The 112,708-nt window shown below is 52.7% G+C and overlaps 6 protein-coding genes, 2 long non-coding RNA genes and 1 pseudogene across 38 annotated transcripts; 7 read left to right on the top strand and 2 right to left on the bottom strand.

Annotated features, from left to right (window-relative positions):
- The first annotated feature begins 6,506 nt into the window (after positions 1 to 6,506).
- TMEM150B (transmembrane protein 150B) lies at positions 6,507 to 26,258 on the top strand. Of its 19 annotated transcripts, none has more exons than XR_012027026.1 (11): positions 17,215 to 17,547; positions 18,242 to 18,387; positions 18,623 to 18,682; positions 18,786 to 18,853; positions 19,115 to 19,242; positions 21,092 to 21,275; positions 21,721 to 21,866; positions 22,507 to 22,637; positions 23,796 to 24,007; positions 24,488 to 24,553; positions 25,822 to 26,258. XR_012027026.1 is itself a non-coding variant. In XM_072818698.1 (8 exons), exons 3-8 carry the CDS (start codon positions 18,320 to 18,322, stop codon positions 24,704 to 24,706), a joined length of 1,479 nt encoding a protein of 492 aa, XP_072674799.1. In that variant the 5' UTR covers positions 6,507 to 6,658; positions 11,253 to 11,414; positions 18,312 to 18,319; the 3' UTR covers positions 24,707 to 26,258. The 19 variants fall into 19 exon arrangements, 6 of the variants coding, with proteins under 6 accessions (XP_072674799.1, XP_072674802.1, XP_072674797.1 ...); XR_012027023.1 differs by having other exon boundaries at positions 23,796 to 23,847; positions 23,943 to 24,007; positions 24,488 to 26,258; XR_012027022.1 differs by having other exon boundaries at positions 21,721 to 22,310; positions 24,488 to 26,258.
- On the top strand, positions 22,773 to 22,841 carry LOC140629200 (U4 spliceosomal RNA; annotated as a pseudogene).
- On the bottom strand, positions 24,412 to 42,154 carry BRSK1 (BR serine/threonine kinase 1). 2 transcript variants are annotated; one of them, XM_072818694.1, is made up of 19 exons: positions 41,884 to 42,154; positions 40,040 to 40,134; positions 39,860 to 39,945; positions 37,947 to 38,087; positions 34,934 to 35,050; positions 34,820 to 34,853; positions 34,668 to 34,736; positions 31,741 to 31,887; positions 31,366 to 31,397; positions 30,933 to 31,103; positions 30,291 to 30,388; positions 29,921 to 30,080; positions 29,674 to 29,734; positions 28,859 to 29,228; positions 28,372 to 28,420; positions 28,144 to 28,267; positions 27,076 to 27,274; positions 25,870 to 25,959; positions 24,412 to 25,100 (listed from the first exon to the last, which is right to left on the bottom strand). In XM_072818694.1, exons 1-19 carry the CDS (start codon positions 42,017 to 42,019, stop codon positions 24,943 to 24,945), a joined length of 2,337 nt encoding a protein of 778 aa, XP_072674795.1. In that variant the 5' UTR covers positions 42,020 to 42,154; the 3' UTR covers positions 24,412 to 24,942. The 2 variants fall into 2 exon arrangements, with proteins under 2 accessions (XP_072674795.1, XP_072674796.1); XM_072818695.1 differs by lacking the exon at positions 41,884 to 42,154 and having other exon boundaries at positions 39,856 to 39,945; positions 40,040 to 40,058.
- LOC140629176 (uncharacterized) lies at positions 38,306 to 40,327 on the top strand. Of its 2 annotated transcripts, none has more exons than XR_012027030.1 (2): positions 38,306 to 38,718; positions 39,881 to 40,327. It is a non-coding gene; the product is annotated as an uncharacterized lncRNA (long non-coding RNA). The 2 variants fall into 2 exon arrangements; XR_012027031.1 differs by lacking the exon at positions 38,306 to 38,718 and adding an exon at positions 39,126 to 39,281.
- Positions 42,155 to 46,478: 4,324 nt separating the features above from the next.
- HSPBP1 (HSPA (Hsp70) binding protein 1) lies at positions 46,479 to 59,559 on the top strand. 4 transcript variants are annotated; one of them, XM_072818707.1, is made up of 8 exons: positions 46,479 to 46,571; positions 47,065 to 47,359; positions 49,437 to 49,641; positions 51,634 to 51,858; positions 55,222 to 55,377; positions 55,490 to 55,586; positions 56,103 to 56,214; positions 59,258 to 59,559. In XM_072818707.1, exons 2-8 carry the CDS (start codon positions 47,156 to 47,158, stop codon positions 59,330 to 59,332), a joined length of 1,074 nt encoding a protein of 357 aa, XP_072674808.1. In that variant the 5' UTR covers positions 46,479 to 46,571; positions 47,065 to 47,155; the 3' UTR covers positions 59,333 to 59,559. The 4 variants fall into 4 exon arrangements, with proteins under 4 accessions (XP_072674808.1, XP_072674807.1, XP_072674806.1 ...); XM_072818706.1 differs by lacking the exon at positions 46,479 to 46,571 and adding an exon at positions 46,578 to 46,719 and having other exon boundaries at positions 47,062 to 47,359; XM_072818705.1 differs by lacking the exon at positions 46,479 to 46,571 and adding an exon at positions 46,578 to 46,719.
- Positions 57,625 to 63,065, bottom strand: LOC140629177 (uncharacterized). Its single transcript, XR_012027032.1, has 3 exons — positions 62,176 to 63,065; positions 60,413 to 60,553; positions 57,625 to 60,132 (listed from the first exon to the last, which is right to left on the bottom strand). It is a non-coding gene; the product is annotated as an uncharacterized lncRNA (long non-coding RNA).
- A 144-nt stretch (positions 63,066 to 63,209) lies between these two features.
- Positions 63,210 to 84,424, top strand: PPP6R1 (protein phosphatase 6 regulatory subunit 1). 7 transcript variants are annotated; one of them, XM_072818693.1, is made up of 24 exons: positions 63,210 to 63,721; positions 71,957 to 72,189; positions 72,523 to 72,709; positions 72,814 to 72,951; positions 73,034 to 73,099; positions 74,383 to 74,495; positions 74,601 to 74,714; positions 75,314 to 75,476; positions 75,562 to 75,714; positions 75,860 to 75,994; positions 76,368 to 76,432; positions 76,522 to 76,637; positions 76,734 to 76,819; positions 76,926 to 77,015; positions 77,086 to 77,183; positions 79,640 to 79,697; positions 79,786 to 79,958; positions 82,022 to 82,182; positions 82,273 to 82,453; positions 82,548 to 82,618; positions 82,754 to 82,835; positions 83,158 to 83,268; positions 83,350 to 83,421; positions 83,521 to 84,424. In XM_072818693.1, the coding sequence occupies exons 2-24, from the start codon at positions 71,963 to 71,965 to the stop codon at positions 83,522 to 83,524; spliced, it is 2,664 nt and encodes an 887-aa protein (XP_072674794.1). In that variant the 5' UTR covers positions 63,210 to 63,721; positions 71,957 to 71,962; the 3' UTR covers positions 83,525 to 84,424. The 7 variants fall into 7 exon arrangements, with proteins under 7 accessions (XP_072674794.1, XP_072674793.1, XP_072674787.1 ...); XM_072818692.1 differs by lacking the exon at positions 63,210 to 63,721 and adding an exon at positions 64,067 to 64,211; XM_072818686.1 differs by lacking the exon at positions 63,210 to 63,721 and having other exon boundaries at positions 82,052 to 82,182.
- A 155-nt stretch (positions 84,425 to 84,579) lies between these two features.
- Positions 84,580 to 87,421, top strand: TMEM86B (transmembrane protein 86B). 2 transcript variants are annotated; one of them, XM_072818708.1, is made up of 3 exons: positions 84,580 to 85,710; positions 85,975 to 86,221; positions 86,754 to 87,421. In XM_072818708.1, exons 1-3 carry the CDS (start codon positions 85,660 to 85,662, stop codon positions 87,134 to 87,136), a joined length of 681 nt encoding a protein of 226 aa, XP_072674809.1. In that variant the 5' UTR covers positions 84,580 to 85,659; the 3' UTR covers positions 87,137 to 87,421. The 2 variants fall into 2 exon arrangements, with proteins under 2 accessions (XP_072674809.1, XP_072674810.1); XM_072818709.1 differs by having other exon boundaries at positions 85,978 to 86,221.
- A 10,731-nt stretch (positions 87,422 to 98,152) lies between these two features.
- On the top strand, positions 98,153 to 112,600 carry PTPRH (protein tyrosine phosphatase receptor type H). The gene is made up of 16 exons (XM_072818710.1): positions 98,153 to 98,268; positions 98,784 to 98,817; positions 99,037 to 99,291; positions 99,624 to 99,878; positions 100,209 to 100,463; positions 101,437 to 101,706; positions 102,382 to 102,681; positions 103,028 to 103,294; positions 105,538 to 105,616; positions 105,731 to 105,778; positions 109,919 to 110,009; positions 110,416 to 110,506; positions 110,745 to 110,821; positions 110,915 to 111,049; positions 111,345 to 111,467; positions 111,667 to 112,600. The coding sequence occupies exons 1-16, from the start codon at positions 98,218 to 98,220 to the stop codon at positions 111,829 to 111,831; spliced, it is 2,496 nt and encodes an 831-aa protein (XP_072674811.1). The 5' UTR covers positions 98,153 to 98,217; the 3' UTR covers positions 111,832 to 112,600.
- The last annotated feature ends 108 nt before the right edge of the window (positions 112,601 to 112,708 follow it).

Here is a 112,708-nt window from a genome sequence, read left to right on the forward strand (position 1 = left end):
AAACTCTCATGGGACAGCCCCCCCCCCCCGGTTGGCATCAGCCCCCCCCCCCAGCTGCAATCCTGGAGGCATGCATAATTACCAATTCATCATAATTATGCCCAGAATAATAAGCTCCGCACTCGGAGCAGGCCGTCTTTGTGTTACTCACTGCCGTGTATCTTGTGTGTTTAGAACAATGGCTGGCTCGGAATAGGTGCTTTCTTCATGTGCACTGGATGAATGAATGTGTGCATGACCCGCTGGCGAGGAGGAGCTGACGGTTTCTGCATAGCTCTGTGATGCTGGGGAAGTGGCTTACCCTCTCTGGACCTCAGGTTCGCGTTTGTAGAACAAGGACCACGCTGGTCCCTCTCTGAGGGTTTCTCCTTGACACCCTCCCGATTGTCTTCCATCCGTGCTTCCAGCCTACCTACCCCCCTATGTTCCTGCTGATCCTTCCCCAGCTGGGGCTAACCCCAGCTCTGAGACCGCTCCCCTCAACTGAGGCACACACCCACAGCTCTCCAATAAGGACGGCCACAGCTCCAGAGGAGAGCAGGAGCCAGCAAGCAGAGAGGACCCTACAAACTTAGCTCTCTGGAAAAGTCCTATCAGCACGTCTGGATCTTACAAGGACAGCCCTTCTTTCTGTTCGCTTGTGTATATAACCTACAAAAACACTCGCAAATGGGAACCAAAAAGATAAGCTCCCAACAGTAATGTTTGTAGTGGTAAAAAACAACAACCTGGAATCGGCTTAAATGCCCATCACATGAAGATAAATGGATCATGAGGTATTCATACAGGGGAGCACCATACAGCAGTGAAAGGGAGTGAGCCTGCACTCTGTACATCCAACCTGGACAACCCCAAAACATGATGCTAGCTGCAGAACTCTGCAGAGTCGAATGTGGGCAGTTTTAAAACACTTGAATCGAGGGTTGTAAAAAAAGAAAGAAAGAAAGAAAGAAAGAAAGAAAGAAAGAAAGAAAGAAAGAAAGAAAGAAAGAAAGAAAGAAAGAAAGAAAGAAAAGAAAAGAAAAAGATTGTATGTGGATGTGTGTTTTCCACGTGTATAGATGTGCATAGGCATGACAAAAGGAGGGGCAAATCCTATCTGTGACCCTTGCAGGTGGGCCAGAAAGAATGCAATCAGGAAAGCCACGCACACGTTGATATTTGTACTTTTTTTCTCTCCTTTTGTAGAGTCCAGAGGTGGAAACATGAGTTTACTATATTCACTATCTGTTGTTTTTCTATGTCTCAAAAAAGATTGCATAATATATAGATATAGATATAGATTTTATTTATTTATTCATGAGAGACAGAGAGAAAGAGAGAGGCAGAGACACAGGTAGAGGGAGAAGCAGGCTCCATGCAGGGAGCCTGACGTGGGACTTGATCCCAGGTCCTTAGGATCACACCCCGGGCTGCAGGTGGTGCTAAACCGTTGCGCCACCGGGGCTGCCCTTTTATTTGTTTATTTATTTTTTAAAGATTTTTATTCATTCATGAGAGACACAGAAGAGAGGCAGAAGAGGGAGAAGCAGGCTGTTCGCTGAGCAAGAAGCCAGATCATGCCATGCCAGCACCCGAGGATCAAGACCTGAGCCGAAGGCAGACGCTCAACCACTGAGCCACCAGGTACCCTCACTTCCAGGGTTTTATTTAAAGAAAATAAATAGCAAATGTTAAGATATTTATATAGAAAGATGTTAGCCGCAGAGTTGTTTAAAACATAGAAAAAGGGACGCCTGGGTAGCTCAGCAGTTGAGCACCTGCCTTTGTTCCATGGCATGATCTTGGAGTCCCAGGATCGAGTCCCACAACATCGGGCTCCCTGCATGGAGCCTGCTTCTCCCTCTGTCTATGTCTCTGACTCTCTCTCTCTCTCTCTCTCTGTGTGTGTGTGTGTCTCTCATGAATAAATAAATAAAATCTTAAAAAAATAAAACAGAAAAATAGGGCATCTGGGTGGCTCAGTCAGTTAAGTGTTTGCCTTTGGCTCAGTCATTATCCCAGGGTCCTGGGATGGCATGATCCGGCTCCCTGCTCAGCAGACAGCCTGCTTCTCCCTCTTCTTCTGCCCCTTCTCCTACTTGTGCTGTCTCTCTCAAATAAATAAATAAAATCTTAAAAAAAAAAACACACAGAAAAATACAAAAAGCCTTAATGTCCAACAACAGAAGATTGGTCAGTTCACTTGACAAATCCACCAGATGGAGTAATGACCACGCCTAACAGTTTACTGAGCTGGTAAACTTTGCAAATAGCTCTGCTAGGGGAGGGCTCTTATAACCCCCATTTTATTTTATTTTATTATTAATATTTTTTTAAGATTTTATTCATTTATTCATGAGAGACACAGAGAGAAAGAGAGGCAGAGACACAGGCAGAGGGAGAAGCAGGCCCCACATAGGGAGCCCAAGGTGGGACTCGATCCTGGGTCTCCAGGAGCACGCCCTGGGCTCAAGGCAGGCACTAAACCGCTGAGCCACCCAGGCTGCCCTAACCCCTATTTTACATATGAGCAAAGTGAAGCTGACAGAGGGGATTTAACTGAACATCAGACACCAGAGGTTTACTCCCAAAGTCTGAGCTATATTGCTCAGAAGCATCCAGCTGGTTCTCAACCTCCAAGGCATAATAAGAGACAGCCCAGAGCAGGAATGAAGCTTGGACAAACCGTACAACATAGATGAACCTTGAAAACATACCAGGTAAAAGGAGCCAGATACAAAAAATCACATATGGGGATCCCTGGGTGGCGCAGCGGTTTGGCGCCTGTCTTTGGCCCAGGGCGCGATCCTGGAGACCCGGGATCGAATCCCACGTCGGGCTCCCGGTGCATGGAGCCTGCTTCTCCATCTGCCTGTGTCTCTACCTCTCTCTCTCTCTCTGTGACTATCATAATTTAAAAAAAAAAAAAAATCACATATGGAATGATTCCATTTCTTTTTCTTTTTTAAGATTTATTTATTTATTTTAGAGAGACGGAATGCGTGTGTGCACACAAGGTGGGAGGGGGGCAGAGAGAGAATCTCAAGCCAACCCCACACTGAGTGGGAAGCCCGACTCAAGGTTCTATCTCACAACCCTGAGATCATGACCTGAGCCGAAATCAAGAGTCAGATGCTTAATCCACTGAGCTCCCCATGTGACTTGGAATGATCCCATTTCTATGAAATATCCAGAATAGGAAAATCCATAGACACAGCAGATTTATGGTTGCCAGGGAGTGGGCAGGGGCGGGGGAGGTGGAGGGAAGAATGGAGAGAGATCAATTATAGGTATGGGATTTCCTTTTTGGATGATGAGGTTTTGGAACTAAAGAATGGTGATGCTGCAGAACATCGAACGTGTACATAAAGCCATTAAATTGTACACTTCAAAATGGTTAAGACAGTGGGATGCTGGGTGGCTGGCTCAGCGGTTGAGCGCCTGCCTTTAGCTCAGGGCATGATCCCAGATTCCTGAGTTGAAGTCCCACATCCGGCTCCTTGCATGGAGCCTGCTTCTCCTTCTGCCTGTGTCTCTGCCTCTCTCTTTGTGTCTCTTATGAATAAATAAATAAAATCTCGGGGATCCCTGGGTGGCGCAGCGGTTTAGCGCCTGCCTTTGGCCTAGGGCGCGATCCTGGGGCTCCAGGATCGAATCCCACGTCAGGCTTCCGGTGCATGGAGCCTGCTTCTCCCTCTGCCTGTGTCTCTGCCTCTCTCTCTCTCTCTCTCTCTCTCTCTCTCTCTCTCTCTGTGACTATCATAAATAAATAAAAGTTTAAATAAATAAATAAATAAATAAATAAATAAATAAATAAATAAAAATAATAAAATCTCGGCAGCCCAGGTAGCTCAGCGGTTTAGCACTGCATTCAGCCCAGGGCCTGATCCTGGAGACCTGGGATCGAGTCCCACATCGGACTCCCTGCATGGAGCCTGCTTCTCCCTCTGCCTGTGTCTCTGCCTCTGTGTGTGTGTGTGTGTGTGTGTGTGTGTGTCTCATGAATAAATAAATAAAATCTTAAAAAAATAAATAAAATCTGTAAAAAATGATTAAAACAGTAAATTTGATGTTATGCATATTTTACTACCCAAAGAGAGGGAAGCAGAGAAACAATCAACTGGAAAATATAGTGAAAATATAGATTCTAGGATGCCTGGGTGGCTCAGCAGTTGAGTGTCTGTCTTTGGCTCGGGTAATGATCCTGGAGTCCTGGGATCAAGTCCCACATGGGGGTCCCTGCATGGAGCCTGCTTCTCCCTCTGCCTATGTCTCTTGCCTCTTTCTCTCTGTGTCTCTCATGAATAAATAAATAAAATCTTAAAAAAAAAGAGAAAACATAGATTCTAAGTCTCAGCCTCCAGAAAGCCGGGTTGAGTATTTAATAAGCATTTTAGGACAGTGTGCCCAAAGTGTGGCTCGTGCACCCACAGGATCAGGCAGGATCACATGGGTGCTTGGTGGGAATGAAGAATGTTGGGTCACATCGCAGAATTCCTAAATCAGAATCACCCAAACCAGTGATTGGAATGCTCTAGAATGTTTGAGAAGTGTGCCTTTATTTTTTTTTTAAGATTTATTTATTTATTCATGAGATACACAGAAAGAGAGAGAGTCAGAGATACGGGCAGAGGGAGAAGCAGGCTCTTCGAAGGAGCCCGATGCAGGACTTGGTTCTGGGTCTCCAGGATCCCGACCTGAGCTGAAGGCAGCTGCCCAACCGCTGAGCCAGCAAGGCAACCCAAGAAGTGTGCCTTTATAGGTGGCTTCTTCAGACCACACATTAACACACTGGGGGGACATTGTAGCCTTAGTAACTTCCAAGTTACTTATGGCTTATTTTAAGGGGAAAACTTGTTATAAAACTGTAAATTCGAGGGGTGGCTGCGTGGCTCAGTCAGTCAGGCGTCTGCCTTCAGATTAGATCATGATCTCAAAGTCCTGGGATCAAGGCCCACATTGGCCTTCCGGCTCAGCAAGGAGTCTGCTTCTCTCTCTCCCTCTGCTCTCCCTTCTCTCCACTGCACTCATGCTTACTCTCTCGCTGTCAAATAAATGAGTAAAATCTTAAAACAAAAAACTTTTGTAAATTCAGGATGACCATACTTTGAGGGAAAAGGGGTATTTACTTATACGTGTATGTAAATTACATGATTGAGGACCAGGATGTGGAACAAAGGGGACCCTTGTGGCTGTCGATGGGAATGTAAGCAGGTGTATCCACTATGGAAAAACGATATTGTGAATCCTTAAGAAATTAGAAATAGAGATGTGGTATCATCCAGCAATCTCATTTCTGGATATATATCCAAAGAAAATGATCACTATTGCAAAGAGATACCTGCACTCTCATGTTAATTACAGCATTATTGACAATGGCCTCAACATGGAAACCACCTAAGTGCTGGTCGATAGATCAATGACAGAAGAAAAGTTAGGGCATGTGCATATATAATGGAATATCATTCAGCTGTGAGAAAAGATGAAATCCTGCCGTCCGCAACACAATGGAAGAAACTGGAGGACATGCTGCCGAATGAGATAAGACAGACAGAAAAGCAAATACTGTACGATCCCACATGTGTGTGGAATCTAAACAAAGTCAAACTCACAGAAGCAGGGATTGGAAGGTGGTTACCAGAGGTTGAGGAGGCAAGGAGAGACGTTGAGCAAGGGGTACAAACTTACAGTTGGGAGAGGAATGAATGATGAGTTAATAGTACTGTATTGTATACTTGAAGTTTGCTAAGAGGGTAGATCATAATCCCCCCACCCCACCCCCCACACACACACAGGCAAAAGGCAACTGGTGTTGGGAGGTAAGGGATGTGTGAATTAGCTTGATTGTGGTGATCACTGCACAGTGTGTACATATATCAAGCCATTATACTGTATATTTTAAATATATACAGTTTTTGTTTGTGAATCATACTCTAATAAAGCTGGGGAAAAAAAGGGTTGTGGGGGGAGTTATCTCTCTGTTTTCATGTATGACTTATGTAATGACTGAATGTATATAATGATAGAATAAAATGTATTATATACTATATGTTAGTTCATAAACATCTATGCCATGTATATACCTATGTATATGCATATGTACACGTACATGACTCAATCTACCTATATCATTGTCATCATGCTCAAAGTTTTGCAATGAATTCACACCTTGGTGTATTCACATTTCCAAGATGACCCCCAGTGACCTCCAAGATGACCCCTAGTCAGCTTCCAAGATGACTTCCAGTGACCCGCAGTGGAATTCAAAACCTTGTGCACCTCCTTCCACTCTGAATAGGGCTGGGCTGGTGCCATGCAAAGGATATTGCAAACACAATGGCATGTCCAAGGCTAGCTCACTAAGGACATGATGGCTTCCATCCTTGCCATCTCTTTAATTACTCCTCTGGGGGAGCTCATCACCATGCCGAAAGGCTGTCAAGTCCACCTTATGGAGAAGGTCATGTGGCAAGGAACCAAGTTTGTGCTAATAGCCAGAGAGGAACTGAAGCTTCCTGTCAAGAGTTTGAGTGTCATGTGAGTGAACCACCCTGGAAATGATCCTCCTATCTCCAGACTGTTCCCCAGTCGACATCTTGCTTACAACCTGAAGAGCAACCCCAAGCCAGAGCCAGCCAGCTAAATTGTTCCTGAATTCTGGACCCTCAGAAACTATGTGAGATGACAAATTCTTTTTGTTTTATGCTACTATGGTTAATAGATATGCACCTGGATTAAAATCCAACATCCTTACGGTGCCCATCCCCTCATTATTCCTCTGATCTTAATTATTAACTATTCTCTGAACTGTTCACCCTGTTATTATCCCATTGGTCTCCTTGATGGAAGTAAGACCTTTCCTTGCTGTACTCTCTGCTAGAAAATCTACCTCCTACAACTATTTGCAGGGCTCACTCTCTCATCTGCTTTTTTTTTTTTCCTCTCATCTGCTTTAAGTGTTTGCTCAGATGTCACTTCCTCAAGGTGACCTTCCCTAAGAGTCTGGCTGGAAGAGCCCAACTACCCCAGTTATCCCCTTACTCTGCTCTCTTGCCTCAGAGCCCCAGGACCAGCTACATAATTTGTGGGTCCCAGAGCAAAATGAAAATTCAAAGCTTTTGTTCAAAAATTTCTAAGAATTTCTTTTTTTTTATATATATATTTATTTATTCATTCGTGAGTGACAGAGAGAGAGACAGAGGCCGAGGGAGAAGCAGGCTACATGCAGGGAGCCCAACATGGGACTTGATCCCAGGTCTCCAGAATCACGCCCTGGGCTGAAGGCAGCACTAAACCGCTGAGCCACCCGGGCTGCCCTAAAAATTTCTAAGAATTTCAAGATGGTAACAGCAGAGTAAATTTCTAAGAATTTCAAGATGGTAACAGCAGAGTATTAAACCAATGTTAGGCCCTGCACCACTTCATAGCTCACATGCCTACAAAGCCGGTATTGCACAGCACCAACCTCTACCTGACATTATTTGTTCACTGTCCTTCTCCCCAACTAGAACAGAAGCTCTAGGAGGGCAGGGGCCCTTGTTCTGTTCACAGCTGAGTTCTCAATGTCAAAGGTGGTGCCTGGGACACTGCTGGCATTTGATGAAGATTTAATGAATGATTGAACAAACCACAATGAGGGATCCCTGGGTGGCGCAGCGGTTTGGCGCCTGCCTTTGGCCCAGGGCGCGATCCTGGAGACCCGGAATCGAATCCCACATCGGGCTCCCGGTGCATGGAGCCTGCTTCTCCCTCTGCCTGTGTCTCTGCCTCTCTCTCTCTCTCTCTCTGCGACTATCATAAAAAAAAAAAAAAAAAAAAAAATCACAATGAAAGAAGTTTGACTCTGAAGGAAAGAGAGAGGCCCTCAGAAGAGGATTGTTATTCATGGAATGGGAGAACATTTTTGCAAATCATGTATCTGGTTACAGATTTGTAATCTAGAATATATAAAGAATATGTATAAGTTGGGGTGCTTGGCTGGCTCAGTGGGTGAAGCGTCCAACTCTTGATTTCAGGGTTGTGATCTCGAGATTGGCTGTAGAGACTACTTAAAACTAAAGTCTAAAAAATAAAAGTTTGGGGTGGCTCCTGAGTGGCTCAGTCAGTTAAGCATCTGCCTTTGGCTCAGGTCATGATCTCAGGGTCCTGGTATGGAGGCCCACGTCGGGCTCCCTGCTCAGCAAGGGAGTCTGCTTCTCCCTCTGCCCTCTCCCGTTTGTGCTTTCCCTCTCTCTCTCTCTCTCAAAACAAAACAAAACAAAACAAAACAAAACAAAAAATATATATATATATTTAAAAATGTTTTATTGGAGTTCAAATAATAAATAAAATCTTTAAAAAAGAGAGAAAAAAAGAAAGAACTAACTTGTATGTGTATATTTATCACAGCATTATTCACAGTAGCCAAAGGTGGAACTAACCCAAGTATCTATCAACTGATAAATGAATAAACAAAACGTGGAAAGGAAATTGTGACATAGGGTACCGCACAGATAAATCTTGAAAACACTTTCCTAAATGAAATAAGCCAGACACACATATAAAAATATTGTATGATTCTACTAATATGAGGTACCTGGTAGCACCAAATTTATGGAGACAGAAAGTGGAGTGGTGGCTGCCAGGGGCTGCGGGAGGGAAGTGGGGAGTCATTAGTTAATGTGTATGAAGTTTCTGTTTGAGGTGATGAAGAAGTTCCGGAGATGGATGGTGGGGATGGTTGCACAACAGTGTGAATGTACTTAATGCCACTGAACTGTATATTTCAAATTGGTTAAAAGGGCAAAATTTATGTTATGTATATTTTACCACAATTTTAAAAATTTTCTAGAGAAAATTCATATTTAATGGGGAAACACTGAAAGCTTTTTTTTTTTTTTTTAAGATTTTATTTATTTATTCATGAAAGACACACACAGAGAGAGGCAGAGACTCAGGCAGAGGGAGAAGCAGGCTCTACGCAGGGAGCCCAATGTGGGACTTGATCCCGGGTCTCCAGTATCATGACCTGGGCTTAAGGCGGCACTAAACCGCTGAGCCACCCAGGCTGCCCCACTGAAAACTTTTTACTTGAAATCAGGAAATAGACAGGGATGTCCCCTTAGCACTACATTCAGCACTGTTCTGAAGACACAGCCAGTGTAGTAAGGCAAGAAACAGGAAAAAAGGTATAAGAATGGAAAAGACAGAAACAAAACTGCTATTAATCACATATTTGAGGAAGGCCTGGGTAGCTCAGTGGTTGAGTGTCTGCCTTTGGCTTAGGTCATGATCCAGGTTTGTGGGATCAAGTTCCGCATCAGGCCTGCTTCTCTCTCTGCCTGTGTCTCTGTCTCTCTCTTTTTTTTAGAGATTTTATTCATCCATTCACGAGAGACACAGACTGAGAGAGAGAGGCAGAGACACAGGCAGAGAGAGAAGCAGGCTCCCGAGGGAGCCCAACGTGGGACTCCATCCCTGAACCCCAGGGTCATGACCCAAGTCAAAGGCAGATGTTCAACCGCCAAGCCACCTAGGCATCCCTCTCTCTGTGTCTCTCATGAATAAATAAATAAAATCCTTTTTTTAAAAAATCACAGATTTGGTTATGTACCTAGAAGATTCAAAAGAAGCTCCTGATAAAATGTCAAAATCAATGATGGAATTTAGCAAGGTGCTGGTTACAAAATCAATATATAAACATCAGTTATCTATTTTTTTACCTGCACCCAAACCACCCATTTTTGGAAATTCACTAGGACTCATAGAGCTCAGTATAGAGTTGTATTCATGGCTAAGCTTTATTACAGCAAAAGTCACAGGCCAAGACCAGAGGGTTCATATGCGGTTTTCCTCATGCTCTCTCCCTTCATGAGGATCACATAGAGCTCACTCTTTCCGCAAACAAAAATGTAACAAAACATGGGATGCTTGGGTGACCCTGTTGGTTGAGCATCCGACTCTTGGTTTCAGCTCAGGTCATGATCTCAGGGTCATGAGATGGAGCCCTGTGTCAGGCTCCTCTATGGGCATGGAGTCTGCTTGAGATTCTCTCCCTCTCCCTCTGTCCCCCACCCCTCACATACACTCTATCTTTCTCTAAAATAAAGAAATAAATGTTTAAAATTTTTTTAAAGATTTTATTTATTTATTCATAATAGACACAGACTGAGAGAGAGAGGCAGAGATACAGGCAGAGGGAGAAGCAGGCTCCATGCAGGGAGCCCGACACGGGACTTGATCCCAGGACCCCAGGATCATGCCCTTGGCTGCAGGCAGTTGCTAAACTGCTGAGCCACCCAGGGATCCCCTAAATGTTTTTGTTTTTTTTTAATGCAGAAAAATGTGTATGATGTTTTTTGCCTAAGGGAGCCTATTAGACTCAGCTCTCAAGGTTTTTTTATTGATGATTGATCACTAGGGTGCACCAAAATTCTAGACTCCCAGAAGGAAAGCAGGCATTCAGCATTAACCACATGATTTGCACAAACAATCCAGGCACAGTGAGCCACACAGAATAGTTCAACAGCCAAGTACCCAGACACCAGCCAAAGGCAAATCTTGCAAGTGGGACAGCTGATTCAGATCTGCTAAGTTAACCATTTTCTGTACAACTAACAGTTCTAAAATAAAAATTTAAATAAATATGGCTAGAGGGTATTTATAAATATCCAGCAAGGGGGGATAAATCTAACAAAAGATATACAAGACGTCTTCAAGGAAAATCTGTAAAAACCTTGTTGAGAGACCTCAAAGGTCTAAAACAGGAAGATACATAACATGTTCATGGCCTGGGAATGAAAAGGGAGATGAGAGGATGGGAGATTTTTTTTTTTTTAAAGATTTTATTTATTCATGATAGGCACATCACACACACACACACACAGAGACAGAGAGAGAGAGAGGGAGAGAGAGGGAGAAGCAGGCCCCATGCAGGGAGCCCGACATGGGATTCGATCCCGGGTCTCCAGGATCGCGCCCTGGGCCAAAGGCAGGCGCCAAACCACTGTGCCACCCAGGGATCCCAAGGATGGGAGATTTAAGGAGAATGGAAAAAAGGGAAAAACCATATTTAAAAAATTATTTATTTATTTATTCATGAGAGACATACAGAGAGAGGCAGAGATATAGGCAGAGGGAGAAGCAGGCTTCCCACAGAGAGCCCAATGCAAGACTTGATGGGAGGACTTCAGGATCACAACCTGAGCTGAAGGCAGACACTCAACTGCTGAGCCACCCAGGTGTTCCCAAGAACCACGTTTTATTTATTTTTATTTTTTTATTTTTTTAAGAACCACGTTTTAGAATCAGTCAGACCTGTGCTCTGACCCCAGCTCCTCCACCCTCCACTCAGTAGCTGAGTGATATTGGGCCAGCATGGTAGCCATGGTGGATCTCCCTTGAAGAAAGAACTTAATCAGCTGTGAAGAGTGCCTTTGGAGGACGGTCCCCAGGTGCAGTACCCGCAATTACTATTTTGTTTGGATCAAGGTCATGTTCTTTTCTGGCAGCCCCCAACCGTGACTAAGCATCAGGGCAAGGGGAGGGGGAGTACTAGGGCCTGGCCATTCCCAAATAATGTGGCTCTTCCAACGGCAAACTTTCTTTCTTTTTTTTTTTTTTTTTTTATTTATGATAGGCACACAGTGAGAGAGAGAGAGGCAGAGACACAGGCAGAGGGAGAAGCAGGCTCCATGCACCGGGAGCCCGACGTGGGATTCGATCCCGGGTCTCCAGGATCGCGCCCTGGGCCAAAGGCAGGCGCCAAACCGCTGCGCCACCCAGGGATCCCGCAAACTTTCTTTCTTTCTCTCTTTCTTCTTTTTCTTCTTTCCTAACTTTCTTTCAAAGATTTTATTCATTTTTAGAGAGAGAGAGCGTGCAGGCACGTGAGCCCATGTGCAAGCAGTGGGAGGCAAGGGCAGAGGAAGAGGAAGAGAGAAAGAAGCAGACTCCCTGCTGAGTGCAGAACACTCTGAGATCAGGACCAGAGCCAAAATCAATTTTGGCAGACGCTTAACCCACTGAGCCACCCAGGCGTCCTTTTCCTTTTTTAATGGAAGTAAAATTCACATGCCACAAAATGCACCACTTTAACCATTTTGAGGCATACAAGCCAGTGGCATTTAGTACCATCACACTGTTGTGCAACTGCCTAACCTCTATCTGCTTCCTAGATATTTTCATTGCCCCAAAAAAGAAGTGATTAAGCAATCACTCCTCATGTACCCTTCCCTCCAGACCACCAGTCTACTTTCTGTTTCTAGGCACCTGTGACAAGAAATTCTTGCAATAAAAATTTTGAAAAAAAAAAAAAGGAAAAGAAAGAAATTCTTGCAATTCACCTCCCCTGTGTGCTGGCTGAGATTCCTCAGAGCTGCACCATCTTAAGCTCTTCCTATGCACACCTCCCTTCCCCCTCTTATGCCACAGGTGGTCGACCCACTTCCCAGCACAGCCCTGCTCCCTCTCCCCTTAATCTTTCACTGGCATGCCCCCCACCGGCCCTAATAAATCTTTTGTATTGCTAACACCTCCGCAACATTTGCTTCTGGAGGCCAATTTAACACAGCAAGATGCTGTGAGCTCCAAGCATCTACGAAGTGATACAAGTTCTCAGAAATACTGAATGTGACTCGGAGGACCCAACAATGTTAATACCTGACTGTAGAAAGCATTGACTAAGTGCCAGGCACTGCGGCAGTTGTGGACTCCCACGGGCTCCCTCCTGAACCCTCACAAGCATGTGATGGGGGCACCATTAGGATCCTCGCTTTGACAGAGGAGAAAGCAGAGACCCACTGCACGGGGAGCTTTCCCTCTCTGGGAAAAAAAAGTCCTCACCACCAACCAGAAACAGTTTCCTAAATACGGAAGTGCAGTATCATCTTAGCCAGAGGAAGGCCACAGGCAGCCTCTTGCCCTGGGCTGAGCCTGGCTAAGGAAGCACCTGTTTCTGGAAGGTTCCAGAATAATCCAGTTCCTCAGCCTACACAGTGGGAGGGGACTATTTCCAAATTGAAAGTAGCCCACCAGTCCTCTCACAGATGTCCCAAGGATGTCATGCAGCCACCAGAGCGATACCTGTAAACCTAGCTTCTGTGCCAACACAGGGAGGTGGGGAAGAGTCTTGCCTTGGGTCACCTGAAGGTTAGCATCTTTGAGAGAGGAGTAGAAATTAGACAGGCACAGCCAAGGTTGGGGTAAGGTGCGGGGACAGAGTGGGCACCAGTTAGCATTTGGTTGTCCTGTGTTCCTTCAGGCACAGATCCCTGGGATACACAGGGAGCCCCTTGAAGGCAGGGGCTAGATCGGATCCATGCCTGTGAACGCAGGGAAGTCAGGGGAATGTTTCCCGAGTGAATGAAGGATTCAGGAGAAAGATGCTGAGCCATTGGCTGGAACAGTTACCAGTTACCAATAACTGGTACAGTAACAGTTACCAGTTACCTCTGGAACCCAGAGGGGACTGGGAGGAGAGGTGTTTGGGGCTGGGGGCAGGGTGGAACTTGCTTGTTTCACTCCACTGGAGCGATTTTTGTCTGCGTGTTCACTGCTCTATCTCTGGTGTCTGGAACAGTGGCTGGCACACAGTGGGTCTCAATCAGTGTTTGCTAAATGGCAATCACACACATATGCACACAAAACCACCACCACCAAGAAAACCCCCAGGAACTCTGATGCCCCTTCTGCCAGGAGCAGTTAAACTATACTCTGCTAGGAGAAACAGTCCTGCACTGAGCAATAACCATAGGCCAGGCCCTCATCAGAGGCCGATCATGCCTTTTTTTCCCCCTTTGATTCTTACACACTCTCAGATAATGGCAATGGGGACCACAGCTACCTCTTAGGAACACAAACACATCAGATGCTGTTCTGAGCACCTTACGTGGACTCTCAGTTCCCATACCACGGGCCCCTGAGGTACTTACTCTCAGTGTCCCCACTTCATAGATGAGGACACCAAGGCACGGAGAGAGAGAAAGCCACCTGCTTCCGGTCACACCAACCACAAGAGGCAGAGCTGGGGAGACAACCACAAGCTTAAATAGCAAAACTTTAACTGAGTACCTCTTTTTTTTTTTTTTTTTTAATTTATTTTTTTATAATAATTTTTATTTATTTATGATAGTCACAGAGAGAGAGAGAGAGGCAGAGACACAGGCAGAGGGAGAAGCAGGCTCCATGCACCGGGATCCTGATGTGGGATTTGATCCTGGGTCTCCAGGATCATGCCCTGGGCCAAAGGCAGGCGCCAAACCGCTGTGCCACCCAGGGATCCCTCTTTTTTTTTTTTTTAAAGACTTTTTTATTTATTCATGAGAGACAGAGAGAGAGAGAGAGAGAGAGAGAGACAGGCAGAGGGAGGAGCAGGCTCCATGCAAGGAGCCCGATGCGGGACTCGATCCCGGGACCCCAGGCTCATGCCCTGGGCACAAGGCAGGCGCTAAACCACTGAGCCACCCAGGGCTCCCCTAACCAGGTACCTCTTAAAGATTGGAATTGGCTCTATTAGGTGATTGATGAATCGGGCAGCATCCTGTCTAGCAAGGAAAGGGAGCTCTGTCCAGCCACCCAAAAGAAAGGGTTTTTAAAGGTAGATAGGGAGCAGAACAAAGAAAAGTATTAGCAAAGAACGCATTGTTTCAGGCAAGGTTGCCCTCCCTAAGGGGAATGAAAGGGTCTTATCAGTACATTTCCTCCTGCTAACCCGAGATTCCAGGTGGACTAATTAAATGTTACCATGGGGGAGGGGCAGAGGCTGAAACTACTCTTAGGTTAGGTATTAAGTCTTGGTTTGCTGACTGGGGCCCGTGCCATAAGTGACACCATTTGGGAGGCTGTGGTTTTCTTACTACCACCAGGAAGGCCGTCTCCAGAGTGATTTTACGTGGTCTATTTTTACATATGGAAGGAACTGAAGCCCCCTACCCAGGGACACTGTGGGAGACAGCATAGTGGTCCCCAAAATGTTGACATCTTCATCCCCAGGACATGTGACTACGGTACATTATGTAGCAAAAAGGACTTCGCACATATGATTAAATTAAGGATTTTGAGCTGAGAGACTTCTGGATTATCTGGGTGAGCCCAATGCAGTCATCGGGTCCTTATAACTGACAGAGGGGGCACTACTGGAGTCAGAGAAGGAGACGTGATGACAGAAGCAGATGCTAGAATGAGGCGCTCTGCAAATGGAGGAAGAGATACACACCAAGGGATGCCGCTACCTCCAGAGGCAGGAAAATGAAGTCTCTCTGGAGCCTCCATAGGAACCAGTCCTTCGGACACCTCAATTTCAGCCCATGAGATTTGGACTTCTGACCTCCAGAACTATGAGCTATTAAATTCGTGTACCTTGGGCAGCCCAAGTTGCTCAGCGGTTTAGCGCCGCCTTCAGCCCAGGGTGTGATCCTGGAGACCTAGGATCCAGACCCATGTCAGGCTCCTTCCTGCATGGGGCCTGTTTCTCCCTCCCTCTGCCTGTGTCTCTCAAAATAAATAAATAAAATCTTAAAAAAATAAATAAATTCATGTATCTTAAGCCATGATATACTTGGTACTTGGTTACAGCAGCCATTGGGAGTTATTATGATTTTTTTTAAAAGATTTTATTTATTTATTCATAAGAGACAGAAAGAGAGAGGCAGAGACACAGGCAGAGGGAGAAGCAGGCTCCCACTCCATCTCAGGTCTCCAGGATCGCACCCTGGGCTGAAGGCATCACTAAACTGCTGAGCCACCTGGGCTGCCCTACAGCAGCCATTGGAAGCTCATGTAGGCACCCAGCTTTTAAGTGGCAGAGAGGGGATTCAAACTCAAATCTTGCCGATTTGAAAGCTCTGGATCTTCTGGAATCTCTTTTGGAAGTGTGACGCTTGGCATTATTCCAGATGTGTTTTTCTTGGGGTCGCTGGGCAGGGCTTGGCACTAAAGATATGCTAATGGTCATTATCATTATACCTCCTTCCTTTCTGTACACAGTGCCACTGCCTCAGTCTTCTCTTCTCTGCTCAAGAACCTTCCATGGCTCCCCAGCATCCTCAGGATAATGTCGAACCCCTTTATGGCAATGGAGAACTTTGCAGCCTGGCTCTGTCACCCAGCAGACAAAGGCACTAGACCCTTATGGGCCAGGTTTCAGGGGCCACCTGGATTCTACTGAGAAACACTTCCTGCAGCTTGCAAACTCCCTTACAACCTCCCTTCTAAGTATGGCTTGTGAGACTTTCCTGGCTTTCCCTCACAACTAGAATATACTAAACACGATTGCTAGTTAGCCACTCCCTCTTCTGGGGGCCACCTTACCCTGTGCCACCTTCACTATAATACCTGTATTCTAATTTTTGGGTTCCAGTAAGGCTGCCCCCAGCCTGGGAAGCCACCGTGGGCAGGGATGAGATCTCGGCCTCTGCTGATTGCTGCCTGCCTCTGCCTCAAGGAATGTCCACTGTCTATCTCTCTGCTTCTCCACTTTCTTATCTACTCTCTTGAGGAAGCTGACAGCCTAAAGTCCTAGTTGCTGGGGCAGCATGACCAAGCTCTCAGACTCGTAAGTCCCCAGAGACATAGGACTTCTATTCAGCTGTGGAAAGAGATGAAGCATTGACACACTCTACAATGTGGATGAAACTGAAACACATATGAAATATCCAGAATGAACAAATCCACAGACACAGAAAGCAGTCTGGTTGTGGCCAGGGGATGGGGGACAAGAGGGAATGAGGAGTGCCTACACTTGGTGGGGAGAGGATTACTTCCAGGATGATGAGAAAGTTCTAGAACTAGATAAACATGGCAGTTGTGCAACATTAGGAATGTACCAAATGTCACTGAACTGTTTGCTTTAAAATAGTTAATTTTATGTCTTGTGAATTTTAGCACAAATTGAAAAAAAAAAAAAGAGGTGGCTGAGGGAGAAGGTAGCTGGAACTTCTAGGTCTGAGGGAGGAGGAGATGGGGTTCAGGACTCCCAGGTCTGAGGAAGAAGGGCTGGAGGTCTGGACTCCAGAGTCTGAGGGAGGAGGGGCTGGAAGCCTGGACTCCAGGGTCTGAGGGAGTTGGGGCTGGGGGTCTGAACTCCAGAGTCTGAGGGTGGGGGGGAGCCTGGGCCTCTGAGTCTGAGGGAGGAGGGGCTGGGAGCCTGGACTCCTGAGTCTGAGGGAGGAGGGGCTGGGGGCCTGGACTCTTGGTCTGAGGGAGGAGGGGCTGGGAGCCTGGACTCTTGGGTCCAGGGGAAGCAGGAGGAGGCTGGGGCCCAATGGCCTGATTTTTAAGAGGGGAGGAAACCAGAGTTAGTTGAGCATTGCTATGCCGGAGAGAGAAAAGAAGGATCAGAGTAGAGGAAGCAATTGCTTTGGTGGGGGGAGGCTCATTAGATGGAGATGTCGACACCAAGGCCTCCCTTCCCACCCTGAGCCAACCCACTGGGGAATTCCAGCTGCTGCCCAGAGGAAGGGAGAGGGGAAGGCAAGTGAGGGGGAGGAAGCAGGGTCACCAGGGCCCCACACCCAACAGCCTAAGGACAGAAACTGTACCCAGAAAGGAGCCTGGCCTGTGGGCCTGGATTCTGGGGCACTGGAGGAGGTAAGAGCTAGGAGGTTGGCCCAGGCAAATGTAGAAATTCTAGAAGGGACTGGGGTCTGGATGGCTGGGGCCCAAGGGAGGAAGAGTAGAGGGAGCTGGAGGCTCAGATTCTGGGTCCTGGGGAAGACAAGGGCTGGGTGCTTGGACGTTGAACTTCTGAAGCTGGAGTAAGGAAGTTGGGGCCAGGCGAAGCTATCTGAGGTGCTGCTGGTAAGGTTTTGAGTGGGGAAGTGGCAGTTCAGGGGCGAGGTCCCAAAGAAGGTGGCAGGTCAGTCAGTGGGACAGTCTGTCTGCCTGCTGTCCTGCTGTGCGGACTTTGGCTCTGCCACGCTGCTACCGCTGCTACCGCCTACGGGGCCCCACCCCATGTCCCCTCTCCCTTTCCGACCTCTCCCACGGCCCCAGGCCTAGGACGGAGAGAGCCAGAGGGAGAGTTCGCACAGGTGAGCATACAGGCAAGCCCAGGGGCCACCAGTGGAGGGCTGGCTGGGAGAGGCTCAGAGGCTGGGTAGAGGGAGGCCAGCCTGGAAAAACTGGGAGGTCAGGATGGAGAAACAGTTGTTCCAGGAGGGAGAGCGCCCCAGGCTGCGATCTGGCTTCATCAGACCAGACCCCTCACCCACTGCTTCTGCCCAGGAGCCAATGGGGGCCTCAGAGCCAGGAGGCCACCTTCTGATGCACCTGGACTCTTAAGGCAGGTTCCTCACCTGAGAGAGAGGCAGACAGACAGAGAAAGGCTTGTGGTCCCTTTCCTTCTCCTGCAGAGCCCGGTATGTGGGGCTACCTGTCCCTGCTGCCTGCCTTCCTGGCCCTCTGGGCTATCACTGGAGTCTGGACCGTGTGAGTATTAGAGGCAGGATGACCCCTGGGCCTGAGGGAGGAGGGAGCTGGGGGCCTGGACTCCAGGGTCTGAGAAAGAAGGGGCTGGGGCCTGGACTCCTGGGTCTGAGGGAGGAGGGGCTGGGGCCTGGACTCTTGGGTCTGAGGGAGGAGGGAGCTAGAAGTCCTTGTTTCTGTGGGTAACAGAAAGAAAAGCTGTCGTTTAAAACCACTTTGATGTCTCCCTGTACTTCAGTTTTGCCCTGGCCGTAGCCAACAGGTCTGTGAACCTCACCGAAGGTTTTCCCTACATCAGGTAGCTATGGCGCGGGAGGAGGGGGTAGGAGGGTGGTTCCAAGGTGAAAGAGGGGGGGGGCCTGGCTCCGAGGTGCCACAGGACGATCCTTTGTCTCCCCCAGCCTCTGTGGATCTTACCCCCCTCAGAGTTGCATCTTCAGCCAGCTGCTCAACATGGGAGCTGCTATGGGTAAATATTCTCAGCACCCCCCGGCCAAGGTGTGGGGGTTAGCCCAGGTGTGGGGGTTAGCCCCCACCCGTAGATACCCAATCTCTCTGCAACCCATCCCCCAGATGTGGGGGTTAGGCCCCCATACCTAGACGCCCAGTCTCTCCGCACTCCATCCCCAGATGTGGGGGCTAGGCCCTCACCCCCAGACGCCCAATCTCTCTGCACCCTGGCCCCAGGAGTCCGAGCCCGGCTTGCCCGCCCACTTCCCTCTTCTCCCAGCCGCCTGGATCTGCATCATCCGTTACCACCAGCTCCGGGACTGGGGAGTCGGAAGATGGTTTAACCAGGTGATCCTGTGGACGGGGCTTCTGTGTGCCCTGGGCACCTCCGTGGTGGGCAATTTCCAGGTGAGACGGCGTGCACTCCAGGAGCCCAGCCGGGCGTTCGGACCAGCCCGAGTCTGGGACTACAGCTCCCAGCACCCCCCGGGGCCTCCGCCTTCTCTATTGGCGGGGTGGGGGTGGGCTCCTCCGCGAACGGCCTTCTGGGACTCTCTCTCTTTTTTTAAAGATTTTATTTATTTATTCATGAGAGAGGGGGTGGGGGCAGAGAGAGGCAGAGATAGAGGCAGAGGGAGAAGCAGGCTCCATGCAGGAAGCCGGATGCAGGACTCGATCATGGGACTCCGGGATCACGCCCTGAGCCGAAGGCAGACAGACGCCAACCGCCGAGCGCTGAGCCACCCAGGTGTCCCATACCTTCTGGGACTTCTATTTCTCTTGTGGCTTTTGGGCCGGGGAGAAGGTGAGCTCCTCGTCTCTCTGGATGGAGTGCCCCAGAGGCTCTTGGTATAGCGATTCCACTGAACACTAGAAGGTTGGGGTAATTCACTGCGGTTCTTTGCCCCTTTCCCCTTTTAATAATGAAATTACTCAGAGCCACTCATTCTTAGGTTTTACGTTGTATGCATTTTCATCCATCTCCTCAAGGGCTCTAGCTAGACCCTTTTTGGTCAAACAGAACTTTTTAATTTTGTTTTTTGTTTTGTTTTTGTTTTTAATCAGCTGGCCTGTGGGGGTCAGAAATAAACCCAGATTCATAGACTCCAGAACTCACATTCTTCACCTTGAAGTTCAGTTGATATTTGTAGAACAAATGAATGGATGATCAATTGAAGAAAGCTTATTGATTATTTTGTTATTTAATTTTACTGAGGTCTCTCCAACCCCTGCCGCCCCCGCCCCCCGCCCTTGCTGAGTATACTGCAGGATAAGAGGCTGCCTCCAACTTGTTCATAAAAATTCCCTCTGCATAGCGCTCATTCACTCATTCGTTTATTCCTGTGCTCCACAACTGTGACTTGTTTTTTTTTTTTTTTAAAGATTTATTTATTTATTCATTCAGAGAGAGCGAAGAGAGAGGCAGAGACACAGGCAGAGGGAGAAGCAGGCTCCATGCAGGAAGCCCGATGTGGGACTCGATCCCGGGTCACCAGGATCACACCCCAGGCTGCAGGCAGCGCTAAACCGCTGCGCCACCGGGGCTGCCCCACAACTGTGACTTGTTAAAATTATTATATCGTTCCCCTAAGGAGTCTTTTAAAGCCATTTCCCGCTGGTCATTGCTTCTCCTCATTAAACTTTTAATATTAAAAAAAAATTAAATAACATGTACGGGGATCCCTGGGTGGTGCAGCGGTTCGGCGCCTGCCTTTGGCCCAGGGCGGGATCCTAGAGACCCGGGATCGAATCCCACGTCGGGCTCCCGATGCATGGAGCCTGCTTCTCCCTCTGCCTGTGTCTCTGCCTCTCTCTCTCTCTCTCTGTGACTATCATAAAAAAAAAAAAAAAAAACATGTACGATGTATCAGTAAGCCACAAACCATTGTAATATTTAAGAACTTTTCACCCTCTGAAAACCAATTTTTACCCCCTGGATGCCAGTGTCAGCCCTCCCCCACCCTGGTTGAGAATGAAAGATGTATTGCACTAATATTTCCTGAGCGCCTATGATGTGCCAGACCCTGTGTTAGGGAGGGAGGCCACAGCAGTGAGCAACAGATTAGAATGCCTGCCCTGCTGGAGCTGACAATAGCCAATACACCTAATCAATAATCCAGTCAACTGGCTATGGCAGTTTTCACAGTCCACTGGGTAGGTCAAGGACCCCTCCCCCCATTACAGCCCTTGTACCCTCCATCCCCTGCCATCCCCATTTATCTATCTTCCTCTCAATTCTGGTCCCTTTTCCTTCCAGCAAAAGAACCAGCTGCCCGTACATCTGACAGGGGCCTTCTTTGCCTTATTCGTGGGCAACCTGTACTTCTGGCTGCAGCTCTTTCTCTTCTGGTGGATGAAGAGCCTGCCCCAACCTGGGGCCCCCTGGATCAGGCCACTCCGCCTGGGCCTCTGCAGCCTCTGCACCATCCTCATGGTGGCCAGTATCCTTACCCGGGCCAGTGACAGGGGCATTGGGATGGGTTGGCTACCTGCAATATGCAGTGCCCTGTCCATTCTCCGTCTCAGCCTCCTTAGTATGATAGAGTAATGGAAAGCGTCAACCCTGGGGTTAGGCAGCCTGGGTTGGATTCCACCTCCCCTAGTACCAGCTTGTGGGCGGGGGGGGGGGGGGGGGGCCTCCATTGGCTGAACTTTTCATTCCCTGTGCTCCTTCAGCTGTCAGATGTGGATAATAATAGGGCTGCTCTCCCACCCCGAGTTGTAAAGAATGAAGGAAGTAATACCTGTGAGGTGCTTAGATGGGTTTCCAGCATAGTGAGCAACCAAGAAATTCTGGGAGGATGGTAAAACCAGTGGTAGTGGTCTGTTTGGGGTACCTGCCCTGTGCCAGGCATCATGTTGGCTAAGACTGAGGCCTAAACTGAGGTTCAGATAGCAGGGAGTCTCTTGGCCAAGACCCATCATGAAGTCCAATGGTGGAACTTGTGGTAGGCGGAAGGCAGCTTGCACCAGCTCTTGAGACCAGTTCGTATTTCTTCCCAACTCCATGTTTGGTGCTACCACTGACCTTGGTGAGAGTCTTCACAACATAGAAATTGGCCAACGCTGCAAATCAGAGCTGGTAGTTAACCATTTACCATCATGCCTACTTCTGGGGAAAGACTCCACCCAGCCCAGTTCTTAGTCTCCATAGCACGACACGCCTCTGGGTGGCTCAAATCACTGTCTGTGTTTTAGTTTCCGTATCTATAAAATGGAGTTGTTTTGATTACTGACAGGTGAAGTGCCCTGAGAGATGAGAGGCCTGGAGGCAAACTCAGTCTCCCTGACTGATATCCTCCTAGGGGAGGGTGGAAGGGAGACCAGAAAGCTACTGGTGTTCAGAAGAGGCTAGAGGGAAGCAAGCTGAGGTCCTGTGCTCTCTGCACGAGGACATCTGCTTATTTGGAGTTATCCCTACAAATGGAGCTGGCAGTCCCATCTCCCAGAGCAGCAAACTGAATCCCATGGAATAGGTGAGACGGGCTGACCCCTCAGCTAAGCCTTTAGCTACTCCAGCCATATGAGCAACATCTCTCCTCTGCAGAGGCCCTGTTGGTGATAAGATCCAGCTGGCCCCTTTTATTTTATTATACTTTTGTTTTAAAAAAGATTTATTTATTTATTTATTTATTTATTTATTTATTTATTTATTTATTTATTTATTTAAAGAGAGTGAGTGAGAGAGAGAGAGAACAGGAAGAAGAGCTGAGCACAGATCCTGACATGAGGCTCCATCCCAGGACCCTGAGACCATGACCCAAGCTGAGACCAAGAGTTGGTGACTTAACTGAATGGCTCAGGTACTCCTTGCTGGCTCCTTTTAAAACCCCAGTTGGGCTGATAATCAGTTAGGCTACAGGGTCCTTATTCTGTGGGGCTCAAGTATCCCTTGGCCCTGGAGCAGGGAGATGGACCGACCATAAAGACAGCCAGCAAGCTTTGCGCAGTGGCAGTATCGCAGCCAGTGAGGTTTATCTGAGGCTTGATTATTACTAGTTGAAGATGGCCAGCATTGTGTGATAGGAGCTGGGGGTCTGCAAGGATGGGTCTGCGAACTGGCAGATTCTGAACTGGTCTTGCAGAACCAGCTTTTTGCCTGCATTGGGAGGTTGGGGAGACACTACAGGTGCATGCTGAGGGTGGGAGAATCAGCTTGGAGATGAAGCTGCTGGCAGGGCCTGAGACAAGCATCTCTAGTGCTCAGGTGAGGTTTTAAAGGCTCTCATTTCTGCATGGCTCAATAGGGAACCATGGAAAGCTTATGAGCAGGGGAGGAATAAGGCCATTTCTGGGGGTAACCACCTTGTGTGTGGGTGCTCTCATGTCTCCTTTGCTCTAGAATTCATGGGGTCGGGGTGATGTTGGCCTTATTCGCTGCCTAAAAATCATTCAATGAATGAAATGTCTAAACTGATCTAGGAGTGGGTGGGAGCTAGCTAGGTTGATAAACAGAAAGGTTGTTGCAGTGAGGGGGCCCCAGAAAATCAGGGACCTCTCTGATAGTCTGAGGTTGGAGTGTGTGTGTGTGCTGGTGGTTGAAAAGGTTTTCAGGGAGCACCTGGCAGGCTCAGTCAGCAAAGCATGTGACTCTTGATCTTGAGGTTGTGAGTTCAAATCATACATTGGGTGCCGAGTTTACTTAAAGAAAGGAAGAAGAAAAAGAAAAGAAAAAAGAAAAAGAAAAGGAAGTTTTCAGGAGCAGGGGATTGAGGACTGGAGATGAGACAGGGCAGACCAGAAAGAGATGAGCTAGGCCAGTGGGATAAACCTTGGGCCACCAGCTGGCCATGGGGATGAGGAAGGGGAGGGGGTGAGTGGGTGGCAGAACTGTCATCAGATGGGAACACCAGGAAGAGGAGCATATTTTAGGGGGTGAGTGGGAGTGGCCAGTGTGCCACAGGTGGGGGATGAAAGTTGCCAACAGAGCCCAAGGCCAGCGCCCTGGTCGGTGTCTTTAGGAAACCCTGAATATTTGATGGAAGAAGCAGTTGCAGCTGCTTGTCTAACAAGGCAAGTGGGAGATGGTGATGGTGGAGCCCTGATGGGGTCAGGGAGGATTGAGGGTAAGACAAAAACCTTGTTTTGGGATGTTGGAAATGCCATAGGAGCGAGAGGAACATGCCAGTGGAACATCTGGGAAACGGCCTTGGATGGGTTGGAAGGCATCCCTGTAAGTGTTTGGGAGCTGGGTGGCCGGCTGGAGGCCATTCCGCCAGTGTAGGACACCCAGCAACAGTGACCCAGCAGGCTCCCGGACCCTTCCTGCTTGCTGTGGCCCTTGACCCTGGTGTAAAGTGGTCATCCTCCACCACTGGCTGCTGCGCTCGGCCTCCGCTGCCTGCGAGTGGGCCATCGCCATGCTGCTGTTCATGCTCTTCGGCCTGTTTGCGGTGGATTTTTCCTGCCTGGACGGCTGCACCCTGTGTCTCCAGCCGGGCCCCAGCCTCAGCCCCCCACCGGCCTCCCCCATCTCCCTGCAGGTCCCCCTGTGAATGGCAGTCCGATTGGTGTGGTTTGGCGCCAGTGCTGCGATCAGGGCCACCTGGGAAGTGAGAGGCCAAGGCCAGCCAACCATCCCTGCTCAAGGCTATTTATTATTATTATTATTAATTTTTTTGTTTTTGTTTTGTTTTGCCGCCGGCGGAATCAGAGACACGGACGCAGGCAGGGTCACGCGAAACCAGAATTCCTTCCGGAGAGCAAATCCGTACAGAAGGTTTTGAAGGGAGGGGAGAGCTGGGGAAGGGGGGGTGCCTGGGAAGGAGGAGTTGGGGACACAAGGACAGATGGCCCTCTCCGTCCGGATCTGCTAAGCCACCCCAACCAGCCCCCGTCCCTCCCCCCACCCCACCGAGAGATTGATCAATAAATAAAATAATAAATTAATCAATAAATAAAATAGAAACAGCTCCCCCGCCCTCAGTTCCCCCCCAGAACCACCCCCCATTGGGCACGGCCCCCTGAGCCCCATCCCTGCAGGGTGAGGCTGGGTTTGTTGTGTCTCTCCCCTCCCTATATACTCCTTGGGCCCTATTTACAGATTCACAGTTAGGGGGCAGGGAAGGGGGGTTGAGGGGGTTTCCCTCCTTCCCTGGCCCCCTGGGGTCAGGGCAGAGGGGTCCCATTGGTGGCCAGGAGCTTCTTGTCCTTAGCAGGGCCTCGGCGGGGAGAACTGGTCAGCTCTGGGTCTGGGCGGCTGGGTGGGGGCTGCAGGCTTCTGGGTGGGGTGCCAGCAGGCCGAGTCTGGGTCCCGTTTTTCTCATCTGCGGAGGAAGAAGCAGTGTGGCCTCAGTAACCTCAAGGCTGCCAACCCCAAAGAATATGTTCCAGCAACAGCATGGTGAGACCAGGGCCCCCATCATGGGACTAGAAGCCTGCAGAGATGGCTGCCAGGAGGACTCACATCTGCAGCCACACCTGGCAGCCTCAGGATGGCGGGTCATACATTCTGGGCCCCCCAACCTCTGTGGCTTTGGAAACTGGGCCAAGTCAGTCCCAGAGGCCCACCTTCAGGGGGCATTCTCATAGACTCTGGCTATGACATCATGCGCTAAGAGACAGCTTGTCACAGCAGCTAATCAGATTCGCATCCCTAGATTACAGCAAGAAGTATTGGTCCCCTTCTGCTACCCTGGTTGTGGGGGTAGCACAGGAAACGTTCCCTGGCAACAGGGCCCAGGGGAGCCTATAGTGGGTTGTTTTGCGGGGGAGGGGGGGTTTGAACAGATCTGGATGGTTGATTACTCTTTTCCAGAACACAGTTTCAGAATTTTTGTTAGCAGAAAATCCCACATCCCCGACACAGAGACTGGTCATCCTCTTAGGGATCCCCGGAGGTGCCCTCCCTAGCCACAAGGCCGTCTCAGGTTGGGATGGCCTGGTTCCCTGGATGGAGCTCAGGACCCAGCCTCTCTGAGAACCTGTGATCCTTGCCCACAAACTGAAGCCCTGGGGCACCTGCTCAGCAGGAGGTCTTCCCTCCAGCCCACAGGATAAAAGAAGCAGACATCGCCTCCGGCCCCTGCCTCCCACCTGCCAGGGCCTGCACGGAGGGCTGGTCGTGAGTGCTCAGCAGCTGTGCCTGGATGGTCTCTACAACTCGCTTGAACCGACGGCTGGGACCTGGAGGGGAGACGGACATGGACATGGAACTTGAGGACAGAGATACTGAAGACACTCCCACCCTGTGGAACCCAGCAAAGGACTCTCTTCCTCTTGGTCTCAATTTCTCGCCCTGTGTGGGGCCAGGCATAAACCCACGCTTTGCAGCTGGGGCTGAGAAAGATCGGCACTGAAATAATGATGGGTGTGGTTTTCTGTTGAAAGAAGCTGTACTACTTGCTAGTTTCTAGTTGAGGCCATGAAGAGCCAGAAACATAAGAAAAATAAATGGAAAGTAAAACAAAAAACAAAAAACAAACCCTTAAAATCAAGAAAGTCCTGCATATCAGTCTTTAAGGGAAAGGGGAAAAAATGTATCATAATTCATCTTAGTGATGTAACATTGTGGCAGGCTGGTATAGAAACTTGGGAGCAAGCTCATCTCCCAACTGTGACATATTAAGACTGCTAACAAGGGTAGTGAACAGAAGCATCCCTTGTTATTCAAACCCTTGTCATCAGGGCTCAGAAACCAAGCTGAATGGGAAGGAAGGCTTTTCTGCGGTTTTCATCTCTGGTGCCAACTCCTGATTGTCATGGCTGCCTGCGAATTCTGAGGCTGCTGCTGAGCTCAGCAGGACGAAGTGCGGTGATTGGCTGGTGATGTCTGCTCTGGGTGCAGGAATGACATTGGATCTCAGTGAGCCATGTCTTTGCCTGTCTGGTGTATGGTCTTAAGGAAGTAGGAAGGGAGCTCTGCACTTCGAGGTCAGCAGGGCTAGGCTGAGCCCAGCTCTGTCGTGGTTTGCAGTCTGACTCTCTCAAGTCAATTTACCTCTATAGGACTCTGTTTTCTCCTCTGTAAGGTGGGTGATCACTAATACCTCAAAGGCTGCTGGGAAGCTTCAATACAACAGTGCACGTAAAGCACTGGGAACATCACAAATGTCCATGAAATGTCCATGAGAAAAAGGGTAGACAGAATGTAGGGGTCTGAGTGAGGAGGGGGCTCACGTAGTCAGCAGTAGCTGGGCACCACCTCTTCCTCCCTCTTGCTACCTTGGCCACTATCCTAACTCAGTTGTCTTGAGTGTCCCAAACACTAGGCTGTAGGCAGCCTCGCTGAGGGAAACTTACCGGAGATGAGCGTAAAGGTGACGGAGTAGATACCACCACTGCCACTCCCATCCCGTCGTGGGGAAGGCTCTGGACCCTCTGAGGAGCTGATATCCACCTGGAATCGGACAGGCTTCTGGAAGACGGATGGGCCGCCACTGGCCTTGTATTCGGCCCTGAAGCTGGTCTGTGACAGCACACTGTGACTCAGGCTGGGGATCTGAGACAGGTGGGGGACAGAAGCAGGGGGTGATTCCAGTGACCTGATTCCAGAGAATGGTTAACCAACCCCACAACTACATCTGCCCAAGGAACTAAAAGTTCCATCAGCCACTGGGGGGAAAAAATAACCGAGGAGATACTGGGAGACCCCACTGCCTGCTGGGACTAGTAGTTTTCTTGTCCAACTCTAAACGTATCTCAAGAATGGCTGAACAACTGAATTCCCATGTAGAGTCCCAGGGACTCTTGCTTCTAGGTATCAGCCCTAGGCTCCAGAATCACATGACACAAACTTTTCTGTCTCCACAGGCATTGTCATATCAGCCTCAAAACCAGTAAGTCTTGGGATGCCTGGGTGGCTTAGCGGTTGAGTGTCTGCCTTTGGCTCAGGGCATGATCCCGGGATCCGAGATGGAATCCCACATCAGAGTCCATGTGTGGAGCCTGCTTCTCCCTCTGCCTACGTCTCTGCTTCTCTCTCTGTGTCTCTCATGAATAAATAAATAAATAATCTTAAAACAAAAACAAAAACAAAAACCCCTGTAAGTCCTACTAGCTCCTAGAGCAAAGAACCAGAGGACCCAGTGGGAAAAGTGGTTCCTTCTGCTAATCTCAGACGTGGTGGTCATGGAATGGCAACCGATCAATACTCTAGAGACTTGTCCCATGCCATCACCTCCAGGCCCCAGGGCACCTCTCCCACCTCCCTGCCCTGACAGTGACCAAACCCAACTCTGAATGGTAAACTACAGATCCCATGAGCCTCAGGAGGAAGCCAGGCCAGAGCAATGGTGGTGGACCCCAGGGGCTGCTGGGATTTGTAGTCCTGTGCGGGCTAGGACACAGGAAAGACCCAGGTCCCCTCACCGACAGGAAGGCATGGACAATGTCCGCTTTGATGCTGCTGAGAGGTTTGTCCTTTAGCACAAGGAATATTTGTTCTTCTTTGTCCAAGGAGATGAAGTTCCCAAACCAGGAACGTTTTGCCAACCTGAGTAAAAGGGAATGGTTGGAGGCAGGTCAGCAGGGGGGTCAGGGGCTCAGGGAATAAATACCTCCCTCCATCCTCTCACTTCCCTTCCCTGTCAGACTCACTCTGGAGAGGACTCTGGCGTCAAACTGGACATCTCCTCGGCAGTGGGGACTGGCGGGGGCGGTGAGGGAGGGGAGAATATGGTCAACACTTGCACATCATCCTGGGGTCCAGCACGCGGGCCAGCGGTACCCTCCAACCAGAGGTTTCAGATCCCAGGGCCCATTCATCTCCCAGTAGCTAAACCCCAAATGGCATGCTGACTGGTGGTCCTTCCAGGGATGCGGGCCCATCTGTTAAGCCACACCTCCTGAGGGGTAGAATTTGCTAGCTATAAGCCAATGGGAAGATGAGCCAGGCCTGAAGGGGTGTGTCCCTGAGAGGCTCCTCCTCCAGAGCTGGAAGCCACGCCCCTCTCCCCAACGCCTGAATCTCTACTCGCAACCCCATTTGCTCACAGGAAGTGGGAATCCAGGCCCACAGCTCTTTCCCCATCTTAGGATTCTGGAGTCCATGCCCCCAGCCCCTGCACCCTCAGGGACTCCATACCCTGCATCTTGCGCCGGTGAAAGCGAGGGGAGCCCAGGAAGCTGTTGCGGATGGAGTTGAGACGACTTCTCCAGGCGGCTCCCCCCACGCCACCGCCGGGGCTTGGGGGTGGTGTTGTTCCTGGCGTCCCGGTGGGGCTGGCCCGGGGCGTATGCAGGGGCGAATGCAAGGGGGTGCCCCCAGAGGAGCGCGGGGAGCCTGGGGGGCCAGGCAGGGGTGTGGAGCGGGCACTGGGGGGCGGGGGCTGCTCTCCGGCGCCCCCACCCCTGGGGCCTCGAGAAGGCAGCGTCTGCGTTTTGGAAGTTGGGGAGACCCCGCCCCGAGCCTCATCGCCAGCCCCGGGCTCAGGTGAGAAGGAAAAGACAGGACTCTGTGGAAGAGTGGAGATGGGTGAGATGGCGGACTACAACTCCCAGGAGGCTCTAGGAGCCTCATTCGCACATACTTACGGAGGTGGGTCCTGATGCCTGCTGGAACTTGTAGTCCAATTATTTTCCCCTCCCAACCCACAGTGTTAGGTTGACAGAAACTTTTTCTACCATGCTCACTGCTATAGACCTAGCACAGTGACTGGTACAAAGGAGGTGCTCAGTTAGCTTTTGTTAAGTGAATAAATGAACCCTCGACATACACTAAAAACCCAATCCTACAGGAGGTGGAAATGCCCAACTACTCATGCGGCTTTGGGATTGGGGCCCTATAGGGACAAAGAGGCAATGCCTCAAGACTTCATGGGAATTATAGTTTCTGCTGCACAATCTTTGCTCCAGTGTCTTCACCCCCTTGCTCCTTCTTAACTGGGGAGCTGGCCTTACCCTTGGGCTGCTGAGAGGGCTGGAGGACAGACCGGTGGATGCTCCACTGACACTACGTGATCTGTTTCCAGGAGAGATTAAACAAACAAACAAACAAACAAACAAACAGGTGTATGGGTTTCACGAGGCTCAGATGTCCTCTCCCTTCCTCGTGCCTTTGAGATGAGGACCTGAGGCCTAGAGAGGGACCACTGAGGTGGAATTGGGGCTAGAACTCTGGATCCACTGGAGAAACAGGGGCTCCCACCTCTGACTGTGCTGGGCCATCTCCAGGGCCCGTCGGGTGGGCACCGGGGAGCCACCGCCCCCAGCATCTGTGATGCTCAGAACTTCCATGGACTTCCGCTCTGGCCTCCGCTTCCCATGACGGCTCAGCATGGGGGAATCCACACGTTTCCGAGGAGGATCTGAGGGCAAAGAGAGTTTTAACTCTATCAGAAGATGTCTTGGTCCAGCTGTACATGGCATTCATACACACAGGGAAACAGAGGCCCAAGACGGAGAGTTGTGTCAAGGTCACAGAGCAAGTCAGGGGCTCTAAACCCAGAAGCTAAGGGCTTGCAGCTCCTTCCTCCCCCTGGAATTTGGGGTCTGTACTTCCAGCTCTGTCTCCTCACCGACATCATTCCGGGGAGGCAAGTCCTGGTCCTCACAGCTGGGATACCGCTCCTTTCGATCCAAAAGCAGATAATATATCATCTTTTCCTGGTTCTCCCTGACGGGGAAGGGGAATAAGGGGGTAGGAGAGGATTGGGGTCAGAGGTCGGGTTCCAGAGGTCTCACCCCCTCCCTGCAGCTGTGGCTCCCGGAGGGCTTGGTACACCCAGTATCTCTGTCCATGGTTCCATCTTCCTAGGTATCAATATGGTGAGTTTTTTTGTGTCGGGGTACATCTGACTCTTCCTTAACAATAATAGCAGTAGTAGGAATAATAATAATACCTAATAACTCCACACTTACTTTTTGTAAGCGCTCAGTGGGACACTAAGTCTGTCTGAGCACCTATTGATACATCTCAGCATCTGGTCTGCCTTTTTTCCACTGGCCCTTCAGCCCCCTCGTGGTTCCTCCGGGAACAGCACCATCTGGGAGCTTTAGGCTACGCCCTCCCTGTCTAGCAGCCTGAGTGCCACGCCTCAGGGAGTCTGCGCGTGCGCGGGGCCTGGGCGCGCCGTCTGCTGGCCATCTGGGGCGCTGCCGCTGCTCGCCGGACGAGGGCACCTGGGCAGCAGGTGTATGCTGAGGGCAGGGGGCCTTACTCCTCGCTGCGCAGCTCGCGGTGCAGCCGCTCGCGGTCCCTGAAACAGCCCAGCGAAGCCATGCTCTCCAGGACGTCGGGGTCCAGCTCTCCATTCGATGGCAGGCTCCGCATGGCCACCCGCCGGCCTGGGGCTGGCTCCAGGCAGGGGTCTGGCTCGTGTTTCCCACCCCTGGGGAGAGGGAGAAAGGTTACAGGGGACCGGGCTTCCGGGATTCGAGCCCTCTCCACCCAAGATGCAGGTATTCTGGGTCCCAACCTGCTCCGCCTGTGTCCTTTTCCCCCAGGACCCAGAAACCTGAGTCCCTAGCCCCTCCTCATTGAGGAACTTTGGCATCCCAGCTTCTGGCTGGTTCTCCTGCTGGGGTCCCTTGAAATTTGGGCCCCGTCCCTTCCTCCCCCAGGGAACCAGGTACCCTGGTCCCCATACTCACAGGTACCAGGGATGTTTCTGAATTTGCTCCAGCTGTACGGAGGGTGGGTGTAGAGAAGCAGAAGTGAGGTGGTATGAACACAGTAGGCCTCAAGGAAAGTTGATGAGGAGGCATTGGGGGTCCGTGGCAGTGCCCCCTCCTCTCCACCAGGGGCAGGATGACAGTTTAGGTCTTCCCCTAGTGGAGACTGAGCACCTCAACCTACCACTATTGCAGATAGCACTGGGAGGACAAGGCCCACATGCACGGTGGCATCCCTCCTGCCAAGGGGGTCCTCTCCAGTTTGGAGTGGATAGTTTTGCAGACCCTGGAAATCCATCCTCATCCGCCCCCTAGGGATTCTGTCCTCAGGACCCACCGCTCATTCCAACTCACACTGAGCCTTTTTTCAGGCTCCACTTCAATCATCCCTCGCAGGAGGCTCTGGCAGTCTGGAGGGATGAAGTGGGGCATATGGAAGACGCCCCGTTTCACCTTCTCCAGCAGCTGGCGGAGATTGTCATCATCAAAGGGCAGAGCCCCCTGAGTGAGAAATAACAGGACCCCTCACATAGAGCTTAGGATGTATCAGTTGAAAGCCTAAGCACTTGGCAAACTGACATGTCAAGTCCTTACCACAAGCACTAGGACGGAGGGGACTATAATTATCCTACTTTACAGATGGGGAAACTGAGGCATGCAGAGATCCAGCAATTTGCCCAAGGCCTCTGAGCTGGTGAGTGACAGAGCAGGGACTTGGCAATGGACAAGTTAGGCCCCAGTGCTTAAGAGGCTGGGGTTGTGGCTTGGAGGCTGCATCTTTTTTTTTTTTATTATTATTTATTTATGATAGTCACACAGAGAAAGAGAGAGAGGCAGAGACACAGGCAGAGGGAGAAGCAGGCTCCATGCACCGGGAGCCCGATGTGGGATTCGATCTTGGGTCTCTAGGATCGCGCCCTGGGCCAAAGGCAGGCGCTAAACTGCTGCACCACCCAGGGATCCTGGAGGCTGCATCTTAAAAAGTTTTCTCCCCAGACCACTTTCAGAAGGGGTAATCCTCATGCATTCATTCAACAAAAGGTGAGCATCCATTTGGGGTCAGGGATCTCATGATGGACAAAACAAGCTCTTGCCCTCCTAGAGCTCACACCCTAGAGACCCTGGTGAGTAAATGAACTTTAGGAGCTATGTCATGAGGGCACACTTGCTGTCTCTCAGGTTCTGATCTGGCTGAGAGGGATGGAGCAGGGGACACACCAGGTCCCTGTGCCCAAAGAGCTTTGTCTAGAATAATGCCTGAATTGATAAATGATGGTTGAGGGGGGCCTGGGTGGCTCAGTCAGTTAAGCATCTGCCTTTGGCTCAGGTCAGGATCCTGGGGTCCTGGGATCAAGTCTTGTGTCAGGCTCCCTGCTCAGTGGGGAGTCTGCTTCTCCTTCTGCCTCTGCCCCCTGCTCATGCTTGGTCTCTCTCTCAATAAATAAAAAAATTTTTAAAAAATAGGCAATGGTTGTTGAAGGAGTAGTGGGGAGGACAAACAACAAATGGACACGTGGAATGAGACAGCTGGGAGTGCATGTGATGAGGAAGTACAGGGCCAAGAAAGCAGGCAGTGTGAGAGGGGAGCCGGGTTTTGCAATGAAGTTGGGGAGGGGGAGAAGATGCTGGACATAGACTTGCAGGGGTGACAGTGTGAGTCCGCACTGGGATCCTGGGATTGAGTCCTGCATCAGGCTCCAAGCAGGGAGCCTGCTTCTCCCTCTGCCTGTCTCTGCCTCTCTGTGTTTCTCATGAATAAATAAAATCTTTTTTAAAAAAACGCAAAAAAGCAAAAAACAAAACAAAACAAAACAAAATGCGGCACTCAGTAGACCGCAAAAAACACACCTGTGCACAAGATTAACTGAAATAAGGGTAAAAAAAAAGCCCAGGGTTGCCCTGTGCCACCTCGGCAGGAACACATGCGACAGGGACTCAAATTTTTCTCCACCCTGTGCATGTCTGAGGATGACCTTGAAAACACCAAGAGCAGTGATGATTTTGAGGATGTAAACTGCAGTGAGTATGCAACTTTGCAAATATGGAGGATCATAATCCAGAAATTATAAGGATCAGCTGTAATAATAATAGTAATGAAGTATGACAACTAATAATTGAGCGCTGCTCAGAGGGCTGACTGTGGAACAGTCTATGGAAATGCTGGTGACTCCAGGTACCGTAGGTACCCCCATTGGGTAAATGAGGCAACAGGCCTAGAGAGGGAGACTGACTTGCTTGCTCAAGGTGGTGGAGCAGGGGTTGGAACTCAATTGGGTGGGCTCCAGAGTAGCCAGCTGCAGGAGGGCTGAAGCCTGTAGCGTTTGCACCCGCTTCTCAGGCATCCCCCCACCTTCCTGGAGAGGGGGAGCTGGGAGCCCTGGGCATGCCTGTTCAGCCTCAGTCCCCTCTGTCACACAGGCTAGTGGTGATGAGAGCGAACACAGATCCCAGCCCTACCACTGGTAAGCATGTGCCCATGGGCCAGTCACTTCTCGTTAGGGCTTTTGAGACAAGTACACGAGGAACAGTGCCTGGCACAGAGTAAGCTGCCAATTTATTTGTCCCATGTAAGTTCATGAGGGCTGCTGTGCCAACCCAGGTCACCATGTTGAGCCAATGGAACAAAACACACAAAGACAAAAGCCCTGATTTCTGGGAGCTGATGATTTAGAAAGAAAAGGAGACACCGTACAAGGAACTGCATAGCTCAACACCAATGGCCAACTCTGAGAGTTGCCAGGAAGGACAGAGCCTCCCCCAGAGGGCCTGACCTCATGAGGGGTTGGGGTGGACAAGGGAGGCTTCCTTAAGAAATGAATATTGAACTGAGGGTGAAGAACAGTCTAGGTGTGAACCAGATTGGCAATGGGACTAGTAGGGATGGAAGAGCATTCTAGGCCGAGAAGAGTAGGTGCAAAGGCCCTGGGGGAAGGGCCAGGCCGACAGGCGTGGTCTGGTTATACTAGTTACTACCATATTGCAACAAACACCTGAGAATAGCCATTGTCCCAAGCCCCTCCAGGGCTGCTGGTGGCCGTATCCCTTTCTGGAACACCCTGGACTGGCTCACGGTTTTCTGACTGGCTAGCTCTGGGCACAGAGATGGGGTATGGGGGGTTGCTCCAGGATCTTGGTCTGATGGTTAATACCTCCCACCTTCCTGTTACCAGTTAAATATTTGGAAGACAACCCCCAAGGGGAGGATGGAACTTCATGTTCTATGCTCCCACCAGGCAGGATTGTTCTAGAAGATGGAGCAGGAGAGGTGAAGGGCACCTTACCACAAGCAGGGCAAAGAGGATGACTCCGCAGCTCCACATATCTGCCCGGCGGCCGTCATACTTCTCCCCCTGGAAAGGAGAAGGCCCTGCCATGACTGAGTCTGTCCACCACACTCCTGCCATGCCTCCCTCCTCTCCACCTGCTCACTCACCTTAATCACCTCTGGACATGCATAGTGGGGGGACCTGAGGGAGAGAGGTGGTGTGAGCTTCTGGCCGGCTTCTCACTCCCTCCCCGGGACGACGGAGGCCAGGCCCCCACTCACCCACAGCTGGTCTCCAGGAGGCTGTCCCCCACCTGCAGGGATGCCATGCCAAAGTCTGCGATGCGGATGTTGTTTTTCTCATCCAAAAGCAGGTTCTCAGGCTTCAGGTCTCTGTGGCTGAGGCAGGCAGGTGGGGCTCAGGCCTCTGGTCTCCTCCCAGAGGCCGAGGCCCTGGTTACTATATCTCAGAGGTGGGCCCTTCTGGAAACTATTATGGACAATTTCAAACATGCTCCCAAATAGAAGAATATAAGGAAGCCCCATGTGCCCATCCCCCAGCCTCATCTGTTACCAACTCAGGGCAAATCTGTTACCAACTCAGGCCTTATCTACACCCATACATACTCTCTTTCCTCCACTGGATTATTTAATAGGAGACCCCAGATAGTATATGATTTTATCCACAAATATTTGAATAGGTACTAAGTGAGATATTCTGAGTTAAGAGGGCTAATGTTGAGCTACTTCCATACTGAATAATAATAATGTCACCCCAAGCCAGTCACTGGTCCCTTCCTGGAGACACCTGCCCTCTCCCCTGGAGCAAAATTCCTCAAGTTTTAAGGTTTGATATCTTGGTGGGGGAGCGCTGAGGATTCTACAGTTTCTGTTGGAAGTGGTCAGTAACTGGGTCATACCTGTTGTTAAACATGTTGACTATTGCCCCCTAGAGGTCAGTGTTTTTAATGTCAGGATTTTGACAGGGTCTTGTCCATAGGGAGGTGTTGACAATTTAAATGGGATGCTTTTCCATTACCAATCTTTACTCCCTGCGGAACTCTGAGCCCCTCTGCCCCGATACCCACCCCAATCTCTATCCCAGAGACTGAAGGAGTGCAAACAAATAAGGCTGAAAAGACAAGCTCAAGGCCATTCACCGAGAAAAAGATGGTATTTTCCTATGGACATTTACATGCCAAAAAAACAAACTTCAACCCTTACCTCACATCACAGACAAATATTAATTTGAAATGTATCATGGGCCTAAATGCAAGAGCTAAAACTATATAACTTCCAGAAGCAAATGTAAGAGGAAGCCTTAGGGACCTTGAGCTGGGCAAGGATCTATAGACTGGGCAGAAAAAGCATAAACTGTACAAAAAATATTGACCAACTTGAGTTTATCAGAATTTAAAACTTGCTTTTCAAAAAACATTCCTACAAAAACACAAAAGTGGCGTGCCTGGCTAGTTCGTTTGGAACAGTGTGTGACCTTTTTTCTCTTTTTTTTGGGGGGGGTTTATTTATTTATTTGAGACAGAGCATGGCGGGGGAGGGGGGCAGAGGGACAAGGAGATTCCCTGCTGAGCATGGGGTGATCCCAGGACCATAAGATCATGACCTGAGCTGCAGTCAGATGGTTAACTGACTGAGCCACCCAGGTGCCCCAAGCGCACAACTCTTGATCTTGGGGTCCTAAGTTCAAGCCCCACATTGGATGTAGAGATTACTTAAAGAATTTTTAAAAGTTGTTTAAAAAAATTAAATTAAAAAAATTTAAAACTGAAAAGCATGTCACAGACTGGGAGAAAAAACTTGAAAAATACAGTTAATAAAATATTTGTTCTTAGAATAAAGAACCCTTAGGAGTAACTCCTAGACCTATCTTTTCTCAGAATAAAGAATTCTTACAACTCAATAATAAAAAGACAACTCAATAAAAAATGGGCAAAGGATCTGAATGGACATTTTTTTCAAGGAAGATAAATGAATGGCCAATAAGCACATGGAAAGATGTTCTACATCATTAGTCATCAGGGAAATACAAATCAAAACCACAATGAGGTACCACTTCATACCCGCTAGGATGGCTATCAAAAAGTCAAATGGGGGCACCTGGGTGGCTCAGTGGTTGAGCATCTGCCTTTGGCTCAGGTCCTGATCCTGTGGTCCTAGGATTGAGTTTTGCATCAGACTCCCTGCGGGGAGCCTGCTTCTCCCTCTGCCTGTGTCTCTGCCTCTCTCTCTCTCTCTCTGTGTGTCTCTCATGAATAAATAAATAAATAAATAAATAAATAAATAAATAAATAAATAAAATTTTTAAAATATATTTTATTTATTTATTCATGAGAGACACAGAGAGAGAGAGAGAGAGGCAGAGACACAGGCAGAGGGAGAAGCAGGCTCCATGCAGGGAGCCCGATGTGGGACTTGATCCCGGGACTCCAGGATCATGCTCTGAGCCAAAGGCAGACACTTTAACTGCTGAGCCACCCCGGTGTCCCAAAATCTTTTCTTTAAAAAGTCACATGACATGATAACAAGTGTTGGCAAGGACATACAGAGATTGGAACCCTCATGCACTGCTGGCGGGGATGGTGAAGGGTACAGTCGCTTTGGAGAATGATCTGGCACTTCCTCAAAAGGCTAAGCAGAGTTCCTACATGACCTGACTACTCCACCCCCAGAGATGTACCTGAAAATTGAAAACACAGGTATGCACTTGAATGTTCCCATATTCATGTTATTTACAACAGCCAAAAAACAGAAACAACTAAAGTGTCCATCAGCTGGGGAATGGATAAACAAGATATGACATATCTGCACAATGGAATACTGTTCAGCCATGAAAAGGAAGGAAGTACTGACACATGCTACCACATGGATGAACGCTGAAAACATTTTGCTGAGTGAAAGAAGCCAGACACAGACCACATATACTATGGTTTCATTTATAGGAAATGTCCAGAATTGGCAAACTCATGGAGACAAAAAGCAGATTGGTGGTCGTCGGAGGCTGGGGGGAGGGTGTGTGTGTGACTGCTTAATGGGTACAAGGTGATGATTTTGGGGGTGAGGAAAATCTTCCAAAATTACATAGCAGCAATGCACAACACTGGGTCCACCAAACCCCACTGAATTTTATACTTTAAAAGGGTGAATTTTATGATACATGAGTTACATCTCAATTTTTAAAAAGGAATAAAGATTTATTTTGGGGCTGCACCACACTGGCTTCCAGTCAGCCTTGTGGGCAGCGCTCATCCCAGCCTCCCCTCCGCTGCCCCCTCACCAGATGGAGTAGCTGTGGCAGAAGTCCAGCGCCGACACGATCTGGCGGAAGAACTTCCGGGCCTCCTTGGGTGTCAGTCTCCCCTTCTTTACCAGGTAGTCAAAGAGCTCACCTCCGGAGACATGTTCCAGAACCAGGTACCTGGGGGGACGTGGAGGGGCCAGAGGGCTGGAAGGGGCATGTGGAGGACCAAAGAGCCTGGTCTCCCTCTTTCAAAAGCCCTTGGACCGCAGCACAAGACCTCCATCCCACTGTAAGCAAAGAATCCCGTCTCCTGAGACCCGGGACAGGGTGGGGGTGGGGGTGGGGGTGGGGGTGGGGGTGGGGGGAGACTTCAGTTCCCATGAGTCCCCGGGAGGAGAAGACTCCAGTTCCCATGAGTCTCTGGGAGGAGGGGGAGAAGAAGACACCAATTCCCATGAGTCCCTCAGCAAAAGAGACTCCAATTCCCATCAAGCCTCTGGGAAACGAAAACTCAATTCCCCCCAGCTCTAGGCAGCCAACTCCCATGGCAATTTTAGGAGTATCAGTACTCTGACTCCTAGTTATTTCAGGAGATAACGACAACTCTGTTAGCACCTGGAGGATAGAAACACCTCAATTCTCACAGGACGCTGGGACATAAAGACACCCCCGTCCTCCACTCCCATCAGCTTCTGGAAAGCCGAGCCTCTCATTTCTGTAAGCCTCTGGGAGGTAGAAACTCGAATTCTCATTAATTCCTGGTAAATAACGACTGCAGTGTGCACCAATCTAAGTCAACGACCATAAGGTAAAAGACTACAAGTCCCATTAGCTCTTGAGAGGTTTAAAAATTCCCAACTCTCAGAAGTTTCTGGGACATGGGCTCTTAATTTTTTCCATCAGCACCTGGACCCCTAAGACTCCAAATCCCATCAGGCTCCGGGAGGCTAAACTCTGATTCCCACCAGCCCCTGGGAACAAGAGTTCAATTTATATGAGCTCAGGGAAGGCTGATAGTCCTCTGTGAAACCCAAACTCCCATGGGGCCCCCTCTATCTACCTAGGTGGAGTGGGAGTGATAGCTCCAGCAGTTGGTGACAAAGCCCCTCCCTGCTGCCACACCTGGGGCAGCCTGAGGACTACAATTCCCATGAGCCCCTGGGGCCGGGCCGCTTCCTGCCTGGGGAAACCCTGCCCAGCATCTGATGGGTATTGGATGGAGTCAGTTCATTCTGGGGACTCTGTGGTGGGGGCAGGAATCTGGCCCCTCACCCGCTGCCTAGCCCAGCTGTCCCTTGGGTCACCAGAGTCAGACAAAGGCCTGTTGTCTGTACCGTAGGCAGCTGGACTCCACTCCCATCTTCCTGGAGGGTAATCAACTTTGAGACACAGACTCGGAACTCCTAAGCAGGCCATTTTTGGGGTGTCCATCACAGCACCCATGGTTATGAGGGATCAGGAGAGGGGTGGTTTAGGAAGGAGGATTCACTGAGCCTCAGGCTTTGCTAAACTCCCATTGCCTCAGTGAAGAGGAGTAAGGTGGGGATCTGCCCTTAGCAAGCTGGATCTGGTTGAGGGCATCCAGATTATCTAGCAGAGAATGTTCCCTGTAGTCCAGTATGGTGGGGGCCTGAGGCTGGGAATAAGGGCCAGGATGGATCTCTGTCCCCCATTCAGGATGGCTGATGCGGCTGTCCTGTTGCTAGGGCATATTTGGCCCTTCGCATCAGTCTAGGCCAGTCGGTGTGGGAGCAAGGATTATGTGTGTGTGTATGTATGTGTGGGAGGGCCTCTGTGCAGTAGCAAAGGGACAGACTGGCCCTTCCGTGACTCTAGTCAGGAGACCTTAAGTCTCTCCAGGCCCCTCCAGGACTTGTTTCCAGAAAGGTCCCACCCTAGGAACTTGGGGTGGGGGGTGAAAGGGGGGCTGGGTGTCTATAAATACCTACAAATATTTCTTGTTCTCGTAGACATCGTGCAGCTTGAGGACATGTGGGTGTTCAATAAGCTTCAGGATGGCGATCTCCCGCTCCACCTGGGGGGAGCACGGGACATGGGAATGGAGGTCAGCATGGCCCCCATCCCTCCCCTCAGCCCCAAAGGGATCTCCTCCTCCAGTGCACACACACCTTCATCAGCACTGACTCCGACAGCTTCTCCCGGTTCACGATCTTGATGGCGACCTTCTGGCCCGTGATGCAGTGCACCCCGAGTTTAACCAGCCCTGGGGAAGCAGGACTGAAACTGGGGGGGGGGGTGGTCCCAGAGCCCTCGCCCAGCCTCTGGCTCCTGAGTCTCCATTATGACCCCCTTTCCTCCTCCTTTCCCTGCTGGCCTGAATCACCCTGACCTGGGCTCCCAGGGCTCTGACAGCTACCATTCCCACAAAACACATTCTCTTCTTGCTGTTGCCTGTAGACATAGACATTCTGTTTTGTCCGCCCCCCCTCCTTTAGATAGTCTCTACACCCACGTGGGTCTCAAACTCATAACCCCGAGACCAAGAACCAAGAGCTGCAGGCTCCACTGACTGCGACAGCCAGATGCCCCTGTTCTGTCCCTTCTGGTTGTCTGTCCCTCTCTGCCTGCCATCACCTCCATAGCCACTCCTGATTCTCTCCCTGATTCTCTGTCCTCATGTACCCCTTCAAATCCATCTCTCCACAGAATCTTTCCTCACTGTGTCTCCATAATTTTGTCTCCCTGCCTGCCTGATTCACCCTGTCTCTCTCTCCCTCTCTCTCTCTCTCAACCCATCACTTCCTTAAATTCTCTGCTCTTCAATCTTCTGGAGACTCCATGTCTCCCAAGGAATATACTTTCACATTTGTCTCCTTCCCAGACCATCCTCCTCCACCTCCTCCTAAACCCTGACCTTTTAATCCCCTCCTTTAATCTGGTTTTAGTAGCAGCTGTAGCTGGGAGCATGCAAACCCCAAGAGTATGCCTACTTCCCAAGGGTAAGGCCCAAAGCCACAGATCCTGGAGTTCAGGCCCCCAGCCCTCCTCCCTCAGTCCCCCTCACCCAGGAGCCTGGGCCCCCAGTCCCTCAGCCCCTCCTCCCTCAGACCCAGGAGTCCAGGCCCCCAGCCCCCTCCTCCCTCAGACCAAGAAGCCCAGGCCCCCAGTCCCTCTGCTTCTCCTCCTTCAGACCCAGGAGTCCAGGCCCATGGCCCCTTCCTCTTCCATAACTCAGGAATTCAGGTCAGTGACACCTTCACACCCTTACCACTAGGATCCTGAGGTCTGAGCCTTTCCCTTCCCTGTTGCCCTGGAACCTCAGCTTCACAAGAGATTGAGGGCCCACCCCTGGGCCTCCTGCCTAGGACACGGGTGTGCAGCTCCTGCTTCACACCCACCCACCCTCCACCTGGCAAGAAAGAGGCCCCGACTGGAGCCAGCCTTTAGCAACAGCAAAGGATGACCCCTGATTCCACAAGCACTCCTGGGAGATTTGACTTTCCCTGTCAATTTCTGTTCCCCACACTGAGCCAGCATGCTGGAATGGGGAGAATGCTGCAGACCCCATCACCCGAGCCTCACTGCTGGTCACCCAGACAGCCTGCCAGGAGAGCCTGAGGCCCTCCTCAGCCAGAGAGCAGTGCAGAGGGAAGCGGCTGCCCCGGGGTGCACCCCCATCCCGTGGCGTACTGCAGCAAGCACCTCAGCTCCTGGTGCAGGCTGATGATCCCTTGCTGCAGGCCGGCCTCCCTTCCCCATCGTGGCCCTGGAGCCCTTCCAACTTCTGACCCCCATGAGGTGGGAGCCTTTGGGCCTCAGCACCTCCCTCCAGGAGTCCAAGCCCCCAGCCCCCTCCAACCTCGGGACCCAGCACACTGGACCCCAAGTCCCCTCTCTGTGAGGGACCCCTGGGTCTGGGCATTCGGCCCCTGCCCTTTGAATACCCATGAGTCCCGCCCTCTGCCCCCAGCTCTCCAGCCCCCCGCCCCAGGTGTCCCCTCCCCAGGCTCACCTGTCTGTCCTTTTCCCAGCGTCTTCTCCAGGCGATAGGGGCCCACATATTGGGCATGCTGGGGTGGGTGTGGGTGTGGGTGCGGGAGGTGGTAGGCGGGGGAACCCCCGCCCCCCTCCTTGGCCCCGGACGACATGGTGCCCTTGGTCCCGGCCCGACCGGCCCCCCGGCCGCCCCCCCTGCGGCAGGTCGCCCCGTCCCTCCGGTGGGGGCCGGCGACAGCTCCGTCCCGGCCCCCCCGGCTGCTCCCCACCTCTCCGGGGGTCCCCAGGGGGCTGAGCTGGGCGCCCCCCCCCGTCGGCGGGCCGCGGAGCTGGGGGAGGGGGGGCTGGCCCGGGGGAGGGGGGGTCAGGCCCCGGGAGTCAGCATGGCCCGGGGGGGCTGCGCGGCCCCCCCTCCCCAGCCCGTCCCTGGCCGGCCCCCCCCTTCCTGCGCCTCCCCCCGCCGGGGGGGTCTGAGGTGCGGGCCGGCGGATGCTGCAGGCCGAGGTCCCCCCCACCCCCCCACGCGCCCTCTCTCCTCCGCCTCCTCCTCCTCTCCTCCTCCCCCCGCCACCTCGTCCTTTCTCTCCGGCACGCTGACATCACCATCCGGGGACTCCGGGCCCTTCCCCAAAGTTAACCCTTTCGGAGGGGGGAGGGGGAGCCGGGGCAGGGGGCGGGCCTGGGCGCCGGAGGGATGGCGAAGAGGTGGGAGGGTGCAGGGAGGATGGAGGGATGCAGGAGGAGAGAGGATGGAGGAGAGGCAAGGGACCGAGATGCGGAGCCAAGAGACCAGGGCAGGGATGGAGCCGCACAAAGGGAGAGGGAGTCTGAAATAGAGACGGGGACACTCGGCGACAGCGCTGGCGCAGGCAAGGGACCATGCAGCGGTGGGCAGAGACGGAAGAGCAGGCAGGGACGAAGAGCTGGAGAGACAGAGACAGGGAGATGGAAGAGATGTGATGGGGACCGGGAGAGACAGCGATACCGAGAGAACCGGGCGGGGAGACAGAGAGACAGGGACAAGGCGGGAACAATGTGGAAGAAAGACAGAAGGATGGAGAGTCAGAGAGAAGAGTGGGAGAGAGGTGGAAAGGGATGGGGGTCAGGAAGAGGAATGGACAGGTGGAAAGGGAGAGCGATGGCGAGGAGAACCTTAAACCCACAGTGGTGTTGGTACCGGTCCACAGGTGCACAGGTGCAGGGCACATGCTGGGGAACACAGGGACACACTGCAGGGGCAGACTAAGAGGGAAATAATTTGGGAGTTGCCCGACTAAGACTCATCCCTGCTTCTCCAGGCCTCCAAGCCTGCCCTCACCCCCAGGCCTCCTTTCCCCACCAGCACTAGGGGACCCATCCATTCCATTTAGGATTCTCAATGCTCCCGTTGAGAACCTTCCAGAACTCCCTTAGGTCCCTGTGTGTTTAGACCCCTGAATATTCTCTGTGCCCACAAGAGGGTCTCCTCAATCTTTATATGGGCCTTCATATAATTATACACCCCCCCACCATGGCACATCACATAGATATCCACATAATCCAGGACTCCCCCATATCAAGTACCCAAAGGTGTTAGGCATCCCTTTAATCCCTAAGTCCCCTAGAACGTGGATCCAAGAGCTTCTATTCTCTTAGTCAACCATCTTCATTCCATGAATCTTTATTGAGTGGTAAATCTGAGCTGGCACTATCCATATGCTGAGGGGACGGCAACTATCCCAATCAATCAAGATCCCTGCCCTGTGGAGCTCCCACTGCAGTGGGTGAGGCGAGTGATAAGCAAGATGAGCAAAATATTTGGTATGTTTGACAGTGGAGACCAGTGCTAAAGAGCAGATTAAAGCAGGGAGGGGGACAGGAAGTGTTCATTGGGTAGAGTATGATTTTTGATATGGTGCCAAGAAAGACTCCTCCAGTGTGGGGATGTTGAAGGAAAATGAGGGTCCGAGCTGTGTGGACAAAGTACCTTCCATGTAGGGGATAGCAAATGCAAAGGCCCTGTGGTGGGAGTGTTCCTGGTGTGTTGTGGGAACATTGAAGGCCCTGTGTGGCCAGAGGGGAGCAAGTGAGGGGGAGAGAGAGAGAAAATGAGGCGAAGAGACAGATCATATAGGGCCTTAGAAGCAGCGTAACCGGGCAGCCCCAGTGGCTTGGCGGTTTAGTGCCGCCTTCAGCCCAGGGTGTGATCCTGGAGACCCAGGGTCAAGTCCCATGTCAGGCTCCCTGCATGGAGCCTGCTTCTCCCTCCGCCTGTGTCTCTGCCTCTCTCTCTCTCCTTTTTTTTTTTTTTAATTTTTTTTAATTTTATTTATGATAGTCACACAGAGAGAGAGAGAGAGGCAGAGACACAGGCAGAGGGAGAAGCAGACTCCATGCACCGGGAGCCCGACGTGGGACTCGATCCCGGGTCTCCAGGATCGCGCCCTGGGCCAAAGGCAGGCGCCAAACCGCTGCGCCACCCAGGGATCCCTCTCTCTCCTTTTTAAAAAAATATTTATTTATTTATGATAGACATAGAGAGAGAGAGAGAGAGAGAGAGAGAGAGAGGCAGGGACACAGGTGGAGGGAGAAGCAGGCTCCACGCTGGGAGCCCGATGTGGGACTCCATCCCGGGACTCCAGGATTGCGCCCTGGGCCAAAGGCGTCTAGACGCTAAACCCCTGAGCCACCCAGGGATCCCCTCTGCCTCTCTCTCTCTCTCTCTCTCATAAATAAATAAAATATTTTTTTTAAAAAGAAGCTGGGTAACCATATGCCTGGTATTCTGTAATTTTTTTTAGTTATTATTTTTTTAAATTTAGGGGCCCATGGGTGGGTCAGTTGGTTAAGCATCTGCCTTGGGTTCAGGTCATGATCCTGGGGTCCTGGGATTGAGCCCCACATTTGGCTCCCTGCTCCACGGGGAGCGTGCTTCTCTCTCTCCTCCTCGCTTCTGCTCTCACTCGGTATCTGTTTCTCAAATAAATAAAATCTAAAAAAAAAAAAGATTTCATTTATTTATTTGAGAGAGAGAGCACAAGCAGGGGGAGTGGCAGAGGTAAAGGCAACATTTACATGTTGTAAATAATATAAACTGACTTGTACCTAGGTGTATATAAGTTTGGGAGGGTAAATAACAGTCCCCAGAGATGCCCACATTCTAATTCCCAGAACCTGTGCATGTATCACCTTATAGAGCCAAAGGGACTTTGCAGATGTGATTGAGTTGAAGATATTGAGATGGGAAGATGATCCTGGTTATTGGGGTGCACCCTAAATGTAATCACAAGGGTCCTTCTGAGGGGCAGGCAGCAGAGTCAGAGAAAGAGATGGGATGATGATGGAAGCAGAAGCCAAAGCAATGCAGTCACAACCCCAGGCGTGTGGGTGTCCTCCAGACGCCAGAAGAGGCAGGAAGCAGATTCTCTCCTAGAGCTTCCAGAAGGAACACAGCCCTGCCGACACCCTGGTTCAAACTCAGTAAGAACCACTTTGGACTTCTAACCAGCAGAACTATAGGATAATAAATCTGTTGTTTTAAGCCACCAAAATTTTTTTAAAGATTTTATTTATTCATGACCGACACAGACACAGAGAGAGAGAGAGGCAGAGACATAGAGGGAGAAGCAGGCTCCTCGCAGGAAGCCTGATGCAGGACTCGATACTGGGACAGGGGACTATGCCCTGAGCTGAAGGCAGAAGCTCTACCGCTGAGCTACCCAGGTGTCCCCATGCCACCACATTTTTTATAATTTAAAGGCAGCAACAGAAAACTAATACAATAGGGTACAGGGGTTGGGGGTGGGAGCCCAGATGAGAGCTATTCTGTTCAGTGCTACAAACACTGCCCACTGTGCGTGTAGCTTTTATGTTGTCTTCCTATTTCCGCCCCAAATATAACCTGGAACACACCAGGCCTGGCAGTGAACACCAGCACCGGAGGCTGAGTACAGCCTTCTCCTGACGGGGCGGGACCTCTAATGGGAGACTGGGACCGGGCTTTCTCTAAGCCCAGCTCAAGGCAAACACCTCTCTCAGGCCAGGCGTATTCCCAAAGCTGAACCCCAAAAGCGGAGAACACAGTGGGCTCGCCTCCCAGGGCACCTTGTTTGGGCATTTTGCTTCAGGTTCGTCTTTCAAGAATCCCCTCCCATGCATCTGGCAGGTCTCAGGGAGGATTCCAAGAGCTAGAGCCTGGATGGTAACAGGTGTCTGCACAGGAGCTGCAGCAAGGACCAGGTAGCCCCCTTTGACGACTGGGGAAACTGAAGCCAAGAGAGGGGTGAGGTGGGCCAAGGGTGCTTACGTCAGATGTTAGAGGTGACAAGCCAGGGCTCCAGGAAAAGGTGGGTAGGGGGTCTAGGTGAGGGGCCTGCACTACCCGCAAGGAGGGGGTGGGGCCTACCGGGCACCAGCACGGGGCGGGGCTTAGGTCAGGGGCGGGGCTAAGCTGGGAGAGGCCGAAAGGCCTAGAATAGGGGCGGAGCTTGAGGTAGCAGGGAGGGGCGGGAACATAGGTGTGGGCGGGGTCTGGCCGAGGCGGAGCTGACTGGGGGCGGGGCGAGGGTGGAGCTTGAAGGGAAGTCGAGGGGGCGGAGCTCGCTGAGGGGCGGGATCCGGGTTGGGGGCGGAGCTTAGGCTGAGCGTGGGCGGGGGGCGGGGCCGAGCGCAGTATCCGGCCAGGTGGGAAGGGCTTAAGAGACAGGCACGCGGTCTCAGCCTCAGGTACGGCCCCAGGTTGGGAGGTTGGGAGGGGGCGCCGGAAACTTCCGGGCGAGACCAGCGCATTTCCGGTCAAAATGGCGGCGCCCACCAGAGTCAGGTGGCAGCGACTCTATCTTTAGTAGCGGCGGCGACTTGAGGCCCGGGGGAGGTGAGGCCCGGGGAAGTGAGGTCCACCTCTCTCTGACTCCCCTCTTTGGAGAGGAAGGAGGAGACTTGTTGCTAAGACGTCCAAAGGGAGGGCTTGTTGCTATGGAGGCAGGGCAGTGGGGTTGCTAAGAGACAGGAACGCATTTAGTGGAGATGGGGGAGGGGGTTGGTAGGTGGAGTGGGTGGGGCTTGTTGCGAGGGAGGAAGGAGGGACTGAGACTTTGGGGAAGGGTCCTGTTGGTATGAAGGAAGGAAAGCGGGGCTGTGGTTAAAGTGGGTGCGGGCACAGTGGTTTGGGGTCATGGGGCGGGCGCGGAGCTCTCCTAAAACGTCACCTTCTCAGCAGACCCCCAGGAGTCGACCCATCCGGGCGCCAGAACTACCTCAGCGGTGACCACCTCCTACCCCAAACACAGTCTTCCCTTCAGAAACGGCCCATGGCGGACCAGGGCTCGGGGGGCAGCCGCCTCCCTCTGGCGCTGCCCCCAGCCTCCCAGGGCTGCTCATCCGGGGGCGGCGGCTCCTCTGCGGGGAACTCGGGCCATCCTCTGCCCCCTCGAAACCTTCAAGGCCTGCTGCAGATGGCTATCACGGCGGGTTCTGAGGAACCAGACCCCCCTCCAGAACCCATGAGTGAGGAGGTAAAGATGGAGGGACCCGATGAATTGGGGGGAGAGTGCCCTGGGCAGAGGCAGCGCCTAGGTGTGAAGGCAGAGTAGTAGGCTGTATTTGTCCTAGCTGGGTCATTGTAGATTGAAGGTCGGGTCTCACGAGTGTCTGGGAGGGCAGATACGGCACTGGGATGCAGAGTAGCTCCGCAAGTAAAGAAGGAGGGAGGATTCTCAGAACCCTGCCATCCTGGTTCCAGCAATATCCAGCTGTGTGACCTTGGGTATATTGTTTCATCTTTCTGAATGGCAAGGTCTTTATTTGCAAACTGATGATGACAATAAGACTAGTAACATGTACTTCACCAGATATTTTTTTTTTAAGATTTTATTTATTTATTCATGAGAGACAGAGGCAGAGACACAGGCAGAAGGAGAAGCAGGCTCCATGCACAGAGCCTGATGTGGGACTCGATCCCCGGTGTCCAGGATCACACCGTGGGCTGAAGGCGGCACTAAACCGCTGAGCCACCAGGGCTGCCCTTCACCAGATATTTCTGAAGATACACAGGACTCAGGGCACACCGTCAGAGAGGCCGGGCTCCTGCAAGCATCAGGCTGTTCTCATGAAGAGTGCAGGCTCTGTGGACAGACCATTTAGGTGTGACTTAAGGCTTTGTGGATGGCCGACGGTGTGACCTTTGTGTGTCACAACCTTTCTGGGCCTCAGTTTTCTCATCTGTGAAGTGGGGTTGACAGTAACACTTGGAAGGTTGTCTTGGAGATGAGTAGCAACATCTGTTATATGTGTTTAGCTGGCGATGGTGTTTCCAGTGTACAAAATGCCGTGCTAATCCAGTGACATCCATGATGTCATCGAACTTTTAGGTTAATGAAATGGGAACAGGCACAGAAAAATGAATGTCTTGGCCAAATTTGTTCAGGACTGTGACTATAGAGCCCACATATGAGCACTAACAGGCCCGATGGGAAAATAAAATTTAGTGGCCAGCTCTGAACTGTCAACTTACTTGACCTAATAGGCAGCATTTGATTTACTGGCCACCTGGACAATGGATCTCTTTCTTCATTTGGTTTCTTTCTTTCTTTTTTAAGATTTTAAAAATTTATTTATTCATGAGAGAGACAGAGAAGCAGACATCGGCAAAGGGCGAAGCAGGCTCCTCACAGGGAGCCTGATGCAGAACTCGATCCCAGGATCCTGGGATCATGACCTGAGCTGAAGGCAGACACTCAAATGCAGAGCCCCTCAGGCATCCTTCTTTCTTCATTTGGTTTCTAGAGCACTGTCCTTGTTTTCATCCTTACTCACTGGCTCTCCCTTCCTGTTTTCCTCAGTTGGCTCTTCCTCATTCCCCAGCCTCTGAATGATGGCACACCCCAGGGCTCTCCTGTACCTACCTCTGCTCACTTCCTTGGTGATCTCATGTGTTGAGACTATTTACCCTGATGACTCTCCAGTTTACATCTCTAGACCACTGGTTCTGATTTCATCCCCCTCAGGACATTTGGCAATGCATGGAAACATGTTTCGTTGTTCCACTTGGGGTGGGGTGGGGGCTACTGGCATCTAGTGAGTAGAGACCAGGGATGCTTCTCAACATTCTATAACATGCAGAACAATGGGACTGCCCTTCCCCCACAACCCCCGAACTCTCCAGCTCCGAGGGTCAGTAGAGCCAGGGTTGAGAAAGCCAAGTCTAGGCTGGGCCCCCTCCCTGAGCTTCAGGCAGCCTACTCACTATTTTACCTTGTGCGCATAATAGAGCCCTTGAACTTAACATGGTAGAAAATGAGTTCTCATCTTTACTACTCCTGCTCCATACCTGCTTCTCCTACCATTGTCCTCATCTCCTTCTGGTTGCTCAGGACAGAAATCTGAGAGTGCCTTTTTTCACACCCCATAGCCCCAGTCTCTCTATAAGTCTGGTATCTAGAAAATTTTCAGTGGAAGAGATACCCAGTGGGTAGCTGTTGAAGGAATGATAGGTCAGCTCTCAGATGTTGGCTGTTATTAGTAACAACTGTTATTTATGATTTCATCACTGATGGAGGTTTGTTTCTTTCCCCCACTCTCCTGCCCTGACAGAGGCGTCAGTGGCTGCAGGAGGCTGTGTCAGCAGCCTTCCGGGGCCAGCGGGAGGAAGTCGAGCAGATGAAGAACTGTCTTCGAGTGCTGTCCCAGCCTATACCCTCCTTGGCTGTTGAGGCTGAACTGGCCACTGACCAGCAGGAACGCGAGGGGGCCCTGGAGCTGCTGGCCGACCTGTGTGAAAACATGGATAATGCTGCAGGTATACCTGGGCCCACCCACGGCTGCCCCTCAGCATCCTCTGGCTCTTTCTTCCTTCTCAGCCCCATGTCCTGCTGTGGCTCAGCCCTTGTCTTTTCTCTTGGGGACCACACCATCGGACTCTTCCCCACCCTTCCAGCCTCCAGCGTCTCCCTCTCCTGTCTGGCTTCAACTCAGGCCCCAGATGGGACTGTCCTATCTCTTCCTGGTTGGTCCCCTTGCCACCAGGAAGGGACTTTCACTTACCCCACCAGCCTGGCTGGTATCAGGTCTACCTTCGTGACATTTTCCAAAACTGGTCATTTCTCCCTTGTCTCTTGGGACTGCACTGTCACTGCCTAGAATATGAATGAGGAGGTGGTTCTGGGCAGCATGGTCAGGGAAGGCCTCCCCAAGGGGTGCCATTTGATTAGAGACCTGGAGTGAATGAGCAGGTTATGGGAATAGCCATGAGAAAAACATAACAGGCAGAGGGAATAGGCCAATACAAAGGCCCTGAGGTACACATACATGCCTTATATGTGCAGGAACAGCAGTAAGGCCAGCATGACAGAATGCAGTGAGGGAGGGGCAAGAGGTAGGAGGTGCTGCTGGGTATGCAAGGCCTTGCAGGCTGAAGTAGGTGCTGTGGGTTTTGTCCTAAGTGCCGAGGAGCTGATAGAAGGTCAGCATCCCCCATTTCTTTTTCTTTTTCTTTTTCTTTTTTTTTTTTTAGCATCCTCCATTTCTTTTGGAGGGGCATGATGTAGCTGTGGAGGGTGTGGACGTGTCTTTTCTGGATGTTTCACATAAATGGAATCGTGGAGTACGTGATCTCTTGTGACTGGCTTCCCTGAGTGTGACATCTTCAAGGTTCTCTCACATTGTAGCCTGTATTGTAGCTTTATTCTTCTGAATGGCTAGTCCTCCATCGTGTGGATTGACCTCATGTTTTTTTTTTTTTTTTTTTAAAGATTTTTATTTATTTATTCATCAGAGAGAGAGAGAGAGAGAGAGAGAGAGGCAGAGACACAGGCAGAGGGAGAAGCAGGCTCCATGCAGGAAGCCTGATGTGGGACATGATCCTGGGTCTCCAGGATCATGCCCTGGACTAAAGGTGGCGCTTAAACTGCTGAGCCACCGGGGCTGCCCTGACCTCATGTTTTTTTTATCTGTTTGCAACTGATGGGCATTTGGGTCCTTTCCCCCTTTGGTTATTGAGAATAATGCTGCTTTGAACATTGGTACAAGTGTCTATTGGAGTCTCTGCTTTCTGTGGTTTAAGATATTTATGTAGGAGTGGACCCATGATAACTCTGTGTTTAACTTTTTGAGGAACTGCCAAGTTCGCTGGTTACCACCTTATTGACAGAAACAAGTGGTGGGTTGTAGTTTGCCGAGCCCTGGTCTAGTGTACTGTTCTCCCATAGGGGTGTTCTGATTGTCACAAAGATTGGGGGTTGGTACTGGGATGTAGTGTGCTGGATTCTGGAACCCTAACCGCCTGAATGCTGGTGTTTTTGAGGCATGCTGGCCCTGGAGGGACCTCTGGTTGGGTGCTTGACGGATCCTGCACTTGAGGCAGGCTCTGGGAGCCAGCCCACCCCTCTGGCCTCACTTGCTGTGTTCACTTGTGAGGGCTGACTGCCTCGGGGGTTGAAACACAATGTATTTTCTCAGGGTTCTGAGACCCAGGTGTGGGCAGGGCTGGTTTCTCCTGCGCTCTCTCCTTGGCCTGCAGATGGCTGCCCTCTCCCTGTGTCTTCACACGGTTTTCCCTGTGTGTCTGTGTCCTGATCTTTTCTTATGAGGACATCAGTCTTACTGCGAGGATTAGGACCTATCCCGATGACCTCACTTTACCTGGATGATCTCTTACAAGGACTATCTTCAAATATAGTCACATTCTGAGACACCCAAGTGGTTGGGGCTTCAACATGTGGATTTTGGGTGGGGGGTGGTGCATAAGTCAGCCCATTCCACCTGGACTTTCATCTCTCCTCTCTCTGCACAGACTTCTGCCAGCTGTCAGGCATGCACCTGCTGGTGGGCCGCTACCTGGAGGCAGGGCCTGCAGGGCTGAGGTGGCGAGCAGCACAGCTCATCGGCACATGCAGCCAGAATGTGGCAGCCATCCAGGAGCAAGTGCTGGGCCTGGGTGCCCTGCGCAAGTTGCTGAGGCTGCTTGACCGGGACCCCTGTGACTTGGTGCGCGTGAAGGCCCTCTTTGCCATCTCCTGTGAGTGTCTGGGGCAGCCAGGGAGGGGCAGGGGCCCTGCTGGCATCTGCTCAGGGGCAGATGGAGGGGAGCCATAATTGTTTATTTATTCCCATAGCCAGTTAAGACTGTGCTGGAGACTGGGGACAGGGTGGTGAGCCAGCCAACCCCTCGTTTGTCAGAGAGCCAGATTCTGATGACATAGGTGCACCACTCAGCTTATGTGCTTCATGTGCATTAGGGTTCTTGGCCTCAGTGCTGTTGACACTCATGGTAAGGAGGGGGCCATCTTGTGTGTAATGGGGTGTTAAGCGGCACCCCAGCCTCTCTACCTGTTAGAGATACTAATGGCTGCCTCCTGGGCAACAGGTGCCAGGACGAGGATGATTCCAGTGCCTGTGGGGCACTCTATGCCAGGCCCCATGCCAGGCCCTGCGAGAGTGTTAACTTGTTTAGTTCATATGCACAGCCTCTGAGGTAGGGAGACCAAATCCACCTAGAGGAGGGACCGGGTGACAGCCTGGGGCACCCTGCAAGGACATGCAGATGTGGGGTTTGAGCCCAGGGAATGTTCTTAACTGTGGGTTGGGCTCCTGTCTGTGTGTGTGCCATGCTGGAGGCCCCCACTGGCCGTTTTCTTCTTTTTTTTGATACTGTTTCCTTTTTTTCTTTTTTTAATATTTTATTTTATTTTATTTTATTTTATTTTATTTTATTTTATTTTATTTTTCATTTTTATTTATTTGTGATAGTCACAGAGATAGAGAGAGAGAGAGAGGCAGAGACATAGGCAGAGGGAGAAGCAGGCTCCATGCACCGGGAGCCCGACATGGGATTCGATCCCAGGTCTCCAGGATCGTGCCCTGGGCCAAAGGCAGGGGCCAAAGGCAGGTGCCAAACCGCTGCGCCACCCAGGGATCCCTACTGTTTCCTTTTTAAATAAGCCTTATGGAGATAGAATTCACAGGCTATAGAGTTTATCTTTTTAACATGTACAATTTAGCATATTCAGTAGGTTGTGTGGTGGCCATGACCACTGTCTTAACTCCAGAACATTTCCCCCACTCCCAAAAGAAGCTGCATTCCTCGGGATCCCTGGGTGGCGCAGCGGTTTAGCGCCTGCCTTTGGCCCAGGGCGCGATCCTGGAGACCCGGGATCGAATCCCACGTCAGGCTCCCGGTGCATGGAGCCTGCTTCTCCTTCTGCCTGTGTCTCTGTGCCTCTCTCTCTCTCTGTGTGTGTGTAACTATCATAAATAAATAAAAATTTAAAAAAAAAAAAAAAAAAAAGAAGCTGCATTCCTGTTAGGAGTCCTGCCTCACCCCCTCCCTCCAGCCCTTGCAGGCAGCCACCAGTCTGCTTATCATCTCCACAGATTTGCCTGCTCTGGATGTGTCCACCATGTGGCCTTTTGTGTGTGTCTGGCTTCTTTTACTGATCATGATGTTTTCCAGCTTCATCTGCATTTATAACCTGTGCCAATGCTTCATGCCTTTCTATGGTTGAGTAATATGTCACTTATAAAGGGACCACATTTTGTTTATCCATTCATCAGTTGATTGGTTGGGCATCAAGTGGTTTCTACCTCTGGCTGTGAGAATTGTGCTGCTGTGAACCACGTGGACAAGTTTTTGCATGGACGTGTGTTTTCCTGTCTTCTGGGTGTACACACCTGCGGTTGGAATTGCTGGGTCCTATGGCAGCCCTGTGTCATCTGTTTCAAGTTGGAGGAAAACCTGTTTCTTTCACTCATGACATTTGTGACACCAAATGTGTGTGCAGGAGTTTACATAAGTCAGTTTTCCAATTCTCTGGACACCCAACTGGGCATTCTGCAGTTCCATTCTGACACTGACTACTCAGAGTTGGCACATCTCCACAGGTTAAGGACTCAGTTCTAAGAGACGGTCCCTCCTGCAGACACCAGTGGAAAGTTTGGGCCTTCTGGGGGCTCCTGGCTCGCTCAGTCATGGAGTATGCAACTTTTGATCTCAGCGTTGGGAGTTTGAGCCCCATGTTGGGGCTGGAGTTTCCTTAAAAAAAAAAAAAGAAAAAAAGAAATTAGAGCTTCCTGTACTTATTAGCTACTGGCTATATATTGGGCATTGCCATGATCCACTTCTCAGGTTTGATACTTTGCTAGAATAGCTACAGAACTCAGAGGAATATTTATGTTTAGTGGCTTACTATAAAAGATATGAACAGGGACACCTGGGTGGCTCAGTTGTTAGATGCCTGCCTTTGGCTCAGGTGGTGATCCCGGGATCTGGGATTGAGCCCCGCATCGGGCTCCCTGTGAGGCGCCTGCTTCTTCCTCAGCATATGTCTCTGCCTCTCTCTCTCTCTCTCTCTCTCATGAATAAATAAATTTTTTTTTAAGATTTTTATTTATTTATTCATGAGAGACAGGAAGAGAAAGAGGCAGAGACACAGGCAGAGGGAAAAGGCTCCATGCAGGGAGCCTGACGTGGGACTCGATCCTGGGTCTCTAGGATCACGCCCTGGGCTGAAGGCGGCGCTAAACCCCTGAGCCACCTATGGATCCCCTAAATAAATCTTAAAAAAAAAAAAAAGATATGAACAGCCAGATGAAGCAGTGTATAGGACGAGGTCTAGAAGGGTCCCGAGCACAGGAACATCTGTCCCTGAGTTGGGGTGTGCCATCCTTCTGGTACAAGGACGTGTTCACTAACCCAGAAGGTCTGTGAACCCCACCGTTTAGGGAATCTTGTGGAGGCTTCCTCCTGTGCACATAATGGATCATTAATTCCACTCTCGTCCCTCTCCTTTCTGGAGGTTGGGAGGTGGGGCTGGAGGTTCCAAGTTTCTAATCATGGCTTGGTATTTCTGAGAAGTAAACCCTGTCCAGGAGCCCACCTGGAGTCACCTCACTGGAACAAAAGATGCTCTTATCACCCAGGAAGCTCCGCGGGTTTGAAGAGCTTACTGTCAGGAATGGGGGCAAAGACCAGGTATATATTTATGTCACAGTTTGGCCCTGGGAAAAAGAACAGGGAAGCTGGGAAGGAACTCTAGTAAAGGTGAGAGAAAGAGTCCTGGAGCAGGTGACATCAGGAAGATCATGTCCAAAACTGAGGAGATAGGTGGACAGACAGACCTTGGGAGGCTTGGCCACAAAGGGTAGACAGCCTCAGTTCCCCAGACATACCAAGAGCCAGAGCAGGATTGGGGAGGGACGGGGCAAAATTTTCTTCTAATAGTCTATGTTAATTATATCTCAGTAAAACAATGCTTTAAAAAAATATTGTGCTTATGAAACCCAGGCCCATAGTAGTTGAAAGTGATAGTGGTGAGGCTCGTGGTGACAATGGTGACCTTGAGGCCTCTCTCTCTCTCTCTCTCTCTCCCCCCCTTCCTGTCAGGCCTGGTCCGGGAGCAGGAGGTGGGGCTGCTGCAGTTCCTTCGCCTGGATGGCTTCTCTGTGTTGATGCGGGCCATGCAGCAGCAGGTGCAAAAGCTCAAGGTCAAGTCGGCATTCCTGCTGCAGAACCTGCTGGTGGGCCACCCTGAACACAAAGGTGGGGCGGCCAGGGCAGGGGGCCCAGGACAATGCCCAAGGGAGGGTGGGGGAGGGGTGTGCCTGGGGAGGGGTGTGGACCACCCCTCTGACCCCCAAGCCCCTTCCCCCAGGGACTCTGTGCTCCATGGGGATGGTCCAGCAGCTGGTGGCCCTGATCCGGACAGAACACAGCCCCTTCCATGAGCATGTGCTTGGAGCCCTGTGCAGGTATGCTGGGGCCTCTGAGAGGACGAGGCCTGGGGCAGGTGCTCCCATTTTTCAGGCTGACATCACTGGGCTACAGCCCTCCAGCCTCCTCCCTTCTAGGATTCAGGAGTTCAGGCCTTTCCCACCAAGGGGGCAGGACTGAGTGCTGGCGCTCCCTGGGCATTAGTTTCCTCGTGTGTAGGGGGCTGACACAATAGCCTGGGAGGAGAGGGAGAGTCTTTCTGACCCCGCTCCCCCTGCACCCAGAACTAGCAGATTAGCGTCTGGAAAAGATGACAGACACAATTGAGCAGGTGGCAGCTCTGGTGTGTGGAGTGGGCTCCAGGCCAGGCTCTGTGCTAGGTGCCTTGTTTTGTACGCATCTCACTGTAGGCCCTGATGTGGGTGGGGACCCTGTGAAATTTGTATTGCAGATGGGGAAACTGAGCTGGGGAACTGTCTTGCCTGGGGCTCCTGTGGGAGCAGTGCAAGGGCGCACCTTTGAAGGTCCTGAGGATTGCTCTTTTGTTCCTACAGCCTGGTGACAGACTTCCCCCAGGGCGTGCGGGAGTGCCGGGAGCCCGAGCTGGGCCTGGAGGAGCTCCTCCGCCACCGCTGCCAGCTGCTGCAGCAGCACGAGGAGTATCAGGTACTGCCCACGGGGCCTGTGTGGTCTTTTCATCCATACGTTTGTCTCCTTGTCTCTTCGTTCCTGTGTTTCTTCTGCCATCCATCCAGCAGACATTTACTGCCCCCTCCCCTGTGCCTCATGCTGTATGAACACCACAGGCCAGCGGGAGAATGATGAATTGGAGTGTTTTAAGGGCTTAATGAAGTTATTTATTAGCTAAACTTTATAAGTGTTTACATCCTATCAGATACTTAATAATTATTTTTATTAGACTGATAAATCAGTAATAAAAGGTAACCAATTTAATATTTGATTAAATAAAAAGTAAGTAATTAAGTAGATAATGAGTAGCAAATAGATAAACAACTCAGATATTTAATTAGATAATAAATAACAAGTAATAAATAGCTCATTAGATATTTAAATAGATCAGTAACAAGTGATAATTCAGATAATTAGGTAATTAGTAACAAATTAGTGATAAAGAGCAACTGAATGAATATTCATATAGTTGTTTAGTTATCTAAACAATGAAGTGATTTAGCTAACTGATGATTAAGTAGCACCCAGATGTTGGTGCTTTAGCAAAGCTGAGCATGGCAGACGTGCTACCCTCCCAGGACTTCTGTTCTACTGAGTCCATTCCTCTGTGACCCTGTCGAGCATTTCCAGAGAGGTGCCAGGATTGAGGAGCAGGGAGGGCCAGGAGAGGCACACTGCTCAACCCCAGGTGCCTGCCCCAACCTCATCACAAGGACACGTGGAAAACATGCCCATGGGTTGTGCCCACGGGTTAAGCCTGGCCTAGCCTGGGCTTTCAGCTGGGGAGCACGTCAATTGTTGCTGTCTTGGGACATTCATTCTCTGCGCCACTGGCATGCCAGACCCTGGGCAGGTGATGCCAGGGCCCACTGTTGAGGGACACCTCCAGCAAAGTGACCAGCACTCCTTTTTTTTCTTCCAAAAAAACTTTAGCAACTTTATTGGGGTATCATATAATATATAATTATCATATAATAAATTCCAGTTCTTAGAAGTGTGCCATGTGAAAAGTTTAGACATAAGAATACACCTGTGAAAACCTCATCCTTCCATCCCTCCATTCGTCAGGGGCAGCTTACCCACGTGCCAGGCCTGGATATGGGCATTGGGGGATTTGATGAGGAGCAAAAAAGATACAGTCTTGGTTCTCAGGGCTTCCAGGGGTGATAGAGAAACATGTAGACAAATAAACAGAAGCATGTATTTACAAATACCTAGTGTGTGTATGTGTGTGTGTATATGCATGTATAGTACATGCAATATTTGTATCTGTGTAATTTAACATTGTTTTGTATAGTTTGACAGCAGGAAGTTATAACTACAGTGAAGGAAACAACCTGTGAGGGAACAGAGAAGGCTGGGCAGTGATATTTTCGGTACTGATGGCTGCTGTAACACTACTATAGACCAGGTGGCTTAGCACAGAAATGCATTCTCTTGCAGTTCTTGGGACTAGGAGTCTGAAGTCAAAGTGTCTGCAGGGCCATGCTCCCTCTGATGGTTCTAGGGAAGAATCCTTCCTCTTCCAGCTGCCAGTAGTTGCTGGCATTCCTTGGCATTCCCTGGCTTAGTGATATGCCACTCCAGTCTCTTCATATGGCCTTCTTTCCTATGTGTCTGTGTCTTGGAAATCTTTCCAGATACTTAAGTAGAGGTCTGCTTTAACTCTAGCATAACTGAACAATGCAATTGGGATGGTATTCTGTAAGGTGATTCTATCGTGACTTAGTTCTTTTTTCTAACTCTTTTGTAAGTATTTTTGTAGGTAAATTGAAGTGTTAAATTTCATGAATGCCTTCTCATGAAAAGGTCCTGTGGTCATGTGGTTCAAAGTTCCAGATGCATAGGAAGGTCAAAAGTGAGAAGTCTCCCTGCTGCCCCTGCCCCTAATCACCCCGTACCTTCCCCACTTCTGTGTGTGGCCTTCCTAAGATAGTCTGTGCACATAAGCAAATGTGTGTATATATTCTTCCTTTCTACCTTCCTTCCGTGTAAAATCTACTTGTCCTGACCACTTTGTCACTCCTTGCCTCGTTCCCTTTCATAATATCTCAGGGAAGAGTGCAGAAGGAGTGTGTTGTGTGTGGGCAGCCATGGCTGCAAGGTAGGTTGCTGTTTTCGTGTCATGACCCCTCTCTGCTGCTACCAACTCTGCTGAAAGAATAAACCTTTACATAGGTTTCTTTAGATGTGTGAGTATGTCTATAGAATAGTTTGCAAAAGGGGAAAAGCTGGATTAAGGTAGGTTAAGGATGAAGTTATACAGCTTAGGGCCATTTTTGCTAGCTATTGCCTGGTTGCTCTCTGTAAAGGCTGAACCAGTTGACTCTCCAACTGTGAAGGTGCTCAAAAGTACCTCAAGCCATTTGACCTTTTTTTTCCAAGCTGATTGGTAAAAAGTGGTATTCTAATCAGTTTATATTTGCGTTTCTCCCTGGAGGAAAGTTGGAGAGCTTTCCTTTCCTGTGAATTGTTCATATCCTTTGCCCATTTATCTACTGGGTGGTGAGTTTTTTTTTTTTCAATCAATATATTAAAGTTCTTGAAGTATTAAATATGTTAGCCTTTTCCGACAAGTTGCGAATATTTTTCAAATTGTTTTTCTTTTCTTTTTGTTTCTGGCTTCTTTTTGCCATGCAGAAACCTTTTATGTTCATGTGGCCCAACCTAGGAGTGCTTCTTTCTTGGTTTCCGGGATTTGTACCTGTGGAAGGTTCTAATTTTAAGTGGGGATTAGTAGGGGTCGGTCATACCTGGGGAAATGAAGAGCCCAAGGGGCTGAGGTGAGGACAGACCAGTGGGGTATCAGAGACACTGGGAGGCCCTCATTCTGGTTCAGTAATCCAGGTACAGATGAGAAAGGAAACAGCGAGCCGTGGATCTTAGCTTGAGTCAGAGAACCCCTGGAGGCTTCTGGGGCCAGCACTGGGGAGGACAGAGAGGCTATCTCGGTGCCGAGCATGTTGGAAGCCGCCCCGCCTGTGCACTCAGAGCTCCTGCTCTTGCCCCCCTGATCCAGGAGGAGCTGGAGTTCTGCGAAAAGCTGCTACAGACCTGTTTCTCCAGCCCGACGGACGACAGCATGGATCGGTGAACCCCGGTGGCTCAGCACCCCCTCTCTGTGGGAACCCCAGGCGCCCTGTCTCCCAGGGGAGAGCAGAGCCTTGTTGGTGCGCAGCCAGGGCGGCCTAACCCGGTTCGCTAAAGAAGGCGCCGGCCCCTGGGCTCCACCCCTCACGCTAGCACTTTCCCCTTCCGCACTGCGTTCCCGGTACCCCCTTCCGTGTCCACACTGTTCTCTAATAAAGGTGTTCTCCTCCAGCTCCTTCGCTGCGGCCTTCGTCATCTCCCCTGGAGGGCGCCCTACCTGGGAAGGTGTGCCATCTTAGGGGGTCTGGGGTGCCCAAGCTTGAACATGAACGCACTGCTCTCAAATCCAGAGCCACCGTTGCTCACCTGCGCAGTCTCTCCTGACAGGGAGGGTGGTGGGCCGCCCTCCTTCCTTCCGGTTCACTCATCCACCCCTGCTTCTCCGTTTGAAGAACCCTCAAATTTAGCACTCAGGCAGCCTGCCCTGAGGCGGAAGCCACGTTATTTCCCAGTATCCCATGCGGAGGTGCATTATGTGACCTCAGCTCAGCCAATTAAAGCTCAGCGCAGGCTTCTGGGCAGTGGTGGTGGGAGCCCGGGCACCGAGGGTGTGTGTGTGCCAGGAGCTTGGGCCTCCTTTCGACCAACTGCAAAGCACCACACCATCTCCAGCTGTCTCAGAGATTAGGGTGGTAAGACACGCCTCAGCTCCTTTCATGAATTCCTTGTCAGTTAGCTGAAGGTGGTTTCATCATTTGCAGCCGCTGCTGATCTTCAGACGAGGAATCAGCCCAGGTGGTTGAACTGCGGGCAAAAGTTAACAAACCTATGTTTCAGGTAAAGCTGTGCGCCTCCTCCCGTATTCTGGTTTCCTAGCTGCATTTGATGTGGATGAATTCCTCTCATGTGTAATTTACTTGTACTCCAGGGATTTGGGAGGGACCAGTTATTTTCAACCCTTCTTCCCAAATTCAGCATAAATCAAGAGGTAGGTACAGGATTTGAGAATTGAAGATAAAGTATCACCTTTATTACCATTAGCGATCAGAAGAAATGGCTTTAGTCTTGCATTAGACAGGGTTACCTCTCCGGTCACAGGCAGCACTGGATACACACAGGCCTTCCTCTGGGTGCAGCAGGCCAGACCCTGGGTAGGCTGGCTATGAGAGGGGGAGCTGGGGTGAGCCACGATGCCCATCCAACCTGGCACATTGTTCCTCAGCCCCTGGAAGGGGTGGAGAGGCCAGAAGAAGACACACTAAATGGTTGAAGTTCCTTTACATGGAAATGTGGACAATGGGGAATGGGTGTTCCCACCAGACACTTTAAGAAGTCCCTTCCAATTTTTTTAAAAATTTTATTTATTCATGAGAGACACAGACAGAGAGGCAGAGACACAGGCAGAGGGAGAAGCAGGCTCCCTGTAGGGAGCCCGATGTGGGATTCAAACCTGGGAGTCCAGGATCACGCCCTGGGCCTAAGGCAGGCACTAAACCACTGAGCCACCCAAGCGTCCCTCTTCCAATTTTTTAAAGATTTATTAGAGAGCGCGTATGTGCATACATGCACGTGCAAGTGACGGAGGCGCAGAGGGAGAGAGGGAGAGAATTTCAAGCAGAGTTCCCACTGAGCACAAAACTGGCTGGGGTCAATCCCATGACCCATAAGATCATGACCTGAGCCAGAACCAAGAGTCCTACACTTACCTGAGCCACCTACGTACCCCACCCCTTCCATTTCTAATACACATACCAGTTGTTGTGCCCGAGATTGCCGAGGAGGAGCCGACACCGATGCAAACACACGAGGGTTTATTTACAAGCTTGAGCTTGGGTCCAAGTACACCCAACACAGCAGAGCAGGGATTTGGACCCCAAGACTAAGAGGTGTAGCAGCTTTATAGGGACCAGTGGCCAATGGGATATGCAGAAAGTTGCACAGTCATGGCCGATTGAATTACATTTTACCCTAAAGTATCCATTTGAACTGGCCTATCACTGAGCCGATTTCCGATTAGGGTGTGCCCTGCGGTTTGACTAGGGTGGGGCAGCGCCCTAAGCAATAAGCAGGTCAGCACAAGGCCGTTGCAGCACAAAATGGAGTCAGTCCTGCTCTGCTTGTCCAGGGGTAGGGGATTTTTGTTAAATTTCCTCGGTCCCACACAGTATGGTCAACCTGTGAGTTCTGAGAGGGTGGAGACAGGTTTCATTCCTTAGAGCCCCTGCAGCATCCAGACTGACCATGTCAATATCTCAGGTTTCACTTGGTGGTTGAATATGGCTACTCCATGTCCCTCAGTTCCTGAGCTCTATGTTAAAATAATATGCAGCTGTGCAAGCATACTGGGAAAGAAGCAAAATGCTGAGTAGAAGACAAAAGAACGTGACAGAGGAAAAGACTCAAGGAAGAGAAGGAAATGCCTCACCATTGTTTCAAGCCGAGTAACAATAGGAGCTTGAGTCCATTTTAAGACAAACCCTCGGGATACCTAGGTGGCTCAGCGGTTGAGAGTCTGCCTTTAGCTAAGGGGGCGTGATTCCGGGATCCAGGATCGAGTCCTGTATTGGGCTCTCTGTGACTACTCCCTCTGCCTATATCTCTGCCTCTCTGTGTGTCTCTCATGAATAAATAAATAATAAAACCTAAAAAAAAAAAAAAAAAAAAAGAACAAAACCTCAAAGATGAAAAGGTAAAATAGGCAAACTAAGGAAACAGAGGGCTGTGGTGGCTCGCTCAGGAAAATATTTGCTTCCTCCCATTCCACCTCCGGAAGAGTACTGTCCCAACCCGTGGGCTGTGGAGAGTCAATTCCTGCCCCATGACTTTGGTATTGATCATGTGACTTACTGTGACCAACGGATGGTGGCAGGTAAGAGGCAACCTAGGCTGTGTAACGTGCTAACAGGCTTGACTCGGATGCTTCTGCCTTTCCGTATGAGATGGTGCTCTAGGTAGCCTGTGGTGCCAGAATATAAGAGACATGGTAAGAACGAGCCTTGCCACCCTTTACAACGGCAGCTCCAGGCTGCGAACCTGACACATGCTGCCGAGGTGGTGACTGTCACACGGCAGTCGGTGGCTGATAACAAGGATCAAAAAACATCCCGTGCATCCCGTACCCTGGAAATAGCAAGGTACCGGAAGAGACATGTGATAATAAGTACATACAGGTGGAAATGACAAAGATTAAAGCAACCAGAGAGAAATTAAGAGATGTGAAGGACAAATGCATAACTGGCATCCTTGAAATAGAGAACAAACAGAACAGGAAAATGTACTTAAGCATACGATTCAGTAAAGTGTCTCTGAAATAAGTGTGAGCAGGTTAAAAAAATGAAAGTTGTCAGTACACACACTCAGTCGTCTGATCCTTACAGTGGGCTTGTAACATGGGCGGGGGGGGGCATGAAAGCTGGGGAAACTGAGGCAACAGGAAGACAAAGCCTGGGTAAGCGCGTGCAGCACACAAGGTCGAGAACTGCGCGGGAGCGGACCGCGCAACTTCGGCTGGGGAGAAAACCTGCTATGGATTCCCCAGGAGCTGGACCCCAGCCGAAGCAGGATTATAATCTGACGAGACCGAGTAGCGAACAGATTTCCAGGAGCAAGCGGGTAGAGAAATCCTGGAGCAGAATTATCTCTGGACATTGGAACGGAGTCGTAGAGGAACACGGCGCCTGCGCATTAGGTTGTCTGGGTTTATTCGGGGAGAGAGCCTTGGCCCAAACCAGCGCAAGCGCATCTGGGGCCGTGGGCTAGTTGGCCGGGTGGGGAGCGGCCGGGCCCCCAAGCGCACGCGCACTGCCGGTCCTGGGCGCGCGGCTTCCGCGCACCAGGCGGGCGGCGGGTGGGCGGGGCTTCCTGCGTGCCCCTGCGCTAGGGGATTGTGGGATAGTGGCGGACGGAGCCGGGCGGCGGAGGCCCCAAGAAGACTGCAGAGTCCGAAAACCCAGCCGGTGCGAGGAAGGGGGCGGCCGAGGAAGTGGGCTTCGGCTTCCGACGGCCGCTGCTCAGCCCTGCGGCCTGCCGGGACTGCGGAAGGAGACGTCTTCCCTGACCGGCCTTTGCTTTCCCGCGCGGCGCTGGGCCGGGCCAGCCGGGGTGACTTCCCCGCCGAGGGCCTCCGCCGGCCTAGAGACCGCGCTGACCTCCCCGCGACCCCCGGCTGCCGGCGGGCCCCGGACCCCCGCGTCGGTCCGCTCGCAGCCACCCCGCGGCTCGGCGCGCCAGGACCCTCCCGCCCCGAGGCCCGAAGGCGCGTGCGCGAGTCCCCGCCGCCGCCCCCCGCCCCCTCAAACCGGGCTCCACAGCAGGGGCCCGAGCCGCTGGCGGCGGGGCGGGGGGGGCGCCCGGATGAGCCCCGAGTGCGAGGAGCCGCCGCCCCCCAGCGCAGGTGAGCGGCCCCCGCTGGGGGAGGATTCCCGCCCACGCCTGCTCCCCTTGCCTCCCGGACAACCTCCTCCCGCCCCTAGTTCCTAGACTCCCCGCCGCAGCCCCTCCCCAGTCTCCTCTCGTCCAACTTCCCCTCCGCGGACCGAGCCCCTCCATCCCCGTCCTGGGACGGGTCCGCCGTTTCCTCCTGCCACCCCCCCGCCCCGGAGCTCCCATCCCCGGCGTGGCGTGTGCGGGGGTCTTGGGGAGCGGCCCCGTCGCCGTGGGGGTAGGCGGCGGGGGAGGGAGGGCACAAAGTCCCCGCCCGACGGTCACAATTAGCGGTGTTGTGATGGAGATGGCTTAGGGCGTGTGGGCGGCAGAGGGGGCGCCGGGGGGACTGGCTAGGCGGAGGCGCTTTCTGTCCGCGAGGGATAGTGCCGGCTTGACAGATGGAGAGTGGGAGGAAGGGCCTTCCGGGTGGGAGGAACAGCACGTGCAAGTCTGTGAAGGTGGGGCTCTGGGGCTGGTCTGCGGGCGGACGTTGGGGGCGGCGGAGGACCCCTTCTCGGTGGACTTCCTGCTCAGGGTCTCCCTGGCTCCTTCACACCTCTTTGCGGGCCGGAGGCCACAGACAGCACATGAACCCCAGCCCTAGAGGCAGGATGTTTCTGGAAAGGGAGATGAATCAGGTGTGGTGCGGAGTTCTGAGTTGTAAAGAAACTTGAGCGAGTTGTAAGGCGGTGTTGAGGGTAGTGCTCTTCCTCTCCAGTGGCTCAGGGGACTCACTAGGCTGTAGAAGGCACAGGAAGGGCTCCAGGACCATTACTAGGTTTGGGGTTACCTATTGCAGCGGTCCTCAGGGGGGCTGTGTCCCCTAGGGGACATTTGGCAATGGCAGAAAACAGCAGTTGTTACATGACAGGGTACTCCAGGTACCCGGTGGGTAGGGGCCAGGGATGCTGCTGCCATGGCACAGTGCACAGCTCAGGGTGGCCCCCCGCCTCCAGTATTTTCCAGCCCCAAATGTCAGTAGTGCTGCGGTGGAGAAGCCCTGCTCTCTTGCTTGGGTGTCGTAGATGGTTTGGTCTCATCTGCTCTGTTGCCACCCATGAGTGGCTGTGTGGCGTATTTTGATTTACTTTCGTGTTTTCTGTCGTTTTTGTTGGGTCATCTACTGTTTCTCTGTGTCAAAGGAGAACCTGCTGGCTTCCCCCTCACCCCCACCTCTCCACCACCAACACTTTTTCTCAGGATCTGTGGGAAATGACTTTAGCAATTCCTTTTTCCTCTCTGGACTTGAGTTTTTAATTAATTCAACACGTATTTATTTCTAGCTGTCAGCCTGGTCTTATGCAGAGGGAGGCAGGTGACAGTACAAGTGAATCCTGTCACAGAGCGCTCAGATGCTGTCACAGGGTGACCACGGAAGCTGTGGAAGCGTGGAGCAGGCCCCTAACACAGTCAGGGGAGGCTTCCTGGAGGAAGTGGTGTCTGTGCTGAAGCCTGAAGGACCCAGGAGGAGCTAGTCAGGCTCAAAGAGCTGGAGGGGAGGCAAAGGGAGCAGCCAGCCAGGGCAGAGGCGAGGGTGCCTATGAGCAGTCAGGTGTGGAGGGAGTGTTGAGCGCCATGCGGGTTGCAGCAAGAGATGAGGTGAGAGACCTGGGAGTTCTGGTGAGAGAGGCCTTCCTGGCATTCCTGGCTCACCAGCGCTCTGGGGCAGGCTCAGCACATGGGGGGTGGGGACACGCCCTCCTTTCCAGGCCAAAGCATGGTTTTCTCTTTGAACACTGTTTTATAGGTCTTCCTGAGGGAGGTGTGGTCCTACAGTCACCATGAGGTGTCTCCCAAGTGAGAAGACTGAGGCTCAGTGCTGGTGGGACCCCAAGCTGATCCAAGGCCACAGGGATTAAATTTGGAGAGGCAGGATTGGAACCCAGGCTCTTCTGATTTTGGATTAGCCTAGAACAGCAAGTCTGCTCCTCTATGTTCCAGAGTCTGTTAGTTCCTTCCTTTCCTCCTTGGAACCCATAACTGATCCAGGAGATGGTCCTAAGTGTGAGCTTTCCGGTCCCTCGGTCCTGGGCCTGGGGTCTGTAGTGTCTGTGTTTCCTAATTAGTCCCTCCCCAAGGGTGGACTAGAACAGCCACCTCCCCTGGGAGAGAGTGCTTTGGGATCTCCTCTAACTGGGGACCCTTCCCAGGCTTTTCCAAGCCATGGGAAAGTCCCAGCTCATCATCCACTGTGGGTCTGGCCTCAGTGGTCCCTTGTCCTTAACGGATATCTTGCTGCCTCCCTGGCTAGGTGTGTGCTGGGTTCTGCAGCCAGCACACACGTTGGGTCCCCAGAGGCCATGAGGTTGCCGTTACTGTTACCCCGTCCTTAGAATGGCAGTCCTCGGGATCCCTGGGTGGCGCAGTGGTTTGGCGCCTGCCTTTGGCCCAGGGCGCGATCCTGGAGACCCGGGATCGAGTCCCACGTCGGGCTCCCGGTGCATGGAGCCTGCTTCTCCCTCTGCCTGTGTCTCTGCCTTTCTCTCTCTCTGTAACTATCATAAATAAATAAAAATTAAAAAAAAAAAAAAAAAAAAAAAGAATGGCAGTCCTCTACCCCTTTCCAGATTTGGAGAGCTGATGGTTGGGATGAATTGAAGGAGGTGGTCTCCCCATCCTTGGGCCTGCTGAGCCCTGCAAGGGACTGGGGCTGGCGTTTTGGTAGTGTTTTTTTTTTTTTTTTTTTTTAACACTTTATGTATTTTATTCATGAGAAACACACAGAAAGAGGCAAAGACATAGGCAGAGGGAGAAGCAGGCTCCCTGTGGGGAGCCCAGTGGGGGACTCAGTCCCAGGACCCTGGGATCATGACCTGAGCCAAAGGCAGATGCTCAATCACTGAACCACCCAGGTGCCCTTGGTAGTGGGTTCTGTCCCCTTGTAGGTTCACCTAGCCTGGGTCTCTCTTACAGCAGCCTGTGGGCCTGTGATAGCTGAGGTGGCAGCTCAGGTGGCCACCCTGGAGGCCCTCCCAGAGGCCTCTGCACCCTTGACCTCCACTTCTGGGTGCTTTGGGGCCAGGGCAGGCGAGGAAGGGGTGGAAGATGAAGGCTCTGCCTAAAGGCTCCCTGGCAGGCAGAGCATTGTCTAGATAGACCTAGATTATGAGGCGGCAGCGGCACCGTGGGGATAGCACTCTGGGTGCTGTAGCCAGGCCCTTTCGGAGCCCGGGCAAGGGCTGGCATACTCTTGAGAGGGCAGCTGGTGTCAGAGCCTAAGAGCGATCCAGTAGAGCAAGAAACCCGAGGTGATGGTGCCAGGCTGGCAGAGGGAAAGGTGGTTCTCGTGTTTAATGGCTTCCTTTCTTGCTTACGGTTTCCCCTTCTTCCGTTTGCAACCAGAGTCATGGTTTTCAAACTGACACTGAGAGCCACTGCTAGTCACTTCCGCTTTCTTGAAGGTTGCTAAAAGTTGCATGAGGTGGGGGTGGGGGTGTGTGTGGTGGCTGCCAGAGTGTTTGAATGACCTGGGTTGCCCAGCAGTCTTTCTTTGGGTTCTGTGTTTAGAGTTGTCACTCCTGGGTGAGTGGCCAGCTCCTTCCCTTCTGCTAGGGGTGTCAGGGCTTCCATGTGGCCAGGGGTACCCAGGAAGGGCCCTGCACCTGTGGAGCACCTGCCTTAGCTAGCTGTCCCAACAGCGTGGCCCCATTTCACAGACGAGGATGCCAAGTGCCTGGCCCAGGTTCACCCCGTTAGAGAGTGTGAATGGAGCCTCCCTCTCTTGTCCATCAGACTCCTGGGGCTTCCAGCAAGTTATACCTGGGAAGATGGGGTTGGCCATGAACTCTTAGCTGCCATATCTGCAGCTCTGTTTTGTGTATGGCTTGTGAAGGGATGTTTGTACGGTACCCGGCACCACTTGCTTGCATCTGATCCTTGCAACTTTCTCTGATTTTTGGAGGAGCGACCTGAGGGAGAGTGTGAGGGGCCACCTGGGTCTTAGGCCCCTGGGGCCTGTACCTGCACCACCCAGCACCCTCTTGTCTTATCATGGGTGGCCTCACCCATTTCCACCCCATAACAGTTCTCTGGAAAGGCTGCGTGGGGAAGGAAGCCCTGTCTGCCAGCCCAAGTGGACCATCTGAGGGGGGGTTGGGGTGGTTCCCATAGCCCGTGCCCTCTTAAGTAGGTGCTTCAGAAGTGGGCACGGCTCCACTTTGAGAATTTTCAACTGTAGTGAGGAGAGCAGGGCAGGCAGAGTTCTGGTTCTTCGTCTCGGCCACAGCGTCCCGTCTGTCAAATGGGAACCATGGCCAAGCTTCACCTCCTTGTATTGGTGCCGAGATGGGGTGGGTGCCCATGCGGCTACACAGGTTTTCAGGAGACGGGGGCTAGGCCCTATCCCTACCCTGCCCCTTTAGGGACATTGACAGTTGGGAAGGGGAACCTGGGCAGGCTTTCTGTGCCTCAGCTCTTCTGGCAGCTGCTATCTTGTCAGCTCCGGGTGACTTGGACTTGGAGCAGGGTCTGAGCCGGCTCTGTCACCGCAGCCTTGGGCAACTCTGGTTTTGTTTTTGCTAATAGTTTTTGTTGAGATGTAATTCATACGTTGTGTGATTCATCTATTTAAAGTGCACAAGTCAGTGGTTTCTGGTGTATTCAGAACCGTGCAGCCATCATTGTAGTGGGGTTTTGTCACTGAGGTATAATTGACAAAATTGCGTACAATTTCAGAACTTTCAGGACTGGTGTTTTTTTTTTTTTGAAACATACTTTTTCCAGAAGAAAGTCCCATACTTGTTAGCAGGCACTCCCTGCCCCCATCCCCAGTCTCTCCCAGCTCCTTTTGTCCACCTCTTCCAGACATTTCACATAAATGGAGCCCTACAACACGTGGTCCTTGGTGACTGGCTTCATTCACTCTGTATGTAGCCTTTGAACTCTCTGGTCTCCTCATCAGGCATGAGAGTGTCTGGTGTGGGAAGAGATTGTGTGCTCACCCCATGGAGCTGTTTGCCGCTCGAGGTGGTTCTGGTCCTGGCTTTGCCAGCTCAGGAAGCATGCCCACGCTGCCCACCAGTGCCTTGGGGCTGGGGAGACCCCTTGCTGGCCTTAGTTTCCTCACCTGTGATGCTGTCCCGTCGTGGCCTTGTCATCAAATGAGGGAGGACATCCATCAGGTATGGAAAGGTTCCTTTGGAAGATCAGGATCTGGGAAAGGGGAAGGAATTGCCAATGTGCCCAGGAAGGTTGCTGGGCAAGAACTGCATACCAGGGTCTGTGCTAAGTGCTGTCCCGGGCACTCCTGGCTGCCCAGTAAGGAGGGTTCTGCTGGGTGGACCATCATCTGGTCCAGGCGTGTGTACTGTGTGATGGAGTACTCATCTTGCAGGTCAGGGTGCATGTCCTGAGCTGGTGGATAGAGGTGGGGCCAGAGGACTGCTTCAGCCCCTCTGGGGGTAGGTGCTTGGTAGGAGACCCCAAGGATAAGGAGGAGCCAGTTCCTGGGATGTCCCAGGCAGGCGAGGCAGCAAGAGCAAAGTTGGCTAAGAAGAGCCCAGGTTTGGTGTGTTCTGCAAACAGAAAGGCCAGTGTGTCCAGTGTAGATGAGGAACGGCCAGGTCAGGATTTAGAGGTATTTGAGTGGAGGAAGCCCTGGGTGCCTGAGCACAGACCATATGTGGTCAGGTTCCATTTCCGCCAGCTCTGTCTGCGTGCCTATGGAGTGTTACGCGGAGAGACACAGGGCAGGTCTGGAGAGGTGATGGCCTGGTCGGAGAAAGGGTCATGCAAATTGAGAGAAGCCCCTCGATTTCTGGTTCAGCTCCCCCCTCCAGTGGCTGAGTGATGGGCAGGTGTGCTGGTGCAGCAGGGCTGTGAGGAGCCCAGGTCGAGCCTTCCTCTCTGAATTTAGAGGTGTCTGCTCACTGAGGAGGACCAGGAAGGACCTGGCCTTCAGCTACGTGGAGGTGTTGGCAGGTCAGAGCCTGGGGGAGGATGGCCAGAGCCAGGGCCCAGAGCCCTGCACAAACTGGGGCCTGCGCCTGTCCATTCTCTGTGTTTATGGTGGGACCTGACGCCCTGACACTTTACTTTCCAGGGGCCTGGGTGGGCAGTTGCTGTGGTGTGCCTCAGCTTCCTCACCCATAAAATAGAGCCCTCAGCACCTTCCTTGGGGGTGGCTGTGAGAGTAGGTTGAGATTAGACAATCCTGAGAGCACTGTCAGCACCACAGCCAGTGTGGTTTGTTGATGTCACCAGCATGGTGCCAGGAGGCCTAGATGTCCGGCCTGGTGGTGGGGTGGTAATGTCACGCAGGGAGCTCCTCAGGAGAGCCAAAGGCTGAGGGAGGCATGCCCCACGGTGGCAGTCACAGGTCGACTTATGAGGAGCCTGGCTGTAGCTTGCTTGGGGGTGGGGTTCTGAGTGGTTGGGCAGGTGTGGGGCAGGTGTGAGAGAGCCAGGTGTGCAGACTGGGCAGCAGGCAAGCATATGACAGGAGCTAGAGGTCCCAGGTAGAGGCTGGGCTTGGCCAGAGCAGCGCTGGAAGGCTGGTGGGGCCTGTGGGGTCTCGAATGTGGAGGCCCAAGAATCCCTTTTGGGCTTCTGGCCAGGAGTGAACATCAGGCACTCAAGTTTGTGTTTCAGAAAAGTGGCCAACGTGGGGTGAAGGATGTAGGGCTAAGGGGCGAGTTGGTGTGTGCTGTAGGACAGGGCCTGGAGGCCGGTAAGGATGCCCTCGCCACCCCAGCTGGGGCCTGGCGTCCGCTGCTGTCTTCCATGATCGTCTGTCTTCCACTCCACCTGTAGTCATCTTGGGCCAAAATCCCAGGTATTGCAGATTTAAAGCCACTTATTCTGGTCACGGAGGGTGGGGAGCATGCTGGGGGGTGAGTGGTCTCCTGTGGAGGCCGGAAAGGAGGACTGGGTGCTGGGGGCCGTCTCTTGAGGGGACACGGCCCCCAGCACCCAGGCTCAGAAGGCCAGTCCTGCTTGAGGCCACATGTGCCCCCACTCTGCCCTGGCTTGAAGCCCTGGCTGCTTTGAGAGTTGAGTCAGAGCTGCTTTCTGCTTTGGGCTGGTGCTCCATCTGTGGCTGATAGGTTTTCCGTGGTCAAGGTGGTAATGGGGCAGAGAAGGTGAGGGTGAGCACATAGGAGGGGGACCAGCCTCTGTGGGTCTGAGAGGGGCCTCTGCCTCAGGTGGTCTTCACAAAGCAGGTGATACATGGAGCTGTGGTTGGCGCCTGTGTGGTGGCCGGGGAGCCCCCACCTTCCCTTGCAGAGGGGTGGCGACAGCCCCTCAGAGGGGGATGTGGGTGCTCTACACAGTGGACAGAGTGGGGAATACAGGGCCTGGGAGCCTGACGGCAAGTACAGGGCAGGCCTACCAGGTGATCAGACTGGGAGCCTGTAGGTGTCTTCAGAGGAGCAGCTGAGTGTGTGCGCATCGGGGGCTCAGACCCACTTGGCGCCTAGTGAGTGCTCCTGGCATGGTGCTCCTGATGGCAGCTAGCTACCTGTGCTGGGGTGGGTCAGGGTGGCACTACAGCTGGGCACACAGGGTCTCCGTGCTGGTGGGGATGAAGGGCGCCATCCTTCAGGTGGTGGGAGACAGCCTTGTCCTCCTCCCCACTGAGTCAGTGACTCTATCCTGTTCCTTTGGGCCCCAATCAGTGGCTCTTCTGAAAGACCCCCCTCCCCCACTTTTCCTCTTCCTTGTCTGGCCACTGGGTGGTGGTGGGGGAGTTGGGTGTGTTTGTGTGTGTGTATGTAGCATCCAGGCAACAGCCACAGCCTGGGGACATCTCAGACTTCCCTCTGCCACTGCCCCACACCCTGCACGTGGCATGGTGATTTGCTGGGCTGGCTGGCAGCTGCGTACTGGCCATTTGAATTTGCTCAGTAAATAGAGTGAAGTGAGTCCAGTGCCAGAGGTTTCAGTATGAGCACAGTTCCACCCCTGGGGGTCCCTGCCCAGATGTGGGACGGAGGACACAGGCCCTGGAGGGGACAGGATCCCCATGGCTCCGTGTGCAGCCTTAGGGGTCTCCTTGTGGGCCTGGTGTATGCCATGCCTCTCGCCCCCCACCCAAGACTTAACCGGGACCTGGGGGCCAAGAGGTGGTCAGGGTGATTGGCCTCTGGTATGAAGTGACCTCCTCGCAAGCTTTCGCGGTCATCTGGGTGATGGGTGACCAAGGTGGAGGAGGGAGTAGGGCAGTCCCAGCACAGCCTGCTGTGTGACAGACCCCTGCCCTCAGGGCGCCATGTTTTGGAAGTTTGACTTACACACGAGCTCACACCTCGACACGCTGCTGGAGCGGGAGGACCTGAGCCTGCTTGAGCTACTGGACGAGGAGGACGTGCTACAGGAGTGCAAGGTCGTCAACCGCAAGTTACTGGACTTCTTGTTGCAGCCACCGCACTTGCAGGCCATGGTGGCCTGGGTCACCCAGGAGCCGCCAGCCAGTGGCGAGGAGCGACTGCGCTACAAGTGAGCCCTTGCCCGCTCTGTCCCCCCACCGCTGCCCCAACTTGTTGGTACTGCCACCTCCGATGTGGGGTGTTGGGCCCCGTGCAGGTAGGGGACACGGAGGTGAGGGTTGAAGTTAGATTTTAGAGAAGGTCACCTGGCCAGTCTGATGGGCCTGGCCAGACTAGAAGGGATTGGAGTCTGGGAGGAGGTGAGGGTGGGGCCCAAGCTCAGGAGGTGGGCTGGAGCCTCAGGGGCAGTGGGAGCCACGAGTGGGTTCTATAAGGAGGGCATGGAGGGTGGTGGCGAGGAGGACCCAGCCAGCTTCCCTGGCATTTTCCCCCCTCTCCCCAGGTACCCCAGTGTGGCCTGTGAGATCCTGACCTCAGATGTGCCCCAGATCAATGATGCGCTGGGTGCTGACGAGTCCCTCCTGAACCGGCTCTATGGCTTCCTACAGAGCAGCGGCAGCCTCAACCCACTGTTGGCCAGCTTCTTCAGCAAGGTCATGGGCATCCTCATTAACCGCAAGACAGACCAGGTACCGTTGCCAACCTGGGGTGAGGGCGGGGAGGCGGGTGGGCGCGCTGGTGGGCACAGGCCCTGGTCCTGCCATGTGACATGTGCTGTCCCTCCTGTCCCCAGCTTGTGTCCTTCCTGCGGAAGAAGGATGACTTCGTTGACCTGCTGCTACAGCACATTGGCACCTCAGCCATCATGGACCTCCTGCTGCGTCTCCTCACCTGCGTGGAGCGGCCACAGCTGAGGCAGGATGTGGTCAACGTGAGTGTGGGGGCTTGGGGAGGGGGGTGAGGACTGGGGGAGGGAGGGGGCAGTGAGCAGAGGCCCACCTTCTCACCCCCAGTGGCTCAACGAGGAGAAGATTGTGCAGCGGCTCATAGAACAGATCCACCCGTCGAAGGATGACAATGTGAGTGTCCTCTCCTCGCTTGCTGTCACACCTGTGGCCCGGTCTCTTCCCCTCACATCTGCTCCTCACGCCAGCCTCGCCCCGTCCTCCCTTCCTAAAAGGTGAACTGAGGAGATGCTGTGTGGGTGCTGGCCCTTGCAGCCGCTCACTGACAGGGCACCTGCTGTAAGTAGCAAAGGGGTGCTGCCCACAGGGAACGTGTCTCTTGAGCCAGGAGCTTGGCCCAGCGTCTCTTGACAGGTCAGAGGTCTGGCCAGCAGCTTCAGGCTCCACCCCCTCAATGCCAGCTTTTCTAGGGGACCCTTCCCCACCCCCTGCTGACTGTGATCTGGCAGGTTTTCGTGTCTCTTGTGCCTTGGTACATCTTGCTAGTCCTTCAGAGAATCCATTCAGAGGCCCCACATCCTCACTGCAGCGCAGGGGCCCTCGCCTTATCTTCCCGTGCTGCTGGCTTACAGAACAGAGGTCCACAGGTGTGGGTCCCAGGCAGACCCATTGCCTGTCCCAGGCAGGCCCCCAGGGGCAGAGGGATCAGGGGCCCTGGGAGGGGCTCTGAAGTGTGGCCCATGGCCTGGAGGGTTCTGGGGTCTGTGCAGGTGGGCCCTGGTAGCTGCGTATAGGGTTAGACTTGGGAGTTCTGCTCATGGTTCTTTTCTGTTTTTTTTCCTGTAACATCTTCACCGAAGGTAGAGGGTTATGTACCATATGGGTCACATGTTTAAAATAAAGAACCTAGAGCAGCATTTAATGTGTTCACAAAATTGTCTGGTTATCACCTTGTGGATCTGGGAATAATTTTTCCTTACTCCACGAAGGAAAGCCTGTGCTCCTTAGCTGCCCCTTCCCCTCATGGGCCCACCACTCCCAGGGTGCATTTTGCCTTGGGGTTTGCCTCTGCTGGACTTGTTATTGTGAATGCAATCACATGGTGCCTGGTCTTGCTGTGTGGCCCCTGCGTCAGCACCGGGTGTTCCGTGTGTATCCATGCAGTGGAGTGCTGGTGCATGGACGAGTCACAGTAGCTTGTGTGCTCACCAGTTGGTAGACCTCGTGGTTGTTCCCTCCTTTGGCTACGGCAAATGGTGTGGAAACTTTCCTGGTTTCCCAGGTTCTCACCGTCTTCTTTCCTGATATTTGATGCCTTGTGTTCCTTGCCTTGGCACTTGTGTCTCCCTGTCTGTGTGATCCTCCACTCCTCTTCCTAAGGGTGGGGCGGTCAGCTCCAGGACATGAAGGGCACAGGTGCTGGGCTGGCATCCTCAGCTCTCTCTTTGCCTCCCCAGCAACATTCCAATGCATCCCAATCCCTGTGCGACATCATCCGCCTGAGCCGGGAGCAGATGATCCAGGTCCAAGACAGCCTAGAGCCCGACCAGCTGTTGACCACCCTGGAGAAGTGGGTTTGTGGTTCCAAGGCCTAGGGCGGGAAGATGTCCGGGGCCCTTCACCATGACCCCCACCCCGACCCCACCCTCATCCCCTGTCCCGACCCCTGCTCCAGGCAGGAGACGATTGAACAGCTCCTGAGCAACATGCTGGAGGGAGAGCAGAGCCAGTCTGTCATTGTGAGCGGGATCCAGGTGCTCCTGACCCTGCTGGAACCCCGAAGGCCAAGGTGAGGGGGCCCTGCCTCCCCAGGCAGCTATTGCCATCCCCCAGAGACCCTCTTCTTCTTTTTAGGGGTGAAGGTTGTGGGGACTTGTCATCTACAAGCAGCATCCCCTTCTTGGTGGCCACTTAGGGTCTTTTTTTAAAGAATCTGTTTTTTTTTTTTTTTATTTTTTATTTGTATTTTTAAAATATTTTATTTATTTATGAGAGAGAGAGGGGCAGAGACACAAGTAGAGGGAGAAGCAGGCTGTCCGCAGGAGCCCGATGTCCGATGTGGGACTCAATCCTGGATTCTGGGATCACACCCCAAATCGGGCAGATGCTCAACCGCTGGGCCACCCAGGCATCCCACCACTTAGGGTCTTGGGAGAGGAGTTCTCAGTTCCTGTCTGAGGCCATGTAAACCACCTGTAGCTTTGAGCTGACTGGCCGAGTCCAGGGCCCTATAGGCCCATGATCCCTGGGCATCCCCCCCCCCCCCCCCCCCCCCCCCCCCCCCGTGCACGCTGTACTTCCACAGGAAGCAGCTTGTCTCTCCCTTCCACATGTGCCATACATATGCATATGCGTGCACACAGGCCCTGCATCCTGTCCCCCCTGCAGGTCCGAGTCTGTGACCGTGAACAACTTCTTTAGCAGTGTGGATGGGCAGCTGGAGCTTCTGGCCCAGGCGACCCTGGATAGCAGCATGTCCAGTGTGGGCGCCCTGCACGCCCTGCGCCCACGGCTCAGCCGTTTCCACCAGCTTCTGCTTGAGCCCCCTGAGGTAGGCTGGGAGTCCAAGGATGTAGGGTGGCAGGGAGGGCAGCCCCACGGTTCTAGGTGGCACTGAGCCTCCCATGTGCCTGTAGCTGGAGCCACTGCGTACTACCTGGGGCAACCTGGCCCCGCCTCTGGGCAATACTCGGCTGCATGTGGTCAAGCTGCTGGCCAGCGCTCTGAGCGCCAACGACCCAGCCCTGACGCAGGAGCTCCTGGCACTGGATGTGCCCAACACCATGCTGGTGCGGAGAAGGGGGTGGGGTGGGGTGGGGTGGAGGGCCCGGGCAGGGTGGGGAAGGGCGGGATGGGGATGAGGGGGTGGAGGGGGCCCTGGGCAGGGGTGGATGAGGGGCCTTTCCATGCCAGCCTCCACTGCCCGCCCCCCAGGACCTCTTCTTCCACTACATGTTCAACAACTTCCTGCATGCCCAAGTGGAGTTCTGTGTGAGTGCCATGCTCAGTGCTGGGCCTCCTTCCGACAGCAGCCTTGAGATGCCTGTCCCAAATCCCGTTGTGAAACATGTAAGCTGGGGTTCCCGGGTACCCCACTCTGTTCCTGTGGGTCAGCCACTGTATCCCTCTGCCTTCTCTAGGTGGCCTCACATGCTGGGGGCCAGGGGCTCAGCCTTGTCCTTAGGTCTGTCTGGGAGAAATGGAGGATGATGTGCAGGCGGGTGCAGGCGGGTGCAGACGGGAGCCCTCAGGGGGCAGCAGTGTCCTCTGGGGTGACAGATGCTACTCTAGGGGAGGTACTTCCTGGGTTATAGCCTAGGGCCTTGGACATGGCCCCCACCCCCCCCCACTCCTCTGTAAATCCCCCTGGGTGCTGGGAGGGGCACGTCCTGGCCCTGCCCCCATGTCCCCGGTGCCCCCACTGTCTCCACTGCCCTCACAGCTCCTGCAGCAGTGCCGCCTGGTGGAGCGCATCCTGACATCCTGGGAAGAGAACGACCTTGTGCAGTGAGCGGCCCCTGGACTTCTTGCCCTTGGGGAGGGCGGGGCGGGGGCGCATGGGCCCATGTCCAGCTGCGGCCTCCGATCTTGCCCAGGTCTACCGGGGGCCCCCGCAAAGGCTACATGGGCCACCTGACGAGACTGGCCAACGCCCTGGTGCAGAACACGGAGAAGGGGCCCAATGCTGAGCAGCTGGGGCAGCTGCTGAAGGGTGAGGGTCCGGGAGGGTGTCGCCCCAGGGCTGGGGGCAGGGCTGCTGGCTGTAGTGGGGGGGGGCCTCACGTCCTGTCTCTTTTGCGCTGAACAGAACTGCCGGGTGAGCAGCAGGAGCGGTGGGAGGCCTTTGTGGCCGGACCCCTGGCCGAGACGAACAAGAAGAACATGGTGGACCTGGTAAGGCACCGCAGCTCTCTGCCGCGGTTCTGTTCTCCACCTGCACCTCCCTGAGGCTGCACCCTGCCATCCTGGCCCTCACCCCTTGCCTGCCCCCATGCCCCAGGTGAGCACGCACCACCTGCACTCCTCCAGCGATGATGAGGACGACCGGCTCAAGGAGTTCAACTTCCCCGAGGAGGCAGTACTGCAGCAGGTGGGCTGGGGGCCAGGGGCCTGCCCCTTTCTGCCTGGCCCCACCCATCCTGACCACTGCTCCTCCACAGGCCTTCATGGACTTCCAGATGCAGCGCATGACCTCAGCCTTCATCGACCACTTTGGCTTCAATGATGAGGAGTTTGGGGAGCAGGAAGAAAGCGTGAAGTGAGTGTGCTCTTCTGTAGGCGAGCAGGGGTGAGAACACAGCAGGTGGGAGCACGAGCACTCGCTGGCCCTGTGGCACTTTCTGCCAGGCTTCCTGCGTCCTCCTTGGTCCCACCAGTCCTGGCACTTGGGCTCAGCATGGGGAGCGACCAGCTGGGGCTCCTCTGTCCCCTCCTTGGGGAGTCAGCTGTGTGTGTAGCTGGTGGGATGACCCCTTGATGCCAGAGCAGCCCCCAGCCCTCCACCAGGCCCTGTGCTTACAGGAGAACTTGAGCTTTCGGTGACTTCTACAGCTGCTTTGTTGAGCAATAGCAATTTAACTTGGTGTTGCAGTCATCAACTTTCTTCTTTAGTTACCAAGTTTTCTACCACAGGCATCTGTTCTTTTTGTAGTCAGAAAAAAAAAAAAATAGAGTTTTCTACCGTTTTGCAAATTGATGAGCAAGTTTATGGCAGCAAAGCTGGAGGGGAGCTCGGGTCGGGGTGGGAGCGAGGTTGGCCAGGAGGTGGTCTGGGAGGGAGCCCATCCTCTGTAAGGTCCCTGGAGGAAGTGCCATTGGAGTAGAAGGGGTGACTTTGAGGAAGGAGTTGGTAATGCCTTGAGGGAAAGTAGAGGGACCACTGGAGGGCGGGCAGGGGGTAGCCAAGGGGTGGGGTCCAGGGACAGGCAGGAGGGGCCTCAGCTGCCCCTTGGGGTCCCCATCAGCTTCATCCCCTGTGCGTTGGGTACATCTCGGGGGGTCTTCCTATTGTGTGTCTACCATCATCCTTGGCTCTGGGCTCGGAGCCTCTGGGGCAACTGAGACACGTGCTGGTCGGTGTGGGAGCAGGATCGCCCCTGTGTGGCTCAGGGTGAAGGCACCATGATGGGCTGTGCTCAGCTGCTGGCCTTTCTCATGCCAGACAGAGGTTGCCTTGGGAACAGAGACCTGTGTGTGCTGCTGCTCTGCCCAGCCCAGTGCCCATTGCATGGAAGGCCGGGCAGTGCTGGCCATGTGTCGGGGGCCTGGGGCCCTGGAGAAGCCCCTCCCACAGGAGGACAGACTGATTGTTCCATGGATTGTGTTGTCTTCTCCATCAGATAATTTGCAGTGTGGTTAAAAACTTGAAACTTTGGAAAGCCATGAAGCATTCTAAAATGAAAAATACATGAATATTTTTATAATTTTTATGCTGAATATGCTGCCCTACAGGGCTCATGTGGCCCCTGGACTGCCCCAGCCTGACCTGAGTGCTGGGCTCTGCAAGTTTTAGGAAGAGAGCAGGCGGTGTGAGTGCATCTGTGCGGTGTCCGACACTGAGGTGGCATTTGGGTGGTTGGTCCCATTTGTCCATGGAGCTTGCTGGCCATGTATTTCCTGAACTAGACAGATGAACACAGGGCAGTGGGACCCCACCCCCCCAACCCCACAGACGGATGATGGCTCTAGGGAACATGACTCAGAGACTGTGGGAAGATTGTGTGTTCTGGTGGAGTGGAAGCCAGGTTCTCATTGGCACTTTGTGTCTGTAGTTAAAACCCATGGATTGAATTTCTGAGCATGGGTTTTGTGCTTCCATGAGGCTTTCCAAAAGAGGATGGAACAGAGGGTGCCGGGTATGCTCGGCCTCGATGGAAGACGGGGCCACCCTGCCGGTCACTTTGGGGCCTCAAGTTCAGAATCCCAGCTGCAGACCGGCGAGCTGTGTGTGTTGTGGCCTGCACTTGGTGGAGGGGTGTTCACCCACCAGCAAGCAGTGTCTGGGCACTTGGGGAGCCCGGGCTACCCCTGGAGACGGTCAGGGTGACAACTACAGCTTGCTCGGTCATGGCCATGAAGTGGCCTCCTTCACCGTGGTGTCGTGGACTTGTGCTTCAGTTGCCTGTGGCTCCTGAACAGAGTCGGGACAGAGTTGGGAACAGGCTGATGAGCCGCACATGGTTTTGGCTCGCTTCCTGACTACCGCCATGATGGGTGAAGTCCCCGCAAACACTGAACCCTCGCTCCCAGAGGAAGGGGGCGCCTCTATGTGAGGAACTCACCCTGATGGCAGCCTGAAGTCCTCACAGTGACTTGTGTGCAGGGAGATCCTATCTCTGTCTTAGGATGGAGAGGAGGAGGTTGAGATGAGAAGTGCTCTGTGGCCTGCCTAGGGCTGCCCTGCCACCACTTAGAGCTGAGGCTCTGTCCCCTGGGGATGTCTTTGTGGAAAGGCTGAGATGGGAGAGCAGAGCATGTCTGTGTTGGACATCAGCTGCCAAGGTGCCTGTTGGGCCACTCCACAGATGACTGCAACAGGTCATGGGCATTGATTTGAAGCTACAGTTGAATTTTGGCTAGTGGGTGGATGTGCAGATGTGGGACCTTGAGCAGTGAGAGTGTGTTGAGTGGATGCGGGAGAAACCTGGCTGACCCCTTTCCTGAGGGCTGTGGTCTCACCCACCACTCCTCACTGCCCCTGTGCTTCTCTCCTAGTGCGCCTTTTGACAAGACAGCTAACATTACATTCTCCCTCAATGCTGACGACGAGAACGTGAGTGGTGCTCTATCCCTGGCTGTGGGGGGCTGCAGATACTGCCACCCACCCCACCCACCCCACCCTCCCACCCTGCACCCTGCAGCCCAATGCCAACCTGCTGGAGATATGCTACAAGGACCGCATCCAGCAATTTGACGACGAGGATGAGGATGAGGAGGAGGGCCAGGGCTCTGGGGAGTCTGATGAAGAGGATGGCGCCTGGCAGGGCAGCCAGCTGGCCAGAGGAGCCCGCCGCGGCCAGCCCCCGGGTGTGCGGTGAGTTCCCCAGCAGTGGGGCTGTGCAGTCCATGAGACCTAGTTTTTACCAGCTGGAGTAGAGGAGGAAAGAAAGAAGGGAATGTGTGTGTTAGGTGGGGTGCCTCTCCAGCTCAGGGTAGCTCAGATGCCAAGGCAGGAGTGTACCAGCCTGTGTGGGGCTGGGAAGTCGATGAGTCCTAGACCTGCGGCCTGGCCCAGGCATGTCTCCGGTGCTCCCCTCTGCTCCTCTAGGTCAGCTCGTACTTAGAGCTTCCCACCAGCTCTGTCTCTTCTTCCTGGTAATGGGAGAGATGGGCTGAGTGTGGGTAAGCTGTGGCCAGCTCCTAGATGCCTGTGGTGCTGGCTGGCCCCACGGTCCCTGACTCGGTGGGCTTGTGCCTTGTGAACAGCATCTCAGAGCCTCTGCCCCTGTGGTCTCTGGCTTGAGGGTCTCAGTGTGCTCAGATAGTGTGCCCAAGACAGTGTGCCCAGACAGCCCCCGTGTGTCCCTAGGCTGGCACTGGCCTGACTTCCTGCACTTGTGAGGTCCACCGCCCCAGTAGCTGTGTTTGTGCCTTGCTCCATCTGCTGGGTGGCCAAGCCGATAACCCCAAGGTCATGGTTCACTCCATGTGCTCTTCTAGGAGTGTGATGGTGCTAGCTTTTGCGTTTCCCCATTCGATCCTGTTTTGAGCTCAGTTTGTGTATTGTGAGGTGGGGGTCCGGCGCCGCCTCCTGCACCTCTCGTGGGAGACACTGGGTGCACTTAGCTATCCCTGTGTGAGTTGGTTTCTGGCAACTCCGGGGCTGCTAGTCTTCATGGCAGGACCTCTCTATCTCCACGACCATTGTAGGAAGGGTTGAAAGTAGGAAGTGAGTCCTCTAGCATTGCTTTTGAAGGACTGGTGGGACTTGTAAGGTCAGCCTGTTCATTTCAACAAGGACGCTGGCTGGGTGAGAGGGCTTGCCCTGAACCTGTGGGTTACCTCACGACCTAGGAACCATATCCCGTCATCCGGTCTGTGAGCTTGGAATGTCTTTCCGTTTACTTAGGTCTTTTTTAGAGTGTAAGTTTTGTGCTTCCTTTGTTTTTTTTGTTTTGTTTTTTTTTGTTTTTTTTGAGTATTTTATGTAATTGGGATTTTGAGATTGTCCCGAGCGTGGAAATGCAGTGGACGTGTGGATGAGATGTGTCCTGCAGCTTGCGGCACTCATACACACTGTGACAATTTTTTTTTTTTAATTTATTTATGATAGTCACACACAGAGAGAGAGAGAGAGAAGCAGAGACATAGGCAGAGGGAGAAGCAGGCTCCATGCACCGGGAGCCCGACGTGGGATTCGATCCCAGGTCTCCAGGATCGCGCCCTGGGCCAAAGGCAGGCGCCAAACCGCTGCGCCACCCAGGGTTCCCCCACACTGTGACAGTTTTAATGGGTTCCTTGGGGTCTTTTCTATATGGCCTGGCTATCTGCATATTAGGTTTTACTCTCTTTTCTGGTCTGGATGTTTTTCTTTTCATGTTCTCGCTTCTCTGGGCTGCAGTACGGTCCTGAACAGAGTGGGGAATAGGCATCTGTTTGCTCCTGACCCCGGGGGGACAGCTGGTCCTCCAGCACTGAGTGCGGTGTTGGTTGTGGCTTTGGGAGATGCCCCTTCTCTCCTGTTTGGCGGGTATCTTCATTTGTCTTCAACTGTGTTCACCTGTTTGCACACGGGTTCCTTTCCTGTCAGCAACTGTAAAAACAGTTCCCACCAGCTCTAGCGGGCATCTGGCGTCCTGGGAACCTCGTGATTTGTTTAGCTGTTTCGCAGTTAGTGGCCATGTAGGCCAGTCGGACTTTCCCCAGGGGCTCGGGTCGAGCATTGGTCAACACCTAGACCATAATTTTGGAGTGGCTAGATACTGTTCTCAGTCTGCCCAAGCTCCCATGTGGAGGGAGGGTGTCAGGTCGGCCCTCAGCACCTCTGTAGGGCACTCAGGGCACCCACCTGCCTGCCATACCTTGGGCCCTGGTAGGCCATGACCTGTCTGTCCTGTGGCTTCCCAGCCATCCACCCTCCTCCATCCCTTCTGGCAGCACAGCCGCTGACAGGTGGTTTCTGGGCAGGAGTGGGGGCAGCACAGACAGCGAGGAAGAGGAGGATGACGACGAGGAGGACGAGGACGACGGTGACGGCCGTGTGGCTGGTGGGGGCGCCGGGCCCCCCTCTTATCCTAGCCCCGGCCCCCAGCCTCCGGGTGGGTGAAGGCACAGGGTGGGATGCAATGGGGTGCCCATGGGGTGTCTGCCTCCGGTGCTCACCCCGCTCCTCCATTCCCTCCCCCCAGGCCCCAGCTGGACAGCCACCTTTGACTCAGTGCCTACAGATGCCCTGACCGGCCCCCGAGACTCTGGGGAGAAGGAGCCGAGCTCTGGGCTCTTTGCCCCACAGGGGTCCCTCAGCATACCCCGGGACCTCCCTGCCTTGAGCCTGGCCGGCCCTGTGGCCTGCACCACCCTGCAGCTCAGGTGAGGCTTCAGGCAGACGGGTGCCCAGTTCCCAGTTCACTGAGGCTGGAGTGCTGACCCCCGCTGGCCCTCGGGCTGCTTTTCTTGCCCCCAGGTCTCAGGACCCCGTGTCCCCCTCAGCACCTCAGGAAGCCACAGATGGCAGCAAAGTAGCAGAGCCTTCGGGTGAGCGCTGCCGCCTAGCCCCACCTGCGCTCCCCATTGTCCCCCAGGCTGGTGCACACTTGGCACACTGGGGCGAAGTGCAAGAGTAGCATCACGCTTACTGAGCCTTGTGTTCCCTGGCCTTTCTCTTCACAGCCCCCTGCCAGTCCTTGGTCAGCATTGGGGACCTCCAGGCCACACTCAGAGGGACATGCTCCACCCCCAGCTCCTTGGACAGGTGACTGACTGGGGAGCAGCTGCTTTAGGGGGAGGCAGGTGGAGCCTGGCCCCTGGGTTGTCTCTGCACCACTCAGGGCCTCCGGGCAGCTGAGGGTCCTGTGCTGTGCCCATACCCACATGTGGGTGCCCGGATCTCCCCAGTCAGCCCCCGGGGGCAAGATGGCTTCCAGAAGGGGATAGACAGTGTGTGGAGCCTGCGTCTCATCCAACCCTGAGCTCCTCCTGCCTGGGGTGGTTCCCAGGGGTCTCTGATAGGAGGGTCTAGCGGAATGTCAGTGATGGTAACCTTACTGATACCCAGCCCACCCCACTCTCAACAGTGCAACCAGAGACCCTGCTACCTCTGTTCCAGCCTCCGGGGCCTGCCAGCACCCCCAGACCACAGAGGGGGAGAAGAGCCCAGAGCCCTCAGGGCTCCCTCATAGCCAGAGGTGAGTGCCGTGCAGCCTCCAGGGTAGCTGGTGTCCTTTGGGGGGAGGCACTGACCTTTCTGTGTCTCTATCTCCTGACAGTGCCCAGGCCCTTGAGCCACCTCCAATGCCCAATGGCTCTGCCCCCGGAGGGCCAGCGTCCCTGGGTTCCCAGTGAGTGGCAAGGGCCATGGGTGGTAGGTGGGCTGGGGCTGCCCAGGTGGGTGCTTGGGGGATAGCGGGCTTCTCATATGGGTATCTCTTGGTTCCCAGGTAACTGCCCGGTCCCGGTGGTGGCGGCTAAATCCTCTGTACTCCACGTGGACCCTGCCCGAGTGGGGGCAGGGTGGGGCCCATAGTGGCCCTGTTGCCCCATCACCCTGTCCCCACCCTCTCTGCCCCCACATTCTCTCCTTTAGACTCCCAGGAGCCCGGTGCCAGGGAGACAGGCCCCTACCCACCTCCATTTGCACTGAGAAAAGAAATTATGGAGTTTTGTCTCCTAGAATAAAGAAACAGAGTTGAGTAGAGAAAAAGAAGAGAGAGAGAGAGAGAGAGACCTATATTATATATTATATACAGAGAGAGAGTGGGTGGATGGAGAGTCAGGAGCAGGCCCGGCCAGGCAGGGCAGCTGGTGGGAACTGCTTCCCATCCCGGTGGGGTGGGGGGTGGGGGTGCTGTGTAGGGTCCTGGGGCCGTTGCCCACTCTCCCCTCCCACCATGCCCCCAGCCTCCAGTGCAGATGTCCACACCCACACTTGGTCAGGTCCACCTCGGGGGAGGGCCCGAGTCGGGGCCGTGCCTTTGCCCAAACCCTTGCCCTGGACCCTGCACTTTGACCCTGGCTGGGAGATAAAGGACCCACCTGGCTCTGCTGGCTCTGTGGGAGCTGGCAGTCCCCATCCAGGGGGTTTCTCCGGTGACATTCCCATGGGGCCCTGATGCACTCACTGAGAGCCCCCTCTTGTACCTCCCATGGACCCCGGGGGTGGGGAGTTGGCGGGGGTCTGGCTGGGGTCCCCTTCCTATGCCCAAGGGTCTGGGGTCCAGCCCAGCTGCCAAGTGACCTTGTCCCAGCTCCCTCTCCCCAGGCTGGCGTGAGTGTGCGTGTGTTCGTGCTGAGCTTCTATTTCATATTGCAAATATAAATAAAGACAGTTTAAATTCCTGCTCAGACCATGAGTTCTGGAATCTGGAGTTGGGTGTCCTGAGCTGCCCTTGCACCCTGGCCTCGGGCTTTGAGTTCTGGGATCTGGGGTGGGGGCCTGAGCTGCCCTTGCACTCTGGCCTCTGGCCTTGAATTCTGGGATCTGGGGTCGGGGGTGGGGGCCTGAGCCGCTCTTGTACTCTGGCCTTGGCCTTGAGTTCTGGGATCTGGGGTTGGGGGTTCTGAGCTGCCCTTGCACCCTGCCGTCAGGACCCCAGGCCTTCCCTCAGCCCCTGGGTATGGCCCTCAGAGTGCAGTTTGGCTCCTGGACCTTCATGATTTGCTGAGGGTGGGGTCACTTATGCTCAGACCAGGAAAGGGTGTCCCGGGAGGAGGAGCAGAGCCCTGCCTCATCCCCACAAGCTGTTTTTGGAGTCCCTCCATGCCCCCCAGCCCTGTGTATCCCGGGTCCATACACACCTCCAGCCTTGGTGGGGGTGACATGGCTGGGCGACTTTGCAGCAGTGATGTTCTGAACCTTGTCGCATGTAGTGGAGCGGTGGGTGCCTGTGGGTGGCCAACCCATCGAGATAGGTGGGTACCCAGTAAATCCATTCCTTCTAAACCAGAAGTTGAGCACGGGCCCAGTGCACTTGCAGGTTTGCACAAAAGTCTGTTGGGATGACATGCAACTCAAGCCAGCATGGAGCGATGACTATACAACCCAGCACTTGGCATTTGATCCCTCTGGATTGTCTGTGGACAGATTCTGGGGGCCTGAGGCCAGAGCTGAGGGTAGCGTGAGGTGTGGCCCCCGGGCAGCCTTCTGGGGGACGGTGGGCAGGGACATAGGGAGTTTCCATCCTGCACCTCCAGGCAGAGTGGTCCTGCCACCTGAGACCAGGGATGATGGCGCTGCCCTGCTCAGGGGACCCCAGGTGCAGGGGAGGGCATTGATGGCCACGCACCTGTGCCTCCCTTGCCCTCCTGCCACCGCCAGGCAGCCAGGGAGGAAGCCAGGTCTGGTGGGCAGGGTCAGGGTACTGTGGGGGAGGAGGGACCCCTGGGTCCCCTGTGGTTGCCTTATCAGCGGTGCCAGGTGGGGCCATCCCCAGGGTGGGGGCAGCATCTCCTCGGGCCTGTTATCGGTCCCAGAGTCCACAGGACGCTCCTCGGGTTAACGTGTAACCACACACTGTCCCCTCCACCCCCAAAGCCACCCGTGCCCACACACGCGCTACTCTGGGTAGTCATAGACCGACATGGACGCCTGGGAAGAGGGTCTGCCGGGAAAGCCTTGCTTCTTAGTCCAAGTGAGATGCCGGGTGTGGGAGGGGGTTAGGCCTGGGTTCTGGGGAACCTGAGCAGCCTGTGGGAATCAGGGGGCCCTGCCCTCTCTGGAGGCTAGACATCCTGGTCCCTGAGCAGAAGCTCCCCGCAACAGACAGCATGACTCTGGTTCCTGGGTTAGGGTGCAGTGGGGCCCCACCACCTAGTCCTGGCTATTGGGGCCTGCCCCCCAGGGGCCCGGAGCTGGCTGGGCTCTAGGGACTCCATGACCCCCTTGTCTCTCAAAGCAGCCACGCCTGTGCTGGTGGTTGAGCCCCTTCTTCCTCACCTGTGCTGTCTACTTCCTCCTCTGGATCCCTGAAGACCAGGTATCCTGGGTCAGCGCCCTCGTCAAGTGCCTGCCTGTGCTGTGCCTGGCGGCGTCCCTGCAGGCTGTGCGAGGGGGCAGGGGCTACCACACACGCCTGCAGGGGGCCCTCCTGTCCTCAGCTGTGGGGGATGCCTGCCTCATCTGGCCTGAGGCCTTTCTCTATGGTGAGTGGGGCCGCACTATGGTTTCTGGACTCCACCTGGACACGAACCCCTGCTCTCACAGAGCCCTTGTTCCCCTAGGGTATCAGGAAGCAGCAGTGCCTTAGGAGGTGGGAGTGGTGTGGAGGGACAGCAAGGAGGGGCTTCAGGTGTAGCAGTCTTGAGTAGCTGGTCAAGGATGGCCTCACCAAGGAGGTAATGTCTCAAGAGTGCAGGAACCACCTGAGGAAGGATGGTCTGGGCAGAGGGACTGGCAAGTGCAAAGGCCCTGGGGTGGGACTGCTGGCAGGTCAGAACAGGTGGGTGGGGAGAGCCGAGTGGGGAGCAGAACTCAGGGACAGTTGTAAGCAGAGTGAGGATGGGATGCAGTATGCTGTAAGGAGAGGAGAGCTCTGCATCATGGGGGCTGGTACCATCCCAGCAGATGGGGATGGTGTGGCCAGGGTGCATGCTGCTGCAAGGGGCAGTCCTTTCCTCAGGCTCTGAGCTGCAAGGTGGCCACGTGGGAGCAAGCAACAGGTCCTGTCTCCTCCAGGTGTGGCTGCCTTCACCATGGCCCACCTGCTCTACCTCTGGGCCTTTGGCCTCACTCCCCTGCGGCCAGGCCTCCTGCTGCCCGTCGCCCTGGTCTCCGTCCTGTATTACGGCCTCCTGCTGCTCCACCTCCCAGCCAGCATGGTCCCGGCCCTGGCGGCCTATTCCTTGGTCCTGGCCTCCATGCTGTGGCGCGGCCTGGCCAGAGGTGGGACCGTCTGCTGGGGTGCCCTGCTCTTCACGCTCTCGGATTCAGTGCTGGCCTGGGATACCTTCGTCCAGCCACTGCCCCACGCCCGCCAGGTGGTCATGACCACCTACTATGCTGCCCAGCTCCTCATCACCCTGTCAGCCTTCCAGAGCCGCAGGCTCAAGACCACCTGACTGGGGTGGCAACATCCTGGGGCTCCCAGACCGGCCCCACTACTTGACACGGTGAGAACTGTATGTGGAAATCCACGTCTGTTGCCAAGGCCCTGCCACCTTCCCTCTGTTCTGACTCTGGATTCCAGACCCTACCCCCACAGCCTCTCACCTGCCTCCACCTGCCCTCCTCTCCTCGGCCCTGATCTATTTTGTGCCCAAGTAAAGTGGACAGTAAAACAGTCACATCTCTGTTATGTGGGGGAGGAGTGCTAACAATACCAGTAAATGTTATTTTTTTCTTTGTTTTTGTATTTTTTATTATCGTTATTTTTTAAATATTTTATTATTTATTCATGAGAGACATAGAGAGACGCAGAGACACAGGCAGAGGGAGAAGCAGGCTCCCTGCAGGGAACCCGATGTGGGACTCAATCCCAGGACCCCGGGATCATGCCCTGAGCCAAAGGCAAATGGTCAACCACTGAGCCACCCAGGTGACCCTCTTCTTTTAATTTTTAAAGAAGATTATTTATTTAGAGCGGTGGGGAGGGGCAGAGGGAGAGGGAGGAGAGAGAATCCTCAAGCCAACTCCCCACAGAGTGTGGAGCCAACATTGATGCTTGTTCCCAGGACCCTGAGATCACAGCCTGAGCTGAAATCAAAAGTCGAATGCCCAACTGACAGAGCCACCCAGGTGCCCCCCCTTTTTTTTTTTTAAGCAACGGAGCATCATTTTAACCATTTTTAAATGTATGATTCAGTGCCATCAGGTAAGTACATTCACTGTGCTGTGCACTGAATGTGTTTTTATGATCATTCCCCTGATAGAAACACTGAGCTGGACCCTCATAACACCACATGTACAGAATAGAGTTGCTGACCATGGGCAGGCCTGGCACCCTGGGCTTAAGGAAGGTGGAATTCCCCCAGCGTCCCCAGGTCAAAGTGGGTCCACCCCGTCCTCCACCCCCAGCAGTGACCGCTACACAGCAATGACAGCAGGAGAGGTGCCTAACAAGGTCATCTTTCACAGGCGGCCCGAAAGGGGTGAGTTTTAGGGTTTGGAGGAATATTAAGAAGTGGAGTCACCATTCTTTTTTTTTTTTTTTTTTTTAATTTTTTTTTTTTTTTTATTTATGATAGGCACACAGTGAGAGAGAGAGAGAGGCAGAGACACAGGCAGAGGGAGAAGCAGGCTCCATGCACCGGGAGCCCGATGTGGGATTCGATCCCGGGTCTCCAGGATCGCGCCCCGGGCCAAAGGCAGGCGCCAAACCGCTGCGCCACCCAGGGATCCCTGGAGTCACCATTCTGTGCGTGCTAAGCAAGCGTGAGGTTGCCCACGAGCACGTAGGAGACATGTCTGTACACACGCACATTATGCTAATGACGCTTATGCCCACCTTTTTTGCGTTTAGGGACTCTTTTTTTTTTAAGATTTTATTTATTCATGAGAGACACAGAGAGAGAGAGAGAGAGGCAGAGACACCGGCAGAGGGAGAAGCAGGCTCCATGCAGGAAGCCCAATGCGGGACTCGATCCTGAGACCCCAGGATCATATCCTAAGCCAAAGGCAGATGCTCAACTGCTGAGCCACCCAGGCATCCCTGCGTTTAGGGACTCTCAAAGCAGAGGGGGACTTCTACATCCATGTGGTGCTTTTAGGGACCACAGCCCACTGCTGATTTTTTAAGTTTTTATTTTAATTCCACTTAGTTAATATACAGTGTAATGTTAGTTTCAGGTGTAGGATATAGTAATTTAGCATTTCCAGATGTCACCCGTGCTCCTCAGGACAAGCACCATCTTCCTCCCCGTCCCCTGGCCCCTCCCCCACCCCTGCCCTGGTCACCAGCAGTGTGTTCTCTCTAGTGAAGAGTCTTTTCCTTGGTTTGCTTCCCTCCCTTTGATCCCTATGCTCGTTTGTTTTGTTTCTTAAATTCCACATATGACGGAGATCATACACTATTCGTCTTTTTCTGACTTCTTTTTTTTTTCTGACTTATTTCACGTAGCATAACATGCTCTTGCTCCATCCAAGACATTGCAAATGGTAAAATCTCATTCATTTTTTTAAGATTTTATTTATTTATTCATGAGAGACACAGAGAGAGAGGCAGAGACACAGGCAGAGGGAGAAGCAGGCTCCATGCAGGAAGCCTGATGTGGGACTCAATCCCCGGACTCCAGGATCATGCCCTGGGCCCAAGGCAGGTGCTAAACCGGTTAGCCACTCAGGGATCCCTTCATTTTTTTTTTTTTAACATTTTATTTATTTATTGGAGGGAGTGAGCACAAGCAAGGGGAGCAGCAGAGGGAGAGGAGAGGGAGAAGCAGACTCCCCGCTTGAGCAGGGAGCCTGACCCGGGACTCGAGCCCAGGACCCCGGGATCATGACCTAAGCTGAAGCCAGACGCTTCACCGACTGAGCCACCTGAGCACCCCATGATCTCCTTTGTGATGGTCGAGTAATACTCCATTGTGCATGTATCTCACATCTTTACTCATCAGTCAGAGGACCTGTGGGCCATCTCCATATTGGGCTATGTTGCCGCCGCTGTAAACATCAGGGTGCACCTGATGGTGCACCTCTCCTGCTGTCATTGCTGTGTAGAGGTCACTGCTGGGGGTGGAGGACGGGGTGGACCCACTTTGACCTGGGAATGCTGGGGGAATTCCACCTTCCTTAAGCCCAGGGTGCCAGGCCTGCCCATGGTCAGCAACTCTATTCTGTACATGTGGTGTTATGAGGGTCCAGCTCAGTGTTTCTATCAGGGGAATGATCATAAAAACACATTCAGTGCTTTTGAGTCTGTACTTTTGTGTTCTTGGAGGCCACCCCTGCTTTTCAATCCCCACCCTGCCTTCGGGCCACCGTACCTGAAGGCTTTGGGCCACATGAGGCGTGCATGCACAACCCAGACAGAGGTGAGTGTTCTAGGAGCTGTGCCTTGCTCCACATAACCGCAGAGGCCAGGCGCGTGCCCCTGCCTTGAGCCCATGTAGGGGTCCTGATGGCCCTGCCAGCCATCAGCAGCAGAGGCTCAGAACACACTAACTGGGGGGGATGAGGTGAGCATCTTGCCTCCTCCCCCGGAGAGCGCCCCTCCACCCCAGAACAACCCTCCACCCCCGTGGAAAGAACTAAGGAGGGACATTTCCTGCTTCCATCTGTCTAAAGAACATCTTCCTTTTTTTTAATTGAGAGGTGCTAGACATATAGCGCTGTGTGAGTTTGAGGTGTAGGCATGTTGATTTGACACACTTATGTGTTGTAACGTGATTGCCCTCACAGCGTTCACTGACGCCTGCGTCCCATCATCTCTTTACCTTTGTGTGTGCAGTAGAACAAGTAGATCTGGTCCCCTAACCACTACGAGCCTTATAATACAGTATTGTTGACCATCAGTGCTACGCTGTGACCATGTTCTGTTGGAGGTTGTTTCTATTTGAGTCCAGAAAAAAACTATCCTGGTCATGGCTTTGTTGAGATACTCTTCAAATTCCACACAACCGTCCACTTAAGGTGTATGCGGGATGGGGTGCCTGATTGGCTGGGTGGAACCCTCGGCCCATGGCCTCAGGGTGTTGAGTTCAAGCCCTGCATTGGGCGTAGAGCTTACTTAAAAAAAAAAGTGTGGATGTTTGTGGTTTAAGGTATGTTCACAGAATTGTGCAACTATCACCACACTCGAAGAGACTTCACCCAAAAAAGAGACCGTGTGCCTTCCAGCCTCACCCTCCACCCCGGACCATTCATCCCCTCCAGTCCAGGGCAACCACCAGCATAATTCGTCTTTAAATGTGTTACCAGGGGATCCCTGGGTGGTGCAGCGGTTTAACGCCTGCCTTTGGCCCAGGGCGCAATCCTGGAGACCCGGGATCGAATCCCACGTCGGGCTCCCGGTGCATGGAGCCTGCTTCTCCCTCTGCCTATGTCTCTGCCTCTCTCTCTCTCTCTCTGTCTCTGTGACTATCATAAATAAATTTTAAAAAAATGTGTTACCAATCTTTTGGGATTTGGGTTGCTTTCATTATTTCACAAGGATACATAATTAGGATTCTACTCCATTCCCATGTGGGAGCTCCTCCACAAGACCAGGCAGTTCTCCAACCCCAGCTGGGGTCCTACAATTCACGTCAGTTCTGGCACTAGCTCCCTGGAGCAGTGTCACATCTCACAGGTGACGATTCTGCATCACAGGACTTTCTCCCCCAGGCCAGTCCACGTCCATGCTGTCACCAGGGCTTCTGACCCCACGGAATACAGATGAGAGGTCCCCACGCCCCCCTCCTTGGGTTTGATTAATGCAGCGGAGTGGCTCACAGAACTGGGAAAACCTTTCCCTCACCAGATCGCGGGCTTAGGACAAAAGGATACAACTCAGAACAGCTGCCAGATGGAAGAGATGCTCGTGGCCAGGCTCGGGAGAAAGCACATGAGGCTCGCATGCTCTCTCCCTGAACTGCCAGGCGTTCCCAGGCCCAGCCCACGCTGACTAGTCAGACTAGGCTGGGGCCCTGCAAACCTGCCCCCCAGGTCCAGCTCACCCCCTCACATCCCTGTTCCATGCAGAACTATGGCCACACCAAACCCCATTCAGGTCTCTTGAGTTGTCCCAGTTCACCCCTGGCTCTTCTCTCCCTCTGCCCCTGCTGCCTTCCCAGCGCACTCCTCCCCTCACCAAGTCCTGATCTTGTATTGAGACTCAGCCGTGGGGCACGTCCTGTAGAGCGTCAGACATCTCCGCAGTGCCCAGCACTGCCGGGCCAAGGCACGGTCCATCTCACGGGGCCCTCCCCTGGCTGTCTCTGCAGCATGGCACCCTAAATAACAAGGGGACTGGTTGGAGATGGTGAACGGAGGTGGCTTTAGTTGCTGAAGGAGCCATCCGGGGAGGGGTACGCATGGAGCAGAGGGTCTGACAGCCATAAAACAACAAAACTGGTGAGAAAGTCTGCAGAGAGGGAAGGGGTCAGGGTCTGGTGATGGAAGGGGACGGAGTTGGCGTCTGGAGGGGACCGGCGAAGGGGTGGCCGCGGGAGGCTGTAGAAAGACAGCCCAAGGATCCCTGGGTGGCGCAGCAGTTTGGCGCCTGCCTTTGGCCCAGGGTGCAATCCTGGAGACCCGGGATCGAATCCCACATCGGGCTCCCGGTGCATGGAGCCTGCTTCTCCCTCTGCCTATGTCTCTGCCTCTCTCTCTCTCTCTGTGTGACTATCATAAATAAATAAAAATTAAAAAAAAAAAAAAAAAAGAAAGAAAGCCCGGCCACCCTACGGGCATCTGCACAAGGTCTGTAATGGGAATATTCAAGCAGCCAAAGGAGCAAGCCTAAATGCACATCATCTGGCAAACGGATAAAGAAATTGGCCTGTCCATAGGGTGGAATATTACTGAACCATAAACAGGAATGAAATCTGGGTTTGGGGTGATGATGACGAGTCAGTGCAGGCTATGGTGGGACTGTGGTAGCGGGAGAGACGCCAGGCCAGGTGGAGGCAGGGAGCAGGCGTGCCAGACAAACCTCTGTGCCTGCTGCTCACACGTTAGCTGTGAAGCCAGAAGTTCCCATAAAAGGAACCGGATCACAGGCCTGCCAACGTTTCCTGTCTGGGGCCAGATGAGTAACCACCACGTTGTGGGCTCAGAGGCAACCTCAAGGATATTCTGTGGGTGCTTAGCACAAGGGAAAACACATTTTGATTAAGTTCTTAATGATGCAGCCCTTTTTTTTTTTTAAAGGTTTTATTTATCCACTCATGAGAGAGACACAGAGGGAGAGAGAGGCAGAGACACAGGCAGAGGGAGAAGCAGGCTCCATGCAGGGTGCCCGATGTGGGACTCGATCCAGGGTCTCCAGGATCATGCCCCGGGCTGCAGGCGGCGCTAAACCGCTGTGCCACCGGGGCTGCCCCTGATGCAGCCCTTAATATAACATTAGTGACTGCCCTCAGTGTCTGTAATGCCAGTGAGGAGAAGTGTGTCTTGGTTGGCAAGGGCAGCCACTGGACCGCACGCTGAGCGCCTTCAACGCCATTCTGCTCCGGTTTCCTGGTTCTGAAGCCAGATTCCCAGATCAGGTGTCAGTGGCCGTGGTTCCTGCTCTGAGACTCCATGTGTATCACGGTCTTGAAACGGCAGACATGGGGCACCTGGTGGTCCTGTCAGTTGAGCATCCAACTCTTGACAGGCTCAGGTCATGAGCTCAGGGTTGTGAGATCGAGCCCCTGTCGGGCTCTGAGCTCAGTGTGGAGTCTGCTTGAGATTCTCTCTCTCCTTCTGCCCCTCCACCCAGCTTGTGCTCTCTCTCTCTGTAAAAAATAAATAAATAGGGGCACCTGGGTGGCTCAGTGGTTGAGTGCCTTCAGCTCAGGTCATGATCCTGGGGTCCTGGGATTCAGTTCCGTGTCAGGCTTCCTGCCCAGTGGGGAGCCTGTTTCTCCCTCTGTCTCTGTCCCTCCCCCTGCTTGTGCTCTCTTCCTCTCCCTCTCTCTCTCTCTCTGTTAAATAAATTAGAAAAAAAATCTTAAAAAATAAAAAATCTTAACAACAACAACAACAACAACAACAAAAAAGAGGATGTGCTTGTCAGGAGATAAAGATCGAGAATAGTCAAATATAAAAGGGAGTAAGTAGTTCCTTGGTGACAGGGCAGAGCTCTATCTTGACTGTAGTGGTGACTACACTATTCTGTATATGGATTAAAATTGCACAGCACTGCATACACACACAAGTATGACACACACAAATGCTTGTTAAAAAAACAAAACAGGGCAGCCTGGGTGGCTCAGTGGTTTAGCACTGCCTTCAGCCCAGGGCGTGATCCTGGGGACCCGGGATCGAGTCCCAAGTTGGGCTCCTTGCATGGAGCCTGCTTCTCCCTCTGCCTGTGTCCCTGGCTCTCTCTCTCTCTCTCTCTCTCTGTCTCTCATGAATAAATGAATAAAATCTTTAAAAAAAAGAAAAAATTAATAAAAATCTTAAAAAGAAAAAAAAGTAAAGACATGGCTCCAGTAGAGTATGGTGGAAGCTCACACTCCCATGGCCTTGTTGAGACAGATAGGCAGGGTCCAGAGGTGAGATGTGGTCACCCCTGAAGCTGAATCTAAGGAAGAGGAGAGGAAATGATGTCCATGGGGCCCTTGGCTCAAAGATCCAGGAATGTTGGGCCCCAGACTGACACCCCATCAGACTTCTGCCTTCCAGGCCCTATTTCTAGGTAACACCCTTCTTAGCAACCAGGTCTGTCCAGGTGTGGTGCATCTGCTTAGGGATGTGGAAATGCCCACTCTGCTCCCTCTATCTCTGATCCAGAGACAAACCTGGAGATTTAGAACTACAGCATGAGCTCTGCCACCTTGACCCAGGCAGCTTTCCTGGGCTCAGACCATCCACCTGACACCTACCGAATCCAGTGGTGGGAACCAGATTTCACCAGTGAGACCCTGAGCAGCTCAGGGACATGGGTCATGGAAGAGAGACCGGGAAGTGGGGCCCTACACACCTTTGCCGTCCTGGCGAGAAGGAGTGAAGCCAGCAGCAATATCCAAGTCTTTGACATGCCCACAGACAAGACTCATACCTGTTTAGGATTTGGCACTTCTGGGGTTGTAGGAAGGGGCTGATCTGGCCTCTGAGATCTTCCCTAGGAACTGGAGTGTCCATTTGATCTCAAGGGGAGGAGCCCTGGTGCTAGGGAGTGTCTCTCCTTAGCAACAAGGATGTACAATCATCACATTTTCCTGATCTACCTCTGAGAGTTAGAGCTTCAGAAGTCAAGAAATACCCTAAAGTATCGGAGTCCAGGTTTCTGGTCTCCAGACTCAGTTGGCCAGCTCCGTATTTTGGCCTCATCCTCCATGACTGGGTCCAGTGGGCTGGGAGGATGTGACATGTTCGGAAGATCCAACATCATGGACATTGCACTAGAAGACAGAGCCCTTGAGATGCAGGAGACACTGTCCTCCATCACCAAGTGTGGATGCCTACAGGTGCTCTGGGGCAGAGCAGGTGTGGAGTGTGTTTCCAACATCTCCTCCTCACTTGTCAGCTCCCAACAGAGTCACGGATCTGCACAACGAAACTCAGACCAACAGCTCCATCACTCTGGGGTGGAAGGCCCCCACAGACTTCCACTCTCAGACCTACACGTACTGGGTCCAGTGGGCCCCTGGGGGACATCCCCAGGGAGAGCAAGACCCCCAAGAACATCAGGCCAGCCAGATAGGCAGAACCAATGAGACTCGCTATGAGGTACAGGCCCTGGAACCCGGGACCCTGTACAACCTCAGCATGTGGGCAGAGAGGAACAATGCGGCCAGTTGGGCACAGAGCCTCCTTGCATCCACAGGTGAGATGGGCCCCCTTTCCAGCAGGTAGGAGCTTAGGTCAGACCTGGGGGCAGTGGGAGGTGAGTGGACTCCAAATCCCATGAGGTCATGGCATCATGGCCTTATAAGCTATAGTGATGCAGAGCATCCAAGGGCTCATGGGAGTTGTAGTTTGAAGGGGGTCTGTTGTATGTCTATTTGGGGAGGACAGAATATGAGAGATGAAGTGGTGTTCTGGTGTTGGAAAGGAAAGGATGGGCGAGTTCTCAGAGTATTGGCAGCACAGGTGGGAAGTGGGGGTCGGTGGGGGGGATGGAAAGCCACCCTGTATGGCTCCTACTGAGTCCTCCTGTCCCCTCCACCCAGCCCCGAGCCCGGTCACCATCATGTCCTGCATCAGCACCTCTGGAGACTATGGGGTCATCTTGACCTGGTCCTGCCCCCAGGGAGGCTACGAGGCCTTTGAGTGGCAGGTGGGTGGACAGGGGGACTCCCAGAACAGGTCCTCGTGTGGGAGGAGCGTGTCTGTTTCAGATCTCAGGCCGGCCCAGTCCTACCCAGCCACCGTCACGACTATCTGGGGTGGAATGAGGGCCCCGTCTGTCTCTGTGACCTGCCACACCGACAATGCAGGTGAGCAGAGCCCCATGGGACAGGAACCTGGAATGAACAGCTAGCTGAACTTCACTGTCAAGGCCATGGTCACTAAAAATGGGGAAGGTACAAATGCCCTGGGTCCTCTGGGGACATCTTTAAGGAAGTCTCATTGTAGAAGAAACAGGCTGACGAGATGCTGGGGACTCAGCACAGAGTCCCCTCTTCCTCCTCTGTGGTGGGGAAGGTGTCAAAGCCCCCAGATGCTTCCAGAGCGAGCAATAGAGTACTAGTGGCATGTTCCTCCTTCCCACTTTGTCCTGTGTAGAGAGAAGGTAGTAAACACAGCCATGTCTACTAGATGATCACTGTGTGCTCACAGGATAGGGTTGCTGCCTGCATTTGAGATGACCCCAATGGTCCACTCTTCCCAGCTCTCACATTCTTGTGGGGTCCCCCCACACGAAAGAGGCTGACCAGCGTAATGAGTGGGATGTGCCAGAAATGATGATGTGTGCCTTTGGGGGCAAGGTCGGCAAACATATTGTGACTTCTGTCTTGCTCTCTCTCAGACCACTCACTCTGGGGGAAGCTGGTAGCATGCTGTGAGGACACCCAGGACATGCCATGACATGATGTCTCCTGCCAACAGCCATGCCAGTGAACCCTCCCGAAAGTTAGTCTCCTGCCATGGTCAAAAACCTTCAGATAATGCAGCCCCCATCAACATCTTGGTGTCATCCTCAGGAGAAAATATGAGCCACAACCACCCAGCCAGGACACTCCTGAATTCCTGGCATGCGGAACTCAAGAGATGGGATGTGTTCACCGTCATCTATGCCACCAAGTCTTGGAGTGATTTGTGACACAGCAGTAGGTAGCTCATACAGACGTGTCAGCTCACTATAACAATGGCTTTTTGACATAGGTAGTATTTATCTCTGAGACAGAGAAGAGGCAACCTTTTCTCAAATAGAAGACCTGGGGATGCCTGGGGCCCAGAACTGGCCAGAAGCCGACAGCTGCTCCAGATCTGCGGTAGACAGTGTCTTCGATTCCATCTCAAAACCAAGAAGACAGAGATGCAGGGAGGCTGGACGCCATGTATGGTCACAAAGGTGGGTAGTGGTAGGAATGCAGACATGTGACTCCAAGACTTGTTTTTGCTTTCATGCTGCCTGTGAGGTGAAGGCAGCCGCATGTGTATATAACTAGTAAGTCCCTAAGATACCCCGTGAAGCCCTTCTGGGCGCAGGAGGTCTTAGGGATGAACCAAAATACATGCGGCTACAATCTGTCAAGGGTTTTAAAAGAGCCAGGCACTGTTCTCAGATTTTATGTATGGACTCATTTATTACTCACATGATGTTGATAAGGGGTTGTATTCATTTTTTTTTTTTAATAGCTGATGAATCTGAGTCACTGTGAGTTTAAGGCACTTTGCTCAAGGTCGCATGTAGAATGGACAAGGTGAATAAGCAAATACTGACTGTCTGGCATGTGTGACAGATACAGCCTAGGGTGTATGGGGCTAAGAAGGTGTCGGATGGGGCTAAGAAGGTGTCGGATGCAGCGTGATCCATCTGGGAGGAGTGGGAATGAGATTGCAGGGGGGGTTGAGGGAAAGGATGGTGCCCCTGGTGGGGAGTCTGCGTATGCAAAGGCAGACAGGCAGGTAAGAGTGACCTGGGCTCCTGCTGGTGGGGGGGCCTCTAGTCTTGTGGAGACAGGGAGCGGTGACAGGACCTGGGTCAATGGGCAGAGCCCACTGTTGCACAGGGGTTTACACTCAGCCTGGTCCCCTTGAGAGACAGGGCCCAAGGCCCCAGGGCTGCCTCCAGCTCCGACCATCCAGGACCTGTGCTGCCCATCCACGCAGCAGCGGGGAAATAGCCTCTTATCCAGGTGGTTTTGGTGGAATAGTGTAAGGCGAGCCAGGAGCTGGAGGGGAGACCCCATGGCCTGAGGAGGGGTGGAGCAGGGGCTTCCAGAGACCAGAACCAGGGCTGAGGGCTGGGGTGGGGCTGGGAGCCTCTACTTCCTCCTCCTCCCTTCCCGCCCTGGCCGGTGGCCTCACTGTGCAGCTCAGAAAGTGGAAATTCTTGCGTTTAAAGTCCAGCAGGCGAAAGGTCGGGTTGGGACACCTGGGTCCATCTGCAGTGTCTGGAGACATGAAGGGGACCAGAGGGGACCTCAGGACCTGGGGGAACCTGGTGCTGCTGGTGAGTGCTCCCAGACAGGGGCAGGGAGCTAGGGTCCTGAGGGGCTGATGATCTTCTGGACTAGTAAGCAGGCTCCTGAGTTATCAGCCAGTCACACCTGGGCTCTCAGATAAGGCCATCCACTCTGAGTGAACTCTGGTTTCTGGCAAGACGCAGCTGGGCTCACCCAGAAGTGCAGTTCTCCAGCCCCCTCCTCCCTCGGACTGGGGAGTCCAGGCCCCAGCCCCTCCTTTGGGAACGCAGCCGGGCTCCTGCCACACTTCCCCCTCCTCCCCCTCAACACATACATACCCAGAAAAGAAGAAAGAGGGACATTGGGGTGACTTTTGTTTAGAGCCCAGTCTGGGGGAGGAGACAACTCCACCTGTCCCTCTTCTCCCTCAGGCCCCAGAGACTTGCAAGGTGGGGGCAGGGCACAAGAGGGTCACTGGTCAGCCCCTCCCAGCCCCACTGTCTCCCCTGAGTCAAGGAAGATGAGGCTAAGGATCTGACTCTTCCCTCTGGGTTCTCCCCAGGGCCTGTGCAGCTGGACAGGAGCAAGGGTGGCTGGTGAGTGACCCCTGCTGAGTCGACACCCTACACAGAGGTGAGGGTGCACTCAACCCCCATGAGCTCTGGTGCAGGGGTGGCCCCATGGAGGGCAGGGTGATCCGTAGTGGGCACTGATGGAGGTGGTCTTTTCTGGACTCAGGCAAGAGTCGGAGGAAGTGGAAGGGACAGCACTGGCTGCTCCCCTGCTCACACTGGACCCTCCTTCCCAATTCTCAGCCCTCAACCCTGTCAGAAACCTGAGCGTGGAGGCCCAGACCACCAGCTCCATCACCCTGAGCTGGATAGAGCCGGCCGACCCTGACCCTAGTAACTACACCTACTGGATCCAGTGGACTGGTAATGAGACCAAAAGCACAACCAGCACCAGTGTCATAGTGGATGGACTGCAACCCGGGTCCTTGTATGAATTTGTCGTGTGGGTAGAGAAGAATGGAGTCAGCAGCTCCAACAAGACTTGCAACGCCACCACAGGTGAGAGGCAGCTGCCACTCCTGTTCTTTCTCCTTTTTTTTTTTTTTTTTTTTTTTTTTTTAATGAGAGGTGATAGGTGGTGGTGGAGAATTGCCAGAACAACGCAGCAGCCTCTATAGCTCACAGTCTCCTTGGGTCACGTTGAGCATGAGATGAAGAAAGAACATAATAGATTCTGAGTTGGGATCAGTCAGGGTCTAGGACCCTTAGAGTACAGCCCATAGAACTAGGGGGTGACTCTCCTTAGCAGGAGACCATAAGACTAGGTTTAGTGGAAGAGACAGCACTGGCTGCTCCCCTGCTCACACTGGACCCTCCTTCCTGATTCTCAGCTCCCAACCCTGTCAGAAACCTGAGTGTGGAGGCCCAGACCACCAGCTCCATCACCCTGAGCTGGATAGAGCCGGCCGACCCTGACCCTAGTAACTACACCTACTGGATCCAGTGGACTGGTAATGAGACCAAAAGCACAACCAGCACCAGTGTCATAGTGGATGGACTGCAACCCGGGTCCTTGTATGAATTTGTCGTGTGGGTAGAGAAGAATGGAGTCAGCAGCTCCAACAAGACTTGCAACGCCACCACAGGTGAGAGGCAGCTGCCACTCCTGTTCTTTCTCCTTTTTTTTTTTTTTTTTTTTTTTTTTAATGAGAGGTGATAGGTGGTGGTGGAGAATTGCCAGAACAACGCAGCAGCCTCTATAGCTCACAGTCTCCTTGGGTCACGTTGAGCATGAGATGAAGAAAGAACATAATAGATTCTGAGTTGGGATCAGTCAGGGTCTAGGACCCTTAGAGTACAGCCCATAGAACTAGGGGGTGACTCTCCTTAGCAGGAGACCATAAGACTAGGTTTAGTGGAAGAGACAGCACTGGCTGCTCCCCTGCTCACACTGGACCCTCCTTCCTGATTCTCAGCTCCCAACCCTGTCAGAAACCTGAGCGTGGAGGCCCAGACCACCAGCTCCATCACCCTGAGCTGGATAGAGCCGGCCGACCCTGACCCTAGTAACTACACCTACTGGATCCAGTGGACTGATAATGAGACCAAAAGCACAACCAGCACCAGTGTCATAGTGGATGGACTGCAACCCGGGTCCTTGTATGAATTTGTCGTGTGGGTAGAGAAGAATGGAGTCAGCAGCTCCAAAAAGACTTGCAACGCCACCACAGGTGAGAGGCAGCTGCCACTCTTGTTTTCTCTCTCTCTCTCTTTTTTTCTTCTTCTAAATGAGAGATGATAGGTGGTGGTGGAGAATTGCCAGGACAACGGAGCAGACTTTCTAACTCACAGTCTCCTTGGATCATGGGTCATGTTGAGCAGGAGATGAAGAAAGAACGTCACAGGTTCTGAGTTGGGATTGTCAGGCCCTAGTACCCTTTAGAATACAGACCATAAGCCTAGAGGGTGACTCTCCTTAGCAACCAGGGCTATGTAGGGAGCAAAGTCATGTTGTCTCAGCTCTGGGGGGATGAGGGGTGTGGAATGTGTGGAGCCCCTCAGGATTCCAATCCCCTGAGTCTTCTCCTAGTCCCCAAGCCACAGTCTTGAGGATGGAAGCTCAGACTATCAGCTATATCACCCTGATCTTGGTGGTGTCCCTGGGCCTTGGCCTTCTGGACCATGTGTATTGATTCCAGTGGACTAGAGAGGGAGACAGAATTGAGACCCGACACTCAGCCAGCCTTAATTTCCCAGCAGAGGGACCCAAAACTGGGATCTTGTACAAAATAACTGTGTGGGCAAAAAGAATGAAGTACCTGTCTCCAGTCAGAACCTCAGCAACTCCACAGATGATAAGCATCAATGCCTATTCTCTGTTTTGGTGAGAGGCTAAGAACTGGCCAAGATGGCACCTCCTCTGGGCTCTGGGATCCAGCCATTGTCTCTATGACCTCAGCCCGACCCAAATGCTGAGTCTGCAGGAAGTTCCTGCAGACTCAGGAACTCAGGAATGGAAGGCCATTCCTGGGGACAGACCTGTCCAGAAATCTCCTGCTGAACTTAGGGCTGCAGGCACCTGGGCCTCTTGAGGCCCCATCTCTAGGAAGTGTTCCTTTATAAGTCTGGCTGCACAGGAAGGCTGTGTTCTGGACTCTTGTGGATCAGGGATTGGAAACTCTAACTCTCTGCTCCTTCTGCCAGTCCCCAATGCAGTGACAAGTCTTGGGACACAAGACCAGACCAATAGCTCCATCACCTTGAGCTGGACAGCTCCCCTGGGCCCAGATCAACCTCCCTACACCTACTGGGTCTCATGGGTCAAGGAGGGCATTATTGCCATTAACACCCAGGACACCCCAGATACCAGCATCACACTGAAGGAACTGGAAGCTGGGAGCTTGTATACCTTCACTGTCTGGGCAGAGAGGAATGGAGTCAGCAGTGACAGCAGGACACTCACTGAAGCCACTGGTGAGACTCGGGCTAGTTCTAGACAGACTCAGTACTATTGACATGGGTGAAGGAGAGGGCTGGAGAAACTTTGGTGACCCCATCCAGCCTCATTAGACCTTGAGCTTATAGATCTGCTTCCTAGGAAGAATCTGTCTTCAGCAGCCAGGTCTTTCCAATCATGAGGCTGTCTTTGGGTATGAGTCCCTGACTGCCCAGCACCACCCCTTAGGAACCAACAGAGTCAAAGCCAGAAGTGTACAGCTCAACCCAGTGTACTTGCTGAACCAAAGGGGCCCTCTTCTCATCCTCTATATGAAGGGTCCCAAGTATGACAGGAACCAACATTATCCCAGGAACTAGGTTCTCTGTGGGTGGAGAGAACTTGGAGCTCATTAGTTTTTGGCCACTTGGGCTAAGAAGACTGAAGTCAGCAGCTCTGTCTAGAAAGAAGTGTCCAGAAGTAAAGAAGAACCCTGTTTCAAGCTAGCTCATGCGGGACATAGTGTAGAGAAAAGTGATGTGTGGGACCCAGTACTACAGACTCAAGACAGAGAGGGCCCAGGCAAGCCTGGTCTGCACCTGGCCCTAGGAAGTAGACACATCTGGTGACCAAGGAATCAGGGGAGGTGAGCAGGCCTGGGTTCAAGGGTCCTTGAGGGTACACCTCCTTGAGCTTCTATCCCCACTTGTCAGCTCCCAACAGGGTCACAGATCTGCACAACGAAACTCAGACCAACAGCTCCATCACTCTGGGGTGGAAGGCCCCCACAGACTTCCACTCTCAGACCTACACATACTGGGTCCAGTGGGCCCCTGGGGGACATCCCCAGGGAGAGCAAGACCCCCAAGAACATCAGGCCAGCCAGATAGGCAGAACCAATGAGACTCGCTATGAGGTACAGGCCCTGGAACCTGGGACCCTGTACAACCTCAGCGTGTGGGCAGAGAGGAACAATGTGACCAGTTGGGCACAGAGCCTCCTTGCATCCACAGGTGAGATGGGCCCCCTTTCCAGCAGGTAGGAGTTTAGGTCAGACCTGGGGGCAGTGGGAGGTGAGTGGACTCCAAATCCCATGAGGTCATGGCGTCATGGCGTTATAAGCTATAGTGATGCAGAGCATCCAAGGGCTCATGGGAGTTGTAGTTTGAAGGGGGTCTGTTATATGTCTATTTGGGGAGGACAGAATATGAGAGATGAAGTGGTGTTCTGGTGTTGGAAAGGAAAGGATGGGCGAGTTCTCAGAGTATTGGCAGCACAGGTGGGAAGTGGGGGTCGGTGGGGGGGATGGAAAGCCACCCTGTATGGCTCCTACTGAGTCCTCCTGTCCCCTCCACCCAGCCCCGAGCCCGGTCACCATCATGTCCTGCATCAGCACCTCTGGAGGCTACGGGGTCATCTTGACCTGGTCCTGCCCCCAGGGAGGCTACGAGGCCTTTGAGTGGCAGGTGGGTGGACAGGGGGACTCCCAGAACAGGTCCTCGTGTGGGAGGAGCGTGTCTGTTTCAGATCTCAGGCCGGCCCAGTCCTACCCAGCCACCGTCACGACTATCTGGGATGGAATGAAGGCCCCGTCTGTCTCTGTGACCTGCCACACCGACAATGCAGGTGAGCAGAGCCCTGCAGGGATAGAGCTACGGAGACCCCATTAGGCTCTGTTGTGAGGCCATCTTACCCATCCAAAGGGTCCTGTATGTTTGTCTGCTTTGTTTTCTGCTTTCTTTTTTTTAAAAAAGATTTTACTTATTTATTCATGAGAGACACAGAGAGAGACAGAGAGACAGAGAGAGAGAGAGAGGCAGAGAGAAAAGCAGGGAAGCTCCCTGCAGGGAGCCTGATGTAGGACTTGATTCTGAGACTCCAGGATCACGCCCTGGGCCAAAGGCAGATCCAACTGCTGAGCCACCCAGGCGTCACTGTTTTTTGCTTTCTTTGAAACAGTGTGAGATACAATTCACATATCATACAATGCACCCACTTAAAGTATACAGCTAATGTCTCCAGTATATCCACAGCACTATGCCACCCCGTCACCTTCACGTAGAACATTTTCCTTACCCACGAAAGAAAGATTGCTCCCTTAAGGCATCACCCCCTAATTTTCCCACTTCCCACCATCCTGGCTAGGGAATCTCAAATTCACCTTCTGTTCCCTACAGATTTGCCTATTTTGGACATTTCCTAAAAATACAATCAAACAATATGTGGTCTTCTGTGGCTGGTTTCTCCCACTTGGTATAACGTTTCTAAGGTTCATTGATGTTGTAACATGTGTCAGTGTTTTGTTCCTTTTTATTGCCAAATAATATTCCATTGCATGGAGAGACCATGTTGTGTTTATCCATTTATCCATTGTCTGCGGAGGGATCAGTTGGTGATTTCCACATCTTGGCTATTGTGAGTAATGCTGCTATGAACATTCATGTACACATTTCTGTGCAGACATACATTTTTATTTCTCTTGGGTATATACACAGTAGTGGCATTGAGGGATCAAATGGGCAACTCTGTGTTTGTCCTTTGAAGCACTGCCAAACTTTTTTCCAATGTGGCTATACCATTTTCATCATTGGGGTATTTCAGAGAAGTTTGAGCTTCACACTTGGGAAATCTCTGATCATATACCTTTGACTGTTGTCATAGGCTTCATTGGGCCCCCTCGTCACTTCCTACAAATCAGGACCTCTTAAAAGATTAGATATCTGATCTGTTGGACGCCTGGGTGGCTCAGTGGTTGGGCGGCTGCCTTTGGCTCAGGTCATGATCTCGGGATCCGGGATTGAGTCCTACATCGGACTCCCTGAGGAGAGCCTGCTTCTCCCTCTGCTTGTGTCTCTGCCTCTCTCTCTCTCTCTCTCTCTCTCTCTCTCTGTGTATGTCTCTCATGAATAAATAAATAAATCTTTAAGAAAAAAAAAACTCTGATCTGGAGAGAGGCTGCCAGTTGAGGCAACGATAAATGGATTCTACTCCCAACTGGGCTTCTCTGGATCTTAGTGCCCAGGAGTGTGTGTTGCTTAGAAAGCAAGGTCCCTGGGAGGAAAGATCCTCTTGTCTAATTGTGTGGGACCAGGTCCATGAAGAGAATGGGCCACCCCACCAGGCTGTGTAAGACTCTACCAGAGCCTGTTGACAGGTCCTAGTAATCAAGACTGTCGGGAAGCTGGGGCTACCACATCAGATGGAGGTAGGCTGTGGGCTGGAGTCTGCCCCAAGACCAGGCATCTAAGGATAGATCCTGGGAAATCTGTGCCCATTAGAGCCTGAAGCCAAGATCTTTGGCACAATTGCTGCAGAAGAGCCCTTCTGTTAGCAAACAGGACTTTGAGAAGATGAGCCTTCATTCTGAGGCGAACCATCAATGCTATCAATGCCATCAATGTCAGATAGTGGCTTCTCAATCTTGGCACTATTGACATTTGGGGATGGATCATTCTTTGCTGTGAGGGCTGTCCTGTACATTGTAGGATGTGAAGCAGTACCCCTGGCCTCCATCTGCTGGAAGCCAGTGCACCACCACTCCATTTGTGACAACCCAAAATGTCTCCAGACATTGGCGATGTGCCCTGAGGGTCAAAATTGTCCTTGCTGAGAACCATTAGTCTAGTCCAAGGAGTGGTAGAGTCACTCTGGCATCCAGGCTACTTGAGCAAATGATGTCTTTGGACCGGGCTCCTGGGAAGGTTGAGTGGGAGGTAGGGCTCTATCCAGAGGCTTTATCATCTCCGTCTCTGCCCTCACATCAGCCCTGTAGGCTCTCTTGTCACAGTCTAAGCAAGGACAGAGGTAGGAGAGACAAGTTGCCAGTGGATGAGGCTGATTCTAACAGGTCCCCATGCCTTCTTCTCCAGGGGTGATTGCTGGAGCCATTTTTGGTGTCATTCTGTTTCTCATCCTGGTGGGTCTGCTGATTTTCTTCCTGAAGAAGAGGTGGGACTCCGCATGGCGCTGACTGACCACATGGAGTGGGGGCCAGGGGGAGTGTGAGGATCCCTGGCTCCAGTCTGACTCCCTGAGCCTTCCATTGCAATGTCTTTTTTCCAGGCACAATAAGAGCCAGAGGGAACCAGCACCCAGGGGTCTCGTTTTCAGGTAAACAGTACATGTTGGGGGAGCATCTAGAAGAATAGCTGTCAGGTCAAATCAAGGTATGTTTGCTGGTCACTGGGTAGGTCAGAGGGTGGGCTCAGTGAACCCACCCACACAATGCCTTCTGCCCAAGGGATCACAAGTGTTCCATTGCTTTCCATAACTTGAGCCAGTGGCTTTGGAGTCAATCCTAGTTCCAGCTCTGGGACTTTATGCATCCTACAAAATATTCACTGAGCAGTGTCAGGCACAGGAAGAGTAGAAGGGTATTTTAGATTGGGTGTTAAAATTAGAGAAAATTGTAGACAGGTGTCCAGGAAAAGGAAGATTAAGACAACTAAGAGGAATTCATTTGTGCATGTCTTGGGAAAGGGTATTCTAGGCAGAGGGACCAGCAAATGCAAGGCCCTGAGGCAGGGGCATGCTTGGAGAATGTTGGTATCTCTGAGACTGAGCAGAATAAATGAAGGAGGGTAGGGCAGGAAATGTCCCTGAGGTGGGACCAGGTCAGGTAGGGCCTTCCAGATACAAGTAAGGAGTTTGATTTCCTTTGAAGATGGAAGATTTTGTAGGCTTTTGAATAGACTCGGTGATCCAATCTAACCTTTTTAAGAAGCAAAGGCAAGAGCAGAGAGACGGAGGAAGAGGTATATAAAAATTCAAATAAGAGATTATTGTTTTGGACCTGAAAATGGCTAGAGGTAGTCAATATTCTAGATATGGTTTGAGTCTTTAAACAACAGATCTGGCTAAAGAATGGGCATGTAGTTTGGGAGTCAAAGAGGGCTCAAGAATGAGCCCAAGGAATTCATCCTGAGCAGCGGGAAGACTGGAATCACCATTGCTTGAGATGTAATGACTCTGGGGGGGGGGGAAGATTTGGGGGAAAGTATCAGCCCCTCAGTTATAGACACATTAATTTGGGGGTACTTAATGGGACATCTACGCAGAGACATTCCTGATGGAGCAGGTGAATGAACAGTTGAAGAGAAGCTCTGTGCAAATCTCTTTATTGTACTGTGTTTTGTTTGGGTCAGGTCAACAATCATCGAATCTCTAGGTTAGAATGATCCCCAGGGATTGACAGAGGAGAGGAGAGATAGGAAGCTGGGAGAACAGCTGTGACAGCCTGTCCACAAAAAGAGGTGTCATCAGAAGCATATACATGAGGTGTGGGGAAAGGTGAGGTCCAGTTTCTCCTTTGCCATAGGACCTGTTCTGGCCAGTGTCCCACCATTCATAAAGTTGACTTCTTCCCACCTTACCTGCCCTATTTGGCATCTGCAACAAACCACTCGATTCATTGGATTCCAAACCTGGCACTGTCTCTATGTTGAGTGCTTTGCCATCTGCAACTTCCATAGGTGTGTCCGGATGTCCTAGTGATAATCCGCTGGGATGTCAGGATCAGGTTCCAGGCAGCAGGCGGGCACGTTGATCGGAAGCTCAAAAGAGTGAGCAGTGGGAACTAATGATGGAATTTGTAATCCCAAGTGTAGAGCTCGAAAGTAAAGCCATGGGAATGGATGAAACCCCATGAGAAGTGTGAGTGCAGTGAGAAAACGGGCTTGGAGACAGACTCGGACTCTCGGGAGCATCCACCTTATCTTGTGGATGCAGAAAGTAGGGCCCATGGAGATGGAGAAGTCGCGGCCAGGGGCATGGTGGTGGTGACACGCAGGGGAGAGGGTCCAGGAAGAAGGGAGGAGCAGTTTGTGGAGCTAAATGCTGCCGAGCAGTCACTCCAACAATGGACAGAGGTGACCCTTGGAATTGGAGAGAAGGAGTCAGATAAAATAGGGGCCTCTGAGGAAAAATGTCCTTACTACGTAGATTAATGCTGCAGACAGCAGGCCTTGGTGAAGTGCATAAATGCAGCAGAGGAACCTGGCCTGCAGAAGTTTGAATGTGTATAGGTGTTTGCTTTAACAGGGTTTGTTGTGTAGATATGATGGAGCCAGTGAGACATGGCAGCCACTTTCATGACTGCCACTGAAAACATAGTCTATTATACTGGCAGATCCCAAGAGAGGGCTACACAGAGAAGGGGTGGGCTCAGTCTGGAGGTAGGGGAGGTGAGGGAAATGTGGGCAAGGGACTCGATTGTGGATTCTGTGAGAGGGAATGGGCAACACCAGGCAATTGGGCTTAGTACAACTCACTTTGGTGAGCTCTGGGGTACAGAGGCTACCCTCGGTTGTCAGGCGCCTGGTCCCCGTGGGGGAGAGCGTGAGGCCCCCATGAAGGAGCTGGTGGGTGTGTGGGTTTAACCACTGCTCAAGGAGGGGGACAGATTGGCCTCTCATCTGGCCTCAAAACTGGGTCAAGACAGTGTTCATAAAGCTCTCTTACAAGGAGAGGAGTGACAAGGAGTTAGAGCTGGAGCTATATGATGTCAAAAGCCTGTTTTATTTTAATATAGAATCGAGATTAGCATGTTGACCAGCTAAAGGGAAGAGGACAGGGTAGATATGCAGACGAGAAGGAGGATGAGAAGGAGGATTGGATGCTGAGGAGGGTGGAAGGAATCAGAGCCCGGGAGTGGCCTGAAATGGGAGAAGAAGCACCTTTTTCCTTTTTATCATTTAAAAATTAAACCACTTTAATTGTGGTAGAATACATATAACATAAATTTGGCCATCTTACCTGATTCTAGGTGTGCAGTTCAGTGGTGTTAAGCATATTCACACTGTCATGCAACCATGAGCACCATCCGTTTCTAGAACTTCTCCCATCTTGCAGAACTGAAACTCTGTCTCCAGTAAACGTCCTTTCCCTTCCCCTTTCCCCAGCCCCTGGTGCCACTATACCTTCTGTCTCTATGAATCTGACTCCTCCAGGGACCTCAGAGAAGTGACTCCTATAGTATTTGTCCTTTTGTGACTGGCTTGTCTCACCCAGCATAATGTCCTCCACGTTCATCCGTGGTGTAGCCTATGTTGGAACATCCTTCCTTTTTAAGGTAGGGTAATATTTCATTGTACAGACTGCATTTTGTCCATCGGTGCCTCCACTGACAAGCGAAGTGATGAGTGAGTGAGCAGTGGATGAAGGGTGGTAGACACTGGGCTGCTTCCACCTTTGCTCTTTGAATAATGATGTTGCAAACATGGGGGCACCCTTGTCTCTTTGAGACCTGGCTTTCTGTTCAGGAATGGAACTGGTAAATCAAAAACACCGCTTTGATCCAGCAAGTCCACTTCTTAGAACTTATTTATTTATTTAAAAGATTTTATTTATTTATTCATGAGAGACAGACAGAGGCAGAGACACAGACAGAGGGAGAAGCAGGGTCCCTGCTGGGACCTCAATGTGGGGACTTGATCCCAGGCTCCCGGGATCATGACCTGAGCTGACGGCAGATACTCAACCACTAAGCCACTCAGGTGCCCCCATTTCTGAGTATTTATGTTCAGGAAATGAGATCACTATCTCAATGATAGCAATCCTCACGTTTGATGCAGCATCAAGCATAAGAGCCAAAACTCGGAGGCACCTAGGTAGCCACTGATGGGTGAGTGCATAAAGCAAATGTGGTGTATATATATGGAGTATTTATGCAGTCTTTTTTTTTAAATATTTTATTTATTTATTCATGAGAGACACAGACTGAGAGAGAGAGAGGCAGAGACACAGGCAGAGGGAGAAGCAGGCTCCATGCATGGAGCCTGATGTGGGACTTGATCCCGGGACTCCACGATCACACCCTGGACCAAAGGCAGGCGCCAAACTGCTGAGCCACCCAGGGATCCCCATACTTATGCAGTCTTGAAAAAAAGAAGAAGAAAATACTGACATTTGTGACAAAATGTGCAGATTTGGAGGACATGATGTTAAGTGAGATAAGTCACACAGGGAAAGAGAAATACTGCATGACATCACTTGTACTTGAAGTTAAAAACAAACAAACAAACAAACAAACAAACCCTGAGTTCATAGAAACTGAAAATAGATGTTGGTTGGTAGAGGCAGAGGGTGGAGGGCTGGTGACTTGGGCAAAGGGGCTCAGAAGGTGCAAACTTCCATTTAAAAGCTGCATATAGGTTCTGGGGCGGTTAACAACAACCAGGGAGGGAAACAGGCTTTTCTTTTACTCCAAGATCACAGGATTGGTGGAAGTTTAATTCTGCCCCTTTCCTACAGCCTCTCAAAGGACATCCTAGCAGAAGACTTTGCTGACCACATCAGGAAAAATGAGATGGACAGCAATTATGGCTTTGAAAAGGAATACCAGGTGGGTGAGAAGCAAAGGGGCTGAGCTGAGCCCCACATGCCCACCCCAGATCCCGCCACACCTTTTTGGAATTCTACAAGAGCAGCCCCATCTATTTTTATGCTTATGCAATGAGAGATTCTTTTTTTTCCTCATGGAAATCTTACACTATGATGGGCCCTTGGGTCAGTTAAAGAAACATCTTGGTTTTCCCCTGATGCCTCTTCTCTCACTACCTCCCCAGTCCCCACTGTCCTTCAAATCCTCCCAAGTGCCCTACGGTGAGGGTGGTCCACATGATCTATTTTTGTGGGTGCTGCAGAATTCCAGGGTGTGGGGGGTGATTTGGGTGTGCTGAGGGGGAGTATCCTTGGAGGAAGGTGGAGAAAATGTAATGCCTGTCCACCCCCTCTGTCTCTGCCCCCAGCAATTGTATCTGGAGAGCCACAACCAGTCTCAAACGGTGGCCTCAGCTCCTGAAAATGGTGCCAAGAACCGTTACAGAAACGTGCTGCCCTGTGAGTCTTAAGCCTCTGCTGACTTAATCCCCAGCCATGATTTTGTCAACACTCCATCCCCGACCCCATCCCCATCCCCTGTGAGACACAAAACTCTTGCTCCCCTGGCCCAGTCCTCCCAGATGAGGTCCCTTGGCCCCTCTCAGAGCTCCCAATGCCTGTCTGCCCTCAGCATGACTTCTGTCCCTGGGTCTCCACCCCCCTGCCCCGCTTCACAAATGCTGGCCTCTTCCCCTAGATGACTGGTCCCGTGTGTCCTTGAAGCCCCTCCAGGATGAGCCAGGCTCTGACTACATCAACGCCAGCTTCATGCCTGTAAGGTTGCTATTGGGAGCCAGGAGGGTGCTGAGTGATGCTGACAAGGGAGGAGCTGGAGGGCGTCACGACTTGCTTGTTTCCCTCCACAAGGGTCTCGAGAATCCCCAAGAGTTCATTGCCACCCAGGGGCCCCTGCCCCAGACGGTGGGTGACTTCTGGCGCCTGGTGTGGGAGCAGCAGAGCCACACCCTGGTCATGCTGACCAACTGTGTGGAATCCGGCCAGGTGAGAGACTTGCAAGGGTCTTGTGGGTGACCCCAGAGCTCCAATCCCGAAACTGATCCCACTGTCGACCCTGACCTAGATCTCGCTGATTCCGTCCTATCTGACCCCCAAGCCCATCCATTAGTCAATATGCCCCAATGGCTTTGAGAAGGAGGGGTCCTCCTGGCGGGGGTGAATCTAACCTGGCTTCCCGAAGGTCTTGCCTTATCACCAGGCACTGAATGCAAAGGCCACAGTGCAGATGGGTACCGGGATGGGCTCTCTGGGGCCTCCTGACCTCCCAGTTGCCCTTCAGGTGAAGTGTGAGCATTACTGGCCTCTAGACACCAAGCCCTGCACATATGGGCATCTCCAAGTGACCCTGGAGGGTGAGGAGGTGCTGGAGAACTGGACAGTCCGGGACCTGAAGCTCTGGCACGTGAGTCTGCTGTTCTCTGCCAGCCATGTCCTGATCTTCAATTCCTCCTCCTAATTCTGCTCCTCAGAAACCGTGGTGAAGCCGAGCCTTCTATCACTCTCCCAGGGGACCACAATGTGCCCAGGCCTGCCCCCACTGGTTTAAAACCAGCCCTCTCTGGGGTCCTGAGCTCTCCCTCCCCAACCCATTCTCTTTCCAGATGCAAGAGCAGAAGATGCTACACATACGTCAGTTCCATTACATGACCTGGCCCGACCACAGCGTCCCCTACTCCCCAGACCCCATATTGGCCTTCTGGAAGATGCTCCGGCAGTGGCTGGACCAGACTGTGGGGGGAGGTCCTCCCATTATTCACTGCAGGTGAGGACCTCCTCGCTGGGAGAGCACCCTTCCTGTGGGACCCAGGAACCGGGGTTCTGTGGGTCCTTGGGCATTTCTACAGGAGATGGAAGGAGGATGGAGGAGGTGGAAGCAGAAGGCGAAGGGGCAGCAATGCAGAGGGAAATGAGGATGGGTGACAAGACAAGAAAGCCAGATGGAAAGGTCAAGGAGAGGAATGCGGCAATGGGGTGCAGGAGAGGGGGGTGAAGAGCAGGAGGAACAAGCAGCCAGAGGTTTAGAGGAACATTTGAAACACCTCCAGTGTAGGCCCAGGACTTCACCCCATCAGCCATTCTCCTGATACTGACCCTGCAGCCTCTGTAGATGAGGTTATGGGGGGAATGGAAGGGACCTGCTCCAGAGTGGCGGACAGACTCTGCAATGGGGTCTTGGCTGCCATGATAGCCAGCACTTCTACAACACATACCACGTGCCAGCCTCAGTCTTCCTGGTCCTCAGGGCACCCTCATGACCAAAAGGGTTTCCTCCCCACAGCAGGGCTGGGAAAACCCAGTCAGGAAGCTCGTCTTGGGTTCGAGGCTGATAGGGAGTGGCCCGTGGTGGCACTCTTAAACTCTGCTAAAGCGTGTCCTAACACCGTCCCTGTCCCCAGAGTGCCCTCTGGAGGTGTCCCCAGCAGGGGGTCATCCTTCCCCCACCCCAACCCCCTCCCAAGCACAGAAGGGACGTTGCAGAGTGGTTGAGAGGATTAATTTGAACCGTTAAAAGGGAATAAAATACTGATTCACTCCGCGATGTGGAGGAACTTTGATGCTGAGTGAAAGAAGCCAGACATGAACAGTCACACATAGTAGGATCCCATTTGCATGAGATGTCCAGGATAGGTAAATCCACACAGA

The sequence above is a fragment of the Canis lupus genome (assembly GCF_048164855.1).
Source record: "Canis lupus baileyi chromosome 1 unlocalized genomic scaffold, mCanLup2.hap1 SUPER_1_unloc_2, whole genome shotgun sequence".
NCBI classification, from domain to species: Eukaryota; Metazoa; Chordata; class Mammalia; order Carnivora; family Canidae; genus Canis; species Canis lupus.

What these genes read in the sequence shown, in the direction of transcription:
- HSPBP1 (XM_072818707.1), top strand. Translation starts at nt 47,156, where the DNA reads ATGGCGGACCAGGGCTCGGGGGGCAGCCGCCTCCCTCTGGCGCTGCCC. An exon ending in GGGCCACCCTGAACACAAAG is followed by an intron (nt 55,378 to 55,489) that starts GTGGGGCGGCCA and finishes CCCTTCCCCCAG; the next exon opens with GGACTCTGTGCTCCATGGGG. An exon ending in AGCAGCACGAGGAGTATCAG is followed by an intron (nt 56,215 to 59,257) that starts GTACTGCCCACG and finishes CCCCTGATCCAG; the next exon opens with GAGGAGCTGGAGTTCTGCGA.
- PPP6R1 (XM_072818692.1), top strand. Translation starts at nt 64,152, where the DNA reads ATGGAGAGTGGGAGGAAGGGCCTTCCGGGTGGGAGGAACAGCACGTGC. An exon ending in GAAGAGAACGACCTTGTGCA is followed by an intron (nt 76,433 to 76,521) that starts GTGAGCGGCCCC and finishes GATCTTGCCCAG; the next exon opens with GTCTACCGGGGGCCCCCGCA. An exon ending in ACCCCCAGCTCCTTGGACAG is followed by an intron (nt 82,836 to 83,157) that starts GTGACTGACTGG and finishes CACTCTCAACAG; the next exon opens with TGCAACCAGAGACCCTGCTA.
- TMEM86B (XM_072818708.1), top strand. Translation starts at nt 85,660, where the DNA reads ATGGACGCCTGGGAAGAGGGTCTGCCGGGAAAGCCTTGCTTCTTAGTC. An exon ending in AGCCTTGCTTCTTAGTCCAA is followed by an intron (nt 85,711 to 85,974) that starts GTGAGATGCCGG and finishes TGTCTCTCAAAG; the next exon opens with CAGCCACGCCTGTGCTGGTG. An exon ending in GCCTGAGGCCTTTCTCTATG is followed by an intron (nt 86,222 to 86,753) that starts GTGAGTGGGGCC and finishes TGTCTCCTCCAG; the next exon opens with GTGTGGCTGCCTTCACCATG.
- BRSK1 (XM_072818694.1), bottom strand. Translation starts at nt 42,019, where the DNA reads ATGTCGTCCGGGGCCAAGGAGGGGGGCGGGGGTTCCCCCGCCTACCAC. An exon ending in CATGTCCAGAGGTGATTAAG is followed by an intron (nt 34,737 to 34,819) that starts GTGAGTGAGCAG and finishes TCTCCTTTCCAG; the next exon opens with GGGGAGAAGTATGACGGCCG. An exon ending in ATGGCCCAGCACAGTCAGAG is followed by an intron (nt 29,735 to 29,920) that starts GTGGGAGCCCCT and finishes TCCTGGAAACAG; the next exon opens with ATCACGTAGTGTCAGTGGAG.
- PTPRH (XM_072818710.1), top strand. Translation starts at nt 98,218, where the DNA reads ATGAAGGGGACCAGAGGGGACCTCAGGACCTGGGGGAACCTGGTGCTG. An exon ending in GACACTCACTGAAGCCACTG is followed by an intron (nt 101,707 to 102,381) that starts GTGAGACTCGGG and finishes CCCACTTGTCAG; the next exon opens with CTCCCAACAGGGTCACAGAT. An exon ending in CTGCCACACCGACAATGCAG is followed by an intron (nt 103,295 to 105,537) that starts GTGAGCAGAGCC and finishes CTTCTTCTCCAG; the next exon opens with GGGTGATTGCTGGAGCCATT.
- TMEM150B (XM_072818696.1), top strand. Translation starts at nt 17,272, where the DNA reads ATGCCGGAGAGAGAAAAGAAGGATCAGAGTAGAGGAAGCAATTGCTTT. An exon ending in CAACATGGGAGCTGCTATGG is followed by an intron (nt 18,854 to 19,114) that starts GTAAATATTCTC and finishes CTCTTCTCCCAG; the next exon opens with CCGCCTGGATCTGCATCATC. An exon ending in CACCATCCTCATGGTGGCCA is followed by an intron (nt 21,276 to 24,132) that starts GTATCCTTACCC and finishes CCTGGTGTAAAG; the next exon opens with TGGTCATCCTCCACCACTGG.